The sequence below is a fragment of the Dendrobates tinctorius genome, unplaced genomic scaffold (genome assembly GCF_039654945.1).
Source record: "Dendrobates tinctorius isolate UK_male_01 unplaced genomic scaffold, ASM3965494v1 ptg000086l, whole genome shotgun sequence".
In the NCBI taxonomy this organism is placed as follows: Eukaryota; Metazoa; Chordata; class Amphibia; order Anura; family Dendrobatidae; genus Dendrobates; species Dendrobates tinctorius.
Window position 1 is genome coordinate 19264853 of NW_027361754.1, and position 144179 is coordinate 19409031.

Here is a 144179-nt window from a genome sequence, read left to right on the forward strand (position 1 = left end):
CAAGCACTTAATACCACTCAAGAAGCTCATTAAGATAACTAAACTTTTTTTGGTGGGGATTTGGCAATTTCTAGCAATTTGATCCTTTTTGGGTTCCAGACGCAATCTTCCTCTGATCCGGTTTTATCCATGCCGCAGTATGTAGACGTCCATACAGAAGCATATGCTTCACTCTGCCATGTTTTTCGAGATGGATATCTTTTTTTTTACTTTACCCACATAGGATAACCTGATTGCACTGAAAAAATGTTTAGCCTAGAAGCACAACCTCACAAATTTACCAAAAGAAAGCCAAAATTGCGTCTTTTTATTTCTGCTTTTTTTCTTCTATTTAAGGGCAACACAATGGGGTCCATTTTGCCCCCACATATGCAAACATCTAAGCAGTTCCCTTTGAGGGCAGTTTCATGTACACATCAATGTTTGTTACATTGATCATAAAGTTGCTAAATAAAACAAAAACTTTTTATTCTGCCCTGCAGCCACCATTACATTGCGTGTCAATTTGAACATGAAAAATTTGGTAAAAGGTCCTCTTTAAAGATAATGATAATAATAACATTGATGATGACAACAATGATGATGAAAGCAGGTTGTAAATGAGTTTTTTTTATTGATTTACACAGTGGTATTGTACACAGACACTGGCAGACATAATGGATGTGTGCTGGTAATATTTTGGCAGTGAGGGATAATTTTTTATACCTCTGACGAAGCGGATTCAATTGCATGGCTTTTCCCCAAGGGTGAATCCACAATTCCTACAAATTTGACTCTTTTTGGGTCCCAAACACAATCTTCCTCTAATCCACTTTTAACCATGCCACAGTACTCAGGCACCCAGGCGGTGTCATACCCTTCACTGTAACATTTTTTTCTGCAGTGGATGACCTTGGCGAACAATCATCTTTACTCTTCCCATATTCACTCTCAGCTTTAGGATAACCTGATCTCGTTGATCATCTAAAGGATACCGTGCGGCTTTCTCTATATCTCTGCTGACAGACTCCCGGCCCTAACATGCCGCCACTTGACCTCTTAAAACCATTCTGAATAATCTGCAAGGCCGCCTTTAATGTGGTTCCGTGGTACATCACATAAATCTTCCCATCTTTTGGCTTATCATCGCTCCGAAGTAATTTCACAAAAATCAGGCAGGGTCTCTTCGTCCCAAAAATCTTCATCAAATAAATAAGCCATGTTCTCTGTAATGGAAAATATGTATTGGATTTGTAGTGTCAGTGACTCGACAGTATTTCATGTGTATACGTTGAATAGGTGGTAAGTGATGTCAGAGCTATAAAGTATATGGGAGATATCCCCAAGTAAAGTATGACAGAGTTGATAGGGTGGGTAAGTGAGATAAAATCTGAGGTGCTTCAAGAGCAAGGGTTGTTCTGTTTCCTTGAAGAGTTAATGCACTTTAGCTGGTGACACGATTTGATCATCAGACAAAATGGAGTCAAAGTCATAAGAATATTTACACCCTTATTAACATTACAGATGCCATAAAATACAAGAAGAGGTAAAACCAATACAGATGGCGCAGGAAGGCAGAGGGAGAATTTCAGCAGGAGGGAAGAAATGCCTTGGCCATAGCTAGCTATTGAGTAGGAGTGAGTAGCACACATCAATTAGGTTTGTTACCCTAGGACAGGGTTCCTCAACTCCAGTCCTCAAGGCCCCCCCAACAGGTCATGTTTTCAGGATTTCCATAGTATTGCTCAGGTGATAATTGCTTCACCTGTACAATACAAAGGAAATCCTGAAAACATGATCTGTTGGTGGGCCCTGAGGACTGGAGTTGGGGAACCCTGCCCTAGGACTACAGAGAAGGCCATAGAGGAGCTATTAGTAAGCGTATACTGTTTTTTTTTTTAAATCGGCAACTAGAACAGCAAGTCCAATTTGGTGTATCAAAGTGGTCTAACACTGTGTAAAATCCCATATAAATTAAAAGAAGGAAAATGTTACCCCAAAATGTCACACAGATGTGCTTGCATCTTGTTCCTCCCTGCAGTGTCTAAGTGTGTAAGAGTTTCTTCTGAAGATCAGTAGCAATGACCTTTTAAGGTAGCAGTATTATCCGAAAGTGAACTACTTTTTTGTAGACGTCATTGCTGGACTGTATTTTTGTACTTTATTAGATAAAAATATTTATATTTGAAGAATACATTTGTCAGATGTTAGTATGATTTTTCCCAGGTGAAGGAGACCAGTCCAACCAGAAGAGAGTACAACCATTAGAAAGAGGTTAGGGTTACCATCCCAGTGGCTGAACCATGTATTTGCCAGATAGATGATGATTAGCTGCTTAAAAGGCGTGCATACTTTCCACACCAGCAGCAGTCTTTATTATTGTGTATTAAGAGGAGTGGCACATCAGAGAAGAAGAGAAGGGTGCTTGAGGTTGAGGGACAGATATGCTGTATCTGCATAAGCAGACCAGAGGAATATGCAGACAAGCTACTACAGGGCATTGATGCCAACAGAGATAGCAAAGACAAGGGGCTAGACCAAAAACTGTGAGAGTGTGCTGTGCTGCTACTGTAGATGCTATGGAGAAGGAGCTGCTGAAGAGACTGCCAGCAGATTCTGGGTATACAAGCTCCTTACCTCTGTACCTGTGTGCAAGCCACATTGTTAGCTCTTGTGAGATTCTTGAAACCACTAAACTCATTCCCTCCTGTAAGGTATTGTAACAAGTCAACTTGCTGCCTCTTTGATAGTAAAGTTATGGAACTATCTAGTCCTTTCTTTTGACTTACTGGGCTCGTAATGGGTGTGTCTGATGGTCACCTCTACATTACTAACACGAGGGCTTGATGCCAACTATGTTTTTTGACAAGTCACAGCTAACATTATATCCAAGCCCCATTACCCTGATTTCCACCACTGAAGGACAATTGGGAAGAGCGAAGGGGAAGTGCCAGAATTGGTACCTCCAATTTAATGAAGTGGCTGTGGGCTGGTATTTTTAGGCTGGGAAGGGCCCAGAAACAAGGGATCTTCCCAGCCTGCTATAATATAGCCCACAGCTGTCTGCTTTACCTTTGCTGGTTCTAAAAAAATGAGAGCACCCCGCATCAGTTATTTTATTTATTTCATCTTAAAAGGCTATCCAATAAGCTCCCTAGAGTGCAATTTTATAATGTGTCTGAGGGTTGTGCAAATTTATGTCTATATCTACCTATCTATAACTATTATCCATCTCTATAGCATTAAAAACACTAGAAAAACACAGGTGAAAAAGCGCATTCAAAAAATTCAGCAAAACTTCACATTTTTGTCTCTGCATTTTTTTTCTGCCAAGATATGCAGAAATGATGCAGAATTTTCTGCATCCAAATACTCAGTGTGTGCATATAACCTAATTAAGAAGAGGATTTGAAACGTGCTTCAAGGTAGAGTGATGTCTGACAGCCCTGGCCATTGCCCTGCACCAGCTCATATCACAGGTAACATCTTCCTATTTGAGCATTTAGCTCAACCAGCTATTTCTCCTTATGCACTGACACTTTATTAGAGGACTACCTTAGCCTACATGCACTTGCACTTTCTAATGTTACTGCCCCCATGTGGATATATAATAGTAGGAGTTCATTATCACCAATTTCACTTAGGAGGCAGATCATTTTTTGTTAAGATATGCCTGTGAATTAATGTGAATTATCCTTTTATGTATTATGTTTCAGCTATTTTTGTGCTTACATTTTTGGGCTGGTCTTATGTAGTTTCTATGGTCAGATGGTCCCTCACATTTGAGGCACCTTTGTTATTTGTGTATTTTCTGAATGTTTAATTATTTATAAGTAGAAAAATTGATATTTTAATTATTGCAAGTATTCACTATTGCTTATCTACCATTGTGGATGGGCCTTTTGGTGGTAGCAAAATTGATTTCACCCTAATGAAGAGTGCCTAAAAAATAAATGTCTTAATAGCAAGTATACCATTTTTACGCTACCTTCCGATAGCCAGAAATGAGGAAAGTCATCACGGACCCTGCAATAATTAATGTACTTACCAGTGCTCCTCTGCTGCAGATGTGTTGGATGACAGAGAACTTTTCCTTTTATAGGCCTTCTAAGTTTCGTTTTTCAATTACCAGTGGATTCCTGGAAATTGGATGTAAAACTAGGCACTCATCCACAGTGATGGAGGTCGCACTCCACATATGCGCTGCTGCCCACAGATCCCAGGACAACATACAGGCATCTTGTCTCATTGAGGTGTCATTATACAAGGCGTAAATATAGAACCGTTCTCTGAACCAGTTCTGATGAAGTTCCAATCTGGGACCAAAAACATTTAACATAATTGTCATCTGGATGTTAATAAATGGAATGTTTTACTGCAAAAAAATGTTTTTGGAGTTCCAAGTATTCCCTCTCTGGATAAGACGGGCTGGATACCCTACTTGAGCACCAATACTTCATACTGTATGAGTGCCGTGTTTATCTATATTCATCTAGGATGTAAAACTAGTCATAGACATAGTACATCGTTTACTTATACTCAAAGATAAGGATAAAATTCCCGAGAGGTCATATGAGGTCTGCATAGCGATCGTCCTTATGATCTCTTCTCGCTGAAATATTGTAAATGAGCGTTCTTAGGAACGTTCGCTCATGATAGTCATGCAGTGTAAACAAGCTGCCGATCACCCAACAAGTGAGCAAAATGCTCGTTCATTGGGTAAAATTATCTATTGGTCTGCCCAAAGCATTTTCATTCTCGGCAGCGCATCGTCCTGTGTAAAAGAGGCTCATGCTACCGAGAATATACGTGAACTGAACGATCTATTACAGGTCGCTCAGTGCACATCATTAAACAAGCTCTGCCTTTGTGTACAGGCTAATAAAGGATCGCTGATCGCCGCGATTTGCATCATGCAAGCAAACATATAGTTAATGATATGTAAGGGAGGGAAAGGACTGTAGTCGTGACCTGAATAACCACAATATCTATGTCCAGTCCTTCCCCTACAGAAAGCTGTAGTCTTCTCTCCAGCATATCTGTATCTCCAGATTCAGCTTCCTCTGGGCACTTTCCAGGTGACGACGGTCCCTCTTTCAGGCGACCCCCAGCAATGGAGACACAGTCCAAATAAACGTTAACACTTTCTTTACTGAGTACTTCACATGTTACATCCACAGTTGGTACAACATGACATTTACTGGTTTCCTCATCTTTCCCTCTCTAGCTGTCGCTTCTGTGCAGTTCACGCCCGGACCGGACCGTTCTAGACTGCTCCCCAGTTCCTTCCTGGCCTGACCTCGCCATGATGACAATTCCTTCTGCCTGTTTCGCCACAGACTTGAAATCATCAGTCACCAGGTTTGGTTGCCTCTAGTAAAGCATCCGGCCCATCTGTACCAATCTCATTGAAGTTCCAACTTCCTTCATCTCAGCTGTTCAACCGACTCCTGCCCTAAAAGCATCTGCTCAGGCGACAAGGCACCACATCTTTCCTTTCTTGGTCTGGCCCAATGCTATGATACACAGTGGCCGTGGGTAACGTGGGCTACAGCGCTTGAACGTTGCGTGGCTGCCAAGCTGTCCAGGCCTATAGCCCATGTAGACACTAGGGCACCCTGGCCCCATCTAACCTAACTTCCTACAAGCTTCCCTCTTGCTACATGGCAGCCCCTCCTACAAGTAACCCTCTATAAACATCTAATCCGCTATACCTACAGTATAAGGCCCACTAGTATGCCTCACAATAGAACTACACTTATCCGCATCTAAAGAAACTATACACTAAAGTGCCCTCCTAATGTCCCCCAAAAATGATGCACTGACTTACCCTAACTGTACATGAACATTGGTCACACATTATACAATAATATATTAACCCCTCCCTGACCTATGACGCCTACGTAGGCGTCATGATAAAAATCGCGTTCCTGCGGGTCAGGTGACCGGGGTTACTGAACGGTCACCCGACCCGCAGGTACAGGAGGCCTTATACTTCAACCTGGGGGGGTGGCTTTGCACCCCCGTGGCTACGATCGCTCTGATTGGCTGTTTCACTTTCAACAGCCAATCAGAGCAATTGTAATATTTCACCAATGAAACTTAGTGAAATATTACAATCCAGCCATGGCCAATGCTGCAATATCATCGACCATGAATGAAGACCGTGATCTGCCCCCGCCACCGACTGACGGTGGCGATTTGCCGTGTCTGTATTCGCTCCCCCTCCCCTGCTCCCCCCCACCTTCCGAACCTCTCCCCTCCCCCCTGTATCTACTGAGTCCCGATGTCCCTCCGCCTTCCTCCATGGGCGCCGCCATATTCCAAAATGGCGGGCGCTTGCGCAGTGTGCCCGCCGAATCTGCCTGCTGGCAGATTCATTCATTCATTCATTCATTCATTCATTCCAGGTACATTTTGATCACTGTGATAGACCCTATCACAGTGGTCAAAATAAAAAAAAATAGTAAATAAACCACTTTATCACCCGCATTAGGTAGGGAAATATAATGAAATAAAGAAAATATATTTATTTCTATTTTTCCATTAGGGTTAGGGTTGGAATTAGGGTTAGGGTTGGAATTAGGGTTAAGCTTAGGGGTGTGTTAGGGTTAGAATTGGGATTAGGGTTAGGCTTATAGTTAGGGTTGGGATTAGGGGTGTGTTGAGGTTAGGGTTGAGTTAGAATTGAGGGGTTTCCACTATTTAGGCACATCAGGGGCTTTCCAAATGCGACATGGGGCCACCATTGATTGCAGACAATTTTGCGTTCAAAAAGTCAAACAGTGCTCCCTTCCTTCCAAGCCACGACGTTTGCCCAAACAGTGGTTTACTCCAACATTTGGGGTATCAGCGTACTCAGGAAAAACTGCATAACAACTTTTGGGTCTAATTTCTCCTGTTACCCTTGGGAAAATAAAAAATTGTGGGCTAAAAAATTATTTTTGCGGAAAAAAATGATTTTTTATTTTCACGGCTCTGCGTTATAAACTTCTGTGAAGCACTTGGGGGTGCTCACCACACATCTAGATAAGTTTCTTGAGGGGTCTAGTTTCCAAAATGGGGTCACTTGTGGGGAGTTTCTACTGTTTAGGCACATCAGGGGCTCAGCAAACGTAACATGACGCCCGCAGACCATTCCATCAAAGTCTGCATTTCAAAACGTCACTACTTCCCTTCCGAGCCCCGACGTGTGCCCAAACAGTGGTTCCCCCCACATATGGGGTACCAGCGTTCTCAGGACAAACTGGACAACAACTTTTGGTGTCCAATTTCTCCTGTTACCCTTGTGAAAATAAAAAATAGCAGGCTAAAAAATCTTTTTTGAGGAAAGAAAATGGTTTTTAATTTTCACGGCTCTGCAGTATAAACTTCTGTGAAGCACTTGGGGTTCAAAGAGCTCACCACACATCTAGATATGTTCCCTGAGGGGTCTAGTTTCCAAAATGGGGTCACTTGTGGGGGAGCTCCAATGTTTAGGTGCACAGGGGCTCTCCATACGCGACATGGTGTCTGCTAACGATTGGAGCTAATTTTCCATTCAAAAAGTCAAATGGTGCTACTTCCTTTCCAAGCTTTGCCGTGCTCCCAAAGAGTGGTTTATGACCACATATGAGGTATCGGTGTACTCAGGAGAAATTGCCCAACAAATTTTAGGATGCATTTTATACTGTTGCCCATGTGAAAATGAAATGAAAAAATTGAGGCTAAAAAATTTTTTTTGTGAAAAACAGTGCTTTTTCATTTTTACTGATCAATTTGTGAAGCACCTCGGGGTTCAAAGTGCTCATTATGCATCTAGATAAGTTCCTGGGGGGGTGTAATTTCCAAAATGGGGTCACTTGTGGGGGAGCTCCAAAGTTTAGGAACACAGGGGCTCTCCAAACACAACATGGTGTCTGCTAATGATTGGAGCTAATTTTCCTTTCAAAAAGTCAAATGGCGCTCATTCCCTTCCGAACCCTGCTGTGCGCCCAAACAGTGGTTCCCCACACATATGGGGTTTCAGCGTACTCAGGACAAACTGGACAACTTTTGGGGTCCACTTTCTCCTTTTACCCTTGGGAAAATAAAAAAATTGTTGCTAAAAGATCATTTTTGTGACTAAAAAGCAATGTTCATTTTTTCCTTCCATGTTGCTTCTGCTGCTGTGAAACACCTGAAGGGTTAATAAGCTTCTTGAATGTGGTTTTGATCAGCTTAAGGGGTGTAATTTTTAGAATGGTGTCACTTTTGGGTATTTTCAGCCATATAGACCCCTCAAACTGACTTCAAATGTGATGTGGTCACTAAAACAATTGTTTTGTAAATTTTGTTGCAAAAATGAGAAATCGCTGGTCAACTTTTAACCCTTATAACTTCCTAACAAAAAAAAAAATTTGTTTCCAAAATTGTGCTGATGTAAAGTAGACATGTGGGAAATGTTATTTATTAGCTATTTTGGGTCACAGAATAAAAATTCAAAATTTGAAAATTGCTAAATTTTCGAAATTTTCGCCAAATTTCCGATTATTTCACAAATAAACGCAAAAATTATTGACCTAAATTTACCACTAACATGAAGCCCAATATGTCATGAAAAAATCCCAGAATCACTAGGATCCATTGAAGTGTTCCTGAGTTATTACCTCATAAAAGGACACTGGTCAGAATTGCTAAAAATGGCCAGGTCATTAAGGTCAAAATAGGCTGGGTCATGAAGGGGTTAAAGGAACACAAGGCAATATAAAACAGTCCGCTACAGAATGGTAACACAGATATACTTGTAGCAATACCATAGAAGATGAGCGATAATACATATTTCTATGTAGCAGTACCGCAGGTGTTATGAATGAGTCACCGAAGGAGGAAAAAACAAAAATACAAGCTAAGTCCAGAAAACCGGAGAGGTTGGTAGCTATCGGATTGCAGACCCCTGATCCTATCCACAACAACTAACAGTAGCCGTGGGGGGTTCCTACGATGCCCTAGACCCCTCGATCACAGCCGGAGAACTAAATAGGCCTAAAGAAAGAAAGGGGAAATCTAAACTGCTCCAGAGCAGACCCCAAAGCAATAGGCAGCCCCCAACATATAATGACGGTGAAGCAAGATGAAAACACTAACACAGATAGAAAGATAGGTTGAGCAAACGATGGGGCCCAAGCTAACTAAAAAGGACAGGATAGAAAAGCTGCTGTCTGCAATCCGTAAAAAACCCTGCCAAAAAATGTCCCAACCGTCTGATAGGAAAAACAGACCCTGAAGTCGCTAGGACTTCAAAAAGACTATATCATCACTCAGGTAAATTCTGAAGACAGAGCAAAGAGACAAACAGATCAGAGACAAAAAATGAAACTCAGCACACCCCAGACCGGGGATGGCTGAACTCCAAAAAACAAGAAAACAAAGCAAAACTAATAAGATCAATAGCAGAGCAAAAACTTATCTTTGGGAAGCAGGAATCAGACTGGTCTCCAAGAATCCAGCAGAGAAATCACCAGCGACTCAGAAGGGCGTCGGTTGCCTTATATCCAGTCAGAATTTCCTGTTACCCAGTCATCATCTACCAGATCAGGTGTTTGGTAATCAGCCTCACTACCTTCCTTCACCAGAAGAGGGAGTTCATCAGACATCGACAGTGAAGGGGAAAATGAACTCACAACACGCAGGCATTTATCAGACATTATCAATTAGCAATATGTACTGTACATATTAACAATCGAAGGGCAATCCAAGGAAGGGAGGCAAGAAAGACATTACATCTCACCCTCTTACAGATACATTTGCCAATAATTGCTATGCTCAATGGAAAACATACAAATCATAACAATAACACCTTTTAAACAGGTTCGAACTGGGCCTCCAGAGAACCGGAGGATTCTCCGGTGGGCCCAGCCACTGACACCTGCTGGCATATAGGGCCAGCTGCCTAGGGCTCCCACTGCTCCAGGGGCTCCCAGCCAGTGATGTGTCGCTAATAGCGGCACACCACACAGAAGCTATGGGGTCCCCGGTTCCAGCAGAGCAGCAGTGGGTGACAGGAAGCCAAAGCCTGTTCCCGCTGCTAAAGTGAAATGAATATTCACGCTTCCCCACGCTCCCATGGGCGTGGAGAGGCATGAATATTAAGCGGGCAGTGTTTGCCGCAGGCTGCGGATAACACTACCTGCTATAAGGGCCCGCACACACCAGAGCCCCCGCTCCCCCGAAAGACAGGGGGACCCGGCATTAGCACGGCCCCCCAGTGCGTGCCGCAATAATGGGAGAGAGCGCATCACAAGATGCTCCCTCTCCCATCATTCCCCTCTTCCTCTGACACACAGCGGGTGTGCGATGACATCACTTCATCGCATATCTGCTGTGTCCCGGGCTGACTGCAGCGCAACTCCTGACATCGGAACAGAGTCTTCGCCGGAATAAGCGTGGGAGTGAGGAGGGGCAAGTATAGTGGGTTTTTTTATATATAATGAGCCCTGGTTGCATGATACCCCATATGAACAGGGGGCAGCATGATACCCCGTATGAGGGGGACAGCATGATACCCCGTATGAGGGGGGCAGCATGATACCCCATGTGAGGGGATAGCATTATACCCCATATGAGGGGGGCAGCATGATTCCCTATGAGTGGGGCTGCATTATATTCTGAGGGTCTGTATTATACCATATGAAGGAGGCTGCATTTTACCCTACACTCATTGACAGAAGTTATGTCGCTTATCCATGTGATGTAAATAAAAGCTTATAACCTGACGTTAAATTCATCCATTGATTGTATAAATTACTCTTTTGAAAGCTGAAACCATCCGAAATGTGGTTTAGGTTAAGAAAATAAATTGCCATCAATGCAGAAATATTGATCATTTAACGGACACAGAATGGTCAGATTTTGGCAAGACAAAAGTTTTGTCGCCCACGTAAAGTAATGGGATATTCAAACAAATAATTAACTTAAAATACAAATAAATGTTGCATAACATTGGTGAATGAAGTTGTGGTGCTAATAGAGTCATATTTAATATTTTGTGTGACTTCCATGAGCTTGAAGGACTGCATCCATGTGGTTCAACAATGATTCATACAATTTATTAATGAAGTCATCAGGAATAGCAAAGAATGCAGTCTTACACGCCTCCCAGAGTTCATCTAGATTCTTTGGTTTTGTCTTCCAAGCTTCCTCTTTCATCCTACCCCAAACATGCTCAATGATGTTCATGTCTGGTGACTGGGCTGGCTAGTCCTTGAGCACCTTGATCTTTCTAGCCTGGAAGAACTTTGTTGTAGAGATGGATGTATGGAATGGAGCACCATCCGGATGCAGAATTTGACCCCTTTTATGATTTGGAATATAAGAGGTAGCTAATACTTCTTGATATTTTAGGCTATCGATATTGCCTTCCACCTTGCACATGTTTCACACACCCCTATACTGAATGTAACCCCAGACCATGATCTCTATACCACCAAATTTAATTGTTTTTGAGTGTATTTTGGATCCATATGGGCTCCAGTAGGTCTTCTGCAGTATTTGTGGCGGCTGTGGTGTAATTCTACTGAAGATTCATCAGACAAATTCAACTTCTGCCACTTTTCCAGTGTCCATCTGTTTAGCAGTCTGTGGGACTTTGCAAATGCCACACGGTTTTTTATTTGCCTTTTGTTTAGTGCTGGCTTCTGGGCACTGATTCGACCATGGAAGCCATTTCGAGACAGAATCCTACAAACTTTTCTAGTTGTCAGAGGGACTTGAGGTGACCAGGCCTGTTGGGGCTCTGCTGCAGTTGAAAAGGGGCTTGCTTTGGATTTTCTAACGAACAAACGTTCCTCCTGAGCAGTTGTCTTGCGGGGTCTGCCGGACCTGGGCTTGTCAAACACATCTCCAGTCTCTTCAAATCTCTTTTTTAATTCTTTGTACTTGACGCTGAGACACATTAAAGGTGCCAGCCACCTCTGCAGTGGATCTGGTCTTCAGTCTCTTGAAGGACTTTGACTTGGCCATTCTAACACCTGGATACGTTTGTGAAACATTCCATTGTACGGTAGATTTTGCTTTATGTTTGGGATCATTGTCTTGTTGGAAGACAAATCTCCGCCCCAGTCTCAGGTATTTTGCAGACTCCAACAGGTTTTCTTCAAGAATAGTCCTGTATTTTGGCTCCATCCATCTTCTCATCAATTTTAACCATCTTCCCTGTCCCTGCTGAAGAAAAGCAGGCCCAAGCCATGATGCTGCTGCCACCACCATGTTTGACAGTGGGGAAGGTGTGTTCAGGGTGATGAGCTGTGTTGCCTTTACTCCAAACATATCGTTTGGCATTGTTGCCAAAAAGTTCGATTTTGGTTTCATCTGACCAGAGCACCTTCTTCCACACGTTTGGTGTGTCTCCCAGATGGCTTGTTGCAAACTCTAAACAACACTTGTATGGATATCTTTGAGAAAAGGCTTTCTTCTTGCCACTCTTCCATAAAGGCCAGATTTGTGCAGTGTATGACTGATTGTTGCCCTATGGACAGACTGTCCCACCTCAGCTGTAGATCTCTGCAGCTCATCCAGAGTGATCATGGACCTCCTGGCTGCATCTCTGATCAGTCTTCTCCTTATTTGTGATGAAAGTTTAGAGGGATGGCCGGGTCTTGGTAGATTTGCAGTGGTATGATACGCCTTCCATTTCAATATTATTGCTTGCACAGAGCTCCTTGGGATGTTTAAAGTTTTGGAAATCATTTTGTATCCAAATCCAGCTTTAAACCTCCACAACAGTATCATGGACCTGCCTGTTGTGCTCCTTGGTCTTCATGATGCTCTCTGTGCTTCAAACAAAGCCCTGAGACTTATCACAGAGCAGGTGCATTTATACGGAGACTTCATTACACACAGGTGGATTATATTTATCATCATTAGTCATTTGGGACAACATTGGATCATTCAGAGATCCACAATGAACTCCAGGAGTGAGTTTGCTGCACTGAAAGTAAAAGGGCCGAATAATATTGCACCCCCATTTTTCACTTTTTGAATTTCCACAAAAATTTAAAATAACCAATAAATTTCGTTCAACTTCACAATTGTGTCCCACTTGTTGATTCTTCACCAAAAATTTACATTTGGTATCTTTATATTTGAAGCATGGTATGTGGAAAAGGTTAAAAAGTTCCAAGGGGCCGAATACTTTCGCAAGGCAATATATTATATATAGCTTCAGAACAACTCTGTGACCATTCTTGACTGGCCAAGCCAGAGCCCTGACCTAAACCCAAATTAGCATCTCTGTAGAGACCTGAAAAAGGCTGTCCACCAACATTCACCATCCAACTTGACGGAACTGGAGAGGATCTGCAAGGAAGAATGGCAGAGGATCCCCAAATTCAGGTGTGAAAAACTTGTTGCATCATTACCAAGAAGACTCATGGCTGTACTAGCTCAAAAGGGTGCTTCTACTCAAAATTGAGCAAAAGGGTCTGAATACTTATGACCATGTGATATTTCATTTTTTCTTTTTTTAATTAATTTTCAAAAATTTCTACATTTCTGGTTTCCTTCAGTCGAGATGAGGTGCAGAGTGTACATTGAGAAAAAAAATGAATTTTTGAATTTACCAAGTGGCTGCAATGAAACAAAGAGTGAAAAATTTAAAGGGGTCTGAATATTTTCCGTACCCACTGTGTGTGTATATATATATATATATATATATATATATATATATATATACACACACACACACTTTCTTCTCACCCCCCCCAATGGGGATGGTCTTTGTTGTTCTTTCTCATTCTCGGTTCCGCTACCAGAGGCCTGGGAGTTTGAGGGTTCTGCGCAGGATCTTAGCTGTTCCCAGTATTGCACATTTCTGGACAAAGAGCTCAGATGTTGCTCCTGGCATCTGTTGTAGCAATTTTTCCAACTTTGGGGTCACTACTCCAAGTGCTCCTATCACCACTGGAGTCACCTTTACCTTTCACATCCAGTTCTCCTTTGAGGCCCTGGTAATTCTCCAGCATCTCATATTCCTTCTTTCTGATGTTGCTGTCACTTGGCACTGCCACATCTATTATCATTGCTGTCTTCTGATCCTTGTCTACTATGACAATGTCTGGTTGGTTAGCCAACACCTGCTTATCCATCTGAATCTTGAAGTCCCACAGGATTTCAGCCCTTTCATTCTCTGCCACTTTTTCTGGGGTTTCCCACCCGGACTTAGGAGGACTTAGCCCATATGCTGTGCAGATGTTCCTGTATACAATTCACACTACTTGGTTGTGGTGTTCAGTATATGCTGTTCCTGTTTGCATTTTGCATCATTTTTGCATTTCTGAGATTTGCATAGTCTGCACCTTGGCTCTTGTCTTAAGTGGTATATTTCTGCTTCTATGGATCTGGTATTTAGTGCTTGCTCTTGTGCTGCTATGATTAGTGCCTGTGCTGTCTCGGAGTCCAGCTTTCTCCAGCCATTGGTAGGATTTCTCCATGTCTGCCACCTCCATTATCTGCCAATGGCACATCCCATGCAGAGGCTTGCCTTGCCATGGCGCTTCATGTTCCTGTTCTTCCTTCCAGATATGTTGTTGTTGCTGCCTTAGGCTTTCTCTCAGCATCTCATCTTTTGGCGCAATTCTTCTGATGTATTCTTGGATACTCCTTGTTTCATCCGTTATGGCAGCTTGGATGCTTATCAAGCCTCAACCACCCTGTTTTCTGTTGGTATACAATCTTTGGGTGCTAGACTTAGGGTGGAGACCTCCATGCATTGTAAGGAGCTTTCGTGCATTTTCCATCTCTTCTTTTGTCCAGCACACTATGCCAGCAGGGTATCTGATAAATGGCAGGGCATATGTATTGATGGCGTATATTTTATACTTCCCACTGAGTTGGATCTTCAGAATCTGTTTTACCCTTTGATGGTATATGGATGTTGCTGCTTTCCTTGCCTCCTCATCATGGTTACCATATCCCTGTGGGACGCCGAGAAACTTGTAGCATGTCTGCACATCTGCTACGTGCCCTGCTGGTAATTCCACTCCATCGGTCTTGACTACCTTGCCTTTTTATTACCAACTGGCCGCACTTCTCCAGTCCGAAGGACATCCCGATGCCTTCACTGTAGATCCTTGTCAGGTGGATCAGTGAATCGATGTCTCGTTCGTTTTTCGCATACAGCTTGATGTCATCCATGTAGAGGAGGTGGCTGATGGTGCTTCCACTCTTGAACTTGAGCCAGACTCTGCAATTATCTGACTGAGGGGGTTCAAGCCTATGCAGAACAGCAATGAGGACAATGCATCACCTTGGTATATGTCGCATTTGATGGTCACTTGTGCTAGTTGTCTTGAGTTGACTTCCAATGTTGTTCTCCATAGCCCCATTGAGTTTCTGAGGAAAGTTCTTAATTTCCTGTTGACGTTGTAGAGCCAAGCATTCACAGATCCTTGTGTGTGGCATTGAGTCATAGGCTTTCCTGTAGTCAATCCAAGCTGTGCTGAGATTGGTCTGTCTGGATCTTGAGTCTTGAGCGACTGCTCTATCTACTAGGAGCTGGTGCTTAGAGCTTCTGGTGTTGCTCATGATGCCTTTTGGAGCTGTATTCAAGTACTGGTTCATATGGTTCTATAGCTTGGTGGCTATGATGCCTGACAGGAGTTTCCATGTTGTAAAGCAGGTTATTGGGCGGTAGTTGGATGGAACTGTTCCTTTATGAGGATCCTTCATGATCAGCACTGTTCTACTTTGTGTTAGCCATACTGGGTAGTGGCCTTCTTCTAGCAGTTGGTTCATCTGCTTTGCCATGCGTTCATGTACCGCTATTAATTTCTTTAACTAGTTGATGTGGATCATGTCTGTGGTAGGTGCTGTCCAGCTCGTCATGTTCTTGACCCTCTGTTGGATTTCTGCTTCTGTAATAGTGACTGGTACTTGCTCTAGGTGGTTGCTGTGTTTCATTCTCAGTATTGTTCAGTCTCTGCTATTGGTGGAGTTGCTGCCTTTGTGCTGTTGCTCTGTAGTTGGGAGTACACTTTGGATGGTTCTTTGGAGAACAGGGCATTTATTTTCTAGGCCTCAGCTTCTCCAGTGTATCTCCCTTGTCTTGCAGTGAGTGCTGTGAACCTTTGCTTAACTTCAGCTGGGGTCAGGTCTTTATACTTGTCCAGCTTGGTCTTATTCTTGATCTTTACACCTTGTTAGTGGACATGCAGGTCTTATATCCATCCAAATTTTACTCATACGCTTCATATGTCCTCTCTCATTTGGTCTTCTGTTATAGTAGCATTTCATCAGATCGAGGTTCCAGTAGCCCATTTATCATCAGATTGTCCTGGTTCCTCGACATCTGACGCAGACCTTGTTAATCTGGGCGACGTCTGAGCCGGCATGATTGTATTCGTGACACTCTCATGTTTATTGAGGTAGGCACTATAGTGATAGTAGTCTTGCCCAACGACCAAGGCTCTGTCCTACATAATATACCAGTAGTGGAATGAGGATATGAACCCCACAGACTCCCATGTTGGTGCACGTTTAACAGCTATAACAGCCACCTAAGGTAGTATTATAGTGTCAGGAGCCTTAGTATATAATTTATTTTTTATTTATTTTCACAGGTCAGAGTCAGGATTTGAACCCCAGTCTCCCATGTTATAGGCTGTACTGGGTTTTTTAAGTTGTTAAAATTGTCCTCAAACCAAAATGAAACACCAAGAGGTAAACAATGTTTTAATATTTGGTCCACAGATATTTTATACTATGCAGAGATGATCAGTCCTTTTAAACTTTGAATTCACCCATTTTGGTGAAATTTTCCCCAAAATTAAATTTGCTGTAGATTTATTGGTGGCAAATCTCATGTAGACTAATTGCCTTGGCACAATATGTAAAGCATTTTACCATCCCCAAATACTGTATCCAATCTGTTTGTGTGAGCAAAACTTTGTACTTCAAGAAGGATGAGAAATGTGTGTATCTGAAATACATCAATTATACTGGCCCTGCTGCTGCCACCTGTCATATTACTCTCTCCTTATTGATACAACTAAATGGTCATCAACAATATTCAAAAAACCATCATGAACAATGTTCATCAACAATACTGCCCTTTTTCTGCCCCTTATGTGGAATAAGTAGTGAGCTCTGACCTCTATCCCTATGCAGTAAAATCATATAATGGTGCTGCTTTGCCAGCCTCAAATTTTTATGCTGGTTGAGATAGTCCAGTGTGATCGACTGCACTAGACCATGGGACAGTTTCTGGGCATTATAGGAAAGGCCCGCGTGGCCATGCCTCTCGTCAATTCTTTCAGAGTAGCTCAATCTGAAGAATTATTTCCATTTTGGGGAGAATGTTCCTGCTATGTAGAGGGACTAAAATGGGGTCCAACCTGGCCCCCACATATGCCAATACCTTCATAGCCTCCTTAGAGGATAGATTTATTTATCAATGTTTATGGAGTGCATCATTGGCTAAAGGCATTATATTGCTCTATATGAAATGTATGGTGTATCCATGTTGCAAAATGTTAGCAAAATCCTAGGCAACTTACATAATAAATCATACAAAAAAAGGGATGGAAACTATATGCCATAAAATCAGTAAAGTTTTATTAAAAACTAATTAACCCCTTTACTCCCAAGGGTGGTTTGCATGTTAATGCCCGGGCCAATTTTTACAATTCTGACCACTGTCCCTTTATGAGGTAATAACTGGAACGCTTCCATGGATCCCGGTGATTCTAACATTGCTTTCTTGTGACATATTGTACTTCATGTTAGTGGTAAAATTTCATTCATATAACTTGCGTTTATTTGTGAAAAAAACGGAAATTTGGTGAAAATTTTGCAATTTTCCAACTTTTAGTTTGTATGCTCTTAAATCACAGAGATATGGCACTCAAAAAACTTAATAAGTAACATTTCCCACATGTTTACTTTACATCAGCACAATTTGGGAACCAAAATTTTTCTTTGTTAGAAAGTTATAAGGGTTAAAAGTTGACCAGCGATTTCTCATTTTTACAACACCATTTTATTTTTAGGGACCACATCACATTTGAAGCCACTTTGAGGGGTCTATATGATAGAAAATACCCAAAAGTGACACCATTCTAAAAACTGCACCCCTCAAGGTGCTCAAAACCACATTCAAGAAGTTTATTAACCCTTCAGGTGCTTCACAGGAAATTTTTGAATGTTTAAAAAAAATGAACATTTAACTTTTTTTCACAAAAGAAATTACTTCAGGTTCATTTTTTTTATTTTACCAAGTGTAACAGCAGAAATTGGTCTCCAAACATTATTGAGCAATTTGTCCTGAGTACGCTGATACCTGATATGTGGGGGGGAACCACTGTTTCGGCGCATGGCAGAGCTCGGAAGGGAAGGAGTGCCGTTTGACTTTTTCACTGCAAAATTGGCTGGAATTCAGATCGGATGCCATGTCAAGTTTGGAGAGCTCCTGATGTGCCAAAATAGTGGAAACCCCCCACAAGTGACCCCATTTTGGAAACTAAACCCCCCAAGGAACTTATCTAGATATGTGGTGAGCACCAATGGCTTCACAGAAGTTTATAACGTACAGCCGTACAATTAAAAAATCATATTTTTTCCACAAAATGATCTTTTCACCCCCAATTTTTATTTTCCCAAGAGTAACAGGACCCCAAAAGTTATTGTGTAATTTGTCCTGAGTACGCTGATACCCCATATGTGGGGGTAAACCACTATTTGGGCGCATGGTAGAGCTCGGAAGGGAAGCAGCGCCATTTGACTTTTTTGGCTGGAATTGAGATCGGACGCCATGTCGCATTTGGAAAGCCCCTGATGTGCCTAAACAGTGGAAACCCCCCAATTCTAACTCCAACTCTAACCCCAACACACCCCTAACCCTAATGGGAAAATGGAAATAAACATTTTTTTTATTTTATTATTTTTCCCTAACTAAGGGGGTGATAACGGGGGGTTTGATTTACTATTTATAGCGGGTTTTTATTTTTGGCAGCTGTCACACGCTAAAAGATGCTTTTTATTGTAAAAATAGTTTATGCATCACCACATTTTGAGAGCTATAATTTTTCCATATTTTGACCCACCGAGTCATATGAGGTCTTATTTTTTGCGGGACGAGTTGACGTTTTTATTGGTACTATTTTCGGGCACGTGACATTTTTTGATCGCTTTCTATTCCGATTTTTGGGACGCAGAATTAACAAAAACCAGCGTTTCATGAATTTCTTTTGGGGGGTGCGCTTACACTGTTCAGCATGCAGTAAAATTGATAAAGCGGTTTTATTCTTCGGGTCAGTACGGTTACAGCAATACCTCACTTATGTCTTTTTTTATGTTTTGACGCTCTTATGCAATGAAAACAATTTTATATAAACAATAATTATTTTTGCATCGCTTTATTCTGCGAGCTATAACTTTTATTTTTTGCTGATGACGCTGTGTGGCAGCTCGGTTTTTGTGGGACAAGATGACGTTTTCAGTGGTACCATGGTTATTTATATCCGTCTTTTTGATCGCGCGTTATTGCACTTTTTGCTCAGCAGTATGATAAAGCTTTATTTTTTGCTTTGTTTATTTTTATTTTTTAAGGGGTTCAATAAAGGGGTTAACTAAGTGGGACAGTTTTATAGGGAGGGTCGTTACGGACGCGGCGATACCAAATATGTGTACTTTTATTGTTTTTGTTTTTTTATTTTCAGAAAATGAATTAGGGAATTTTTTTTTTTTTTAATTTAGCGATTTTTTTTATAAATTATTTTTACACTTTTTTTTTTTTTTTTAACTTTATTACATTGTCCCAGGGGGGACATCACTGTCATGTGACAGATCGCTGGTGCTTTGCAGGCATGAGGAAGGAGGTCCCCGCAGCAGCGCTGCACATTGCGCTGCTGCGGGGGTCTCAGGGAAGCACGGAGGGAGCCCCCTCCTTTCCGATGTTTCCCTAAACCCCCGGTACACTGCGAACGTGTTTGATCGCAGTGTGCCAGGGGTTAACGTGTCGGGGGTGGTCCGTGACCGCCCCTGACACATAGTTCCGGGTGTAAGTTGTGATAATCAGCTGACACCCGGCCGCGATCAGCTGCGCTCCCCCCGTGTCAGGGGTGCCACGGCTGTCCAGGTACAGTATCTGCCTAGCAGCAGTAACTCTTTCCTCTCCCTCTCTGGCTTATTTTATACTATACCTTCTGTGGGCAGTTTGCATGCTCCTATGACTGCACTATGCATTATCTTTTAGCATGCTTGCTTACTGCACTATGCATATAATTTGGTATATATATACTTCTGCCATTTAGGGATTAGGGTTTTTGTTGCTGCATGCCATAACCTTTGCATGCAATTTGCTTGCTTTTATTTTTTTCTAGCATGCTTGTTCACACTTTGCATCATGCATTTGATTAGTGTGTATTGCTGATACTCTATGATTAGGGCTTTTGATGGCTTTTCACGTAATAAGGTTTTTTGAATAGAATTTCCGTCATTTATCATAGATATATACTGTACTTATTTAGGAAATTTGTCTCCTGGAAGCTTTTATGTTTTAAGCTCCATTGATTTTTTTTGGGTTACTACTATTATATTATATACCTCGATAAATTGACTGTAGGATTCGCACTTATATATACTTCTCTTTGAACCTTATTGTACCTGGCTTATAGGCTTTTATCTTTTGCATTAATTGCTCCCATATGTATCACATTGTACTAAAATGCATTTTAATTGGTTTATAATAAAACTTTACTGATTTTATGGCATATAGTTTCCACCCCTTTTTTGTATGATTTATGAATAATTGGAAATGCCGTTTCATTAGGCAATATATAATATTGTGAAACTTACAAAATAATTACTGGGTGGCCACATATAGAAACATATAGTGATGGGCGAACATGCATCAGCGTCCTCAACTGAGTGGCAAGCAGTGCCGAGTATTGAATGGTGCTCGCGTGCTCACATCCCTGTAAGTGAATTATCTGAGCCAGGTGGAGAGAGAGATTTTCCATCCTCTGGAAAAATGCTCGAGTTTGCCATTCACTTCAATTATGCTCGCTACTCGAATAGAGCATGCCCATCCGACGTGCCCGATTCTAGTACCAAGCTCTCGAGCATTTCACTGCTCGATCAACACTATATAAAATAAACATCTCCCTCAATGAATTATCTTTAACAATTTTTATTTTTTTCCATGTAAAATGTCTGGTCAAAGAAGGACTTGTGTACATGGAAATAAAAGTAGACAACTGCAAGGCAAATGAGAGTCACAACATTTAAATAAGAATACAGATACAACTGTCACTTCTGCAATATTCATCACTTTCGCCACTTTTGTAACTTTCAGCACTTTTGTACGTTTCATAAAGTTTGTAACTTTTGTAAATTTAATCACCTTCATAACTTTCGTCACCTTCATAACTTTCGTCACTTCTGTCACTTTCACTTTCGTCACTTCTGTCACTTTCACCACTTCTGTCACTTTCGTCACTTCTGTCACTTTCACTTTCGTCACTTTCACAACTTCTGTCACCTTCACAACTTCTGTCACTTTCACCACTTCTGTCACTTTCGTCACTTCTGTCACTTCTGTCACTTCTGTCACTTCTGTCACTTTCACAACTTCTGTCACTTTCACCACTTCTGTCACTTTCACCACTTCTGTCACTTTCACCACTTCTGTCACTTCCGTCACTTCTGTCACTTTCACCACTTCTGTCACTTTCACCACTTCTGTCACTTTCACCACTTCTGTCACTTTCACCACTTCTGTCACTTCTGCCTCTTTCATCTTTTTGGTATCTTTTGTAAATGCCATTTTTGCCACTTTGGTAAATTCCATCAGTTTCATTGCTTTTGTAACTTTCGTCACTGCTAAGGCTTTGCTGCATAATAAGCAAATTTTTCAGCTTTCCCATATGTTGTGGTGAGGCTTTAGCAATGCCCACCACCTTGATTCTCCTGGGATCCCAGACACAATCTTCTTCCAGCCAACTGTCAACCATTCCACAATATGGTGGCATCCAGGCAGTATCATAACCATGTTCATGCCACGTCTTTCGCAGTGGGTGACCTTGATAATTAATCTTCTTGACCCTGCCTACATTTACTCTGAGCTTCAGGATAACCTGCCGTGATTTGCCATAAAGTGGGTATCTCAGAGCTTTGCTTATGTCTCTGCTGACGTAGACCCCTGGTCCTAGCATTCCATCTTCAGATTGCTCAAACCCACTTTTAATTATTTCTATAGCTGCAGAGAATGTGGTTCCATGGTACATCACATAGATCCTTCCACCTTGTGGCAGAGCATTAGTGCGGAGAATGACTTCCTGAAATCCAGGCAAAAGCTCCTTTTTCCAAATATCTTTACTGTAGTTTGTAAAATATTTAGAGCGATAAGCCATGATTGCTGTAATAAAGAAGGATGATGTGATGAGTGGCATACAGAGGGATACGTAGACATTTTGTGAGATGCCTTCTCCATTGAGGCCAAAAGTGTAATTATCTACCATTTGCAATGCAATTTAAAAATGTTATACCAAAGTATTAAACCCGAATATGGGCTTTAAGGGCATTCTTTAGGCAGATGTCTTGTCAACTGAATCCAATAAAAATAAAAGATGGCTGGTGTAACCAATTTTTCGGACAGCTATCTCTTTCAACTCCGCCATACATAGGAATATTTCGTTCTGCCAAGCGCTCCTTGGACCCAAGAGATCCTTGGTCAGACTACACTAGCAGTAGCTTATCTCAGGGAGAACAAAAGGAATCAGCCGTCTAAAACTGTCTATGACATATCCTCCTTCTGTCCTCATTTGTCAGAGGAGAGTCAGGAGGCCCCATACACGTTAGACTATTGGCCGAATTTATTGATATTTGCTGATTCAGCCAACATTAGCCAGCCACAATAAATAAACTGTTTACTGTATTGTACAGGTCATTATGATTACAGAAATTCCAAATATGTTCATTTTATTTACTGGTTTGTAATGTTTATTTTTTTAAAGTGTGTCAAAAGATGTGAATATTGTAATTGTTTTTCATTATTTTCTTATAATTTAATATAAATACTTTTATTTCATGTCTCATATACAGGTATTTGTACTAGTACAATATGCATGTAAAGAGTAGTACTATCTAGATCTAAAAGCAGAGAAAATCCCTCTAAAATGCTCACTGTTAAAGTCTCTGCCTACCATGCTACGGATTGCAAATTTGGATCCTGGGGAAGACCATGTCATGATTCCACCTATAGGTTTGTCTGTAAACAGTGAGTCAAAGAGAAGGCTGGTAATGCAATAAGAGACTGTGCTGCTGTGGTAGAATTCAAGATATCTTTATTGCCAACGCGTTTCCTGAGCCAGTCCCAGCTCACTTCATCAGGGCATGTTACAGAAGATCATTGCAGGGGTATATATACATAAAAAAAAAAGGGAGGCGCCAAGAATGGTGGGGTGACACGTCAGCATGGATACATATACATGAATCATACAAAACAATAAAACTTTATTACAACCATATTAAAAACGATGTTTAAAATGCCATAAAAAGAGTGTTGGTATAAAAAACGTGATTAAAAAATAAAAAGACACGGGGGGGGGGGGGTAATCACAAGGTAAAAGATTAAAAAATGGCTCTCGAGTCCTGGGGTGGATTAGAACTTGCCTCAGAGGATATAACTCAAGGTATTAGTCCACTATGCTACATGTGAAACTGGAAAGTAAGGAGAAAATGGTTAAAATCATGTGTAAATAGCTGAAACTACTCTCAAATATCTTTTTTCTAGGTGGAGAAAAGAGAAGAACAACAAGAAGAAACTTTCTGGAATAGGTGATATAAAAATGGATAAAAACTGAGTGTGAAGACTAAAAAAAAAAATGCATAAAAATTTTTTTCTTTAAAAAACGAAGATGATGATATAAAGGAATTGAAAGGAAAAGATATTAAAACACAGGGTCAAAATAAAATCAATAAAAAACATCATTGATGATATTAAGACCATTGGGCTCAATAGATTTGAGTTTGTAGATCCAAAAAACTTCCTTTCTGCACAGTGATTGAAACCTATTGGGGATGTGGTCTGGTATGTGATCAATGGGATAAATGGTGGCTTTACTGAAATCTCTGGAGTGTGTGGTGTCAAAGTGTTGTGAAAGTCCATGTTTTTGGAAGCCTATTTTGATATTGTGACGGTGTGAATTCATGCGACAATGTAGTGCAACCTACATACAATCTGGGACAAGGACAGGAAATGACATATATAACATAAGAGGAATGACAAGTGAGGTGGAATTTGAGGGGAAATTTTTCCAGGGTAATGGGGTCGACAAACACAGACGTGCAGTGTGAAATGGTAAGACAGCAAACTCAATTAGGATGGTGACACTTATAAATCCCTGGTGATGAAATGGTTTGGGTAGTAGGCTTCTGAGGTAGAAGTCTATTTGGAGCCAGAATATTCTTTAATGACCTGGCCTTTCGGAAGGTGATAGCAGGTTTGTGTGGGATTTATGTGTCACCGTCCTAATTGTGTTTGCTGTCACACCATTTCACACTGCACGTCTGTGTTAGTCCACTCCATTACCCTTGAAAAATTTCCCCTCAAATTCCACCTCACTTATCATTCCGCTCATGTTATATATGTCATTTCCTGTCCTTGTCCCAGATTGTATGTAGGTCGCACTACATTGTCGCATGAATTCACACCGTCACAATATCAAAATAGGCTTCCAAAAACATGGACTTTCAAGACACTGACACCACACACTCCAGAGATTTCAGTAAAGCCACCATTTATCCCATTGATCACATACCAGACCACATCCCCAATAGGTTTCAATCACTGTGCAGAAAGGAAGTTTTTTGGATCTACAAACTCAAATCTATTGAGCCCAATGGTCTTAATATCATCAATGATGTTTTTTATTGATTTTATTTTGACCCTGTGTTTTAATATTTTATCCTTTCAATTCCTTTATATCATCTTCGTTTTTTAAAGAAAAAAATTTTTTTTTTTTTTCACCCATTTTTTTTTTTTTTTTTTTAAGTCTTAACACTCAGTTTTTAACCATTTTTATATCACCTATTCCAGAGAGTTTCTTCTTGTTGTTCTTCTCTTTTCTCCACCTAGAAAAAAGATATTTGAGACTAGTTTTAGCTATTTACACGATTTTAACCATTTTCTCCTTACTTTCCAGTTTCACATGTAGCATAGTGGACTAATACCATGAGTTATATACTCTGAGGCAAGTTCTAATCCACCCCAGGACTCGAGAGCCATTTTTTAACCTTTTACTTCATGATCTCCCCCGTGTCTTTATTTTTTTAATCACGTTTTTTATACCAACACTCTTTTTATGGCATTTTAAACATCGTTTTTAATATGGTTGTAATAAAGTTTTATTGTTTTGTATGATTCATGTATATGTATCCATGCTGACGTGTCACCCCACTATTCTTGGCGCCTCCCCCTTTTTTTATGTATATATACCCCTGCAATGATCTTCTGTAACATGCCCTGATGAAGTGAGCTGGGACTGGCTCAGGAAACGCGTTGGCAATAAAGATATCTTGAATTCTACCACAGCAGCGCAGTCTCTTATTGCACTACCAGCCTTCTCTTTGTACCAAGTCCTTGGACCTCGTGCAGACTGCTGCAGCTGTTTTATGCGATTATAGGTGTTGTGACTCTCACAACCCTATCAGGTGAGCCTAACACTTGCTGTGCACTCATCTACTTTCCATACAGACCTACGCATTGGAAGCGCCCTGTCTCCCCCTTTTCTTGTAAACAGTGAGTGACAGTTCAGCTGTCATATCAATGACAGGGGCGTGCGGAGCTTCCAGTATGGTGATAGACAGCTCAGTCATCCAATTGTAGGCTGGGGGGTGCTGAGCTGTCAGTATGTTGAGTGACAGTTCAAACATCCAATCAGGGCCATGACTCGCCTGGGCTTCCTTCATGTGTCTGCTATTCAAGCAATTATCTGGCTATTTAGCTGGTTCTCTGCCTCCAATTAGCGCCAGTTATAGCTGATCAAATGGTGTGTGCTTGCTCTGTTCTCTGTGTTCCTGTCTATGTCTTTGATCTTTGCTGCCTGACCTTGCCTTATCTATCCGTTTGCCTTGCCCCTTTGTCTTGATCCGCTACCTTCACTGGATCCAGTACTATATATCCCTATATGCCTCCTGTAATATGTACTCACCAGGTGTAAGACACAGCAGGAGTGCACTTGTATTCGTCACTGCACCACCATCTATTATCTTCTAAACTAGTTCTGGTTTCATTTAAGCAATTTTTCGCTTGAGCCCAAGGCAGATATCACTACACAAATGCTGACTTTCGGTTTCCTACAAAAGAAAATGACAGCAGGTTATCTCAACTTTACAATCTAAAAGTCCAAAGGTAACAAAAAAAATGACACGTACATGGGTGGTAACAATCTCAATATGCAGAAATGTGACGATAAATACAGTATGTCAATATACAGGAAATTGTAGCACTGGTTTCGTCAGTGAAGAGGAAAGTCCCCTAAGAAGCAGCGTTCATTGTGGACTTCCCTTTTTCTGTACACTTTAAATTGGATTTTGACTGACATGGTGAGTGATGGGATCTATCCACGGCTGCAGCCTCCGCAAAAATTAGGAGCCCTCTACTGTGTTGTGCACACAGGGGAATAAAACCAGGTGATCACGGGCTATGGCACACTGGATCTTACACAACTCTCTGTATACCCCGGATGCCTTTTGTTGAGACCACAGTAGTACACAGTCAGGTAAGCATCATGACTGCACATAAATCAGAAGATGAATGTAAGGGGATTAGTGTCTACACTCGCCTTACACTTCACAAAGGTGACACCTGTACGTGGAGCTCTAATGGCTGATGATGAATATCGTCAATTTTCAAATTCCAGTAAATAGTAATTTTGTAGGGGGGAAGCTCTCGGTCAGCAATTTCTAAGCCATATTTAAAAGAGATTTTCTACTTTATTTAATTCTTGGTTCTTTTCACAGCACCTAAAGATTTTAGACCACAGCACACAGATTGCCACCAGTCCTGACCACGATATGGCGCCCTACCCATCTTGCCACATGCTATGGAGACACACACTACATAAATTGTTAATTGGGTTCTGCTTTGTACAGAAATGCTGCTAACTGCTGAGGGAAAGGACATCTGTTAGGACACCTTCACACTGTGTTTAGGGGCATGCTCGGTGGTCCCGTTGGAGCACAAGTCTGAACTCCCCGCAAAACGGGATTTGAACATATGTGCCGACGGAGCCATAGACAGTAATGGTGCTGGCAGAGCAAACATGCTCTCTGACACGCATCATTTTCGGGAGTGTACGCCTACTGGAGTTGGACACTCAGACGTAGTAGACCCCATCCAAGTGTCTTCCTCCAGTAGGCATACACTCCCGAAAATGATGCACGTCAGAGCGCACCATTACGGTCCTTCACTCCATTGGCACATGACCTGATGGGCACACCGAGCATGCCCCTAAAACTGCTGTTATTGTGTACTGTGATCAAGATAAGGATTTCCTTGTTCAACATACTCTCATGGCATAGTGCCTCTCTAGTTACTCCGCCAAGCAGCAATCTGGGTATAATTTTTATATTGGTAGTATAATTCTTCATTGGTAACATTTGGAAGTAAATATTAGTTTTTGGTGGCTATCTTACTTTTACATACAGCTTATTAGACTCTGCGTCTGTCTGAATCTAGGCTTTCGTAGTTGTCAGAGCCAGATTCCATTGTTTGGCTTCCGGTTGCCTTTGCAACCATCAGCACCCCATGATCCTTTTGAATTCACATTAGATGTTACTTTATCATTCAGCCTGCAGTACCGTACCCTTAAGGTACTGTCACACTTAGCGATGTACCAGCGATCCCGACCAGCGATATGACGCGGTCAGGATTGCTGGTGCATCGCTAAGTGGTCGCTCGTGAGCTGCCACACAGGCAGATCTCACCGGCGACATTGCAGGGTTCGCTACTTACCAGTCAGACGAGGCGATCCTGACGTCCTCCCGCCCGCGTCCACGCGTTGCTCGTCGTCACAGCAGGAAGCCCAGCAGGAAGTGGCCGACGAGAAATGGTCCAGGACGTTCGCGTGCGATCAGCGATAACCAGCGGGGGAGCGGTCGGAGGTAAGTATCAGACATAGTGATATCGCTATAACGTCACAAAACCAATGACGTTATAGCGATCTTGCTAGCGATATCGCTTAGTGTGACAGGCCCTTTAGACTCTTTGTCTATTTGTATCTGGGCCTATAGATTTGATGGTCTCAAGGTTCCAATAAGAGACCATACACATTATATTTATGTCTGCTAAATGCGCTGATTTTTGCATGACTGACCAATTGTCATGGGCAGGAAACCACTGGGTGGCTCATTGGTTAGCACTGTTGCTTTGCAGCACTGGGGTCCTGGGCTTCTAAGTCCCACCAAGGAAAACATCTGCAAGGATTCTCCCCGGGTTTCCGTGGGTTTCCTCCAGGTTCTCTAGTTTCCTCCCAGACTCCAAACACATAATGATAGGGAATGTAGATTGTGAGCCCCAATGAGGACAGTGATGATATCTGTAAAGTGTTGAGGAATAGGATAGCTCTTTATAAGCAATGCATAACTATCGTAAATATATGGGGATCTGTGACATTCTTGATGTCAGATGTCCAGGGGAAAAAAAGATTGGGGCTGGTGAATTTCAACATGTCCAGTTCTTTCATTTCCAGTAGAGAAAAGTTTCCGCTAGAGGCATCTAATAAAGTCATATTGTATTGAGAACACATCAATGCATAGTGGAGCCAAACATGTATGTATGGGGCGTGAAAGAAGGGATTTTTAAAAATCAGATCTTGGATGATGAAAATAATCTACCGTAATAAAGTTCATTTTTAGCCTTCTTTTCAATTGAAAAAAGATGATGTCATACCTTTAACAGAGAAAAAAAATAAGGTCAGATGCACCCTGAAGATATCAGGGCGGGTAAGTAAAGTGATTACACAGAACTGCTAATACTTTAACATATCCAGAGAAGGTATTTAATCTGACACTAGAAAATCCATAAGAAAAATATTCAACAAAGGAGAAACCAAACTTTCATATATGTTTTTTTACAATTTTTTTCCAGCATAAAAATTTGCAAATCACTTTATTAGGGAATTTGTTTTCATTCCTGTATGAAAAAAAATTACATGTATGTGCCTTCCAAACTCTCCTGCCTTTTTCCAGTCTATATGTATTCAGCTGCATGGATAACAGAACATCCTCATTTGGAGTACAGCCAATTGCAGTGATGGGTCAGCAGACTGAGGAGATTGTTCTGAGGAGCACAAAATTCAGAGGAGGAGACCGGTGCTGAATCATTACTGCCATCATCCGTACTTCAAATGAGTACGTTATCATTTCAATTTAGATGAAGGCAGGGGAATAAACATGGAAAAGGAAGGGTGTTATGATTGGGTCACCGAGGTGGAAAGAAAGACCAAGCTAAGCCACAGAAAACCAGAGAGGTTGGTAACTAAGCGGATTGCAGACCCCTGATCCTATCCACACAACTAGCAGTAGCCAAGGAGCGTACCTACGATGATTCTAGACGCCTCGACACAGCCGGAGAACTAAATAAGCCTAAAGCAAGAAAGGTGAAATCTAAACTGCCCCAGAGCAGACCCCAAAGGAATAGATAGCCCCCAAACATATATTGTCAGTGAGACAAGATGAAAACACAAACGCAGGTAGGAAAATAGACTGAGCAAACGATGGGGCCCAAACTAACTAGACAGGACAGCAAAGGAAAGACACTGTCTGCAATCATGCAAAAACCCTCTGATAGAAAAATACTGAAGTCGCACGACTTCGCCCACTATATCAGCACTCTGGTATATTCTGAAACCAGAGCAAAAAGAGGCCAATCTAATAAGGGACAAAAACAAACTGGCACAAGCAGTAACATAAGGATGGAAATTCGGCACAGCCCCAGCCGGGGCTGGCTGAACACACAAAACTGAAATAGACAAAGCCAGATCAAATATGAACAACAGCAAAAGAACACTTAGCTGAGCATGCAGTGACAGCTGGAATCTAAGACCTCAGGAGGCAGGAAAAAATCACCAGCAGGGATAGAGGGAGTCGGCTGTCTTAAATCCAGTCAGAAACTCCAGATCTCCAATCGTCCTCCTCATTATCAGGTGGCAAGCCTCTGTTAAATTACCTCCAGTAACCACCAGAGGGAGCCCAGAAAGAGAACTCGCGACCCCTCTGTCAATATCACCAGCTCCACTACCTTCACTAGTAACCAGAGGTAGGCCAGAAAGCGAATTCACAACAGAAGGGGTTTTGAAGACACTTACATGCAATTTTTTTACATTAGGGATGAATGAGTAGTGAAATACTCGGACTCGCTATACTCGTTACGAGTAGCTCCTAATACTCGGGTATTCGTAACGAGTACAGCGAGTCCAATGTAAGTTTATGGTAAAGGCGAGTAATGGGCAGAGAATGTGTGTGGGCGGAGAATGTGTGTGCGGGGCTCTGCTGGCCTGTGCCGGACATCGTCTAATGGGACTACTTGTCCCATCCGGCTTTGCCCGCTACAGTGACATCATTAGCGGATGATGGGAAAGTAGTGTTCCCATCATCCGACTAATGTGGTGAATGTAAAAAAAATAAATAAAAAAAAAAAACACATATAGAACATACAACATATAACATACAGCACATACACATAACATACAACACAAAACAGAGTACATACTCACCGCACACACCTAATTCCCTGAAGCCATCGATCACCGGTAAAAAAATTAAAATAATAAAGCAACCTATACTCACCTTTCCGCCGTAATACCATTAATAACGAGGTTCCCACGTCGATCTCCCGTGGAGAGCAGCCATCGATCACCTGCAAAATTAAAAAAAAAAAAAACAACCTATACTTCCTGTCTGACGCAGTCCCTCTTTAAAAATGAGTGTCCCACGACGACCTCCCCTATAGAGCAGTCACATCAGCAAATGTGACCGCTCTGTAGGCCTCCAATGACACACTGACCGGAGATAACCTCCCGCAGTGTGTCATTGCAGTTCCTTTACGGCAGCACTGCTGCGTGAGAAAATTCTCACGCTGTAGTGCTAAAGTAAGTCACAGGTGAACTCCTGTAACCTCCGGCGGAGTGATACAGCGCTGGAACCCCTGGAGAGCCCCTGGGACCCTCGTTATTAATGGGATTATGGCAGAAAGGGGAGTGTTATGATTGAGTCACCGTAGGAGGCAAAAATAGAAATGCTAGCTAAGTCCAGAAAACCAGAGAAGTTGGCAGCTATCGGATTGCAGACCCCTGAACCTATCAACACAACTAGCAGTAGCCGTGGGGGGCTCCTACGATGCCCTAGGCCCCTCGATCACAGCCGGAGGACTACATAGCCTAAAGACAGAAAGGGAAATCTAAACTGCCCCAGAGCAGACCCCAAAGCAAAAGGCAGCCCCCCACATATAATGACGGTGAAGCAAGAAGAAAGAACAAAACACAGACAGAAAGATAGACTGAGCAAAGATGGGGCCCAAGCTAGCTTAGATAGGAAAGGACAGGAAGGCTGCTGTCTGCAATCCGTGAAAAAACCCTATGAAAATAAGAGCCAACAAACGGACAGTAAAAAAGGCCCTGAAGACGCTAGGCTTCAAAAAAGGCTATGTCAGTACTCAGGAATATTCTGAAGACAGAGCAACAGGCAAAAGGAGATTCAGCTCACCCCAGCAGGGAATGGCAGAATCCAGAAAAGCAAGGAAAACAAAACACTAATGCAAAAAGGCAAAGCAGAAATCTTAGCTTTTGATGAGCAGGAATCAGACTGGTTTCCTAGAAGTCCACAGAGAAATCACCCGCAGGCCAGAAGGGCGTCGGCAGCCTTATATCCAGTCATTAACTCCACTCAGCCAGTCATCATCATCAGCCACAGGTGTTTGACAATCAGGCTCACTACCTTTCTTCACCAGAAGAGGGAGTTCCTCGGGCCTCAGTAATGAAGGGGAAAATGAACTCACAACAGGGGAGTATAAGTTGCTTTATTATTTTAATTTTTTTACAGGTGATCGATAGCTTCGGGGAATTAGGTGTATGGTGCGCATGTACTCTATGTTTTGTGTTGTATGTTATGTGTATGTACTGTATTTTATATGTTGTATGTTTTCTTTCTTTATATTCACCACATTAGCCGAATGAAGGGAATACTACTTTCCCATCGTCCGCCAATGCTGTCACTGTAGCGGGCATAGCCGGATGGGACAAGTAGTCCCATCGGATGATGCCCGCACAGGCAGCAGAGTCCGCACACGCTCCGCACGGAGCACACACAGGCCCCGCACAGAGCCCAGCACAGAGCCCCGGCAGAGGCAGGCACAGCACGCACAGAGCCAACACAGGCCCCGCACAGCCCGTATGGGCCGCGCACAGCACCGGCAGAGCCCCGCACACTTCCTCTGCACACACATAGTCATAGCCTATGACTCATAGGCTATGACGATGATGCTGCACGGCCAGCCAATCACAGTAATGCCACAACAAAGAAGGCGGCGGCTTTACTGTGATTGGCTGACACATGCCAGGCGGGAAATACGAATATTGCGAGGCGAGTAGTGAAGAAAAACCTGCCTGATACCATTTCCAACTTTGCTGAAGCATCAGAGAGCAGGATAATGTTACTTTACGTTGCCAAACAGGCTTCACCATAATTTTCTGCAGTCATGACATTTTGCGAATTATCATACCTTGTACAGTGGTGGATTGTATGTAGGATATCACATTTCAACGGATGCAAGTGGAGCACAGTTTATATGACAGTCATTTTCCATCTCCAGAATAACTGGATGAATCTCTTTAATCTGTAAAATGTAAGCTCTTATGGTCAGCGAGGTCCTCTCTCTCTCCTGTATGGTGTAAGCTCTTATGGTCAGCGAGGTCCTCTCTCTCCTGTAGAGTGTAAGCTCTTACGGTCAGTGGAATCCTCTCTCTCTCATCTGTAGACTGTAAACTCTTAAGGTCAGCGGGGTTCGTTCTCTCTCTCTCCCATAGGATGTAAGCTCTTATGGTCAGCAGGGTCCCCTCTCTCTCCTGTAGAGTGTAAGCTCTTATGGTCAGTGAGGTCCTCTCTCTCTCCCCTGTAGAGTGTAAGCTCTTATGGTCAGCCACAGTTCCTCTCTATCTTGTTGTGAACACTTTTGACCTGGCTTATGAGTTTTGGCTCCCTCTGGTGGTTGCTGCTGGTAATGGAGCTGGTCTGGCTGACAGAAGTCAATCACAGGAGGACGATTGCAGGTCAGGTGTTACAGACTCGGGAGATTTAAGTGAGCAACCTTCCCTCAGTTCTTGCAGATGATTTGGTTTTCTTCCTGAGCTTTTAGGAATTCTGCTTGCCTCCTGCATCTTTCAGATAAGTTATTTGTCTGCTTGAATCTTTTTGCATTTGATCCATTTTTTGCTTTTCTCTGGTTTCTGCCTTGCTGGTGTGAGTCCAGCCTGGTTCCCTGCTGGGACCTGTGCTGGACTCTGTTTCATTTGCCACAGCTTATGTCAGTCTTTGCAGTATTTCTAATCCCCTGTTATATCAGTATCTTTTGTTTGCGTCCAGTCACACAAGAGTTCTGATTTAGTGGGGGAGAGGTTGTGTGGCCTCAGCATTTTTGCATATCAGATGTGTTGGAATTTTTCTTAGGGTTTTTTGCGTGATTGCAGACAGTATCCTTTCCTGTCTTGTTCCATCTAGACAGTTTGGGCCCCCATCATTTGCTTACTCTATTTTGTGCCTGTGTTTTGTGCCTCATCTTGTCTCACCGGCAATATATGTTCGGGGGCTATCTATTCCTTTTGGGTTCTACTCTGGGGCAGTTTAGCTTTCCCCTTTCTCTCTTTAGGCTTTCTTAATTCATTGACTGTGCCGAGGCGTCTAGGGCATCGTAGGTACGTCCCACGGCTAATTCTAGTTGTGTTGTCAGTTTAGGGGTCTGCAATACGCTAAGTTACCAACCTCTCTGGTTATCTGGTTGCCTCGACTATTCCCCTGTTATCCTCCTCGGTTACCTAATCATAACACTATCCCCTCTCTCTCTTCTGTACAGTATAAGCTCTTATGGTGTCATGTCGGACGCTGTTCACACCACAGCGTCCGGCAGGCAGAGGTAGTTCCACCTCCAGCCACTATAGCCTCAGTGGCGCCGGCTTGATCTTCAGGCTCTCGGGGGTTAATCCTGCTGGAGACCAGGTTGGAAGGTTAGTCACGCCCACGGTCTTTAAATAGTCATACTGGCATATGGGCGTCGCCGATTATAGCTTGTGTTTTCATACCAAGTGGTTCCGGTCTGGAGTGGAGGTGTTGCAGAGAGAGAGATTCGTATCTGGTGTCGTATGATCCGTCGTTATCCTTTTTCCTTCCCATATTTGTGTTTAGTTGTGCCCTGTTCACATTACTGTATATTCCTGTGTGTGTGCGCGGCGCAGTGCAGTTTAAGTTCTCCCTGTCTGTCTTATTTGTGTGGGAGCTTTGGTGGTGTGTCTCCTCACTGGGTGGAGGGTTAAGTGCAGGGCTGAGCAGGAGATAAGGAAAGGGTGGAGGCTCAGGCATTTGCACCTTCAGCAAAAACCCTGGGTTGAGGGTCAGACAGGGTTTCCCCTAGTGAAAGGGACACCACAGGGGCCCCGGGTATTTCTGCCTTAGTTGTCCTAAGCCCCGCGTGACATATGGTCAGCGTAGTCCTCTCTCTCATCTGTAGAGTGTAAACTCTTATGAACTGCTGGTTCCTCTATGTCTCCTCTCCCCCACATGTGTTTTCCAAGTAATTAAAAGCTTTCCAGTCTTGAGTTTCCCACAAATTTAGAAGCCGCAATTCAAAATTTTGTGGAAAATTTGGTAAAATTGGCTAATTCAAATTTCAAATGATCCACTCATCTCTAAAGCTCAAAGAATGTGAGCAAAATACATGTTCTTTCACTTGAGCTTGAACCCTAAAATCACAGGTTCTTAATAATAAATGACTGTTCAGACTAAGGACACTGGGCAAGGGCTGTGTCAATGAATGTTATTGAATCTCTAATAAACTGTGGAATTTATTTTTAATGGAAAATGATGTATATTGGTGTATGAGAGCATGAAATAGTGTAAAAACACAACATTCAAGATTGTTAAAATATTACCTCTGTATGACACTTTAGAGAATGCAGAAGACGCAGGATAGGAAAAAAGTGGTCAGACAATCCGCGCTGTGAATCACTATAAACAATTATTACAGTGGTCTTCATTCGACGCGTTTCGAAGTTTCACAGAACTCCTTCCTTTATCAAAGTTAATTATTAAACATTATCTACTTATGTAGTAGAAGAGAAATTACCGGAGGGGATAGGTGTGGGTTATTGTGTGTATAAGGTAAACAATGCAATAGATGTACATTAAATTAGTTTTTGGGTTTAACCCTCTTTGTTTTGCTTGTATCTAATATGATGATCCACAGTGCCTCTCTATTATGGAGTAGACGTTAGACCTGTCCCCTTCCCTGGCCGTCCTGTTCACATTTTTTGCAGTTGGACTTCGTTAAAATGTTTTTGCTGACACTTTAGAAGTGTCACACAAATGTTCATTAATGCGTCGACTGTGCTGGCTTACAAACCATGTATTTTTTATTGCACATTTATTTATTTAACAACCTTTGGCTCAACCTCGAGCCATGATGACTTGATGGATGAACACTCTGTAGGATGATCGATCTTGTACAAGCCTATATAGGTCCACCATGTTCGTCTCCACTGTTATCTGGATAGTATCAAGCCATCGTGTTGCTGGTAGTCCTATTTGCCTTGTTCCTTCTATTCTTGCGACTATGATGTCCTTCTTCAGTGATTGCTCTCTTCGTTTGATGAGTCCAAAGTAGACAAGTCATAGGTTGGTGATCCTTGCTTCAAGTGACATGTCTGGATTGGATTGTTCCAAAATTGATTTGTTTGTTGTTCTTACCATCCATACTATTAATAACATCCTTCTCCAGCACCACTTTTTCAAAGGCATTGATTCTTCCTGTCTTGTTTCTTTATCATCCAGGTTTCGCATCCATAAGTTACAACAGAAAACACCAGACTACAATCCATGTCTTCATCACCAGTGAAATGTTCCTCGATTTGATGACCTTGTCCAGTGACTTCATTGATGATTTGCCCATAACCATTCTCCTGTGCCTTCCGGTGTGGTCGCTGCATCTTGATTGATCTTTGATCCGAGTAGGTTGAAGTCCTTTACAACTTCCATTTCATTGCCATCCAAGTCACATGTGTCCCGGTCGTACCTGGCAATAGATAATATCTTTGTCTTCTTTGTATTGCACAACCTATGGCCAATTGAGTAATCTACATAAGGAGTAGTGCAATTTGTCAATCAATTCAGATGAAAAATCTGCCCCTTCTTCATTGAGATCATCCATCTTGTGAGTGTATGGGGACACAAACTGCTTTTTATTTTGTAGAAGGCAGAAAATAGCTCCATTCAGCGCTCCTATTTGCTGCGCGGCAAAGACTGATTTCTCAAAAAAAATGTATCAAAGAAAATAAGCCAGCAGTCACTGCTCTAAAATCTTCCACATTCTTCAATATAAATATGATTAAATAATAGGACATGGATGACAAGTATAAAATATCAGGCAACAAGTTTCTGATTGACTTAGCTCTTAAGGGGGTTTTACACATAGCGATATCGCTAACAATATCGCTAAAGCATCACCGATTTGGTGACGCAGCAGCGATATCGCTATGTGTGATACTTGCCTCCGACCAGCTCCCCCGCTGGCTATCGCTGATTGCGCAGCTCCATTTCTCGTCGTCGGCTTCCTGCTGGCGCCGACGAGCGACGCGTGGACGCAGGCGGGAGGACGTCAGGATCGCTGCGTGTGAAAGGTAAGTAACGACCGCTAGATCGCTGCTGCATCGCTGTGAGATCTTCAGGTGAGAAAGCTCACTAGCGATCATTTAGCGATGCACCAGCGATCCTCACCGGGTCATATCGCTGGTCGGGATCGCTGGTGCATCGCTAAATGTAAAGGGGCCTTTAGTCAAAGCCTGCATATTAATGCAAATAACAAAAGACTGACTGTCACTTCCAAACAGAAAACTTGTGTGTACAGTACAGGTGCAAACTAAGAGTAGCCATCTCTATACATAACAAATAAAGTTGCATTCTGTAGCACTATAATATATAAACATGAAATATATGAAATATGAATAGCATTACTGCTCTAGGTAATGAGAATAGTGAAGATACTTAGCACATAATTTGGACAATAAATGCATGCCCAGCAGCCAACAACAAGGCCATCTCTCGTTGCCGGAACCTATCTAATGTGAATCCTGACCTAGGCTAAAGCCTGCATTTATGGGTAGGTAGGATCCTACTGCAAATAAAACCGCAATGAGTTGGTGGGTGGAGTGCTCGGTCAGAGAACCAATATACAAATAACAAAAGACTGACTGTCACAAAAGACTGACTGTCACTTCAAAACAGAAAATTTGTGTGTACAGGTGCAAACTAACTTTGTTTGTTATGTAGCGAGATAGTTACTCTTAGTTTGCACCTGTATGCACCAGTTTCCTTTTTGGAATTGAAAGTCAGTCTTTTGCTATCTCCATGATGAAGAATTGACATATAAAGCTGTAGTATCACAAGTTATCCCAATGTACCTTGATAATAATCATATTTAATTTAGCTGTACTGTCCTGCTTTTCTTGTCACCAAAAATTGTTATTTTGTATCATCCCACGAACAGATTTTCAGCTAGATATTCATTGCTCAAAACTAGAGATGAGCAGATCAGTCAAAAATAGAATTTGCTTATTCAAGCAGATGTTCTATCCAGACCCCGGAGAATAAGAAGATATAAAAAATATAGTAATCCTTATACTCACCTCACCGCTCCCCTCTATGACCCTTCCGCTCCTCCCTGTCACCTGTCATGTCTTCGCTGCATCTTCAGATCAACGCCGCTCGCACTGTGATCCCGGGAGGGTTTTCTGCATGGCTTTTTGCTCACTTGCGCAGAATCCTCTGGAGGCTATCTAAAGATACAGTAAGTACTGGACAGGTGACATGGAGGGGTTGGAGATGTGAGACGTAAGATGGCCTTTTACGGTTCATAAAATTGGCGGGCAGTGCTCGCTATTTTGCTGAATCTATGCGGATGCGAATTATAAACTAAAATCTGTATTCAATTCCACCCATATTTATTAGCTCATCTCTACTTACAACAAGCAGCCGTAATGGTCGAAGGAATTTTCCTTTATATGACTTTCTAAAGGACATAGAAAGTTGGGATGACTGGATACTCCGGACACATGAATTTAATTTGAAATTTAAGGGATCGTTTTAATAAGCGATGATGCTACGGCGTGGTTCCCAGCATTGTGCCCTTTATTTCATGTGATGTAAAAGTACCAGGTCCAATAATTAGTATTCTTTTCTCCCACCCTTAAGGAGTCAATAAATTTATGTTATGGACTTGAGATGCTTTGTAAAGATCACATGATTTTAATTTATTTGTAAACCACTGTAAGTAGTGTACCAGAGCATCCAATGGGTGCCAACCAAAAGTATCAAGTAGGGTGCAAGACGGACATTGATAGAAAAAGTAGAAAGGAGGTTTGTGTGGATCCAAATGTCCTTGACTTCTTATGATTGGACAGAATGCTAATAAGGCGCTTTACCTGATCAATGAGATAGCTCTACATAGCTGATCTTAACAGTTTTCCACTTGGGCTGCAGGAGAAGCCAAGTGTGATGTTGGCATAGTGTTCAGCTTTATGTCATGGAGAAAATTGTGCACTTCATAGATGGACAGTTATTCCTGCTGGCAATGATCTGTATGATCAGATAGGGACAAGATGGTTGGAAGGAAGTTATTTGAGAAGAGGAATGATAAAGTGAATTTTCTTAACGAGTAGCAAAAGGTTATAAAGCTGCTCCGATGCTACATACCCAACACTTTCTACTTAGTACCATCTCTGACAGTGACCCCTAAAGTCAATCCCTAGATTTAATGATAGTATTTTTAAAGTTGAGCACCGTGATTTCCAAGGCTGCAATGTATGTCCAATGTGTGAAGACACGTGTGACTGGATACCTCGCCTCCAGCAGGGTGAATTTCTAAGACACTCGTGACCCTGGATACACCGCCTCCAGCAGGGCGAATTTCAATAATTACACGTGTAGCTGGATACACTGCCTCCAGCAGGGTGAATTTACAGAGTAAAAGGGAACACCGGGGAAAACAGTTACAACGGTGGGCCCTGCTCTAGGGAACGGGGACGTGGAGACCTCCTGCACTCCCTTGAGCCAGTGTCCCTGCACTCCTCACGTTCTCACGCTCCCTATACAAGCTCCTCACCTGTCGCCGAGCAGGATACCTTTAAACCCTAGCTCACCCTGCACCTATCCCTTACTAGTGAGCTGGATGGTGCAGAGACGAATCCCACCGCTGCACTAATACACACACCAGGAAAAATACACAAACAGGGAAAACACCACTTAGCTTTGCTCTGTTGCGATCGCTCCCAGCAACAGAGTCCAGCACCTGAGTACAGCTTTCCTCCTGAATAGCTGCTACTTCTCCAAGGCTTTGTCAGAGCTGCAAGGAACTCCACTCTGTAGCTCCTTCCACACCAGGGCTCTGAGTAAGCTGCAAGGAACTCCTCTCAAGCTCCTTCCTTCACCAATGATGGTTGGAAAAGACCACTATCTCCAACAGTGAGTGACACCAGTTGACACTCCTTTATAGACAAGAGCCAGAGTAATCACACCTGCTAGTGATTCCCGTGCAATAACGCTAGCCACCACCGGGGGCAAACTAGAACTAAAGATACCACTGTGTAATGACCCTAATAGCCACCGAGGCAAAACTAACTTTAATAAAGCAGCTTAAAGGAAAAAAAAAAAAAAAGGTTATGTATGCTTTTATCTGTCACAATCCAGCATGGATCGTGACACAATGTCTCAAAGTCGAAGGAAAGAACGGCACTCCTAAGATCAGTGGTCCCCAACCTTTCTGATCTTGAGAGCCACATTCGCTTAGAGAGAAGGTCGTGAGCCACATTCAGCTCTCACCCCCTTCAAAGTAGTGTCAACCAAAGCCCCCATTACAGGTATAGTGATAACCAAAGCTTTTTCACAGATATCACTCTAAAGCATTACACTGAGATCCAGGGGTTCCCACAATCCCCCCCCATTCAGTATTCTCCCATCAATGACTCCCAACACACTGTCACATCCAGCTTTGAGCACCTCCTCCAACAGGTAGTACCATCCTCCAGCGGAACATACCTAAAACATCTTTAAACCCCTAAGACCAGTAAATGTTCATCCGGATCTGCATTTCTGTGCAGGGCTACTCACAAAATTCACCATTTTGAGATGTACTCTTTATACCTGTTTGCTAGACCTGGAGCTAATGCACCAAGCTGGCAGACAGTCGCGAGCCACAATTCATGGGACCGCGAGCCACATGTGGCTCCCGAGCTACAGGTTGGGGACCCCTGCCTTAGATAGTGATGAATTCCGTGTTTTTTTCTGTCCTGTGTCTCATTAGGAGGTATCCCAGTAATGCCAGATTTCAACCTTTTCTACATTCAGGTGATTCTTCTATCTTTTTGCACATTTACACATTAATTCTCCTTTTCTAAATTGCAGGTTCTCACACATTTTAAAGAAATGCAAGCAAGACATCCTGGAAGAAGATTCTATACCATGTACCATGGGACAACACTAAGTGCAGCTTATAGTATCATCAACAATGGATTCAAAGTTTCTGATGGTGGGATGTTGGGGAGAGGAGTCTACGTTAGTACAGATATACGGAAGGCATCAAGTTATCCAATAAATACAACAGATCCTAAAGTCGTATTGGAGCTTTCTGTAAGAGTGGGAAAGGTTAAGAAGATTGACCGTCAAGATCACCCTATGCGGCTCACCTGGCACGATCATGGATACGACTGTGCTTGGGTACCTCCCAATTGTGGCATGGTGAATAGTGAACGCCAGGAAAACTGTATTTATGACCCTTGGAGGATTAACGTGACTGACGTCACGAGTGGACCTCCTGGACACATCAATGCTTTAAGAATGTTAATTGAGAGAAAAAAGCGAGAAGGCAGAAGTGTCAGAAGCTGGAATACGTGAGGATGAAATCAGAGAGTTTGCTCAAACTTATAGAAAACATTAGCCTTAGAAAAGAGCTGAAACTGTGTGTTGTTGCCCATCTTTAATAACCAAAAAGTTGAAATTTTTTGGCTTAACAATGAAGTCTCCATAACATTCTTTCCCTAAATTGTTCTACTCATATACAGTATAAGTTGCAAATATATTAAAATAATACTTCCTCAGTTTCTTGTGCTGATCCTGTCCTCTTTTGAGTCTTGTGACCTAAAACAGACTAATGTGGTCAGGTCACACAGGGGTTTAGGGTTACGGATCCTCGTTCTTAGGCTCCATAGGCTTATATTGGTGTAAGTAGCCAGCTCCTCACCCAATAGTCCCTTTGTGAGCTAGCAAAAAAGTCAAACATTCACGTAACCCAGAAGAGGACTGGAGAGGTGCTGGAAACTGAGGAAGATTTTGATTGGAAGCATTTTAATACAGTTACACTACTTCTCTTACAAAATTAGGAAAATTTAGGGTTTTTTTTTTTAATGAGACTTCTTTAAAGGCAAAGACAGCAGCAACAATGTGCAGTTGTAGCATGATTCACATTACATCTATTAAGATAACATATCACAAGCCATTGACCTATGTCAAGTGAAATTTTATCAGTGCGTGCCATTGATTGTCACTTGTTTACTTGTATTGAAATAATTCTTTGTTGCACACTGTATGCTTCTAAAATTGTAATACTGCGATGTACATTCTACCTATATAGTGGTCATGTATTTATTTTTATTTCCGAAAGACTTTGGGATCGTGCAGTAGGTTTACAGGTGTCCATAACATAGGCAAGTTTGTCAACTGCTATGTTCCAAGGTCTCACACTTTTTGTAACACTGAACTATGAACGCTTTGGTTTTTACATATAAAAGTTACTGTCATAATAATGATGAACCGTGATGATAATAGTGATTATGATGACAATATAATGTCAATTAGGTCAGCAATTAGCTGTGATATACAAGTTTCAGAACACAGAATGTCAGTGCTATGATTATCATACATCTTATTATACAGGTCTACTTATCTGCAGACCGGTCAGAGTGCCCTTGCTGAACCATATCCACCGGCGAAACCACCTACAATAGGAATGTAAAGTCCAGTTCTGGACTATAGAGCAATGGTGGGGTTTGATGAATCACATTTCCTTTTCCATCATGTGGATAGGTGGGTGGGTGGAGATTGCTTAACTTGGAGAAGAAATGGCACCAGAATGCACTATTGGAAAAACACAACCTGGTGGAGGTAGTGTGATGGGGCTTTGTTCCGCTGGAAATGTGCTTAAATATGATGCATACCACCTGCTAAACATTGTACAGATAACGTACTACTTTTCAAGGCAGCGGGACTACCTACTGGTGGTGCACCTTTCAACAGTATAATGGTTGGTCAGGAATTGCCTGAGAAACAGGACAAAGATCAAGGTGATGACTGGTGTAACAACCCTGCTGACATCACTACATAGCCTCCCATCCCCCACATACCAACTTACTCACTGCTCCAGGCCATGCTGTGACTTCTGTCTTCTGTCAGCTCCATGCTGTGCATGTTTCCTGGCTGTGTGCTTAGGGGGCGGCGCCAGAACTCTCTGGCTCTTATGGAATCAGGGTGCACCTGTCTAATGTATCACTGACCAATTACCAAGAGCCCTCTAGTATTTAGGGCAGCTCCACCCAGTGGATCTTTCCTGTGCAATGTGTTAACTCAGTTTCTTGCTGCTGAGTAAGCCAGGTCCTGTCCTATATTTTGCCTTCTCTGGAGGCTTTATTCCTAGTCTCTGTACCTTGCCTAGTATCTCTGTCCGCCCTCCAGGAGACAGAATATCCTGGTCCCTGTGCTATTTCTCCTTGCCTTGTCTCATCCTGGTCTCTGTGTCTTTGTTCTAGCCTTGTCTCGCACCTATCTTCTCTGCCCACCAGGAGGCAGTAAATCCTGGTCCCTGTGTCCTTGGTCCTGTACCTTATCTCGTACCGTTACCTTGTCTGAACTCTGTCCTACCTCTGTCTGTCAGTCTCCTTGTCTGTGGCTCCTTTTCCTGCTGTGTCTTTCCTTGTGTCCTCTCTGTCTGCTTGTGCTCTGTACTCTTGCGGTTCTGCCGTGTTTTGCTTCTGCTGCTGCAGAACCTCTTGCTGCTCTCCAGCTCTTCTCCGCAGCCTTGCGGTTATCCTCCAAGTGTTAACACGTCCAAACCTGTTCCATCATACTCCACTCCTTCCTGTCATTATCCATACCTGCTCCTCCTGTGTGAACAGGTCTCTACCTGTCCCTTTATACACCCTTCCTTCCTACCTGTACCAGTACCTGCACCCGCTGTGTGAACAGGTCTCTACCTGTTCCTTCATATACCACTCCTGCCTGCCCTGTGTCCCAGCCGTGCCTGCTGTGTCTGTGCCTGAATGCCTGGGTACCAGCCGTGCCCACCTGCCTGCCTGTCAGTCGCACCAGTCCTAGTGTCCTGTTCCCCAGTGGGATCAGCAGCCACAGCCAGGCACCACCCTGGAGTGGAACCTGGAAGCTGCCTGCCACACAAGCCTGACCTCACCATCAGAAGCTCCAATGAAAACCAAGGGAGCCGTCTTAGTCACGCCCCCTCCAGGGTAATATGGTTTGTGGCACAGTGGGGCCACAACCCCCTGACTCACGCCCACCAGTCAGGGCGGAGCGTGACAACTGGTTTCCAATTAAACTGATCTCAATCTGATTGATAATGGGGTGTGCTAGAAAACCAAGTCTGATCAATTTAGTCCACTCCAAGCAACTGCTGCTAACGTCTTTATACCAGGTCCATAGGACACCTTCAGAGGTTTTGTGCACTCCATGTCTGGTTCAGAGCTGTTGTCACAGCACAAGGTGCAAAATATTCTTCAGATGGCTTAAATGTTATAAAGTTTTGATGTATATACTTTCTTTTCCTTAAAGGGAAACTGTCAGAAGAACTAAGCCTCTAAGCGATCTATATGGGCCTATAGGTCATAGGAAGCTGAATAAAATGATACCTTGATATCCGTGATCCAATGTCTTATTCCAGAGAAAAACGTGTTTTTCTTAATTTGTAAATTATCTCCTCCATATTATGGGGAGGATGTTACCTGTAAAAAAAAACCTCTGCCTCCAGAGCTTATTTTAAATGGAAGGGGGACTTACCAGTGTGAGACAAATAACTAACACAGAACAAGGAGAAACACATTTCTGGCAGTTCTCTGAGCTCTGCTGTATTGCAACAATGTTGCAGCCCTGTCTGACTATGAGCTGGAAGGTGAAGCTGAGCGGAACCTGCAGATGTATCAATTATAATCACACACAGCTCTGCAGTGAGATCAGGAGAGCAGAGAGTGGCAATCACACTGGTAACTTTCCCTTTAAGTAAACTAAGCTCTGGAGGCAGAGTTACCTTCTGGGCATTGTCCTCCCCAGAGCTTGGATGAGGAGTGAAAAGATGATTTAGCCACAAAGGACCTTATATGAGGCACTCAAGTATCACTCTTCTCAGCTGTCTATAACCTGTATGGTCATTTAAATAGTCTACATAGGTCAAATGATCTTGAACTACATGAAAACTAACATCTTTACCAGAGGGAACTGTTATAGTTTTATGTATAAAATGGCAATAAAAGGTCCAATACACTTTTTAAAAACCTTAGTATGTGCATCTATATTTTTGGTTGATGGTCCTAATAAATGGCTGTTTCTGGGATGTTTTGTGGGTGTTTTTGTGTGGATCAGAGTCAATGCTTAAAATGGATTTCTGAAAAATACTCAGAAGCAACAATTTCCAATCTACCATTACAACTTTCCCATCTGTTGTACTAACCCAAGGGCATCAATATCATAGTAAAAGGGAGTCTGAGACTAAATGACAGTTCAAACCAAGCCCAGTCCAGCAGTGCACTCTTGGCATGGCAGAGCAGTTTAGTGCACCTTTCCACCTACTTGCTATGAACAGAAGGGCCGAAGTAGATGGAAAAAAAGTAGTTGGGAAGGTGCATTGAACTGTTCGGCCACACTTAGGATGCACCAAGTCTATGTGCTTCGCTTTAACAGTCATTAAGTGCTGACAGACTCCTTTGAACTAACGATGTTCTTGAGGCTGAACCGACAGCGCTCAGCTTTAAGTCAGAGGGATGGCGTCACCACTGGTTTAGTCACCGCTCTGTGTATAGAGAGAAACAGCAGTAACCGTGTCAATGCCGGGGGCGCGGTTACTGCCACTATTGTTCAGGACACCAAAAGAGGCTGAGCTGAGAGTATGAGAGACAGAGATATGTAGGGTGAATTAAAGCTGTCATCAACCCCAACTACCATTACCCCAACTGCAACCAGGGCAATTGGGCAGAGTCGGGCAAAGTGCCAGAATTGGGGTATATAATGTGATGTGCCAATTCTGGGGTGGCTGCAGGCTGCAATTTTTAGGCTGTGAAAGGTCCAATAAACATGGACCTTCCCAGCAAGATAATATAAGCCCTCAGCTGTCTGCTTTACCTTGGCTGGTTATCAAGAATAGGACGTACCCCATGTCATTTTTTTCAAATTGTTAATTTTCTAAAACCAGACTAGAAACACCTGTGTAAATACAGTTACAATGCATGTGCTTTTCTTTAACTGCAAATTTAACACATCTTATAACTAAGACCGGATGACATGATGTAGCCGGTCCAATCACATTAATGCCGGTAGCCATCATTGCTATGGCACTACCGTGTATGACAGGCAATCCCCGCATGTTTATTGGCTGTCTTAAGCTGCATAGCATTCCAGGATGGGACACGAGCATGACGCTCAAGCACCCTGATACTTAAACGAGAAACGAGCGTACCCGAGTACACCAATGCTCGGTCAAGTAGTGGCGAGCATGCTCACTCATCACTAATTAAGAGAATGCAAATTTTGATGGGAGAACTTCTTTAAACAATAGGGCACTTTCTGATTACAAACTAAGTTGCAGAATAAAGAATTATTTTCCTCAATATCTTCAAAAACATATGAAATTGTTTGCTCAGGGTAAGTTTACGATCAGAAGCACAATCCACAGAAAGTGGTGGACCTGTAGCAATAAGGGATGCAGACAATTTGCCAGACACTCTGAGACTGCAGCCACTGAATCGACCCCCAGACTGCAGCCACTGAATCGACCCCCAAACTACCATATTGATAGCAGCCAGCTCTGTTGAACTATCTCCTTCTGATAACTCACCAAAAAGGTAGCAATTTATTATTATGCTTTACTTAGATAACGCCATCATATTACGCAGTGCGTTACAGTTATCATCACTGTCCCCAGTGGGGCTCACAATTTAAATTCAGTATCAGTATATCTTCACAGTATGGGAGGAAACCCACTCAAACATGGGGAGAATACGCAAACTCCTTGCAGATGTTGTCCTTGGTGGGATTTGAACCCCAGGGCTACAAAGCAACAGTGCTAACCACTGAGTCACCATGCTGCCCAACTTCAGCTTACTGCTTGGCACAGGCTGGAGCACTGCTGCGACCTTGATCTTCTTTATTCCAGCACACGATGTAGGTTTGTCCTATTTCATGGTGACAGTGATGAATCCTGATTTCTAAGAACTATGCATCAGAGTACAGAAGTACAGAAATTATAGGCATAGTATGGTGCCATAAAGGGCAAAATATTAGCAGGATGGGGCAGCTGGAGGTCACTCTTTCATGTTTGGAACAGGGCACAACTAAAAACTAGTGGACCCTAGTGCAAAAGTTCAGAATTTTAGGGCGCAACCTTTCTTGATCACAGGTTGAAAAGTCCATGCAGTCTACTCGCAGATGACACAGAAAGAACAGAATTATTTTGTATTATTTTGAGTCAGATAAAACCACAGCACTTAGGGTGCAGAAATTAGCATAATTGCCAACATTTGTGTTAATAAAATAGGGATGCTTAGCCCATTCTCACTTTACCCAACCCCACCTAGCACCCCCCATTTGTGGATGGGAGTAGTGGAAAACCCAACTCTTCCTGGCACGGGAAACTGGGACTCTGCAAATATGCAGGGATTATTTCCAAGAAATTTAGTCAGTCCCAAAATTTGGGACAGTGGGCAAATGTGTGCAAAGTTGGTGTCACAATAAAGCCTAAAGGATGAGCACGGGCAAATATGAAGGCACAACGACTGACTTTCATTTCTCTAAGGAAAATGTTTTTACACTAATTCATGAAGTCTGATACACATTTTTTACGACTTTACAAGTACAAAAATATTAGCAATAAAACCTGCTGGAAAAGACAAGGTTTTGGTGCTGCCTCTTGTGGAAAGCCCCTGAAGAAGCTGTGACTAATAACCTTTTACTGCACATTTTTAATTGACCAACTTGAGACACTCGGATCTTCAGATGGCAGCTGCTTCATAGCCAACTCCAACCTTACAGGGTATCTATACAGTGGGCAAGAAGGACAACAAAGATCACCATATTGTATGTCAGGTATAGAAATGCTAAAATACCGATAGTTCTGTACTCCCTACATGCTGGACGATATTGGCGCATAACTGATCCAACTGACTTTATTAAAGAGGTCCTTCAGATTTCCATCATGGGGGGCGGTCATTTTACCAAAGAGCCTGGTCTGAGACTACATATGTGAGCAGAGTCTTAAGAATTGATTTTCTCAGAACTATGTTGAGTCAGACATTTCTAAGGGGGACATCCACTTTGATATGAATGTTGAACCATAAATAGTCTTTGCTATTAGTGGGGCAATTAGTTTATGAATTGCGATATCAAATATAGACACTTTTGAGCCAATTTAATTGCGATCAAAGTAATCTGTTTTTGGAGTATGAAAGGAAAGTACAGTATACAAAAGTCACAAGGATCTTGCTGCCGGTTGGTTTCAAAAATCAGAGCTGTAGAGCCACCGTTCTAACCATAGAGCAACGGTGCCCTGAGTCAGTTCTGGTGGGAACAGGCCCACTAGTGACATCTCTAGAAATCAGCTATAATTTGTGGCAAAACCTTGTATGAATGTTAGCACCACGCCGGCTTCCTGTCAGTTCACTCACCCGTGCTTCAGTTGGTCCCTCTCCCCCTCATGCTCCGAATGCTTCCAGCAGCACTTTCAGCCGGGCCTCTGGCCATGTTCTAAGGGCTCCCGCCCTCTTAAAGGGCCAGCGTGTGCACTTGCTATTTCCTCCCCAGCCAATGGTTTTGAGGCATTATGTATATATTGCTTCCTCTCCACTTGCTTGAGCAACCTTCTTGTTTCAGTCTAGGCTGTGTAAGGTCGCATACAAGTGCAAATCCCGCCTGCTGCACTCAAGCAAATTCCACTTGCTGCACTCTGAAGCAAATCGTCTCTGACACCAACTCTGTCTGTTGCACTCTTATGCAAGCTCTGCCAGCTGCTTCATCCAGTCTGCTCTTCAGGTCCAGTTGCTGCGCGACTGTTGGTCTGCCCTGGAGTGGTACCTGGCGATCATCGGGAGCCAAGTCTATCCTCACCATCAGAGGCTCTAGCGAATAGTCAGGTGATCGCTTAGTCACACCCCTCCAAGCTCTCTACGGTCCTTGGACAGTGGTTCCACAAACCACGTATGTGACAGTTCGCTCAAGCCATGGATCCCGGACGCTGCCCCTGCCCATACAGACCATGTACCCGGAGACTTCCCAAACAATTTGCTTAGTTCAGGATCCTGGTCCCTAAACTCGCAGCCCCACCACGTTTTGACAGCAATCTGAAGCTCTGCCGCGGGTTCATCAACCAGTGCCGGCTAAATTTTGAACTTCTTCCACACCACTTCCCGCTGGATCGAGCAAAGGTGGCGTTTCTAATATCGCACCTTGGAGGCGAGGCCCTGGTGTGGCTGAATCCGTTGTAGGAGAGAGAGGATCCGATCATTTCCAATTTGCCAGTATTCTTGGAAGCTTTCTGCAAAGTGTTCGATGAGCCCGGGTGAACCACCTCAGCGGCTTTAGCGGCTCCGTTTACGTCAGTCCAATTCTACTGGGAGGCAATATGCAGTATGCTTTCGCATCCTGGTGTCTGAACTCAGATGGAATAACGAAGCTTTGGTGGCAACATTCTGGGAGGGGCTTCCTGGAAATATTAAGGCTGAGTTAGCCGGTCGAAAACTACCAACTACCCTCGACGACCTGATCTCCCTCGTCATCCGTATAGACCTCCGCTTCCGTGAGCATGCTAGTGAAGTGGCATGTGGAAGTAAACCGCAGCGCCTGGCTCAGTTTTCTCAAGGATCGTGGAAGCTCTGGCATCTTGGGGAGGTAGGAGAGGTCTCTCTAAAAGGAAACGACATCTCTCAACCCCTGATTCTTACTGTGGCCATGACAACCAGCAAATCTCAGTTTGTTGAGTCAGCATATTTGGTGTCATGATCCAGTCCAGAGTTTGTTTTCAGCTGTCTTCTCTCTGGACTGGTCATGTGGGGGTTAATCCCCTCTGCCTCGTTTTGGAACTGGCTGGGCTATTTCAGTCCTCTGCAGCCTGCGGGCCAGTGTCAGCTATAGTCCAAGCTTACAGGCTAGATCCGCTGACCTGTATACCCTAGTGATCCTTCTGCCTCTGACATTCTGTACTTGTGTATGACTCAGCTTGATCTCTGGACTCCGCCTCTTGTTTCCTGTCTCTGATACCACACTCCCCGACCGGATTTGACTCAGGCTTGTACCCCGACTCCGTCTTACGTCTCACGTTTTGGATACCGGCAGGATCTGACTTCTGGCTTCTCTCTGACTACGTCCATTGCTGTGACCTCTGGTACTTCGCCTTCCTGATTGTTGCGGACTCCGGCTTGCCTGACCACTCTTTCATTACCTGTGACACCTGTGCTGCTGCTCTGCGTTACTATGCAACCTATCTTCTCTCACCAGCACCCCCTGGTGGAGATTGCGCTGTACTGCACTGCAGCAGTACATGACATTTGGATTCCAGGGAAGCAGGAAATTTTATCCTTCTGGCTGTAGTGGAACAGTTCCAAATCCCAGTTCATCCATTCCAGATCCCCCTGGCAATAACATCTGTCAATGGGAGAACTCTTCGGGAGATGGTTCGTTTGGCTAATGAGCCACTTGAGGGTCTGTATTGGGAGGGTCTGTATTGGGATGCTCCATACGGAGAAAATGGTCTTCTATGTCCTCTCCAACATATTGCATGCCTTTCTCTTGGGCCTACCATGGCTGCATCAGCACGAACCTGTGTTGAACTGGAGAGGTGCTCAGCTGAGGACATTTCTGTCATGGGAGGTGTCTGGCTCCCGTACACCTGGCTAAAGTCCCGTCAAGTCCGGCATCGATGTCCGGTGTGCTGCCTGTCTATGGGTCCTTCGCCAGCGTATTTGACAAGAAGGAGGTAGAAACTTTGCCACCCCACAGGCCGTATGACTGCCTTATCGACTTGATTCTCGGGTCTACACCCCCTAGAGGCTGAATTTACCCTCTGTCCCCAGCTGAGACTCAAGCTATGGCAGACTACATTCAGGAGAATTTGATCAGGGGGTTCATTCAGAAATCCTCCTCACCTGCTGGGGCCAGGTTTTTCTTTGTCAAGAAGAAGGATGGATCTCTACGACCCTGTATAGACTATCGAGATCTCAACCAGATCACGGTGAAAAATATATATCCTATCCCACTGATTCTAGAGTTGTTTGACCGATTAAGAGGTGCCACGATCTTTACCAAATTAAATTTAAGAGGCGCCTACAATCTAATCAGCATTTGCCGGGGAGACAAATGGAACACGGCTTTCAACACTAGGGACGGATACTATGAATACCGTGTGATCCCCTTCGGTCTCAGTAATGCACTGACCGTTTTCCAAGAGTTCATCAATGACATCTTCCAGGAACTGCTTTATTCCTGCGTTGTGGTGTACCTGGATGATATTCTGATATTTTACCAAGATCTGGCCTACCACAGACGAGCAGTTCGGCAAATTCTTCAGCGTCTTAGGGAAAATCGACTCTACGCCAAGTATGAGAAGTGTGTTTTTGAACAATCTGCTCTCTCTTTCTTGGGATACATTGTCTCAGATACCAGACTAAAGATGGATCCCGAGAATGTCACTTCCATCCTTAAATGGCTGCAGCCTGTGGGAGTCAAGGCAATCCAAAGATTCCTTGGCTTTCCCGATCATTATAGGCAATTTATCCTGCACTTCTCTACGCTGACTGCTCCCATCTCTGCCATGACCTGAAAGGGAGCGGATCCAAAAGAACTGGTCCCCGAGGCTGAAGTGACCTTCCACTCTCTCAAATGGTGCTCCTCCACTGCACCCGTTCTGCATCATCCGGATCTGAATAAACAGTTCTTCATTGAGGTGGACGCATCCTCATTAGGGGCCAGAGCGGAGTTAAGGCAGAAGTCCTCCTCAGGTCGCCACGTGTCCGGTGGCTTCTTCTCCAAGGCCTTCTCTGCTCCAGAGCGTAACTCCTCCATCGGGGACCGGGAGTTGCTCGCCGTTACGATGGCTCTGGAGGAGTGGCAATGCCTGCTGGATTGCACAGTTTATCCAGTAGTGATCGATACAGACCATAAGAATCTGGCATATCTCCAGTCCGCTCAGAGACTTAATCCTCGCCAAGCCAGGTGGTCTTTGTTTTTTGCCCGCTTTCACTTTCTTTTGTATTTCAGATCTGGTGACAGGGCATCAGCTCTGAAATTCTTATCTCAATCATTTCTATCTGGGGACCAAGAGGAGGATCCTCAATTTATCATTGAACCCTCTAAGATGGTTATGGTCACCTCTGTCTCTGTCGCAAATTCCTCCAGGAAAGACCCTTGTGGGTGAATCTGAGAAGAAGCGGGTTTTGTCCTGGTGTCAGTTGTCCAAGGTGGCTGGTCACACGGGACAAAGGAAGACATTACAATTGATCTCTCATCATTACTGGTGGCCATCCATGAGGAAGGAGATCTATGATTCTGTGGCTGCCTGTCTGACTTGTGCCCACAATAAAGTTCCTAGATGGCTTCCCACTGGTTCCCTTCTGCCATTACCCAGAACATCCATTCCTTGGTAGCATATAGCAATGGACTTTATTATGGGTTAGCCAGTTTCCGAGGGTTGCACCGTCATCTGGGTAGTCATAGATTGCTTCGCAAAAATGGCGCATTTTACCCCATTGTCTGCTCTTCCGTCTGCTCCTGAATTGCTTGACAACTTCATTAAGCATATTTTCCATCTGCATAGATTTCCTCGCCACATCTTATCCGATCGCTGTTCGCAGTTTACTTCCAGATTCTGGCGAGCACTCTGTAAACATCTGGATATCGTCTTGGATTTCTCCTCGGCTTATCTCCCTCAGTCCAATGGACAAGTGAAGCGGGTCAACCAGGTCCTGGGCAACTACCTGCGACATTTCGTCAATGCCCACCATAATGATTGGTTGAAATTGCTTCCCTAAGCTGAATTCTCGTAGAACAATCATGTTGGTGAAGCCTCTGGAGAGTTGCCATTCTACATCGTATTTGGTCGGCAACTCGAGGTTCCCCTTCCAGTATCGGTTCCTTCTGATGTTCCTATGGTGGATGTCCTTTCCAAGGATTTTGTGATGTTGTGGGAGGACACCCGAGTCCCATTAGAAGCATCCTCGCTTCATATGAAGAGGCATGGAGACAAGAGGCGCCTGGATCCTCCATGCTTCCATCCTGGAGACAAAGTATGGATTTCTCTCCAGGTACATCTGGGTGAAGATCCCTTTTTACAAGTTGGGTCCTCATTTTATCGGGCCTTTCGAGGTGTTGAAGCGGATCATCGAGGTCTCCCATAAATTGAAGCTGCCTCCTTCTCTGCGGATTCCAAATTTCTTTCATGTATCTCTACTGAAGCCTGTCATCCTGAGTTCTTTCTTCAAGGATCCCAGTACCACACCCATGCCAACAGCCTCAGATGATGTTTTTCAAGTGGAGAACATCTTGGCCATGAAGAAGGTGAGAGGCAAGACCTTCTTCCTCGTTGACTGGAAGGGATCTGGTCCTGAAGAGAGGTCCTGGGAGCCCAAGGAGAATATCCTCCATGCTCCAATTCTTCTCCGGAATTTCCTCGATCGCTTGAAGAGGAGGGGGCATAAAGGGGGGGGTACTGTTAGCACCACGCCGGCTTCCCGACGTGTCAGTTCACTCACCTGTGCTGCAGTTGGTTCCTCCCCCTTGTGCCCCGCATCCACTTCCAGCTGGGCCTTTGGCCATGTTTTAATGGCACGTGCGCTCCCGCCCTCTTAAAGGGCCAGCGTGTCCACTTTCTATTTCCTCCCCACCCAATGGTTTTGAGGCATTATATAGATATTGCTTCCTCTCCACTGGGGAGGTGCTTGAGCAACATTCCTGTTTCAGTCTAGGTTGTGTAAGGTCGCATACAAGTGCAAATCCCGCTTGTTGCACTCTGAAGCAAACGGTCTCTGACACCAACTCTGTCTGCTGTACTCTGATGCAAGCTCTGCTAGCCACTTCATCCAAGTCTGTCCTTCCGGTCCAGCTGCTGCGTGACCATTGGTCTGCCTTGGCGTAATACCTGGCGATAATCGGGAGCCAAGTCTAACCTCACCATCAGAGGCTGTGGTGAACAGTAAGGTGATTGCTTAGTCATGCCCCTCCATGCTCTCCGTAGTCCATGGCACAGTGGTTCCACAAACCACGCACGTGACAATGAGCATACAGTGTAGCCTCTGGTATGGTTAGATAGAGAGGACTGACAATGTTCTCTTTAAAACACATTTTGCTTCAGAACTGTTTCACATTAAACATATTTTCAAATTTTTATCCCTTGGATGCCCTTCTGTACTTAGTATTTTGAAAACATTCTCTGCTCTTTATCTCTGTTTGACCCTTTTGGAATTGAGCTTTACTACCTTCTGATTACATTATTTCTTCTGATTCAGACCTGGAATTTAGCCATCCTATCATCAACCGGTTTCACAGGCCATAAGCTACTCCATGGACACAATCCAGGATCCCCTGCAGCAAAGACCAACTGCAAAAGGGTGAATACCAGGGAACTTATGGGACCTGCTAAGAATGGCTTGAGCTAAGTCTGTCCATAAAGTCTATTTGAGCTGGTTGATTCCCAACACGGCTTCTGTGATCAGATGTTACCTCTATAAGCATTGAATAATAAAACTAAATATTTGTATTTTATTCAATATTATTTGTTCTGTCTTCAAATACGTTGATACGGTGTGCCATCTAACATACAGCATAAACCACTTCTGTCTTCCAAAATAAGCAGACTGTTCTCCGTAGTCTAACTTGTTTAATTGTCAACAGGTATAGAAGATGCCATAAAACTATAAAAATACAAACATAGGTAAATATTGGGCAAATAATCACACAGCTGACAGTTTACAATTAACGTAATTATGAATAAGACCCACTCATGGGTCAAAACGCGTAAAGTTTTATTCTCATGTGGGACTAGCTATCCCTTTCTGTAAATCAAACACTCATAGTTAAACCGCACCTAACAAATAGCCATAGTCATTATGGACAAACACTAAGACGCACGTCAGATCCAGGGAGTCCATCCCGGAGAGAGATCCATGTCAAAAAAAAAAAAAAGCTACAGTGCCTCAAACGTTGGTGAAAAACAATTTCACATTTATTCTCCTGTGGCGACGTGCTTGATAAAGATCTTTGGATCGAAACGTCGCCACAGGAGACAGAATAAATGTGATTTTTTTTTTCTTTTCACTAACGTTTTAGGTGCTGTCTCTTGTTTTTTTGGCATAGCTATCCCTTTCTGTCTTGATCTCCAACAATGTTTTTAACAGGATTTGAATAAAGTAAAAGTTTTTTATTATCAAGAAGACGTGCTGGATTATCATGAATTAGCAGGAAAGTGTACAGTACTAGAAATAGGCCCGATGCTATCGCATCAGGAGTGCGGTGAAATTAACGCCACGTCGTTCCAGCAGGAAAAGCGGAGATGTGCATGTCACATGCGCAGGCACAAGTGACACTGCCGCGGTGCCTTATGAGATTTGGGGACAGCGGCCGGAAGTCCCAACTGGCAAATATATATATATATAATATATAAAGCTCAATGTGGGTGTGGGTGTGTGTGTGTGTGTGTGTGTGTGTGTCCAGGATTGGCGTCCGCACCGTCGCAGCTACAGCCACAAAATTTGGCACAGTCACACGTCTGGACCCCGAGAGCATCATAGGCTATGTTGTGAGGCGAAATTTTAAGCCCGCGCCTTCCAATTCACCAAACAATTTTGCCCAGGGGCAGACACAGACTGTAGTGGGCCCCTGTGCAAGAAATTTTTCGGGCCCCCCCAACCCTTCATAGGGCAACAAAGTTATTTGTTATTTGTTGTTATCTAATAATGAGGCTATGCAGGGCTGGATATATCTGTATAGAACATAATGTAACCCCCCCATAGAATATAATGCAGTCCCCCCCATAAAGTATAATGCAGCCCCTCCATAGAATATATGGCAACCCCCTCATAGGATATAATGGAGCCCCTTAAATAGTATAATGTAGCCCCTCCATAGAATACAATGTAGCCCTCCTCATATAGTATAATGCAGCCCCCCTATAAAATATAATGTAGCCCCAAATAGAATATAATACAGCCCACCTCCCCATAGAATATAATGTAGCCCCCCATATAATATAACACTGCCTCCCCTTACAGAATATAATGTAAAATGTACCCCCCATGGTATATAACAGCCGCATAGTATATAACCCAGCACCACATGGTATACAGCCCAGCCCAGCATGGTATATAGCCCCCCCCAGAATGGTATAATACAGCCCAGCATGGTATATAGCCCCCCCACCACAATGGTATAATACAGCCCAGCATGGTATAATACAGCCCAGCATGGTATATAGCGCCCCCAGCATGGTATAATACAGCCCAGCATGGTATAATACAGCCCAGCATGGTATAATACAGCCCAGCATGGTATATAGCCCCCCCCCCCAGAATGGTATAATACAGCCCAGCGTAGTATACAGCCCCCCAGCATGGTATGATACAGCCAAGCATGGTATATAGACCCCCCCAGCATGGTATAATACAGCCCAGCATGGCATATAGCCCCCCCAGCATGGCATGATACAGCCCAGCATGGTATATAGCCCCCCCAGCATGGTATACAGCCCCCCCAGCATGGCCCCACAGTCCAGCATGGTATATAGTCCCCCCAGCATGGTATACAGCCCCCCCCAGCATGGCCCCACAGTCCAACATGGTATATAGCCCCCCTAGCATGCTATATACCCCCCCAGCATGGCCCCACAGTCCAGCATGGTATATAGCCCCCCCAGCATGGTGTGATACAGCCCAGCATGGTATATAGCACCCCCAGTATGGTATAATACAGCCCAGCATGGTATATAGCCCCCCCAGCATGGCCCCACTGTCCAGCATGGTATATAGTCCCCCAGCATGGTATACAGCCCCCCCCAGCATGGCCCCACAGTCCAACATGGTATATAGCCCCCCTAGCATGCTATATACCCCCCCAGCATGGCCCCACAGTCCAGCATGGTATATAGCCCCCCCCAGCATGGTGTGATACAGCCCAGCATGGTATATAGCACCCCCAGTATGGTATAATACAGCCCAGCATGGTATATAGCCCCCCCAGCATGGTATGATACAGCCCATAATGGTATATAGCCCCCCCAGCATGGTATAATATAGCCCACCCAGCATGGTATATAGCCCCCCCCAGCACGGTATGATACAGCCCAGCATGGTATGATACAGCCCAGCATGGTATATAGCACCCCCCAGTATGGTATAATACAGCCCAGCATGGTATATAGCACCCCCAGCATGGTATATAGCCCCCCCAGCATGGTATGATACAGCCCATAATGGTATATAGCCCCCCCAGCATGGTATACAGCCCCCCCCAGCATGGCCCCACAGTCCAGCATGGTATATAGCCCCCATAGCATGGTATAATACAGCCCAGCATGGTATATAGCCCCCCCAGCATGGCATGATATAGCCCAGCATGGTATATAGCCCCCCCAGCATGGCCCCACAGTCCAGCATGGTATATAGCCCCCCCAGCACGGTATGATACAGCCCAGCATGGTATGATACAGCCCAGCATGGTATATAGCACCCCCCAGTATGGTATAATACAGCCCAGCATGGTATATAGCCCCCCCAGCATGGTATATAGCCCCCCCAGCATGGCATGATACAGCCCAGCATGGTATATAGCCCCCCCAGCATGGCCCCACAGTCCAGCATGGTATATAGCCCCCCCAGCACGGTATGATACAGCCCAGCATGGTATGATACAGCCCAGCATGGTATATAGCACCCCCCAGTATGGTATAATACAGCCCAGCATGGTATATAGCCCCCCCAGCATGGTATATAGCCCCCCCAGCATGGTATGATACAGCCCATAATGGTATATAGCCCCCCAGCATGGTATACAGCCCCCCCCCAGCATGGCCCCACAGTCCAGCATGGTATATAGCCCCCATAGCATGGTATAATACAGCCCAGCATGGTATATAGCCCCCCCCCAGCATGGCATGATACAGCCCAGCATGGTATATAGCCCCCCCAGCATGGCCCCACAGTCCAGCATGGTATATAGCCCCCCCAGCACGGTATGATACAGCCCAGCATGGTATGATACAGCCCAGCATGGTATATAGCACCCCCCAGTATGGTATAATACAGCCCAGCATGGTATATAGCCCCCCCAGCATGGTATGATACAGCCCATAATGGTATATAGCCCCCAGCATGGTATAATATAGCCCACCCAGTATGGTATATAGCCCCCCCAGCACGGTATGATACAGCCCAGCACGGTATGATACAGCCCAGCACGGTATATAGCACCCCCCAGTATGGTATAATACAGCCCAGCATGGTATATAGCCCACCCAGAATGGTATAATACAGCCCAGCATGGTATATAGCCCCCCAGCATGGTATAATACAGTCCAGCACGGTAAATAGCCCCGCCAGCATGGTATGATACAGCCCAGCATGGTATATAGCCCCCCAGCATGGTATGATACAGCCCAGCATGGTATAAAGCTCCCCCACCATGGTATAATACAGCACAGCATGGTATATAGCCCACCCAGCATGGTATAATGCAACCCAGCATGGTATTTAGCCCACCCAGCATGGTATAATGCAACCCAGCATGGTATTTAGCCCCCCCAGCAAGGTATAATACAGCCCAGCAAGGTATATGGCCCCCCCAGCATGGTATAATACAGCCCAGCATGGTATATAGCCCCCCAGCATGGCATGATACAGCCCAGCATGGTATATAGCCCCCCCAGCATGGTATACAGCCCTCCAGCATGGCCCCACAGTCCAGCATGGTATATAGCCCCCCCAGCATGGTATACAACCCCCGCATGGCCACACAGTCCAGCATGGTATATAGCCCCCCCAGCATGGTATACAGCCCCCCCCAGCATGGCCCCACAGTCCAGCATGGTATATAGCCCCCATAGCATGGTATAATACAGCCCAGCATGGTATATAGCCCCCCCAGCATGGTATGATACAGCCCAGCATGGTATATAGCCCCCCCCAAGCATGGTGTGATACAGCCCAGCATGGTATATAGCCCCCCAGCATGGTATAATACAGCCCAGCATGGTATATAGCCCCCCCCAGCATGGCATGATACAGCCCAGCATGGTATATAGCCCCCCCAGCATGGCCGCACAGTCCAGCATGGTATATAGTGTCATGCTCGCCATGTCTGTTATTTCCGCCATGTCTGCTATGCTGCTTGTACCCTAGAGCAGTGTGCACACTCACCTCATGTCTGCTGAGCTGCAAGATGCCTGCGTTTCTGCTTTGCCTTCTGTGATCTTCTCGTCATGTCTAGAATCCCTGATCATGTGTCTTTCCTAGGATCCTGCACTATCAGGTTCTGTGATCATCTTGTCATGTCTGGAACTCTGATCATGTGACTATGCACTGTTATCCTGTGGATCTGAACCCGGAAGTGCTCCCCTGGTCCTGACCTGGAAGAGGAGGTGCTATGCACTATATCAGGCCGCCCCTTCCTATGCTCAGGGCCTGAGTATTGTGCGGTGTCCCTGCATGGCTGCTTGGTCTGTGGGGCGCTCCCTCTATTCTGTGCCCTTGCACTCTGCCCTGTCGTGCATCTCTGCACACGCTCCGTGCTCGTACTCCATCTCTTGTCCCGTGCTGTGTCTTATGTTTGTCTGTTGTGCCATGTTCGTCATTGTCCTGCTTGGACTTGTAGTCCTTCTGTTATTCTCTGCCTTGCCTGTTTTCGCTATGCCTTGTTCTGTACCTTGCCTTGCTCTGCCTTGTTCCTCCCTATGGTCTCAGTCTTTGCTTGCTCTGCCTCGCTCTCTCCTATGGTGCTCTGTAGTGCTCCCTGGCACATGCACCATCCCTCCTTTCTTTCCTTTCGTGCTCCTTTCCATGTCCAAGGCTCTGCCTTGGCCCGGCACTGGGCTTCGGCCTACGCTCCGCTGCTAGACTCTTTCCTATTATGCTCTCTTGCACGTTTCCAGGCTAGTCCCAAGGTTCTCCCTTGGCCCGGCTCTGGGCTTCGGCCTACGCTCCGCTGCTATCTCGGTTCTTGCTCTGACCTGATTCCGTGTTTCTGCCTATGCTTCCGTCCCTGGTTCCGTGCTCTGCCTTGTTTCGTGTCTTGTCTTCCCTTGCTCTGCTGCTTCGTATGCTCTTTGCATGCGCCTGGCCTTCCTAGCCTCCTGTTTGTGCCTCAGCCGTGCCCGCCTGCTTGTGCCTCAGCCGTGCTCGTTGGTCAGTGACAGCTGTGTTGCCTGCCATGCCTCAGTCGGGTTCGCTGGAGTCTTGCCTGTCTGTCAGTGCCGCAGCCCGATCAGCTAGCCAGTGCCCCAGCCGTGCCCTCTGTGCTCCTTTGCGCTTCATGCTGTTTCCACACTGTGCTCTCTTAAGCACGCGCAGGCAGTCGCCTGTCCATTGCATACCTCCCCGTGCTTCTGTAAAAGTACGCGCAGGCTTTGCCATGTGCCCTCTTGCACGCACAGGCCCTAACCCTGCACGCGCCGGACTCTGTCTATTATCTTGTGCCTCGGCGTGTCTCTACACACGCACCCTGTCTCGCTTTGGGAACGCTGGCGTGTCTCCAAGCACGCACCCTGCCTTGTACCCTGGCTTGTCTCCAAGCACGCACCCTGCCTTGTACCCTGGCTTGTCTCCAAGCACGCACCCTGTCTTGAACCCTGGCGTGTCCCCTACACACGCACCTTGCCTTGGACCTCGGCGTGTTCCCTAACACGCACCATGCCTGGATATCTGTCGTGCCTCCTTGCCTGAAACCTGGTTTGCCTGCCGGATGCCCGGAACCTGCCGATCGCTGCCAGAGATCATGAGCTGGATGACCGCGGCCTGACGTCCGGAGCTGATGTCCGCAGCCTGATGCCTTGATGATGTCGATCGTTGCCAGCAGTCCGGAGTCCGATGCCATTGTGCCGTTACCTGTACCTAGGCGTGCCACATGGCACGTACCATCCTATGGACCTTGGTGTGCCCATGCATGCACCTTTCCGTGTTTGCTTTCTCACGTTTTTACACTGTATGTGATCCTGAGTTATCCTAATGAAGATACCTTGCACCCACGTCTTGTCTTGCTTCCTGCTCGTCCTTGTAGTCTTGCACTTAGTGTCCCCCTGAGCCGGCCGTCTGGTTCCAGCAGTCGTGGTGGCTCACCCCCTTGGTCTTGCCCCTGACACTCCCTGTATAGGGGGTGGATTCTCACAAGGTAAGCTCGCCCTCGGTGGGTGGGTGCCACGGCCCAGAGGGTCCACTCCAAAAAAGGAAAATGGGCTCAGCAGGAGCTGAGTCCGTCACATATAGCCCCCCCAGCATGGTATGATACAGCCCAGCATGGTATATGCCCCCCCCCAGCATGGTATGATACAGCCCAGTATGGTATATAGCTCCCCCAAGCATGGTATGATATAGCCCAGCATGTTATGATACAGCCCAGCATGGTATATAGCCCCCCCAGCATAGCCCCACAGTCCAGCATGGCATACAGCCCCCCCCAGCATGGCCCCACAGCCCAACAAGGTATATAGCCCACCTCAGCATGGTATGATACAGCCCAGCATGGTATATAGCCCCTCTAGCATGGTATAATACAGCCCAACATGGTATATAGCCCCCCCAGGATGGTATTATTCAGCCCAGCATGGTATATAGCCCCCCCAGCATGGCCCCATAGTCCAGCATGGTATATAGCCCCCCCAGCATGGCCCCACAGTCCAGCATGGTATATAGCCCCCCCCCCAGCATGGCCCCACAGTCCAGCATGGTATATAGCCCCCCCAGCATGGTATGATGCAGCCCAGCATGGTATATAGCCCCCCCCAGCATGGTATGATGCAGCCCAGCATGGTATATAGCCCCCCCAGCATGGTATGATGCAGCCCAGCATGGTATATAGCCCCCCCAGCATGGTATGATGCAGCCCAGCATGGTATATAGCTCCCCCAGCATGGTATAATACAGCCCAGCATATAGCCCCCCCGCATGGCACATAGCCCCCCCAGCATGGCCCCACAGTCCAGCATGGTATATAGCCCCCCCAGCATGGTATACACCCCCCCAGCATGGCCCCACAGTCCAGCATGGTATATAGCCCCCCCAGCATGGTATGATACAGCCCAGCATGGTATATAGCCCCCCCAGCATGGTATGATACAGCCCAGCATGGTATAAAGCCCCCCCAGCATGGTATGATACAGCCCAACATGGTATAATGCAACCAAGCATGGTATATAGCCCCCCCCCCAGCATGATATGATACAGCCCAGCATGGTATATAGTGCCCACCAGCATGGTATAATACAGCTCAGCATGGTATGTAGCCCCCCAGCATGGTATATAGCCCCCCCAGCAAGGTATGATACAGCCCAGCATGGTATATAGCCCCCCCAGCATGGTATGATACAGCCCAGCATGGTATATAGCCCCCCCAGCATGGTATGATACAGCCCAGCATGGTATACACCCCCCAGCATGGCCCCACAGTCCAGCATGGTATATAGCCCCCCCAGCATGGTATATACCCCCCAGCATGGTATACAGCCCCCCCAGCATGGTATACAGCCCCCCCAGCATGGTATGATACAGCCCAGCATGGTATATAGCCCCCCCAGCATGGTATATAGCCCCCCCCAGCATGGTATATAGCCCCCCCAGCATGGTATATAGCCCCCCCCAGCATGGTATAATACAGCCCAGCATGGTATATAGCACCCCCAGCATGGTATAATACAGCCCAGCATGGTATATAGCCCCCCCCAGCATGGTATGATGCAGCCCAGCATGGTATATAGCCCCCCCAGCATGGTATAATACAGCCCAGCATAGTATATAGCCCCCCCGCATGGCATATAGCCCCCCCAGCATGGCCCCACAGTCCAGCATGGTATATAGCCCCCCCAGCATGGTATACACCCCCCCAGAATGGCCCCACAGTCCAGCATGGTATATAGCCCCCCCAGCATGGTATATAGCCCCCCAGCATGGTATGATACAGCCCAGCATGGTACATAGCCCCCCCAGCATGGTATAAAGCCCCCCAGCATCGTATGATACAGCCCAACATGGTATAATGCAACCAAGCATGGTATATAGCCCCCCCAGCATGGTATGATACAGCCCAGCATGGTATATAGTGCCCACCAGCATGGAATAATACAGCTCAGCATGGTATGTAGCCCCCCAGCATGGTATATAGCCCCCCAGCAAGGTATGATACAGCCCAGCATGGTATATAGCCCCCCCAGCACGGTGTGATACAGCCCAGCATGGTATATAGCACCCCCAGCATGGTATAATACAGCCCAGCATGGTATATAGCCCCCCCCCAGCATGGTATGATGCAGCCCAGCATGGTATATAGCCCCCCCAGCATGGTATAATACAGCCCAGCATAGTATATAGCCCCCCCGCATGGCATATAGCCCCCCCAGCATGGCCCCACAGTCCAGCATGGTATATAGCCCCCCCAGCATGGTATACACCCCCCCAGAATGGCCCCACAGTCCAGCATGGTATATAGCCCCCCCAGCATGGTATATAGCCCCCCAGCATGGTATGATACAGCCCAGCATGGTACATAGCCCCCCCAGCATGGTATATAGCCCCCCAGCATGGTATGATACAGCCCAGCATGGTACATAGCCCCCCCAGCATGGTATAAAGCCCCCCAGCATGGTATGATACAGCCCAACATGGTATAATGCAACCAAGCATGGTATATAGCCCCCCCAGCATGGTATGATACAGCCCAGCATGGTATATAGTGCCCACCAGCATGGTATAATACAGCTCAGCATGGTATGTAGCCCCCCAGCATGGTATATAGCCCCCCAGCAAGGTATGATACAGCCCAGCATGGTATATAGCCCCCCCAGCACGGTGTGATACAGCCCAGCATGGTATATAGCACCCCCAGCATGGTATAATACAGCCCAGCATGGTATATAGCACCTCCAGCATGGTATATAGCCCCCCCAGCATGGTATAATACAGCCCAGCATGGTATAATACAGCCCAGCATGGCATATACCCCCAGCATGGTATGATACAGCCCAGCATGGTATATAGCCCCTCCCAGCATGGTAATATACAGCCCAGCATGATATATAGCCCCCCAGCATGGCCCCACAGTCCAGCATGGTATATAGCCCCCCCCAGCATGGCCCCACAATCCAGCATGGTATATAGCCCCCCCAGCATGGTATATACCCCACAGCATGGTATAATACAGCCTAGCATGGTATATAGCCCCCCCAGCATGGCCCTACAGCCCAGCATGGTGTATAGCCCCCCCAGCATGGCCCCACAGTCCAGCATGGTATATAGTCCCCCCCAACATGGTATGATACAGCCCAGCATGGTATATAGCCCCCCCAGCATGGTATAATGCAACCCAGCATGGTATATAGCCCCCCGCATGGTATAATACAGACCAGCATGGTATATAGCCCCCAGCATGGTATAATACAGCCCAGCATGGTATATAGCCCCCCGCATGGTATATAGCCCCCCCAGCATGGCATATAGCCCCCCCCAGCATGGCCCCACAGTCCAGCATGGTATATAGCCCCCCAGCATGGTATATAGCCCCCCCAAGCATGGCATGATACAGCCCAGCATGGTATATAGCCCCCCCAGCATGGTATGATGCAGCCCAGCATGGTATATAGCCCCCCAGCATGGTATGATACAGCCCAGTATGGTATATAGCCCCCCCAGCATGGCCCCACAGTCCAGCATGGTATATAGCCCCCCCCAAGCATGGCATGATACAGCCCAGCATGGTATATTGCCCCCTCCAGCATGGTATGATGCAGCCCAGCATGGTATATAGCCCCCCCCAGCATGGTATGATACAGCCCAGCATGGTATATAGCCCCCCCAGCATGGTATAATACAGCTCAGCATGGTATATAGCACCCCCAGCATGGTATATAGCCCCCCCAGCATGGCCGCACAGTCCAGCATGGTATATACCCCCCCCAGCATGGCCCCACAGTCCAGCATGGTATATAGCCCCCCAACATGGTATATACCCCCCAGCATGGTATACAGCCCCCCCAGCATGGTATGATACAGCCCAGCATGGTATATAGCCCCCCCAGCATGGTATAATACAGCCCAGCATGGTATATAGCCCCCCAGCATGGTATATAGCCCCCCCAGCATGGCCCTACAGCCCAGCATGGTATATAGCCCCCCAGCATGGCCCTACAGCCCAGCATGGTATATAGCCCCCCAGCATGGCCCTACAGCCCAGCATGGTATATAGCCCCCACATCATGGTAAACAGCCCCCCCCCTCAGCATGGCCCCACAGTCCAGCATGGTATATAGTCCCCCCAGCATGGTATGATACAGCCCAGCATGGTATATAGCCCCCCCAGCATGGTATGATACAGCCTAGCATGGTATATAGCACCCCCCAGTATGGTATATTACAGCCCAGCATGATATATAGCACCCCCCAGTATGGTAAAATACAGCCCAGCATGGTATATAGCCCCCCCAGCATGGTATATAGCCCCCCCGCAGCATGGTATGATACAGCCCAGCATGGTATATAGCCCCCCCAGCATGGTATAATACAGCCCAGCATGGCATATAGCCCCCCCAGCACGGTATGATACAGCCCAGCATTGTATATAGCCCCCTCTAGCATGGTATATAGCTCCCCCAACATGGTATGATACAGCCCAGCATGGTACATAGCCCCCCCCAGCATGGTATAATACAGCCCAGCATGGTATATAGCCCCCCCCCAGCATGGTATGATACAGCCCAGCATGGTATATAACTCCCCCAGCAAGGTATAATACAGCCCAGCATGGTATATAGCCCCCCACATGGTATATAGCCCCCCCAGCATGGCATATAGCCCCCCCAGCATGGCCCCACAGTCCAGCATGGTATATAGCCCCCCCAAGCATGGTATGATGCAGCCCAGCATGGTATATAGCCCCCCCCAGCATGGTATGATGCAGCCCAGCATGGTATATAGCCCCCCCAGCATGGTATGATACAGCCCAGCATGGTATATAACCCCCCCGCATGGTATATAGCCCCCCCAGCATGGCATATAGCCCCCCCAGCATGGCCCCACAGTCCAGCATGGTATATAGCCCCCCCAGCATGGCCCCACAGTCCAGCATGGTATATAGCCCCCCCAGCATGGTATATAGCCCCCCCAGCATGGCCCCACAGTCCAGCATGTTATATAGCCCCCCCAGCATGGCCCCACAGTCCAGTACTCACACTGATTTAAAAAAAAAAAAAAAAAAAAAAAAAAAAAGACCAACAACACACTCCTCACCTTCTCCTCGTGCCTGCGTTGCTCCCGGCTCCTGTCTCCTCTCCTGCTCTGCCTGGTACACAGTGAGAGCGCGATGACGTCATCGCACACCCACTGTGTCAGAGGCAGAGCAGGGAATGATGGGAGAGGGAGCGTCAGCTGATGCTCTCTCCTCCAGGCTCCATCATTGCCTCCTCCTTCAATGCGGGGAGCGGGGTGTTGGAGTCGGCGCTGGCGGCAGGTGGGCCCCCCCACCTCACAGGGGCCCCTTTGCCTCCAGCAGCGCTGCTCTCCACATTGCACTACACATGGCTAATTTGAATTTTGACATAATTAGCCATGCGGTGCTGGAGGGGTCCCCTCTCCCCTGGGGCCCTGCAATGCACAGTCTGCACATGCGGTAGGTCCGCCCCTGATTTTGCCCCTATCTACATAATGGGGAAAAAGTGTGTGCGTATCAAGCCCCGCCCCTCATTATGATGTCATAATGGTTGCCATGGTGACGCTAATGTCTTAATAGGTTGCAATGGCGAAGATGCTGTCACAATGGTTGCCATGGTGATGATGATGTCGACTCTTAATAGGTTGCAATGGTGACGGTTTTGTCCTAATGGTTGCCATGGTGATGATGATGTTATAATGGGTATACGGGCACTGGACTATGGGATGGCGGATATGTATGACGGGTATATGGGCACGGGACTATGGGATGGAAGATATGTATGATGGGTATATGGCACGGGACTATGGGTTGGAGGATATGTATGATGGGTATATGGGCACGGGACTATGGGATGGAGGATATGTGTGATGGTTCCCAAGGGTGAACCCACTGGACCGTGGCAAGCGAACCTCCCCTGGGCGAGTGGGCCAGGTGGACCACCCCCTATACAGGGAGCGTTAGGGACAGGCCCAGGGGAAACTACTCACCACGGCAGCTGGTACCCGAGGAGGCCGGAGGCACGACAAGAGAACTAGCAGGCATGCAGGTAGGTGAAGGAGCTGGACCGGCACGGAGGCTGGCGGATACTGGCAGATAAGGCAGGAACGGTGAAACACGGGTCAGACGAAGACACAGGCTGGAAGCGGACACGAGATGGCGGGAACTCGGGAAACACAAGGACCAGGTTAAGCAAGGAGCACGGGAAACGACAGGCAGGCTGGGAGCCAGAGTCACAGAGAGACACAAGTGACGATCAGGCAGTGATTCCGAGGAAGAGGCTGCCTCTTATGGAGACCAGAGTTCCGGGTCCGGTCAGCAGGGTCAGGAAAGCGGGGAGAAGGATTGGGTTGGCCTGTACTGAGAACTGAGGCGCAAGGCGCGCATGCGCCGCGGGTAGACCACCGGGACAGAGCGCGGACCCGAAGGCAGGCGTGCAGGCGAGCGCGCGCCTGCTGCAGGGGCGCGCCGAAGGCGGCGGGCGCTCCCGGAGGCCACGGGCGACGCTGAGCCCGACAGGGAGGCGACAGCAGGAGCCGCGCATGAGGCGGGAGCGGCGAGCGTGGAGCCGGCGGGGCCGGAGAAGGCGGTAAGCGTGACAGTACCCCCCCTTTTACGCCCCCTCCTCCCAAGGCCGGAAAGAAACTTAGCTAACATCTGGGGGGCTCGCATGTTCTCCCGGGGTTCCCAGGATCTCTCCTCTGGGCCAAAACCTTTCCAGTCAATTAAAAAAAAGGTTTTACCTCTAGATCTTTTCATAGCAAGAATTTCTTTGACCTCAAAGACATCCTGTGCAGACACGGGTGCGGGAGTACTGCCAGTGGAAGCATGGAACTGGTTGAGTATGACCGGTTTCAAGAGGGAAACATGAAATGAATTTGGGATCCGTAGAGAAGCGGGGAGTCTTAGCTTGTAGGCAACGTCATTGATACGAGCTAAGACCTCAAAGGGTCCGATGTAGCGAGGGCCTAGTTTATAGGAGGGAATCTTGAGACGAACAAATTTTGAGGATAGCCAAACTTTATCCCCAGGGCGGTACAACGGAGCATCCAGGCGTTTCTTATCGGCGTGCCTCTTGAACCCCTCACGTGCTCGCTTAAGTGCGGTTTTGGTCTCCTGCCAGACCCTGGAGAACTCCTCGGTCAAAAGATCGGCCGCCGGCACACCCGAGGTCGGGAGTACCGGCAGAGGTATACCAGGATGTTGACCGTAGACAGTAAAGAAAGGCGACTTAGCGGAGGATTCACTGATATGGTTATTGTAAGCGAATTCGGTCCAAGGGAGCAAGCTGGACCAGTTGTTCTGGTGGGCGTTGGAAAAATGTCAGAGATATGTTACGAGGATCTGGTTCGTGCGTTCCACTTGACCGTTGGATTGAGGGTGATAAGCGGAGGAAAGTCCAACGTTACTTCCATTAGCTTGCATAGGGCCCTCCAGAAACGCGAGGTAAACTGAACCCCTCTGTCCGAGACAATGTGCTTGGGGAAGCCATGAATCCGGAAGACATGAGATATAAAAATTCTCGCCAGGTCAGGAGCGGAAGGTAAACCGGGCAGAGGGATGAAGTGGGCCATCTTGGAGAAGCGGTTCACGACCACCAGAATGACCGTGTGACCTGAGGACCGAGGTAGATCCGTAATAAAATCCATCGCGATATGCTGCCAGGGAGCCGAGGGAACGGAAGTGGGTGCAGAAAACCGGAGGGTGGCTGTCGTGGGACCTTGTTCTTGGCACACGAAGGGCAGGAGAGGATGAAACTTCGGACATCCTGAGACAAAGAAGGCCACCAATAAAAGCGAGAGATGAGGAAGAGTGTTTTCTTGAGACCGGCATGACCTGCTAACTTGGTAGCATGACCCCAATGGAGAACTCGCCTCCTGTCATCATCTGGGACAAAAGTCTTGCCGGGGGGCAGGGAAGTCAGGTTAACCGATGCGACTACGATGAGCTTGTTTGGCTCCACAATGTGCAAAGGCTCCTCCTCGTTGTCGGTGACTAGGAAGGATCGGGATAGGGCATCCACTTTGAGATTCTTATCACCCAGACGGAAATGAAGCTCAAACTCGAACCGGTTAAAGAATAATGACCATCGAGCCTGCCGAGGATTAAGCCTTTGTGCTGATTGAATGTAGGCTAGATTCTTGTGGTCGGTGTAGATCTGGAGTGGGTGTACAGCTCCCTCCAGAAGATACCGCCATTCCTCCAAGGCTAGCTTAATGACAAGCAGCTCTCTGTCCCCGATGGTATAGTTTCTCTCCGAAGGGGAGAAAGTCTTGGAGAAAAAGCCGCAGGTAACCAAGCGACCAGAAGGGGATCTCTGAGAGAGAACCGCACCGGCTCCGGTGGCAGAAGCGTCTACTTCTAGGGTGAATGGTTTGTTAGCCTCTGGACGGTGTAGCACCGGGGCTGTGGCAAAGGCTTGTCTCAAGGTTCGGAAGGCGTTCTCGGCCTCAGGAGGCCAGTGGTGAGGATCGGCTCCCTTTCGGATCAGAGCAGAGATGGGAGCGGTCAGAGGAAAAGTGCGGAATAAACTGCCGGTAATAGCTGGCGAATCCCAGGAACTGCTGGATTGCCTTAATTCCTTGAGGACGTGGCCAGTTGAGTACAGCAGACACTTTTCCCGGATCCATGCGCAAGCCGAAATCGGAAATGATGTAACCCAAGAACGGCAGAGACGACTGTTCGAAGGCGCATTTCTCCAGCTTGGCATAGAGGCGATGTGTTCTCAAACGGAGTAAAACTTGACGCACGTCTTTTCGGTGTGAGGACAAATCCGGGGAGAACACCAGAATGTCGTCCAAGTAAACCACCACGCAGGAATAGAGAAGATCTCGGAATATGTCGTTGACGAATTCTTGGAACACTGCGGGAGCGTTGCATAAGCCGAAGGGCATAACCAGGTACTCATAATGGCCGTCACGGGTGTTGAAGGCGGTCTTCCATTCATCACCAGAGCGGATCCGGACCAGATTGTAGGCCCCTCGGAGGTCTAATTTTGTGAAGATCCGCGCACCCCGTAGACGGTCAAATAGCTCCGGGATGAGGGGAAGAGGGTATTTGTTCTTGATGGTGATATCGTTGAGCCCTCTATAATCAATACAGGGACGCAGGGACCCATCCTTCTTCTTGACAAAAAAGAACCCAGCTCCTGCAGGTGAGGAAGACTTGCGAATAAAGCCTTTGGGCAAGTTCTCCTGTACGTATTCGGACATAGCCTGGGTCTCGGAGGGAGACAGCGGGTAGATCCGACCACGGGGCGGCGTAGAACCGGGAAGCAGATCGATGGGGCAGTCATATGGACGATGCGGGGGCAAGGACTCTGCTTCCTTCTTGTCAAAGACGTCCAAAAAGGCCCTGTAGACGGAGGGCAACTCGGTTGATACCAACGTTGAACGTGGGCATTTCGGCGGCTGTACAGGAAGTAAACACTTGTCTTGACAACGTTGACCCCACCGTAGAACGTCACCAGAGCGCCAATCCAGGATAGGCTCGTGGATCCTTAGCCAGGGGAGTCCCAGGAGGATGGCATGGGACAAAGAAGGCAGCATGTAGAATACTATCTTCTCCCGGTGTAAAGCTCCGACCTGAAGCTCCACCTCTTCGGTAACCTGAGTAACGGACTCCCGCAGGGGTTGACCATCTACCGAAGCAATCTGCCGAGGGGTCTCCAGGGATCTGACAGGAATTCCAAGTCTCTTAACCGCCTCAAGTTGAACGAAGTTACCAGCAGCCCCAGAATCTATATAGGCCCATTCAGAAAAACGTTTAGGGCCCAGATGCAAAAGGACAGATAGAGTCAAGGGTAGAGAGGAGTCAAAATTACCTAGGAAGACCTCTCTTACCTGTCCTAGGCGGAGGCGTTTCCCGGGCGAGTGGGGCAGGCGCGAAGAAAGTGAGACGCACTCCCACAGTAGAAACAGAGCCCCTGTTCGACCCTCTCTCTCCGACGCTCCTCCACCGGTTTGAGGCGGTCCACCTGCATGGGTTCCGGTAGCGGGAGCGTGGACGCTGGTGTTGAGCAGACTCGAAGTGGACTCTGAGCGGCCGGAAGAGCGCAAGGGGGTCTCCTGTCCCTAGCGAGCTCTCGGGAACGTTCTTGAAAGCGGAGGTCGATGCGGGTAGCCAAAGAGATTAAATCCTCCAAGGAGGTGGGGGTATCACGACCCGCCAATTCGTCCTTGATTCGCCCCGAAAGACACCGCCAAAAGGCTCCCACCAAGGCCTCATTGTTCCAACCCAACTCTGAGGACAGGGTGCGAAACCGAATGGCGTACTGACCTACTGAGAGCGAGCCCTGATGGAGATTGAACAACGCTTCGGTGGTGGAGGCAAGGCGACCGGGTTCATCAAACACCTTACGAAAGGTGTCTAGGAAAAAGGAGAGTTGGGTAACCAGGGGGTCGTCTCGTTCCCAGAGGGGGTTAACCCAGGCTAGGGCCTCTCCTTCTAGGTGGGACACGATAAAGGCCACCTTGACACGGTCGGTGGGGTATTATTGCGGTAGCAACTCAAAATGTAGCTGGCATTGATTTAAAAACCCTCTACACGCCCTGGGGTCGCCACTATATCGCGGGGGTTTAGCCAAACACGGGGATGGAGGCGGCACCGCAGGCTGTACCGGAGCTGCAGCCGCGGTCTGGAGGGCCAGCAAGCGGTTGTCCACCGAGGCCATGTAGTTCAGGATATGAGCCTGAGTGTCGCGCTGCTGGGCAAGCTCCTGCTGGAGACCGGCGATCTGGGTGGCATTCCCTGGATCCGAGGATTGTAATGACGAGAGGCGAGACTCCATGGACTTGAGGAATGACATGATCCTCGCCTGGTTTTCCCGCAGAAACAGAAGTTCCTTTTGGGTCGGGGTCGGAGTACCAGCGGGGTCCATGGCCTGATCGTTCTGTGATGGTTCCCAAGGGTGAACCCACTGGACCGTGGCAAGCGAACCTCCCCTGGGCGAGTGGGCCAGGTGGACCACCCCCTATACAGGGAGCGTTAGGGACAGGCCCAGGGGAAACTACTCACCACGGCAGCTGGTACCCGAGGAGGCCGGAGGCACGACAAGAGAAGTAGCAGGCAGGCAGGTAGGTGAAGGAGCTGGACCGGCACCGGTAGGACTGGAGCTCAGGAACGGAGGCTGGCGGATACTGGCAGATAAGGCAGGAACGGTGAAACACGGGTCAGACGAAGACACAGGCTGGAAGCGGACACGAGATGGCGGGAACTGGGGAAACACAAGGACCAGGTTAAGCAAGGAGCACGGGAAACGACAGGCAGGCTGGGAGCCAGAGTCACAGAGAGACACAAGTGACGATCAGGCAGTGATTCCGAGGAAGAGGCTGCCTCTTATGGAGACCAGAGTTCCGGGTCCGGTCAGCAGGGTCAGGAAGGCGGGGAGGATTGGGTTGGCCTGTACTGAGAACTGAGGCGCAAGGCGCGCATGCGCCGCGGGTAGACCACCGGGACAGAGCGCGGACCCGAAGGCAGGCGTGCAGGCGAGCGCGCGCCTGCTGCAGGGGCGCGCCGAAGGCGGCGGGCGCTCCCGGAGGCCACGGGCGACGCTGAGCCTGACAGGGAGGCGACAGCAGGAGCCGCGCATGAGGCGGGAGCGGCGAGCGTGGAGCCGGCGGGGCTGGAGAAGGCGGTAAGCGTGACAATATGTATCATGGGTATATGGGCACGGGACTATGAGATGGAGGATAATCATAATTTGTTAGAACGAACCACAGTTAGTTACTATGCCCGGGCAGCGCCGGGCTCTTCAGCCATTATATATATATATATATATATATATATATATATATATATATATATATATATTAGGGATGTAACTCGCTTAGGTGCAGCGGGAGACAATCATATCATGAGACAGGCTCTTCCCAAAGTTCATGTGGTTTATTCACTTCATAAACCCACAAGGCAGCGTAACACTGAAATGTAACCTTCAGCTCAGGCAAAGGAACACAAAACGTCCATGGCTTCAGACTCGGACCGAGAGTCTCAGCACATGCTGGGAGCAGTTGTCCTCCCCATATACACTTTCTGTAGTGTCCCACCTGGACACATGGAAGTCTGTCCACACTCAGACAGACCCACTCTCAGTCTCCCACATGTGCCAAACCCCTCAATTACATAGCCCTGTAACCACACCCACAGGTGATCACATGGCTATGACATCACTAAAGGTTGTATAGCACATAGACACACACAGGCTTCCCTGACACAGTGTAACAGAAATATCAGCAGTACCTCTGCTGATCAATACACCCTGGAGCCTGCATCCCAAGGCCACCCACCTTGAGACCCATAATGGTCATTTAGGACCCTGCTCCTGTTACCACACTGAATGTGCCTGTACACCCGTCCTGGGACATCCACACAGCGCCTCCTAGCTGACATAGTGGTCACTACACCACATACCTCCCCCCTCTGTTCAAACTTGTGGGGTTGAACACATGACATCACCCAGGAATCTTGAGACCTGGCACCCCTGTCACCATGCCCTACAAGTCGAGAGGACCATCTCCATCTGTTTCGGTAGTCATACTGCATTATATTGTTAGGCCTCCCCCGCCCCCAGCGGTCAGTATCTCGACCTTGGGCTTTGGCCTTCCCGTCAACGTCCGTCAGTGTGACCAGACACTCTTTAGTCTCCACCTGTCTGCAGTGCGCTCCGTCACTCGACCTTTCTCTCACTGGCCGGCTCTCCCAGTTCGTACGGTCATGAGTCCCACGTCCAGTTGGGCTAATTGGCTGGTCTGAGTCTGACCCTCTGTCGCTATGTCCACCACTGAGTCTCGTGCCTATGTTACTAAGATTAGAACGGCCACTTGCGGACTCTCGACGTTCTTGCCTTTGACTACCTGTCCTTTCATTCCTTGGAGGATCCCTTCGGGTCCTTACACCTTGGGTTGGAGGTGGACGCCACCTGACGTTCTCTATCTGCTCGTTCATCTGCAATCAATCCTGTCTTAGCTGCTCAATCTCCTTCAGGTACGCTACCCAATATTCCAGGAGCATGCGAAGCTTCCCAATGCTTTCCACCGAACCAACCACAATGACAGGAACCATGTCATCTTCAACAACGACTTGGATTTCACCAGCAGGTGGGATCCTCACTCTCTTCATACTGGATCGATTCACCATCTCCTGCATCACCTTTCCACGTCTGCCAACGACTTTCCCCACCAGATTTCTGGGTACCGGAATTATGTCTTCCACAAAGCCCAGCCGACTTTGAGCTTCCATTGCAAGCTCCAGACGTCGAGCGGCTTTCCTATTACGCTCCACGAGCATCTGTTTCATGCGGCGACATTGTAGGTGCATCTCCTTCAGGACAGCCACCCTTCTCTCTGTGTCTTCCGTTTCTGCCAGTATCACCAACTGGTTTGTTTCTGGTGCCCAGCTCACACTATAGGCCTTTACTGCCTTTTTAAAGGTTTCATGCACACTTTCGCTGGCACACGCTTCTCGCACATCTTCGGGTACCTCCATCACGCACTTGAAGGTCATGGACTTGCTCTCATCCTGGACAGATGGCTCTGGGTTCCCCACGGACACTTCCGTCAAGGTATCTGCCAAGACCGGGTGACTGTCTTGTGCAGCTCTTGGCTCATCATCTTCCTGAGATTTACAGTCCTCAGGACCCTTTTCCAAGATGGGCTTTGGCAGTTCTGCCTTGCTATCAGTCGGGCATGGCCGCTGTACGTCTTCACCCATCCACTTCTTCTCCCGAAGAAGACCTTTTACGACTCCACTGAGTTCTTGCAGAACTTTATCTCGCTCCTCTGCCAGGTAGCGACACTCATCCTCTCTCCGGAGAATCTCCTGTTGATGCTTCTCTTGGGTCTCTCTGAGCACCTCCATATCCTTCACTATAGCTTTGTTCATAGTTTGACACACTGACAGGTGACCTCTGAGCTCAGAGACTTCCTTCTCCAGCTCATCCACTCTGTGCTCAGCTGCTTGCCTTAGGACTCTTTCCCGTTCGACATGTTCTGTTACAGTCTCCTTTATCAGCTGTATTTCACGATCTTCTCTTTTGGCCAACACGTGTCTCACCACTACCTCTTTAATTATATCATCAAAGGGTACCACTGGGTCAGTCACACCAGATGAGTGAACCCTCCAGTTACCATCCAGCACCAATGTGTCTAGTCCAGTCGTCTCATCTCCCAGCCCACCATCTGTCTTATCACGAGACGTCAGGTCCGTCTGTTGGGCAGATGTACTTCTTCCTCTGGTCAGTTCTACCTCTGACCTGTCCATGTCAGGAGCCATCACTGTCTCAGTGTCTGCTTGCCCCACAGTCGAAGCATCTCCATCGTCCGACCAAAAGTCATCAAACAAAAGAAAGTCCCGGCCCCTCTCCCAGGCATAGACTAAGTCCCGTGGTATTCCTCCCCCTTGGCAGTCACCAACTTTGGTCCCCTCAAACACTACTCTGTCTACTGGGTAGTTCACCGTGACCCCGTGTTTACAGCGAACCCTGACGCTTTTCTCGGTCAGAGAGAAAACGAGAGGAGTTCCTGTCAGAGTCACTTGACTCTCTGAGTCCAGCCAAACAAAGGCTCCTTCCCGGTGCAGCATTACTGTACACATCTGTGGCCCATCATTACTACCCGGAAAGGATATTCCGCATACTGAAAATGACCTGCACATACACTGCGGTACTCCAAACATACCCACTGAGTCACCCAGAGCTGTCATTTCTTCCAGTTTGGCCCCTTTCTGGACCACCACCCCGCTTTGGGTTGCCGCCCCCTCCCGGGACTCCACCCCTTTTTGGGTTACCACCCCACTTTGGGTCACCGCCCCCTTTTGGGACTCCACCCCTTTTCGGGCTACCACCCTGATTTGGGCCACAGCCCCCTTTTGGGACTCCACCCCTTTTCGGGATTTCCCCATGACCGTTCTGCAGAACTTCTTATGCCACAGTTCACACAGTACAGTTTTTTCCTTCAGGCTGGTACTGGCCCTTTAAGCACAACACCACACCAGTTCCTTCTGGCACTGCCACAGCTCCTGCTTCCACAAACCACCGGCACCTCCGGCTGCTGTTCACACACACACAGCGGCTGATGTCACTGCAGTTCCTGCTGCGCCGTCTTCGTGGACGCGCCGATCCACCGGAAGTCGCTTGTCCCCTTCGTAACCCCGCCGGGTTACCGGAAGCCGCTTGTCACCCTCAAAGATAAAAAAAACCCCACAAAAGTGTGTCCGTAGGGCCTTACCAGTGCAGGTATAATGGGTTATGAAGCAATAATACAGGGTACTGACCCTTAATAGTTGTGTAAAGCCACAACTACTGTATCCGCTTAGTTACACTCCATAAAGCTGCAGCAGGATGGTGTAGACAGACAGCGTCTGCTACCAATGATCAAAGAGGAAAAACACCAGGTCCCTGTGCTGCGAGACCTTCGTGACCACTCTGAGCCACAGTAATCTGCCTTGCAAAAAAAACCTTCGTGACTGCTCTGAGCCACAGCAATCTGCCTTCAGGTTTTGCAGAGGAAAAGATAAAAAAAAAAACAAAAACAACACATGCACAGTCTCACATGTCCCGTCCGTGTGCTGTTCAGGACGTACCGTCTCCGCCTGAGACCGTCCAACACACAGGCGCACACCGGGTGCTATTCAGGGAGCCAACCCTCCTCCCAGGGTCTCCCAACACACCGGCCTCACCAGGTCCAAGGTCGTCATATCACGTGTTCCAGGGATCCGATTCCTCTCCCAGAACCTCCCAACACTGACCCTCCAGGACCTTGCTCACTGACCCCTCCAGGAACACAATCTCTCACTGACCCCTCCAGGAACACAGTCTCTCACTGACCCTGGTCACTGCAACACAGACTCCTGTCTGTTACCTGTGTCGGCCACACAGGTTCTCGGATGCCTCTTCTCCTCAGAGGTATCCCACAAATATTAACACAGTCACTTTCTCTGACCTCGGTCAGTATTACTCACGGTTGTCAGACCGTCTGCTCTCCTGGCTCAGAATCGCCAGCACTGCCACACGTGCTTCTGGGAATCGCTGCCCGCAGTCTGTCACCAATTGTAGGGATTCGACTCGCTTAGGTGCAGCGGGAGACAATCATGAGACAGGTTCTTCCCAAAGTTCACGTGGGTTATTCACTTCATAAACCCACAAGGCAGCGTAACACTGAAAAGTAACCTTCAGCTCAGGCAAAGGAACACAAAACGTCCATGGCTTCAGACTCGGACCGAGAGTCTCAGCACATGCTGGGAGCTGTAGTCCTCCCCATATACACTTTCTGTAGTGTCCCACCTGGACACATGGAAGTCTGTCCACACTCAGACAGACTCCCTCACAGCCTCTCTCACATGTGCCAAACACCTCAATTACATAGCCCTGTAACCACACCCACAGGTGATCACATGGCTATGACATCACTAAAGGTTGTATTGCACATAGACACACACAGGCTTCCCTGACACAGTGTAACAGAAATATCAGCAGTACCTCTGCTGATCAATACACCCTGGAGCCTGCATCCCAAGGCCACCCACCTTGAGACCCATAATGGTTATTTAGGACCCAGCTCCTGTTACCACACTGAATGTGCGGGTACACCCGTTCTGGGACACCCACACAGCACCCCCTAGCTGACATAGTGGTCACTACACCACAATATATATATAATTAAATTGGAGTACCCCTTTAATATCTGATGCACCATCTACTGGGATGGAAAGCAGGAATCCTCTGCAGAGAACCTTGACTGCTCTCCTCATGGTGGTGTAGCAGGTTTCCATACTGCGCTCTGCAGGTTGGCATCCATGCCAGTGTAAGACTCCAGGGCTGTGGGTGAGCTCATCAGCATCCCAGCCTCCAGCTCACGTCAGTTCTCCTGCTGTAATCACCCCAGCAGTAGGAGCAGCAGCACTCTCCCCCCCAGCGTCTCCCATACACTGTAGACTGCCCGGCGCTGCAGTGTGATGCAGCAGCAAAAAAGGCAAATGCAATTCTAGGATGTATTAACAGAAGCATACAGTCTAGATCACGTGAAGTCATTATTTCCCTCTACTCCTCTTTGGTCAGACCTCATCTGGAATATTGTGTCCAGTTTTGGGCACCACATTTTAAAAAAGACATCAACAAACTGGAGCAAGTTCAGAAAAGAGCGACCAGAATGGTGACCGGTCTGCAAACCCTGTCTTATGAGGAAAGGTTGCAGGATTTGGGAATGTTTAGTTTGCAAAAGAGAAGACTGAGAGGAGACTTAATAGCTGTCTACAAATATCTAAAGGGCTGTCACATTGTAGAAGGATCAACTTTATTCTCATTTGCACAAGGAAAGACTAGAAGCAATGGGATGAAACTGAATGGGAGGAGACACAGATTAGATATTAGAAAAAACTTTTTGACAGTTAGAGTGATCAATGAGTGGAACAGGCTGCCACAAGAAGTGGTGAGTTCTCCTTCAATAGAAGTCTTCAAACAGAGGCTGGACAGACATCTGACTGGGATGATTTAGCGAATCCTGCTTTGAGCAGGGGGTTGGACCAGATGGCCCAGGAGGTCCCTTCCAACTCTACGATTCTATGATTCTATGCAGATCACTACTGGATGAAGACAGGAAGGCCATTGCTGCCCACACTGCAGCAGGCACCGCTGCCACCCTGCCCGGCTCCTACCCACACTGCACGCCCAGGAGGAAGGGGTCTGACGGGATTGTCAGTCAGAAGAGTGCCACAGAAGGAGGGAGGCTGCACGGACATGACCTCTCCCACCTCTGCACCTGGGGGTAGCGTGTCTCCCCCCAAGCCAACCAGGATCCGCCAGGTGGGAGACTCATGCCATATCCTGTATTCATAATGTGCTGTGCCCTACATACACGTCACCGCTATTCCCGCTGCGGCTGTTGCTGCGCCTGCATGGGAATAGCGAAGACGTTTATGTCACTTGCGCAGGCGCAGTTCGTGGCCTCGGTGGCTTATGGGATTCGGGGACAGCGGCCACTGGCGATTATATATGTAGATGATGCAAACTTGAACATGGAAATACACAGATCTCTAATAATCACATTTCCTTTGTACTGGCTGCTAGTCACCTTTTTGTACAATACTGTGTTTCAAGAACAGAAGCATTAATCTTACCACATATGCTTTACCAGGATAGCAAAATCAAGTTGGAGCAGTCTCAGGAAGTACACAGAAGAAAATGGAGCTTCTTCTTCCCAGCATACCTTGCTTTAATCCCAGAATGCAACACTCTATTTGCTGGTAAAGATGCAAGTTATAAATTCAGCCACCACTAGATGGTGCTATAACGCAACAAACCAGCACATAAATACGAACATATTGCCTCAGATGGGTAAGAACATTATTAGTAACAAGGACAAGGTTTGGGTTTGATGATCCTTCCATCTTGGTGCTGTCAGGACTCTGAACATTTTTGATTACCTTTTGGGCATTCCTGCCTTCTTTCAAGATGGCGTCTTTTGTCTCATGTGCCCCGTGTCTTCCTGCTTTATAACTCCACCCCAGCCTTTAGTGTGAGTGCACACAGTGTGGATTCACCTGCGGATTTCCAGGTAAAGTGACCTGTGGTTTTCCTGCAGATTTGCCAGCGGTTTTCCCCTGCGGATTGACACCTGGACAATGGAACAGGTGTCAAACCGCTGCGGAATCCACTGAAAGAATTGACATGCTGCGGATTTAAAACTGCAGCAAATTCGTGCGGAAAAATCCTCAGCGTGTGCACAGCAGTTTTTAAATCCCATTGGCTAACATGGTACTGTACAATGCCTGCGGAACTGCTGCGGATCCACAGCAGAATCCGTAGCATGTGCACTCACCCTTAGGGTATGTGCACATGGGTCGCCCTCCCAGGGCTGTGGAGTACTCGGTACCGGGCCCGATGAGCTTCGATGGGAGATGTCACGGCAGCTGGGACCCGGCCCGTGGCCCTGGGCGCCCATTGTAAAAGGAGTTGTTGCAGTGTGCTTATGGTGATGAAAGTTTATAAGTGATTCGTGACGCCACCTGTGGTGTTCGGCAATGAAGATGTAAGCCGACGCTGCAGACAGATCCTCTGGGACAGATGGTGTGGTGCAGCAGTGATGTTATAGCCCTCCACAGGCAGGGCTGTAGTCCCAGGGCAGAGTAAGTGAAGTGACACTTAGATGCAGTGGCGGATTATAATGAGGTCAATTTGGGCAGTTGCCCCGGGCCCAGTGGGGTTAAGGGGCCCACAGCCCAGGCCAGTAAATTGCCCCATTATAATCCGCCACCGCGCAGGGCCGGATTATAGGCAGGGCAGGCGGGGCTTCAGCCCCGGGGCCCCCACCACAAGAGCTTCTAAGGGGGCCCCCACCACATTCCTGCTGGCTGCTGCAATGGCACTCCATCTTCTCCCCACCTAAAAGTGAGTGACCGTGGGGGCGGCATTATGTGCTCTGCTACCAGCAGCATCTACAAGTAGCGTGAACGCTGATGCTGCTGGTAGCGTGCAAAGGCTTGTGATGAGATCACAGGAAGTAAGGTGTCAGGGCCCCCGATCATGTGACCCCTGTCTCCTCCCCTCCTGTGACCTCATCACAGGTCCTGTGCGCACAGCACTGAGAGCAGCCATGTATGTGGAGTGCGGCTCTGCGGGTGGAGGTAGGTGCTGGAGGCCCCATTATTCTCTATGTGGAGTGCGGCTCTGCGGGTGGAGGTAGGTGCTGGAGGCCCCATTATTCTCTATGTGGAGTGCGGCTCTGCGGGTGGAGGTCGGTGCTGGAGGCCCCATTATTCTCTATGTGGAGTGTGGCTCTGCGGGTGGAGGTCGGTGCTGGAGGCTCCATTATTCTCTATGTGGAGTGCGGCTCTGCGGGTGGAGGTCGGTGCTGGAGGCTCCATTATTCTCTATGTGGAGTGTGGCTCTGCGGGTGGAGGTAGGTGCTGGAGGCTCCATTATTCTCTATGTGGAGTGCGGCTCTGCGGGTGGAGGTCGGTGCTGGAGGCTCCATTATTCTCTATGTGGAGTGGGGCTCTGCGGGTGGAGGTCGGTGCTGGAGGCTCCATTATTCTCTATGTGGAGTGCGGCTCTGCGGGTGGAGGTCGGTGCTGGAGGCTCCATTATTCTCTATGTGGAGTGCGGCTCTGCGGGTGGAGGTCGGTGCTGGAGGCCCCATTATTCTCTATGTGGAGGGCGGCTCTGCGGGTGGAGGTCAGTGCTGGAGGCTCCATTATTCTCTATGTGGAGTGCGGCTCTGCGGGTGGAGGTCGGTGCTGGAGGCTCCATTATTCTCTATGTGGAGTGCGGCTCTGCGGGTGGAGGTCGGTGCTGGAGGCCCCATTATTCTCTATGTGGAGTGCGGCTCTGCGGGTGGAGGTCGGTGCTGGAGGCCCCATTATTCTCTATGTGGAGGGCGGCTCTGCGGGTGGAGGTCAGTGCTGGAGGCTCCATTATTCTCTATGTGGAGTGCGGCTCTGCGGGTGGAGGTCGGTGCTGGAGGCTCCATTATTCTCTATGTGGAGTGCGGCTCTGCGGGTGGAGGTCAGTGCTGGAGGCTCCATTATTCTCTATGTGGAGTGCGGCTCTGCGGGTGGAGGTCGGTGCTGGAGGCTCCATTATTCTCTATGTGGAGTGCGGCTCTGCGGGTGGAGGTCGGTGCTGGAGGCTCCATTATTCTCTATGTGGAGTGCGGCTCTGCGGGTGGAGGTCGGTGCTGGAGGCTCCATTATTCTCTATGTGGAGTGCGGCTCTGCGGGTGGAGGTCGGTGCTGGAGGCTCCATTCTCTATGTGGAGTGCGGCTCTGCGGGTGGAGGTAGGTGCTGGAGGCCCCATTATTCTCTATGTGGAGTGCGGCTCTGCGGGTGGAGGTAGGTGCTGGAGGCCCCATTATTCTCTATGTGGAGTGCGGCTCTGCGGGTGGAGGTAGGTGCTGGAGGCCCCATTATTCTCTATGTGGAGTGCGGCTCTGCGGGTGGAGGTAGGTGCTGGAGGCCCCATTATTCTCTATGTGGAGTGCGGCTCTGCGGGTGGAGGTAGGTGCTGGAGGCCCCATTATTCTCTATGTGGAGTGCGGCTCTGCGGGTGGAGGTAGGTGCTAGAGGCCCCATTATTCTCTATGTAGAGTGCGGCTCTGCGGGTGGAGGTAGGTGCTGGAGGCCCCATTATTCTCTATGTGGAGTGCGGCTCTGCGGGTGGAGGTCGGTGCCGGAGGCCCCATTATCCTCTATGTGGAGTGCGGCTCTGCGGGTGGAGGTCGGTGCCGGAGGCCCCATTATTCTCTATGTGGAGTGTGGCTCTGCGGGTGGAGGTCGGTGCTGGAGGCTCCATTATTCTCTATGTGGAGTGTGGCTCTGCGGGTGGAGGTAGGTGCCGGAGGCCCCATTATTCTCTATGTGGAGTGCGGCTCTGCGGGTGGAGGTCGGTGCCGGAGGCCCCATTATTCTCTATGTGGAGTGTGGCTCTGCGGGTGGAGGTAGGTGCCGGAGGCCCCATTATTCTCTATGTGGAGTGCGGCTCTGCGGGTGGAGGTCGGTGCCTGAGGCCCCATTATTCTCTATGTGGAGTGCGGCTCTGCGGGTGGAGGTCGGTGCTGGAGGCTCCATTATTCTCTATGTGGAGTGCGGCTCTGCGGGTGGAGGTCGGTGCCGGAGGCTCCATTATTCTCTATGTGGAGTGGGGCTCTGCAGGTGGAGGTCGGTGCTGGAGGCTCCATTATTCTCTATGTGGAGTGCGGCTCTGCGGGTGGAGGTCGGTGCTGGAGGCCCCATTATTCTCTATGTAGAGTGTGGCTCTGCGGGTGGAGGTCGGTGCTGGAGGCCCCATTATTCTCTATGTAGAGTGTGGCTCTACGATTCGTGACCCCCATCACGTGACGAGGGGGGCCCACAGAGTCTGAACTGCCCCGGGCCCTGGCTACCCTTAATCCACCCCTGCTTAGATGGTGTAGTGTCAGGCGCAAGGGATGTAGCAGTACTTGGCAGGTTGGCGCAGGAATGAGTGGAGGACACCAGGTCATGTAGTTCCAAAGCTTTACTCACAGTCTGTTGCAGGTACAGGTGCCCGCATCCGTGCCATGTCCTCCGGGTCAGGAGCTCAGCCAACTTCCAGGCAAGATGAAGTACTCCTTTCCAACACTCCGCCAACATATGTGCCTTTTCTGAACGTCTCCTCTTATAGCGCCTTTGAATGAAGTACTCCTAGTACTGAGTTACACTGGAGTTCCTCCTGTCAGATGTTCCTATGAACTCTACTTGTACGGCAGACAGCTGTAGCCTGCTTCGGGGACTCCTTGCTACCAAGTCCCGGCTCACTAATATGTTGCTGTTGTGCCCCCAAGTCTTGTGTGGGAATAAAGTGGTCACTACTTCTATTCCTCTGGTGTCTGCTGCAGGACCATTAGTATCCGTACAACCTCGGGGACCGGACCGCGGCCTTGCGCTTAGAACTTGAAAAGGGTTCTCCTCTAACCCTGGTCCTTGTTTTCTTATTCTCCTTACGTTCCGTGCTAATCCTTCTTCCCAATGGAGAATCAAGCTTCCTTTCTCTGTCTCTTTCCTGTGCCAGCAGACCCAGATCACTGTGGCCTGCTGCAGCACTTCCTTCTTCCATCCCTCTCTCGGGGATCTTCTCTTTCTCACTCACTGACTGAATGACTGACTGAACGACTCACTCAACTCTACCCGCTCTTTTATGTGATCTAAATTCCACCCGCCTCCCAGCACGTTTCGTGTTCCAAGCAGAGAGCCACCAAAGGGTGCTATGCTACACTCCAAGCAGGGAGCCGCCGAAGGTGCTTTGCTACACTACTTTGTGGTGTGGGGTGCAGGTGTTGGAGCATGGTCAGGTGTCTCCACCTTACCTGGATAGTGGGGTACCACACCTCAGGAGGAGGTGCAGTACCTCTGTGGCGACTGAACCCTCAGGGGCGCCACACACACGTTGCGGATTTTTATGCGTTTCCGCAGCATTTTTGGACGCACGGAATTACCTCAAATCCGCAGTGCAGAGTGCACACAATATTAATGAATGGGAAAAGCAAAAACGCTGTGCACATGTTGCGGAAAAGTCAGCGCAGAATCTCAGCGTGTTCTTTTCCGCAGCATGTCAACTCTTTTTGCGGATCCGCAGCTGCGATTTTCTTTTTTTTTTTTTTCTTCCTCTCTCTCTCTCTATCTCCTCCAGAAGCACAAGGGAGAAAGTTCACAGCAAATCCACACAGCAAAAACGCACTTGAATCCACAAGGAATCCGCATCAATTCTGGTGGAAAGCCGCAAGCGTTTTACCCTGCGTTTTCAGCCAAGAGATGCGGATTCTCTGCAGAAAAATCCGCAGGCTAATCCGCAACATGTGCACGTACCCTTAATCTGTGCTTGAGCAGCGTTCCCCAACTCCAGTCCTCAAGGCCCACCAACAGATCATGTTTTCAGGATTTCCTTAGTATTCCTCAGGTGATAATTGCATCACCTGTGCAATACAAAGGAAATCCTGAAAACATGACCTGTTGGTGGGCCTTGAGGACTGGAGTTGGGGAACCCTGTGCTAGAGTATTCTCAAGCATCCCAACCGTCCCGGATCCAGCGGGATAGTCCCGATTTTGACAGGCTGTCCCCCTGTCCCGGCCCGGAGTTTACTTTCCCCGCACTGCACTGATAAGCCACCATGCCCCCCCATGCACTGCCCCATCCATTCCTCGCCCTCCTAGAAAGACCCACTGCAGCCCCTCACTGCTAATAAATCCCAGCAATGACGTCGCTAGGCTGTTCTGTGCACACAGGACCTGTGATGAGGTCACAGGAGGGGAGGGATCACATGATCAGGGGCCTTAGTGTATGCAGGACTCTGATGTGCTGGTTGTCATGGTGCTGGATGAAGGGAAGTTTGTGTGTGATCAACAGGAGTTTACAGGGTGGATGTAGCAAAGCTGTGTGTGTACGAGGTGTATGGAGCAGAGACATGTGTACGAGGTGTACAGAGCGGAGCCGCATGTGTACGAGGTGTAGGGAGCGGAGCCGTGTGTGTACGAGGTGTATGGAGCAGGGCTGCATGTGTATGGGGTGTGCAGAGTGGAGCTGCGTGTGTAGAAGGTGTATGGAGAGGAGCCGCATGTGTAGAAGGTGTATGGAGAGGAGCCGTGTGTGTAGTTGGTGAGCGGAGCCGTGTGTGTACGAGGTGTACGGAGCGGAGCTGTGTGTGTACGGAGCGGAGCCATGTGTGTACGAGGTGTTCGGAGCAGAGCCACGTGTGTATGGGGTGTGCAGAGTGGAGCCGCGTGTGTACAAGGTGTACGGAGCAGAGCCATGTGTGTACTTGGTGTACAGAGCGGAGACGTGTGTGTGCGAGGTGTACGGAATGGAGCCCTGTGTGTATGAGGTGTACGGAGCCGTGTGTTTGTACAGGGTGTACGGAGCGGAGCCGCATGTTTATGGGGTGTTCGAAATGGAGCCCTATGTGTATGAAGTGTACGGAGCTGAGCCGTGTGTGTACGGAGTGGAGCAGAGCCGTGTGTGTACGGGGTTTACAGAGTGGAGCCATGTGTGTACTGAGTGGAGCCGTTTGAGTACGAGGCATGCAAAGCAGAACTGTGTGTGTATAAGGTGTGCAGAGCCTGGTGTGTACAAAGTGTATGGTGGGGAGCATTCATACCTCCCAACCATCCCGGATCCAGCTTTCTCTCTCTGTTCATTCTTTCTTTCTCTCTGTTCTTTCTTTCTCTTTCTTTCTCTCTCTGTTCTTTCTTTCTCTGTTCTTTCTCTCTCTCTGTTCCTTCTTTCCCCTCTTTCTTTCTTTCTTTATTTCTTTCTCTCTCTATTCTTTCTCTCTCTCTGTTCTTTCTTTCTGTTCCCACTTTCTCGCTCTCTCTGTTCTTTCTTTTTTCCCCCTCTTTCTTTCTCTCTGTTCTTTCTTACTCTCTCTGTTCTTTCTTTCTTTCCCCTCTTTCCTTCTCTATCTCTGTTCTTCCTTTCTCTCTGTTCTTTCTTTCTCTCTCTGTTCAATCTTTCTCTCTCTGTTCTTTCTTTCTTTGTTTCTTTCTTTCTCTCTCTCTGTTCTTTCTTTCCCCTATTTCTTTTTCTCTCTCTTCTTTTGCTCTCTGTTCTCTTTCTTTCTTTCCCCTCTTTCTTTCTCGCTCTCTGGTCTTCCTTTCTCTCTATTCTTTCTTTCTCTGTTCTTTCCTTCTCTCTCTGTTTGTTTTTTCTTTCTTTCTCTGTTCTTTCTTTCTCTCTCTGTTCTTTCCTTCTTTCTCTCTCTGTTCTTTCCTTCTTTCTCTCTCTGTTCTTTCCTTCTTTCTCTCTCTGTTCTTTCTTTCTTTCTATCTCTCTCCTTTTTTTCTTTCTCTCTGTTTTCTTTTTTCTCTCTCTGTCCTTTCTTTTCCTCAGTACCAGTCAGTGTGTTCACAGTACCAGCCACTGTGCCCATAATGCCAGCCACTGTGCCTTTAGTACCAGTCAGTGTGATCAGCAGTGCTAAATGAGTGCGGTTGGGGCTTTGACATGGGTGTGAGTAGTTGTGAAATGGGTGTGGTTGAGGGCGTGGTCTAAAATTTGCTGTGACCCGCTGCACGTGCCACAGCCTTTGTCCCTGTTTCCCTTCTTCAAAAGTTGGAAGGTATGTATTCTGCCTGTGTCCAGCTCCTGACCCTGGTGGCTTCCTGGCTTTCTACCTGCTCCTGTGAATCTGTGTGGATATTCTGTTTCTCAGCTCTCAGAATTTCTGCTGCATACTCCGGTTTCCAGTATTCTTCCAAGTTGCTCTCACCTGTATTTGTTGGACATGTAAGCTGACTGCTGCTTTGCTCTGCAATACCTGAGACTTCCTACCCAGGCCTCTCTAGATAAGTTACTATATCATTTAGACTGGCTTATATATATCCAAGGACTTACCATATTTTTCGGATTATAAGACGCACTTTTGCTCCCCCAAATTTTTGGGGAAAGTGGGAGGTGCATCTTATAATCCAAATCTGTGTGCTGTGCTGTAGAGGAGGTGTGTCAGGGGGCTGGGGTTTGTTGGCTGCTGGCTGCAGAGACAGCAGGAGGTCACGTGCTCCCGCTCATTAGCTTCATGTAATGTAATATTCACTGCACCCGCTGTCCATCACCTCGGTGCTGAAGCCGCGTCGAGTTGGTTGACAGGGGAGCGGCGCAATTGCATGTGCCTGCACTCTCCCCCATCCCATCATGGATATGCCCCCCCCGGTCACTATATTCCCCCCTGCTGGCACGCACATGATAAAATAAGAAGCACTTAACTCACCTTCCGACGATGGCTCCATGCTCCCAGCTCCCCCATGGCTCTTCTTGTGTCTGTGCCGACATCCTCACTAGACCGCGTTCATCCTTTCACTATTGGCATTTTTCCTCTGTGAGGGCGCGTGGCAGGAGCTGCTTATACAGGCACTTCATTGTAACTTCAGGACCTTCCATCATGTGACCCACTAGGGCCCGCGGTCACGTGACTCCCAGTGTGCAATGCGGTCACGTGATGGAAGGTCCTGAAGTTATGATGAAGTGCCTGCATGAGCAGCTCCTGCCGCGCCATAGTGAAAGGATGAACGCGGTCTGGTGAGGATGTCGGCACAGACACAGGAAGAGCCACGGGTGAGCTGGGAGCACAGAGCCATCATCGGTAGGTGAGTTAAGTGTTTCTTATTTTATCATATGCGTGCCACCAGAGGGGAATATAGTGATGGGGGGCCGTGTGCGTGCCAGAAGGGGGGAATATAATGATGGGGGGCCATGTGCGTGTCAGCTGGAGGGAATATAGTGACGGGGCCCAAGTGCGTGCCAGCAGGGGGGAATATAGTGACAGGGGGGCCATGTGCTTGACAGCAGTGGGGAATATAGACAGAGTGGGGGCCATGTGTTTGCCAGCAGGGGGGCATATAGTGAGTGGGGGGCTATGTGCGTGTCAGCAGGGGGGCCATATCCAGGATGGGATGGAGGGGGCCATGTGCCAGCACAAAGGAGCCATGTGCCAGGATGGGGGTTATATAGCTACCAGGATGAGGGACATGTATATGATTTGTAAGACGGACACTGGCATTATAAGACAGACCTCCATTTAACATAAAAAATTATTTTTTTCTCTTTCTCTTCACCAAATTTGGGGTGCATCTTGTATTCAGTTGCGTCTTATAAAGGGAAAAATACGGTATATATATATATATATATATATATATATATATATATATATATATATATATATTACCCCAATTAAGTGTGAAAAAAGTGGTGGACTCTTTATTAGCCCATGTGGCAACGTTTCGGATTCACAACAGAACATTTCTCTGATATGGAACTAAAATGTTGCCACATGGACTAATGAAGAGTATGAAAAAATCAGTTCCATTTTCATCCAGAAAAATAGTACACTTTTCTGCTAAGTACACACGTAGCAGAAAATTTCTGCTGAAAAACCTGACTCCCTTCCCAGAAACCGCGCGTTTTTTTCTGTGCATTTTTTTATGCATTTTTCCCGTGCGTTTTCAAAACGCATAGAACTAGCCCGAAACGTGGAAAAATCCGTGAAATTAATGAGCATGCTGCGTTTTTTACCGCGATGCTTTTTTTCGCAGTAAAAAACGCATCAATATGCACAAAAAGTGCAAAATGCATAGAAATGAATGGGAAGCTTATTTTTAGTGGTTTTATAGCGGTTTCATTGGAAAAAAACGCTAAAAATACCGCTAAAAAAAAGCTGTGTGAACACAGCCTTCTTCTCACTTGATATCCGTGTGCAGTCGTTTTTTTTTTCAGCGGTTGTTGCAGTCCGATACACGTCGAGTCAGACCATTGAGGAGACAGAGAAATTAATTTCTCCGTCTCCTCCAACCTGTGCTGCAATTCTCTGTTGCGAGAGCATCGGAGCATAGAGCACAAAGGCTGTGTGCCCACGTAAGCGTTTTTTCGCATTTTTGAAGCGTTTGTCCCAGTCAAAACGCTTCAAAAACGCATACAAGAAACATCCCATTCATTTTAAATGAATTCCGCACTTTTTGTGCACATTGACATTTTCGTGGAAAAAAACGCTTTGCGGTAAATAACGCAGCATGCTCATTAATTTTGCGGAAAAGTCCGCGTTTTTAGCTATTTCCTATGAGTCAAAAGATGCACAGAAAAAAAAACGCATCAAAAACACGCGTTTTTTGCGCAAAAAAAAACACGCAGAAAACGTGCAAAAAAGTTTGGAAATAAAACTCGCGTTTTCTGGGAAGAAGTCCGGTTTTGAAGCAGAAATTTTCTGCATACGTTGTCACATAGCCTAACACTCGGATCACGCTCGCAGCGGAGCAAGAGCCAAGGATCATTAGCATATCACATCTGATACCATATGCTAGGGTGATTCCACCCAAATTCTGCGTACCTGTATTAACCCCTCAGTGACTAGGCCAATTTTTTAAATTCTGACCAATCTCACTTTATGTGGTGATAACTCTGGAACGCTTCAACTGATCCCACTGATTTTGAGAATGTTTTTTTCTTGGCACATTATAATTTATGATAGTGGTAAACTTAGGTTGATATGTTTTGTGTTTCTAAAAATATCAGAAACTTTACAAAAATGTAAAAAAATTAGCAATTTTCAAACTTTGAATGATTATATATGATACGGCCGAGTCTCGCATGTTACTACCTGGCACTGCCACCAACACTCAGGAGCGGAGCGTGCGGCCGTATAGCAATACCCGGAGCCGCACGCTCCGATCCTGAGTGCCGGCGGCAGTACCAGGTAGTAACATGCGAAACTCGGCCGTATTCCTCGCATGTGTGATCCCGGCCTTTATCCGGATAGTCATATCACACAAAAACATTAATACATAACATTTCCCACATGTCTGCCTTGCATCAGCACCATTTTTAAAACAGTAATTTATTTTGTTAGCATTATGGGAGCTTTAAAAATGTAGCAGTAATTTTTCTTTTTTTCGCGGAAATTTGCAAAATTTATATTTTTGAGGTACCTATCCAGGTTTGAAGTGACTTTAGGGGTGCTATATAGCGGGAAAACCCCAAACGTGATACCATTTTAAAAACAGCACCCCCTGACATATTGAAAACTTCTGTCAGATAGTTTATTAACCCTTCAGGTAATTTTCAGGAATTAATGCAAAGTGGTATAGCAGGAATAAAAAAGTGTTTGTTTACCACCTACTGTAAATGTCGCTGACTTCTGAACTGGTCGCTATAGCCGGTGGACTCTAAGGGTACCGTTACACCTAGCGATGCACCAGCGATCCCGACAACGATATGGATCACTGGTGCATCGCTAATTGGTCGCTAGTGAGCTGCAACACAGGCAGATCTCACCAGCGACATAGCAGGGGTCGGGGGTCGTTACTTACCTGTCAGCCGAGGCGATCCTAACGTCCTCCCGCCCGCGTCCACGTGTCGCTCGTCTCCACAGCAGGAAGCGCCCGATGAGAAATGGTACAGGACGTTCTCGCGCGACCAGCGATGAACAGCGAGGGAGTGGTCGGAGGTAAGTATCAGACATAGCGATATCGCTAGCAATATCGCTGCTACGTCACAAAATCAGTGATGTTACAGCGATATTGCTAGTGATATCACTATGTGTAACGGGGGCTTAAGGCCGCTATTTGGCCATGAACTGCTATGGCAAACATCAGGACCACACAATCATGATCTCGGTGTGTCAATTAGATTAAAGCGAAAGCCCCCACAATCTATTAACCATTTATTTGAAGAAGGGGTTAAACAGATATGGACAATCGTTTGTGATGCAGCCATTGTCAGCTGTTCTGTACAGTTGACAGCTGCTGGATTGTCACCTGTATAGGGATGTATTTTCTTATATCTCAGGTCAGTAAAAAGTCGTATTGGCTCTAATTAAGGGGTTAAGCCAAGGTTCACAAGGTCAGTATTTAGTTAGTAATTTAATCAGTATTTGTAAGCCAAAACCAGGAGGAAATGTATAATAGCAACACGTCACCACTTCTGCATTATCACCCACTCCTGGTTTTGGCTTTTAAAGACTGATGTGAAATACTGACCAAATACTGAAAATGTCAGTGTGGCCTTATTCTGTATATATACACTTGCACAGTACCACTCCTCCTGTCCTGTATATATACACTTGCACAGTACCACATCTCCTGTCCTGTATATATACACTTGCACAGTACCACATCTTCTGTCCTGTATATATACACTTGCACAGTACCACATCTCCTGTCCTGTGTATATGCACTATGCACTGCACAGTACCACGTCTCCTGTCATGTATATGTACTGTAAGGGAATGGAAAATGTTATTGTTTCATCTGTGTTTTCTTTCTCGTTGATTACTGGTACTGCTACATGTCCATGAGTATTACCATTTTTGTGTGTCATACAGGTACTGCTACACTATTTTGTGTATTACTTTAAGAGATAAAAGTGTAATATATGTTCATGTGCTGTAATGTAGAAAGTCAGGGAAAGCGTAGTTTTAGGATTGGCCACTAGATGGGGAGCATTTTAGTGTTCACAGTTCTTAGATAAGGTATAATATAATTGTAGGAGAGGCTGCTGTGTGGTAAGAGAGAGCATAGTGATAAGTTTAGGGCAGTGGGCTAGGGACACCCAAACCATCCACACGGGCTATAGGCCCAGGACGTCACAGCAGTCATGCAACTAGAAGAAGAGGGAACCTCAGCCATCCACAGTGACGTTACAAGAAAGCAGCAGGCTAGTGCAGTTTGGAAAAGCCAGAATGTGGCAACTCATTGTCTGGGCAGAAACCCTTAGAACCAGGGTGAAACAGTCAAAAGTCCCCACAGAAGCAGTGAGAACATACAGTAAGAACATGGTAGAAGGCAGAACAGGAGGCCAGTACTCACTTTTAGTGGCTTTATACCACAGAGTTTAATGATCTTGAGTCTGGGGCTAAACAGACCGGTGAAAGCATACCCGTGGTAAAGGTGCGCAGAGAAAACACTGAGGATCCATCAGGGACAGTCCGATCGGGGCCCGCGCTTTGTGATCACGAGAGTAACGCAGGGAAAGAAAAGGACATTTGTTATGAATGAGTTACCGAAGGAGGAAAAAACAAAAATACAAGCTAAGTCCAGAAAACCGGAGAGGTTGGTAGCTATCGGATTGCAGACCCCTGATCCTATCCACAACAACTAACAGTAGCCGTGGGGGGTTCCTACGATTCCCTAGACCCTTCGATCACAGCCCGAGAACTAAATAGGCCTAAAGAAAGAAAGGGGAAATCTAAATTGCCCCAGAGCAGACCCCAAAGTAATAGGCTGCCCCCAACATATAATGACAGTGAAGCAAGATGAAAACACTAACACAGATAGAAAGATAGGTTGAGCAAACAATGGGGCCCAAGCTAACTAAATAGGACAGGATAGAAAAGCTGCTGTCTGCCATCCATAAAAAACCCTACCAAAAAATGTCCCAACCGTCTGATAGGAAAAACAGGCCCTGAAGTCGCTAGGACTTCAAAATGACTATATCAGCACTCAGGTAAATTCTGAAGACAGAGCAAAGAGACAAACTGATCAGAGACAAAAATGGAACTCAGCACACCCCCGACCGGGGATGGCTGAACTCCAAAAAACAAGGTAAACAAAGCAAAACTAATAAGTTCAATAGCAGAGCAAAAACTTATCTTTGGGAAGCAGGAATCAGACTTGTCTCCAAGAATCCAGCAGAGAAATCACCAGCGACTCAGAAGGGCATCGGCTGCCTTATATCCATAAGTTCCCGTTACCCAGTCATCATCTACAAGATCAGGTGTTTGGTAATCAGCCTCACTACCTTCGTTCACCAGAAGAGGGAGTTCATCAGACATCGACGGTGAAGGGGAAAATGAACTCACAACAGTACCTCCCCCTTGAGGAGGGGTCACCGAACCCTCATCCACGCCACCAGGGCAATCAGGATGGGCCCGATGAAAGGCACGAACCAATCTTTCGGCATGAATATCGGATGCAGGGACCCAAGAATTATCCTCCTGGCCATAACCCTTCCATTTAACCAAATACTGGAGTCTCCGTCTAGCCAGGCGAGAATCCAGTATCTTCTCAACCTCATATTCCACATTACCTTCAACCAATACCGGGTCAGGAGGTGCCACCACAGGAACTACTGGCTCAACAAACCTCTTTAACAGAGACTTATGAAACACGTTATGGATCTTAAATGTAACAGGAAGAGCCAATCGAAAAGACACTGGATTACGAATCTCTAAAATCTTGTAAGGTCCAATAAATCTAGGTTTAAACTTTGGAGAAGCCACCTTCATAGTGATATTCTTTGATGACAACCAAACCATATCACCCACCTTAAACTGGGGACCAATGGTCCTATGCCGGTTAGAAAACCGCTGGGCCTTTTCCTGGGAGAGAGACAACTTATCCACCACTTGGTCCCAGATCTGGTGCATTTTCTCCACCTCAGTGTCAACACCTGGGCAGGCAGAAGGCTCCACCTGCCCTGAAGAGAATCGAGGATGAAACCCAAAGTTACCAAAAAAAGATGACATCAAAGTGGCAGAACTAGCTCTATTATTTAAAGCAAATTCGGCCAAGGGCAAAAATGAAACCCAATCATCCTGATCAGCAGAAATAAAACATCTCAAATACGACTCCAAAGTCTGGTTTGTTCTCTCCGTCTGCCCATTGGTCTGAGGGTGAAACGCAGAGGAGAAGGACAACTGAATTCCCAGCTTGGAACAGAAAGTCCTCCAAAATCTAGACACAAACTGAACTCCTCTGTCAGATACAATGTTCTCAGGAATCCCGTGCAAGCGAATCACCTGTTGCAAAAACAAGAGCACCAACTCTGAGGAAGATGGCAACTTAGGGAGTGGTACAAGATGGACCATCTTAGAGAATCTATCACAAATCACCCAAATAACAGTCATTCTCTGAGAGACAGGCATATCAGAGATAAAATCCATTGAAATATGGATCCATGGCCTCCTGGGCACAGGCAAAGGCATCAACAACCCACTAGAGCGAGAACAAGGTTTAGACCGAGAGCAAGTCCCACAGGACTGCACAAAATTCCTGACATCACGAGACAAGGCGGGCCACCAAAAAGACCGACTCACCAAATCTCTAGTACCAAAAATACCTGGATGACCAGCCAATGCAGAGCAATGAACTTCAGACATCACTCTCTTCCTCCACTGGTCAGGAACATACAATTTTCCAATGGGACAACGCTCAGGTTTGTCCTCCTGAAACTCTTCCAGAGCATGTCTCAAATCGGGCGAGATGGCAGAAAGAACTACCCCCTCACCTAAGATGGTAGCAGGCTTGGTCACAACAGGAGAATCAGCAAAGAAACTCCTAGAGAGGGCGTCTGCCTTGACATTCTTAGTGCCTGGAAGAAAAGAGACCACAAAATCAAAACGTGTGAAAAACAAGGCCCACCTAGCCTGTCTAGGATTCAAGCATTTGGCCGACTCCAGGTAAATGAAATTCTTGTGGTGTCAGTAAGGACCATGACTTGATGTTTAGCTCTCTCCAACCAATGTCTCCACTCCTCAAATGCCCATTTCATGGCTAACAGTTCCCGATTCCCCACATCATAGTTACGTTCGGATGGGGAGAACTTTTGGGAAAAGAAAGCACAGGGATTCATTTTAGATGTTGCAGGATCGTTTTGGGACAAAACAGCTCCTGCACCAATCTCAGAAGCGTCCACCTCTACCTGAAACGGGAGTCAGACATCAGGTTGCCGCAAAACCGGAGCAGAAGTGAACCTTCGCTTCAGCTCCTGAAAGGAAGAAACAGCCTCCGGAGACCAATTCAGCACATCAGCACCCTTCTTAGTCAAATCAGTCAATGGTTTGGCAATACCAGAAAAATTAGCTATAAATTTACGATAAAAATTAGCAAAACCCAAAAACTTCTGGAGGGCCTTCAAAGAAGTGGGCTGAACCCAATCATAAATGGCCTGTACCTTGGCCGGGTCCATTTCAATAGTTGACGGAGACAAAATAAGACCCAAAAATGAAATCCTCTGTACACCAAAAAGGCATTTCGATCCCTTGACATACAGGGAATTCTCCCTCAAAATCCGGAACACAGTCCGAACATGTTCCACATGAGAGTCCCAATCCTTGGAAAAGATCAAAATATCATCCAGATAGATGATCAAAAATTTATCCACCAAGTCTCGGAAAATATCATTCATGAAGCACTGGAAGACAGAAGGGGCATTAGTGAGCCCAAAAGGCATCACCAGGTACTCAAAATGTCCCTCCAGAGTATTAAACGCCGTCTTCCATTCATCCTCATGCTTAATGCGAATAAGATTATACGCCCCCCTGAGGTCAAACTTTGTAAACCAGCAAGCACCTTTAACTCTGGAGAATAGATCAGAAATCAGGGGTAACGGATACTGATATTTAACAGTAATTTTGTTGAGGGAACGATAGTCAATACAAGGCCTTAATGACCCATCTTTCTTAGCCACGAAAAAAAAACCAGCACCTAAGGGTGAAGAGGATGGCCTAATATGACCCTTCTCCAACGACTCCTTAATATAGGATCGCATAGCCTCGTGCTCGGGTACAGATAAATTGAAAAGTCGACCCTTGGGTAATTTACACCCAGGGCTCAGCTCAATTGCACAGTCATAACTCCTATGAGGAGGCAAAGACGCAGACTCATTCTCACTAAATACATCATAAAAATCAGCCAAATAGTCAGGAATATCATGCGACTGGGGAGAGGTGGAGAAAACAGGAGCATCACTAAGGGCACACCGACAACCCCAACTCACCACAGACACAGATTTCCAATCCAAAACTAGATTATGGATTTGTAAACCAGGGAAATCCAAGAACAATGGTATCATGCAAATTATGCAACACCAAAAATCTGCAATTCTCTTGATGGTCTGGGGCGACCCGCATTACCACCTGGGTCCAAAACTGAGGTTTATTCTTCGCCAAAGGAGTAGCATCAATACCCCTCAAAGGGATAGGCGTCCGCAGAGGTGTCATAGGAAATCCACGTTTAGCAAAATCCAAGTCCATCAGGTTCAGAGCTGCTCCCGAATCCACAAAAGCCTTAGCGGAAAATGTGGACAGGGAGCAGATCAGAGTAATTGCCAGAAGAAACTTAGGTTGAACACCACCCACAGCAAATGTGTGTGCAAAACATTTCTCTCGTTTAGGGCAGACAGAAATAATATGCAAGGCATCACCACAGAAGAAACACAGCTTATTATGCCTTCTGAACTCCTGACATTGCGCCCTAGACAAAACTATCACATTGCATAGGTTCAGACATTTGTTCAACAGGTGGCAACACCTCTCGTGCGGTTTTGCGTTCATGCAAACGCCCATCAACCTGAATGGCTAATGACATAGAATCGTCAAGACCAGAGGGAACAGGAAATCCCACCATAGTATCTTTTACGGTTTCTGACAAACCCTTCCGAAAGAGAGCTGCCAAGGCACCATCATTCCAGGTAGTAAGGACCGCCCACTTTCGTAATTTTTGACAGTACAACTCTGCAGAATCCCGACCCTGGCTCAATGCCAACAGGGTCTTTTCAGCCTGATCAATAGCATTAGGTTCATCATACAACAACCCCAAGGCTTGAAAAAATGCGTTCACATTATTCAGAATAGGATCATCAGGTTTCAAAGAAAACGCCCAATCCTGGGGATCGCTGCGCAGCAAAGAGATGACAATTTTAACCTGCTGCACGGAGCTCCCCGACGAGTTAGGCTTCAAGGCAAAAAATAATTTACAATTATTCTTAAAATTCAAAAATGTAGACCGATCCCCAAAAAACACATCAGGAGTAGGGATCTTTGGTTCAGCAGCATGTGAATGAGCAAGATAGGCGGAAATTCCCCGCACTTCAGCAGTGAGCTGCTCCACACGATCCAACAATTGCTTCATCTCCATTGAGAAAAGAAAAAAAAAACCCCTACAGCCTCAGAGACATAGAGGAAAAAATATACACACAAAAAAAATTCTGACAAACTCTTATGTTTTTATTTATTTTTTTTTTTTACAATTCTTTTCTGCTATTGAGTACCCTAGGATCTGCGGTATGGCTGGTAATTCTGTTATGAATGAGTCACCAAAGGAGGAAAAAACAAAAATACAAGCTAAGTCCAGAAAACCGGAGAGGTTGGTAGCTATCGGATTGCAGACCCCTGATCCTATCCACAACAACTAACAGTAGCCGTGGCGGGTTCCTACGATGCCCTAGACCCCCCGATCACAGCCGGAGAACTAAATAGGCCTAAAGAAAGAAAGGGGAAATCTAAACTGCCCCAGAGCAGACCACAAAGCAATAGGCAGCCCCCAACATATAATGACGGTGAAGCAAGATGAAAACACTAACACAGATAGAAAGATAGGTTGAGCAAATGATGGGGCCCAAGCTAACTAAAAAGGACAGGATAGAAAAGCTGGTGTCTGCCATCCGTAAAAACCTTACCAAAAAATGTCCCAACTGTCTGATAGGAGAAACAGGCCCTGAAGTCGCTAGGACTTCAAAATGACTATATCAGCACTCAGGTAAATTTTGAAGACAGAGCAAAGAGACAAACTGATCAGAGACAAAAATGGAACTCAGCACACCCCCAACCGGGGATGGCTGAACTCCAAAAAACAAGGTAAACAAAACAAAACTAATAAGTTCAATAGCAGAGCAAAAACTTATCTTTGGGAAGCAGGAATCAGACTTGTCTCCAAGAATCCAGCAGAGAAATCACCAGCGACTCAGAAGGGCGTCGGCTGCCTTATATCCAGTCAGAAGTTCCTGTTACCCAGTCATCATCTACAAGATCAGGTGTTTGGTAATCAGCCTCACTACCTTCCTTCACCAGAAGAGGGAGTTCATCAGACATCGACGGTGAAGGGGAAAATGAACTCACAACAGACATTGTTTTGTAAAGCCCATTGTAAACAATGTGAAGTCTCTGGATGTGCTGTGTAATGAAACCAGTAAAGATGTTATTGTTGAAGTTGATTTGGACTGTGTCTCAATTAAAATAAATCTGTCTGGAGAGGAACTTAGGGAAGATCCTGAAGGAGCTGGACCTGGAGACACAGGTATGCTGACCAATGGACACTACTTTTCTGTGAGGGGAGGCCAGGACACTAAAGCTCAGGTGTCCTTGGCTACGACTATGTTCCTTGCCGAACCTTACATATATACAGTATACACTGCACAGTACGTCGCCTCCTGTCCTCTATATATACACTGTACAGTACCACTCCTCCTGTCCTCTGTATATACACTGCACAGTAACACTTCTCCTGTCCTGTATATGGGTCGCCCTCCCAGGGCTGTGGGGTACTCGGTACTGGGCAGGTGTCGGCGGGATGTGTCACAGCAGCGGTGACCTGATCCGTGGCCCTGGGCGCCCAATTAATGGGGGAAATTGAATGGTAGAATGTAGTGAATGGAATAGTTCGTAACGCCACCTGTGGTGCTCAGCAAGAGAGGTGTTAAGCCGACGCTGCCTGCAGATCCGCTGGGACTGGTGGTATGGTGCAGCAAAGATGTAAAAGCTCCCCACAGGTGAAGCTGTAGTCCCAGGGCGGTGTAGATGGGGTTGGCACGGGGATGTAGCAGTGCCGGAAAGGTAGGAAGCAGACAAGACACAGCAGGGTGCAATTTCTGTACCTTTACTTGGTAAATGCAGTCCAGGGTCCTGATTACAGATGGTACCGAAGCAGGCTAACCTGGAAACAACTCAGGGATTCTCTCTCAGCAGATGGGCTGTGCAGTCTCCTTCTTAACGCTTACTTGAGGAATCTCCAGTACTGAGTTACACTGAAGTTCCTCCTGTCAGATGTTCCCAAGAACTCTACTTGTACGGCAGACAACTGTAGCCTGTTCCAGGGACTCCTCACTCCTAAGTCCCGGCTCACTATCCATGTTGCTGTTGTGCCCTCAAGTCTTAGATGGGAGTATTGCATTTACAGCCTCCTACTCCTCTGGTGTCTGCTGTAGGACCATCAGTGTCCATCCAGCCGTGGAGACCAGGCTCCAATTCATGCGCTCTTACGGGAGATGAGCTCTTCCTCTCAGTGCTCCTTCCACACATCTGCACACTTCACCCTCTGCAGACTAACTACCCACTCCTTCCTCTTGGCCCTCAGAGAGCACTCCTCCCCTGAATTCCGGTTCAGAGCTCCCCCTGCTGGCCTGGAGTGGAACTGTGTTGCATGCATAGATTGACTGCGAGAGAGACCCATCATTGCCTCAAAGCCTGGCATCACCTTCCCTGGAGGAAGGCAAAGCCACTGTGGTGGCCATACTCCTGGGGGCGCCACATATATATACAGTGCACGGAACCACTTCTCCAGTCCTGTATATATACACTGCACATTACCACTCCTCCTGTCCTGTATATATACACTGCACAGTACCACTCCTCCTGTCCTGTATACTATACTAAACGTAACTGGAAGAGCCAAACGGAAAGAAACGGGGTTAAGGATTTCCATAATTCCAGATTCATAACGTTTTTCAAAAATCTTTGTTGAAGAGGTTTGAGGAGCCAGTAGTTCCCATGGCGGCGCCTCCTGACCCTGTATTGGTTAAAGGTAATTTGGAGTATGAGGTAGAGAAGATATTGGATTCTCATTTGGATAGACGGAGACTCCAGTACTTGGTTCAAGTGGAAGGGTTTTGGCCAGGAGGATAATTCTTGGGTCTCTGCTTCTGACATTCATGCCGAAAGATTGGTTCGTGCTTTTCATCGGGCCCATCCTGACCGGCCTGGTGGCGTGGATGAGGGTTCGGTGACCCCTCCTCAAGGGGGGAGTACTGTTGTGAATTCTCTTTCTGGGCTCCCTCTGGTGGTTACTGAAGGTAGTGGAGCTGGACAGATTGACAGAGGTGTTGCGAGTTCTCTTTCTGGGCTCCCTCTGGTGGTTACTGGAGGTAGTGGAGTGGGTCTGATTGACAGAGGCTTGCCACCTGGTAATGATGATGCCGACTGGAGATCTGGGGTTTCTGACTGGTGTATTTAAGACAGCTGACTTCCTTCAATCCCTGCTGGTGATTTTCTTCCTGTGCGTTCTGAGGTCTGATGTCTCCTGCTCTGTTCCTGCATGGTTTAGCTAAGTAGTTCATTTGCTAATCTTTTTGCATTTGATCTGGTTTAGTCTATCTTTGCTTTGTGCGGGTCAGCTTGCTCCTGTTGGGGCTGTGCTGGATCGCCGCCCATTTGTTACTGCATGTGTCAGTGTGTTCTGTCCCCTGTTATATTGGTCTCTTTTTGCCTTGCTTTCAGTATACGAGGGGCGATCCAAAAGTAATGATGATCGGTTATTTCTATTGCACACAGAAATTAAAATAAAATGTTTTCTTCTCTCTTAGGTACCCACTAGTCCAGGAAAAAAAAATCACTTAAATAGGCCACGATTCCCGGGAGCTACATTCATTTGAATATGAACTGCCAAGGAGTCAACATCAAAATGGAAAAAAACGAGCTCAGAGCTGTCATCAAATACCTCTGCTTGAAAAAAATGTCTACCAAAGACATACACAGCGACTTGGTGGAAACATTGGGGGACTCTTCTCCTCCATATTCCACAGTTGCACGCTGGGCCAAGGAATTTAAGCTGGGAAGAACATCGACGGAAGATGAACATCGCGAAGGACGCCCATCCATGTCCCTCAATGAAGAAAACGTGAAAAAAGTTGAAGAAGTTGTGTTGTCAGATCAAAGAGTGACTATCAGGCATGTAGCTGAGGTCACAGGGATCTCATATGGCAGTATTCAAAGAATCCTTGCAAAAGAATTGCATATGAGAAAGGTCTCCGCGCGTTGGGTGCCAAAAATGTTAACCGACGAGCAAAAGAAGAAACGAGTTGACATTTCAATAGCAAATCTCGAAAAGTTCCAAGCAGACAAGGAGAATTTTTTGTCACGTTTTTTGACCATGGATGAGACCTGGATCCACCACTTTGATCCCGAAACAAAACAACAATCAATGACATGGAAACGAGCCGACGAACCGACGCCGAAGAAATTCAAAGTGTCAAGCTCAGCAGGGAAGGTTATGATGTCCATTTTTTGGGACGCTGAAGGAATTAGTATGGTGGACTATTTGGAGAAGGGAGCCACTATTACGGGCTCCTACTACGCAGAACAAATAAGAAGATTGCGGGAGGCTATCAAGGAGAAAAGGCGTGGCAAACTGCGGGCTGGAGTGCTGTTTCACCAAGATAACGCACCGGCTCACAAAGCTGCAGTTGCCATGGCTACCATTCAAGAAGCGGGCTTTGAACTGGTGGAACACCCCCTGTTATGAGTTCATTTTCTCCTTCACCTCTGATGTCTGATGAACTCCCTCTGCTGGTGAAAGGAGGCAGTGAAATTGATCTGGATGGGAAGAACCTGTCATCTGAACAGGTGGAGTGTGATTGGACATCCGGAATTTCTGAGTGGATATAAGGCAGCCGACGCCCTGCAGGGTCGCTGGTGATCCTTTCTGCTCTGAGCTCTGGCATCCAGTTTAGTTCCTGTCTACTAAAAGCTAAGTTTTTGCTCTGCTATCTTTCCATGAGATTTTGTCTGTTTACTTAGTGTTTGTGTTCAGCCTGCCCTGGTTGGGACGGGCTGAACTCCATTTTTGTCTCTGATCAGTTGATCTCTTTGCTCTGTCTTCAGAATATACCTGAGTGCTGATAGTGATTTTGAAGTCTAGTGACTTCAGGGCCTTTTCTATCAGACGTGTTGGACATTATTTTTGGCAGGGTTTTTTGCGTGATTGCAGCCAGCATCTTGTCTGTCCTTTTCTATCTAGTTAGTTGGGCCCCATCATTTGCTCAGCCTGTCTTTCTGTCTGTGTTTGTGCTTTCATCTGTTTTTCACCGACAATACATGTTTGGTGCTGTCTATTGCTTTGGGGTCTGCTCTGGGGCAGTTTAGATTTCCCTTTTCTTTCTTTAGGCTTATTTAGCTCTCCGGCTGTGACGAGGGGTCTAGGGCACCGTAGGAACCCCCCACGGCTACTGTTAGTTGTGGTGAATAGGATCAGGGGTCATCAATCCGCTAGCTACCAACCTCTCCAGTTTTCTGAACTTAGCTTGTGTTTTTGTTTTTTCCTTCTCCGGTGACTCATTCATAACAACCCCCCCTATTCACCAGATCTAGCCCCCAGTGACTTCTTTCTCTTTCCTCGGCTCAAGGAACACCTCCGGGGCAAGAAATTTGACGACAATAGTGACATGATAACCGCTGTTGGGGAGTTTTTTGAGGGTCAAGATCAAGAATTTTTTTCGAAGGGAATTCTAAGTTTAGAAAAGAGATGGACTAAATGTATAGACTTGTTAGGAGACTATGTAGAAAAATAATTTTTTTTTTACTATATTCATTGTGTTTATTATTGATTATCATTACTTTTGGATCGCCCCTCGTATACCAGAGTGCTGATATAGTGGGGGCGAAGTCGTGTGACTTCATTGTTTTTTGTGCATCAGACATGTTGGATTTTTCAGGGTTTTTGCATGACTGCAGACAGTGTCTTTCCTTTCCTGTCTAGTTAGTTTGGGCCCCATCATTTGCTCAGTCTATTTTTCAATACTATCTCTGCCTCCAGGGCTGGTGTCATGGGATGCATCCGCATCATTCCCTGGATATGCTCCATCCAACCCCACAACATCACATTGTTCCCGTTAAACCTCGGCATCTTATTCAACATGGCTCCCAGTGGAATGCTAGTCATGGGGCCTTCCCTGACTGTTTGGTCCACCCCATCCTCGCCTTTGTGTGACATCCTGCCGACAGCGCCAAGTGTAATAATGTGCTGGAATGAGTATATGTCACCACGGAGCAGATAGACCAACCGTTAAAGGGGAGGTTTATTTACAGGGAAATATACAGAATAATGGTGTAGATAAGAATATTATGTGAAATGTGTTTAGCAAACAGCCAAAAACCATAAACAGCATTCAAACAGCAATAAGAGTTATTTTCCTATGGTGCAACAGTCCGCAGGGATCTTGATTGAAGAGATCACTCTTGTCCAACGTAGGCACCAAGGCACCAGCGTTGCTTGCTGTCCTCTGTCTCCGGGGGCCCTTAATATAGTCCAGCTGGGTATGAGGGGTTAACGCAGGAGCCAAATGGGTCTGAGGCTGATGATATGCCCCTTTGCTCCAAGTCCTTCTCTCTGCTTTGGCAGCGGTGTTCTCTCACCAGCATCAGGGGCTCTACATTAACACATGTATCACAGCCACCATGTACATGGCTCAGTCTCTCTATGCTGGTCTCAGCTCCATTACTAAATACAGCCTGTTTGCAAGGAAGCGTCTTGCCACTTATCACAGTCTCTCTGAGGAGGTCACAGGGAAGTCTCTAATCACAGCATACAGCTTCTCCCTGGGGAACAACTTACCCTATAAGATCTCTCTGCAAGGTTCCCTGCCACTGCACGTGCTGCTGTCTCCTCCACAGCTGCAGCCTTTGCTCTGGAAACAGACTTCACACGGGGATCAGGACACACCTCATCTGTCACTGCAGACTCCAACTCTTCGTAGTGACGGGCTATGGTCTCTGCTTCTCTGCGGGTCTCAGTCCATCCACGGGGGTCAAGGCATAGCTCTGCTGTCTCCACAGTACACAGTCTCATGTACTCATGTTCTGCTGTCCCTAAGCGCGGTACCCCGGACTTTACTCTGTGACCGGGAGCTCTGTCTCTTCTGCAGTCTCTGTCAGCATCCTTCTCTGTCTCCTGCCCAGGCTGCTCTGAGGAAAGCCCACACTTTTTTCCCGCCCTGTGCTCTGCTGGCTTCCTGTGCTCAGCCCCTCCTCTGTCCCTCGGGGAACCTGCTGCCCTGTTTAATGGTTCCAGGCATGGAGCAGAGGAGGCAGCCCTCTCCTGGCTCTTCTTGCACTTCACCCCCTTATAATATATGTAATATGCAGGTGTTGGGATGCAGAGCAGGGGTTAACTATATTTAATTAGTCAATAATAGGGAACTCCATACAGGGAGATGGCAGGGTAAGGATACAAAACTAAACTGAATAAACAGTTGTTCAACTAAACAGTCTCTGGTTAAGGCTGGGAACACACATGCGAGAAACACGGCCGAGTCTCGCATGTTAATACTCGGCAGTGCCGGGTATTAGTATGCAAGACTCGGTCGTGTTTCTCACATGTGTTATCCCGGCCTAACAGTTTCACTTATCGTGGCTCCGCAGCCTGTCACTCGCTGAAGGTCCTGTGGGTAGTAGGATGCTGGTGGTGGTCAGTGTGGTGTCTGCTGGCGTCCTCGCCCAGCACACGGTCCTACTTCTGGTGGCAGCGGGCGGTCTCCGGTTTTGCCCGCTGAGCCCCTAGTCCATATATCCACGGAGCAAAAGAATAGAGCTCTTTGCAGGAGTCCTCTCGGCGCATGCCTCTTCGAGCGGCCGCTGTCACCTGAAGGCCTGCGCTGTAATGCTCTATCCGGCGTGCGCCTCTCTGAATGTCAGCCGACACCAGGACGTTCATACTGCAAAGCTCTGTTGATCGTACGCTCCTTCGCGCATCTGCTGGTTTTGGTGAGCCCCTCACTATGCCACCCTTTCTCTTCACGCTGGGGCCTGTCACTCCCTTCACAGCAGTCGCTGTCTGCACCTCGTCGGCGTTCTGGCTGGAAGACCGCTTCAGTTGCCGCGCAACCCATTTTACCTCACAGTGACTGGCCACGCCACCTTCACCCTGGTTACTGGCTCGCTCCAGCTGCAATCTTGTTTCACCCAGGAACAGGAGGTTCTGCCCCAGAAGTTCCGGACCCGACGCTTCAGCAGCCGTAGCAGCCCGGTCCTCCCTTCTATATATATACACTGCACAGTACCACTCCTCCTTTCCTGTATATATACACTTCACAGTACCACTCCTCCTGTCCTGTATTCAGTTGTGCTCAAAAGTTTACATACCCCGGCAGAATTTTTGCTTTCTTGGCCTTTTGTCAAAGAATATAAATGATAACACCAAAACTTTCTGCATTCATGGCTAGTGGTTGGGTGAAGCCATTTATTGTCAAACTACTGTTTTCTCTTTTTAAATTTTGAGGAGACTGCAGGCACGTAGGATGCAGTAACGGACTGTACACAGATCAAGGGTGAAAGGAGTTTATTATACAGTAGAAACTCCATGCAGGGAAAAAACAGATGGATAATATTCCCTAATACAGCAAAAGGCTAATGGATATAACTTAAGGAACAGGGACAAGTAAGGCCTCTTTCACACATCAGGTTTTCGCCGTCAGGCGTGATCCGGCGCTTTTGACAGAAACCGGATCCGGCGAAATGCAATGCCGGATCCGGTTTCCCCCCCATTGACTTGCATTTGCGCCGGATCGCGCCGGATGGCCATGCTTTTCATCCGGTTTTCGCCGGATCCGGCAATGTGTCGCGATCCGGCGTCTGGAAAAAACGGCTACTGTAACGTTTTTTGTCTCCGGCGAAAAAGCCGGATCCGGCGGGTCCGGCTTTTTCACACAATGAAAGCCTATGAGCGCCGCAATGCGCCTGATCCGGCGAAAGGCGGATCCGGTGGCCGGATCCGGTTTTTTTGGTCTGAGCATGCTCAGTAGCTCTGCCCACAAGACATATATAAAAGCAAGACAGTGGGACCCACAGCCACACCCAACATGCCACCCAAGAAAGCAACCAAGCGCAGCAGGAGAAGGCAGGAGACCACTGCAGCACCATCAGCACCACCACCACCCCAAATGGAGCAGCAAATGGAACATGCTGAGGAGGGGAGTCCAGCAGCAGATGAGAGACGGTAATTATCAAATCCCCCATTCCTCCAAACTAGGGCCATGGAATATCAAGATATTCATTGGCCCTTTGTTTCTCTTTATTCAACAGCCGCCCAAGAGATGCAGCAGCAGCAGAAATGGCATCACTGGCAGCAGCAACAGCAGCAGCAGCAATACCCACAGCCATGGAGTCTGGCCATCAACAGGACAGCACATCTTCTTCTGGGAGCCCTCCCTCGCATCGTCAGCGTTTGACGGTAAGTTTTTATTTCCAAAATCCATCATCTCTGTAATATATGTCTATTCATTGCCTTTTATTTCAAAACAGGAATCACAAGATGAAGAGGAGCTCCCAGAAGAAGAAGGAAGGGGTGGACAGACACCTGGAGTGGGCTCACAATTGGTAAGTTTTTTGCATCAAACGCAGAAACACAACATCACACTACACACAACACATAGAAAACAATGTTCTGCAGACCACACACAGCAAACAAATGCCTACATCCAAAGACATAACATTTTTTGTTTTCTTCTCTAGTCTTCCCAATCTGGTGCTTGGCCAAGAGGTCCTCGCAGTGCCTCCCAGGGTCGTCGGCGACAGCAACGCGGCGGTCACCAGCGTGTAAGTATAAATATTTTTGCTTTGTTTTTTTGCACTTTTTATTTCATTTCTTTTGTGGAGGCTAATTATGTTATTTTTGTCTTTTTCTTTAACAGCCTTCACTGCATGCTCCCGACTCTGACGGTGAGGATGGAGGATTCGATGTGGACCACCTCATCGATCTCGTCAGAGAAAGGGAGCCGCTCTGGAATATGGCTGACCGCCGCCACGCTGACCTTATCGTTACCCGACGACTCTGGGAGGAAATCTGTTCGCTCCTTGTGGGCCGCTGGGAGGACCTCGATGTTCGGGCCCAGATTAAAGAGCGTAAGTATATACAGTACCGGTTGCTTGATGTAAACCAGTGTTTCCCGAACTCCAGTCCTCGTGGTCCCCACGGATCATGTGTTCAGGATTTCTATTTACTATGGAAATCCTGAAAACATGACCCCTGGGGACCATGAGGACTGGAGTTTGTGAAACACTGATGTTGTATACTAACCACTCCTTTCTCGTTTCAGGGAACAGAATTGTGAATCGGTGGCGGTCTGTGAGGGATCGTTTCAAGAAGGAGTTCAATAAAGAGATGCGGGCCCCGAGTGGATCTGGAGGACGCAGGAGCAAGTACAAGTACGCACAAGCCCTGTCGTTCCTCCGGGAAACAATGGTCACTAGAAGGTAAATATTACACACCACATGTGAAAAAAAATGTTAGATGTAACTTTTTTTTTTCAGCCAGGGCCATACCATGTCAGTATTTTAATTGTTTTTTTTTCTCTTTATTCCACAGCACGGTGAGCAGCACTCGGGAGCCTGCACGATTGGACCCTTCTGAGGCGATCCCTGAGGAGACCGGCACCGAGGGACACTTCGACCGCCCCGGTACATCTGCACCTTCCCAGCCTTCCCACACATTCGACCCATCTGTCCCATCCACCAGCACAGGAGCATCGTGGCCGCCTACATTACATGAAGCTGCTGGTGAGGAGATCGCTTTCCCTTTACCCCACCCTTCTGCCCCTGCCACCTCTAGTACACCTGCGGGTACTGGGCGACAGCGGCAGAGGGGTCAGGAAAAGAGTTATGCGCAAGAGTTCTTGCATCTGAATGCATCTTTCCAGAACTGTCTAAAAGTCTTGTCAGAGCAAATCTCCGCAGGCTTTCAGCAGATCAACTCCAGCATTCTGGAGGTGAAGACACTTCTGCAAACCATGCATTCAGAAGCAAGATCTTCGCCAAACCACACCTTTTTCAGGTCTGTTGTGGAGCGCATGGCAACACTATCTCCTACCCAGCAGATGCATGTAATGCATTCGTGCCACGGTGCTCTACAGCAGGTTACCTCCCAACCTCCACCTCCCACCACTGTAGTTCCTCCACCTGCACCCCCTCCAGCCACTTTCCATCCTCCCCCTCCTATTACATCTGCACCCCCTCCAGCCACTTTCCATCCTCCCCCTCCTATTACATCTGCACCCCCTCCAGCCACTTTCCATCCTCCCCCTCCTATTACATACCAGCAACCTCACCAGTACCAGCAACCTCCCCAGTACCAGACATCTCCCCACTTCCAGCAACCTGCCCCGTACCAAACTCCTTCCCCGTACCAAACTCCTTCCCCGTACCAAACTCCTTCCCCGTACCAAACTCCTTCCCCGTACCAAACTCCTTCCCCATACAACTTTCCATCAACATCATCTGCTCCTACAGTCCCTGCCCAACCCTCCACTCCACCGCCCACCACCTCTTCTGCCTCCACATGTCCACCCATTCTGTAGCTTTTTCCACACCTTCACCTCTAACTGTTCCTTCCCCACCACGATCCCAGTCCTCTCTCCACACACCCAGTGTCGAAGTGTCCCGCAGCCCCTCCAGTAGTATTTCCACCCCACAATACACAGATTTGTAATGTGTGTTTTTTAATAAAAATGCCCATTGGGTTTAAAACCTTTATTAAAAAAGTTTTTTGCACTTTAAAAACATTTTACAAAAAAAAAAAAAATTTTAAATAAAAGTTAAATTATCGTTTCACAATGGTTGTCTGTCATTTCTTTCTGCGGCGAACTATGTTTAAAAAAAAAGTTAAATACAGGGTATTTCAAAGGTAAAAAGGTATTCAAAACCAGGTATATAACTGTGGGTAAATTTTAGCTTTTTGCCACAGTTGTGTTCCTGGTTGTGTTTGAAGCAAAGTATTTCACCTAAAAAGTTGTGTTTATTGTTGGTGATTTCCTAACAATGTACACAACTTTTGTTAAAAGGTGAAATACTTTGCATAAAACACAACCAGGTACACACCTGTGGCCTAAAGCTAAAAATAGTAAGACCATGACAAGATAGCCAACTTTGGTTGGCAAAGGTATATACTGTTGGTCCAGAAGGTACACAAGTTTGGTTAGGGCACAAATCTTTCACACTCTGTCATCCTGCCAGTGTACTCTGCCTTGAGGTGACAAAGTATAGTGCAAAATTGTCCCTCATTACTGAAACCGTCACAGAACTTCTAGTGGTAATATTTCCAATGACAACATCCATCTTCGCCAGTAACTTGCTCTTCTCTCCAACCTGCACTTTCTTCTCTACAACCTGTCAAAGAAGGGCTGTAGGAACATGCTATATATAGTTTTCCAGTAGCCAATCCCGTTCGGAAGGCCACAAGGGTCAATTTTAAAAACCGGATCCGGCGTAATCCGTCGAAAAACGGATAGAAAAATGGATGAACCGGATGAGACGGATCCGGTTTTGTCTGTCAAGAACAAGACGGATCCGGCAGAAAACCGGATCCGGCACATCAGGTTTTACAAAACATTTGCCGGATCCGGCATTCCGGCACGACGCCGGATCGCGCCTGACGCCGAAAACCTGATGTGTGAAAGTAGCCTAAAGCCGACAATACAATAAAATATAACTTATCAGTCAGTCGGCCGTCACAGTTGAACTTCTGTCTGTGCCTAGTGCTGCCTAGATTGTGTCGCAGTGGGGGTCTGTCACAATTCTGAGGTAAATGATGTAGTATCTTTTGATGCTGGCGGTGTCCTCTCGTGGTCCTGACGATAGCGAAGACTCCTCGGGATCCTGATGCGGGTCTTGGGTCCAGCAAATGAGGTGATGAAGAGGGATATGTCCTTATCCTCAGTGGCGAGTGTCCCAACACTACAGAGATTTGCAACACTGCCCAAACACAGTTTACAGTGGGAAGCCCAGTTCGCCGTGCCGAATCGACTCACGCCTACGTCCCATTCACAGACCTGGTCTCTCACGGTCAGTACTCTCAGCAGGTGCGCCTGTGGTAGGGTAGAAAACCATTACTGCTCAAATGCCACAAAGTATCTCACCTACAATACGCAAAAACTGCAACGGTGACAAGCCTCAAAACTTCTGGAACAAGGTAATTTGGAGTGATGACACCACAACCCTAGATGTTACATTTGAAAAGAGGTCAACAAGGCCTATGATGAAAGGAACATTATTCCTACTGTAAAGCACGGGGGTCGTTCGCTGATGTTTTGGGGATGTGTGAACTACAAAGTCACAGGAAACTTGGTCAAAGTTGAAGGAAAGATGAATGCAGCACGGTAGCAGCAAATACTGGAGGCAAATTTGCAATCATCAGCCCGGAAGCTGCTCATGGGACGTACTTGGACGTTCCAACATGACAACAATCCAAAACACAAGGCCAAGTCGACATGTTATTGGCTACAGCAGAACAAAGTGAAGGTTCTGGAGTGGCCATCTCAGTCTCCTGACCTCAATATCATTGAGCCACTCTGGGGAGATCTCAAGCGCGCAGTTCATGCTAGACAGCCCAAGAATTTACAGGAACTGGAGGCAAAAAGCCAAGAAGAGTGGGCAGCTTTACCATCTGAGAAATTAAAGAACCTAATCCCCAGCTACGACAAAACACTTCAAGCTGTCATTGATGTTAGAGGGGGCAATACACGGTATTAAGAAATGGGGTATATAAATTTTTGATCAGGTTCATTTGAATGTTTTGAGTTGTCATTATGATTTTAAAAGAGAAAACACAGAAGTTTGACAATAAATGGCTTCACCCAACCACTAACCATGAGTGGAGAAAAAGACTTGGTGTTATCATTCATATTCTCTGAAAAAAGGCCAAGAAAGCAAAAATTCTGCCGGGGTATGTAAATTTTGAGCATAACTGTATATACACTGCACAGTACCAATCCTCCTGTGATGTCTATATTCACTGCACAATTCCACTCCTCCTGTCCTGTATATATACACAGCACAGTGCCACTCCTCCTGTCCTGTATATATACAGTACACTGCACAGTGCTACTGTAAGGAGGAAGACCGGGCTGCGAGTACCTGTTTTGAGCCGGGTCTGTTTACTGGAGGTAGTGGAGCTGGTCAGATTGACAGAGGCTTGCCACCTGATAATGATGATGGCGATTGGAGATCTGGGGTTTCTGACTGGTGTATTTAAGAGAGCTGACTTCCTTCAATCCCTGCTGGTGATTTTCTTCCTGTGCCTTCAGAGGTCTGATGTCTCCTGCTCTGTTCCTGCATGGTTCAGCTAAGTGTTCATTTGCTAATCTTTTTGCATTTGATCTGGTTTAGTCTATCTTTGCTTTGTGCGGGTCAGCTTGCTCCTGCTGGGGCTGTGCTGGATCACCGCCCATATGTTACTACTTGTGTCAGTTTATTCTGTCCCCTGTTATATTGGTCTCTTTTTGCTTTGCTTTCAGTATATATCAGAGTGCTGATATAGTGGGGGCGAAGTCGTGTGACTTCAGTGTTTTTTGTGCATCAGACATGTTGGATTTTTCAGGGTTTTTTGCGTGATTGCCGACAGTGTCGTTCCTTTCCTGTCCTGTCTAGTCAGTTTGGGTCCCATCATGTGCTCAGTCTATTTTTCTTCCTGCATTTGTGTTTTCATCTTGTCTCACTGACAATATATGTTTTGGGGCTATCTATTCATTTGGGGTCTGCTCCGGGGCAGTTTAGATTTCACCTTTCTTGCTTTAGGCTGAGTTAGCTCTCCGGCTTTGCCGAGGCGTCTAGGGCATCGTAGGTATGCTCCACGGCTACATCTAGTTGTGTGGATAGGATCAGGGGTCTGCAATCCGCTTAGTTCCAACCTCTCTGGTTTTCTGGTGGCTTAGCCTGGTCCTTCTATCCTCCGCGGTGACCCATTCACAACAGTGAGGCTTATTTCCCTTTTGTTGTTTGTCTAGTCGATACCAGCTCCCATTTGACCACCATGCCAGAAATGTACTTCATTTTCCTGAGGCGATGCTGTCTGAGTGGGTCCCAGTGATCAAGCTAACGGCGGCCAACCAGTTCCCTATCCAAGCTGCAGGGGTGGTCTGGATGCAATTACAGTGTGCGGTAAAGATGTAGGCCGGAAGGGAATCGTGTTGACCGCCTGGGACCCTGGTAGCAGCCCCGCAGTGACTTTGGGGATGAATGTGCTGAAGGAACTCGGGATTCTTTTGATCAGCGAGTCACCAGATGCTTTTCTGGACCGATGGATCCCCCGAACCCACCAGAGGAAGATCTTCCAACAATTGTTTTCGAATTGCCCAGGCCCAAGAAACTTTTGAGTAAAGGGAAAGTTTTAGGGAAAGTGATAGTCCCTGCCGCTGCTAAACTCATTCTACCGCTTGGGCAGACCATGCTCACACTGCCTGTATAAGCCTGCTCACCTCTCGAAGGAGTGCAAGTTTAGATTGAGCCAGCTTTGATGGACCAGATACCCGCGGGACTCCCCATTGCTCGGACATTAGCCATTGTCCGCGATGGTAACATAGTAGTGTGGTGTGTCAATCTGGGGGAGGACAGTCTTACTCTCTTGCCCAAGAGTGAAGTGGCGCAGGTGCTGGGCATACCAGAAGAATTGAGGCCATCCAGTTGGCAGTAAAACAAGGAGACCAATGGACTGTAGCTGTTACAATGACCCCTGGACACCCGCCTGAAAGCATGAAGGAGCAGCACTTAATCTTGAAGTAGATGCAGGCTGAATTGACGGGACTCTCACAGCAACAGGTGCAACAGGTGGAAGCTGTACTGGAGCGCTATCAGGATGTCTTGGCCCATTATGAAATGACTTCGGGTGCACTACAGCCATAGCCCATGAAATACCCTCAGGAAGTGCTGCACTGATCCAGGAGAGATACCAGCAGATACCGCCACAGATGAACAAGGAGGTGAAAGAAATGTTGGCATACATGCTGCAGAGTGGAGTCATACGAGAGAACCAGAGCCCATGGGCAGCTTCCATTGTCATAGTTCAGAAGAAAGACAGGACCTTGCCTTTTTGTGTTGACTATAGGCGACTGAATGCCTGTACGGTGCGGGACTCTTACCCCTTAGCCAGAATTGAGGAGTCACTATCTGCCTTGGGGAAGGCAAAGTATTTCTCATCCCTAGATCTGGCCAGTGGTTATTGGCAGGTGGCTTGGCTGAGTACGATAGGCCAAAGACAGCGTTCATACTGCCCATTGGACTGTTTGAATTCAGTTGGATGCCCTTCGGCTTCACTAACACCCCTGGAACATTTCTTTGACTGATGGAAAGATGCTTGGGAGATCTGAACTTCGAAGCTACCCTCATCTATTTGGATGATATCATCCTCTACGCGGCCACTTTTGAAGAGCATCTTCGGCTGCTGGACTAAGTGTTAAGCCGACTACAGAAGCATGGCCTGAAAGTGAAGCCCCCAAATTGTCACCTCTTCTGTAAGCAAATCGAGTACCTGGGATATGTTGTATCCTCTGAAGGAGTGAGACCTGTGTGGTAGGGGGCCGGATTGGGGGGTGGTCCACTGCTTACCACGATCGGACGATGCAAAGACGAGATGGAGGCAGAATTCAGTTGTAACAGATCCGGGTTTATTGGGCGTCGTCTTGATGACCTTAGCCATGAACCGCAGTTCCTTTACAGCTCTCCATTTCCAGGCCCGGGTACCTTTCACCTTTCCTTTAGTCGTGATGACGTCTGTCGCAGATCTTTCACTGGGGCTGTCCCAGACCAATCTACCGCCAGCGCTTCACCTGCCCGAGGTCGTCGTCCAGTCAGTACTCCAGGGGCCTCGTCTGTCCTGAGTCTTCCTCTGCTGAGCTCTTCCCGGGACTAGCCTCTCTGGAAACCCAACCAGTCCTATTTATCCCCTCTCTCACTGGGAATTCCCCTCCTGGGTCCCTATATCCCCACCCCCCATGACTAACCAGTTTCTATAGCCGTAAGCTGATGTTAAGTCCTGAACTACACTCCCCCTGCCATCTTGTGGTCAAATTTCGGTACTGCACTCCCTTTTCTGTCTTTCCCTGCTGTTACCTTTCTGTCATTGTCAACCTCCGTCTGCAGTGCACAAATCGTCCCCTCCTACTTCCAGTCAAGTCTGTCCGTCAAGTCACCTTCCCCACACTCCCCCTTCCTTTGTCCAATGTCTTCCCGACAATCGTACTCCCTACCTTCGTTGTCCTAAAGCTTGTCCACAGTCTGTTGTCGGACCGGTCGTTGGGCCAAACCCACTGCCCACGGGGGCCAAACCAAACCAGGAGCACCATGCTCCGAGCAGCCTACTGCTACCCGCCGGCGCGCACACCACGTGACAACTTCTTTCAGGTTGGCAAGGTCCACCCGGACTACTCTACGGCATGTACCTCCCACTACTCTCCCCTTCTACTACCTTCAGCTGTCCGGAAAGCCATGGCCGAGGCCTTTTGCCTCCCAGGTCATCATTGGCACCCGCCCGTCCTTTTGGGGTGTCCGTGGTGTCGGGGACCTGACTGACAGACCACTGTCTGGTTCAATGTTCTTCGTCTCTTCGTCCTTCACTTAAGAGTCATGGTCGGCGTCTTCGTCACATCTGCTTCATACCCGGGACCTGTTACACACACATTTTTTTTTTTGTTACACACACTACTCATGAAATCAACTGTTAACATACCGTATATATGATTACCACTACTTTAATAACAATAGGAGTTACTCAACCGGAGTAACCACCCCCTTTTTTTTTGCTTGTTTTGTTTGTTTTTCTCTTTTTTTCCTTTTCTTTCAACATAACATTTTCTCACAGCATCTTTAAAACAGAATATAACTACTCCCCCTACCTTTAGTATTAGTACTTCCTCCCCCACATCTCCACTATGTCAGGAGCAAACAATCAACAATAAAACATGTCCCTTCTCTTGGACGTTGAACTGTCCTCTTGGGGCCTGCACAACGATGCAGTGAAATCCCGACAGTCCGGGCCATCTCCTGATGGCCGATGTTACGCCAATTCAGCAGGGAACTCCACAGCCGTGGAGCTCCCGGGGTGTCTCGACTGTTCCTGGGCCCTGACTGCTCTCTTTGCCCAGGACTCAGGGGACATCTCCCTCCTGAGAGATGCGTCAAAAGGGGTAGAAGGGGCCGAAGGTGGTTCAACGGCGCGTGTTCCGCGCCAGTTCTCCGCTTGGGAACCAGCAGTCCACCACCGGTGGTGGCGTGGTCGCGCTCATCTCTGGACTTGGTGGCTTCGCTCCATCCAGCCCCCAGCTCCTGCAGTTCCAACCGCAGTTGAGGGGCCGGGGTTGTTGACCGATGAGAAGCGGAGCGGCAAAGCTGGGGCCTGCTAGTGTAGATGGCAGACGGCTCCGCAGAGGCGGCAGAGCCCGATGACCCGGCCAAAGCCGCAATCCGGAGTGAGGCCGGAGCAGCCGCGGACCTTGATGGGCAGGCCGCAGCCACGGTATGGAGTGCGGCAGAGGCGGCCCTGGGTACTGGTGAGCAGGCCACAGCTGGAACCATGAGCGAGGCGGCCGTGGGTGCTGCCGGGTAGGCTGCGGCCGGCGCCGCAAGCGAACCAGAGGTGGCCGCGGAGCAGGCCGCAGCTAGGGCCGAAGATGGAGTAGTGGCGGCTGTCAGCAAGGAGGCCACTGAGACAGATGGCCCAGCCTCTGCGGCGGACTGGAGCAAGGTCGCAGCAGCGGCAGGCCGAGACAGGTAGGCCACCGCTGGGGTGTGAAGTGCGGCAGGGGTGGCCGCTGGTCTGCTACGCGCCGGCGATGCGGGACAGGGCGCTGCCGGATGCGGTGGCTCAGGGTCATCGACGAGGGCGTTGGTCTGCCCTGCGGGGGCCGCAGAGTCTTCGGGAGCATGGGGTGTGGGAATAGGACCTGCCTGCGGGGCCGCCGGCCAAGCCGGGGGAACGCTCACCTTCCCCGGCGCGCAGCTCCTTCCAGGCCATTCCACCATTCTCTCCAGGACCGATAGTTGCGCAGAGGTAACAGTTCCCCCAGCGGCTGCCCCGGGTAGTCCAATTCAGCACCAACCTCCTCCTGCCCGGCGGACACCAGCGCTGGAGAGGCACAGAGTCTTTTTCGGGTTTTCCTCTGATGATTCCAAGCACAGTTCCAATTTGTATTCCACTCGGGCACCATCTTGCAAAGTTTCACACTTCACACTTGCACGTGAGAAGATCACTGCAGTACAGGACTGGCCTACCCTGAAGACAGTGAAGGATGTCCGGGGCTTTCTGGGGCTTACCGTATACTATCGAAGGTTCGTGAAGAATTTCACTTGCATCACCAATCCACTGCTGGAGCTGTTGAAAGGAGTGCAGTCTGGTGCGAAGAATTGGACCATTCAGTGGGGGAATAGCCAGGAAGAAGCCTTCTGAGCTTTGAAGATGGCCCTGAAGCCCCAATACTTGCCTATGTGGACTTCTCCTAGCCCTTCATTATTCACAATGATGGAAGCCTACATGATCTGAGGGCTGTGCTGTCCCAAATGCAGGAAGGAAGAGAGCGAGTAATTGCCTACGCAAGCTGGTCCCTCCACGACTCGTAATGGAATCCGGACAATTAAAGTTCCTTCAAGCTGGAATTGCTGGTGTTGGTATGGGCGATGACCGAAAAGTTTGCTGAATACTTGTCGGGGTCCGAAGTCTTGGTGCGCACAAATAACAATCCCGTGGCTCAGGGCCGGCGTCAGCACCCGGCGCACCTGGGCAAGTGCCAGGGCCCTGACGAGACGGGAGGGCCCACTCAGCTGTCTGGGATACCCGCCGGCCGCCACCACGCCCCCCATGTACTGACCCCATCCTGCGCCCTCCACGAGGGACCCACGCAGCCTTACAGCCAGCAATGATCATCGCTTTCGGCTGTAATCTTGTGTGCGGCGCCGGCACAGGACCTGTGATGAGGTCACAGGAGGGGAGGAGTCAGGGGTCACATGATCAGGGTGGCTGCAGGATCTGCTGTGCTGGTCGCTCGTCATTATGGTGCTGGTCTAGATGACGAGGTAAAGATTATGTGTGTGGGACAGTGGGGTCAGGAGGGGTTTACTAGGTGGATGTAGCAGAGCCATGTGTACTTATGTGTGGGGTCAGGAAGTGTTTACAAGGTGGATGTAGAGAGCCGTGTGTGTACTTGTGTGGGGTCAGGAGGGGTTTACAAGGTGGACGTAGCAGAGCCGTGTGTGTACTTGTGTGGGGTCAGGAGGAGTTTACAAGGTGGATGTAGCAGAGCCGTGTGTGTACTTGTGTGGGGTCAGGATGGGTTTACAAGGTGGATGTAGCAGAGCCGTGAGTGTACTTATGTGTGGGGTCAGGATGGGTTTACAAGGTGGATGTAGCAGAGCCGTGTGTGTACAAGGTGTACGGAGCAGAGCCGTGTGTGTATGAGGTGTACGGAGCGGAGCCGTGTGTGTACGAGGTGTGCAGAGCGGAGCCGTGTGTGTACGAGGTGTGCGGAGTGGAGCCGTGTGTGTATGAGGTGTGTGGAGCCGCATGTGTACGTGGTGTACGGAGTGGAGCCGTATGTGCACGAAGTGTATGGAACGGAGCCCTGTGTGTACGGAGCTGAGCCGTGTTTATGGAGCGGAGCAGAGCCGGGGGTGTACAGAGTGAAGCCGCATGTGTACAAGGTGTACGGAGCGGAGCTGTGTGTGTACGAGGCATACAAAGCGGAGCCGTGCGTGTACGAGGTGTATGGTGGGGAGCATTTATACCTCCCGAGTCCCAACCGTCCCGGATCCAGCGAGGCAGTCCCAATTTTGAGAGAGAGACTGCCCCAGCCGGGAGTTTACTTTTCCCGTGGACACAGGAGTACATGGCGGAGCCCCAAGGAGCAATTTAAAACTCGCAAGTAACGTTCTACCGGAAGTGACGTGCTGGAAGCTGACCAGAAATGAGGTAATATCGGGAGGAGATTGTGACGGAACCATGGGGGCCCTTCATAGAATGCTTCAGATCCATCACCGTGTCCTCCTCTGACAGAGCGGACAGAGGGATCGCCTTGGAATCGGAGATGTCGGCCATGTAAGCGGATCATGATGTGTCCTGCACCAGGAGGCTCAGGTGGGCACTACAATGGGAGCTGGGCTGCTATGGTATCTTTATAGAATTTTTCTTCCTCTGTTTCTTTCTCTCACTCTGTTCTTTCTCTGTAATCTTTTTTTCTCTCTCTCTGTTCTCTTTCCCCTCTTTCTGTCTCTGTTCTTTCTCTCTCTCTCTCTGTCCTCTCTTTCCTCTCTTTCCTCTCTTTCTTCTCTCTCTCTGTTCTTTCTTTCCCTCTTTCTTTCTTCTTTATTTCTTTACCCTCTTTCTTTCTTTCTTTCTTTCTCTCTGTTCTTTCCCCTCTTTCTTTTTCTCTCTACATCTCTGTTCTTTCTTTCTTTCCCCTCCTTCTTTTTCTCACTCCCTGTTCTTTTTTTCTGTCCACTCTTTCTTTCTCTGTTCTTTTTCTTTTTTCTTTCTCTCTGTTCTTTCTTTCGCCTCTTTCTCTCTCTGTTTTTTCTTTCTTTCTTTCTCCTCTTTCTTTTTCTTTCTTTCTTTCTCTCTGTTCTTTCTTTCTTTACCCTCTTTCTTTCTATTTCACTCTGTTCTTTTCTATCTCTTTCTCTCTCTGTTCTTCCTTTCTTTCTCTCTGTTCTTCCTTTCTTTCGCTCTGTTGTTTATTTCCCCTCTTTCTCTTTCTTTCTTTCTCTCTGTTCTTTCTTTCTTTCTCTCTCTCTCTGTTTCTTTCTCTCTCTGTTCTTCCTTTCTTTCTCTGTTCTTTATTTCCCCTCTTTCTTTTTTTCTCTTTCTCTTCTCTCTCTATGCTCTTTCTCTCTCTCTCTCTTCTTTCTTTCATGCCTACACTACTAATCAGTAGCCTCCTACACATGAACGTGTTTTGCCACAGAGAGAGTGTCCGTGTGGATCACATGCATGTCCGTGTGATCCACACGGAGACAAGTGCGTTTTTGGCCGTCACCACGGATGTCACACGGCATGAATCATGACATGTGTTAAGGGGGGGCCCACTGAGACTCTTTCGCCCGGCGCCCTCAAAAACCTGGAGCTGGCCCTGCCCTGGCTCACCTAGAAAATGCCAAACTGGGAGCCTTGGAGCATAGATGGGTGGCCCGCATGGCGAAGTATCGTTGCAAGATTGCATATTGGAAAGGATCCTAGAATACAGTAGGTACGGAAAGTATTCAGACCCCTATAAATTTTTCACTCCTTGCTTCATTGCAGCCATTTGGTAAAAAGTTCATTTTTTTCTCATGAATGTACACTCTGCACCTCATCTTGACTGAAAAAAAAACAGAAATGTAGAAATTTTTGCAAATTTATGAAAGAAAAACTGAAATATCACATGGTCAAAAGTATTCAGACCCTTTGCTCAGACACTCATATTTAAGTCACATGCTGTCCATTCCCTTGTGATCCTCGTTGAGATGGTTTTACTCCTTCATTGGAGTCCAGATGTGTTTAATTAAAAAGATAGGACTTGATTTGTAAAGGCACACACCTGTCTATATACTGTAAGACATCATAATCCTTAAATGGAAGAAGTTTGGGACCACCAGAAGTCTTCCTAGACCTGGCCGTCCAGCCAAACTGAGCAATCGTGGGAGAAGCGCCTTGGTGAGAGAGGTAAAGAATAACCCCAAGATAACTGTGGTTTTGCTCCACAGATGCAGTAGGGAGATGGGAGAAAGTTCCACAAAGTCAACTATCACTGTGTAAGGAGAAGAGCAGGGTCAGGCGTACCATTTCTGCAAAGGATCTGGAACCACCGGGGCTGTCACCTATGTTGCACGGGGAAGACAAAAGGCCCCGGACCGCCCTTTGCACTTAGTGGTAAGGGGCGCAGCTAAGCTTAAAAAGCTGCAGCGTACGGGAAATCAGGCAGTCTTGGAGGGAGTGTGCAGTGCGCAGGGGGACTGTGTCAGCGTTCCAACCTCGGACATTGCAGTAGAGCAGGCCTGATCCAGAGGGGCCTCAGCGTCACTGCAGGAGACATACCACAGAGACCAATATTAACATTGCTGACAACGCTTATACCGCCGGCACCGCTGACAATGCTTATACCGCCGGCACCGCTGACACCGCCTACTGTGAGACGTAAGGCCCATGTTGGACACTCTGACACGTGCCTTTCCTAGCAGGAACGCCGGGTGACCCCCTGTGGACTGGGGCCTGATAAGCCTGCATACAACCGCCATGCGGCATTTTCCTCTGCACGGGAAAGAGACTCCTTCCTCTCCTTCCTTTCATTATCCGGACACAGGACCCACGCCAGGACCATGAGGAATCATCACCCACACCAGGAACCAGGACACCATCATCTCCAGGACAATGCCAGATTTCATACGCGCCACAACCTTAGCGCCAAAGCCTACACACAGGGACTCCATCTACTGAAGTCGCTGACTGGATAAGTTTATCATCTTTGAACTGTCTGCCTAATATACTTGTTACCATCCCCTTTTCTAGGTTAAAATACCCCTGTTTAAACCTGCCATTTCCACCGCTCCTCCCTGCATGGAGTATCCACTGTATTATTAAACCCGCTAATTGGAGGGAACGTCACCCCTGGAGAGAGTGGTACGGTGGGAGGAAAACTCCACACAGAGCAAGACAATGTCGCAGCATCGGGTGCCAAGAAGAGGTAGAGAGGGTGTTGACTGTCCATGGCTAAACTTCCGTGCTGTCCCAATGCGTTGAGGCGGGTTTAACAGAATTTCAACCTGGGTCTAGAGGTCCCGATGGTGATAATCGACCTGAAGAGAAGGAAGGGATGACTGCCCGAGTGGTCCATCTAAGTAAGTCACCACCAAGCTCGCCACGAGCTACTGACAAAGGAGAAGAGGTGACAAGAGCTCTCGAGACGCACTCTCTTACGGTTCTCGTCAACGAGAGGGAAGAGCAGCTAGTGTCGTCCCCTGAGGTGGAGAGTGTGTCGGCCGTCAGCTCACGAGATCCTGACCAGACGGAAAAGATGGAGCAGCTGTGTGAGACAGAGAGTGTGGCTGAGGAGCCATGGGAAGTGACGCTCGCAGAACCTGGCGCGGATGATGAAGGTTCCGTCTTGCATGGTCTTAATCCCACTGGTTCTAGTTTTGACGAGAGTGCTGCTGTCAAAGAGGGGGGAGCTATGGAGAAGAGTCACCTGTACTAAGCTCCCAGATCGAGAAGCCTGAGCAAGCAACCCCTGAAGTTGTTGATAACGACAAAGAGAAGGGCGAATTGTCTACTCGAACGTCTGCTAGCGACAAAGCAAAAAGAAAGAAGGAAAAGAAGAAGACAAAGCCCAGTTCATCTGAGGTATTCTCTTCTGCAGCTGATGAAGATGAGAATGAAGACTGGAGTATTTTCGACTAGCCTTACTATAAGAACTTGGAGCCAACAAGACAAGATGAGTTTTGAAGGTTGTGGGCAGCTGACGGTCCCCAGGTGGACATAGTGGAGTACAACGAACCCTCACCCGTGGAATGGCAAGCTTTAAGAGAGGGAGAATGTAAGGGGGTGAAGAGGAACAAGAGCCCAAAGGAGGTTACCTTCCCTGCTCCTTATCTGGAACCACTTAGCCAGACAGCAGGGTTGCCGGGGGGAAGACTTTCTGCCCTGGACGGACTGGACCATGTGACTGCAAGGGACAGGGAGGAAAAGGAAGGGCCGGTGGACTGGAAGGTGTGCAGGCAGAGGGCGCGAAAGCAGAGCGTGCCAGAGCCAGGGGAGAGCACGCCAGAGAGAAAGCAGGCTGCAGCAGAGAGATGACTCCCCATCAGAGCACTGAGACTGAGATACGAGCCATAGTGAGAGCTGTATGTGAGTATGTGGATTCGGGAGCCTTTGTGACCAGAGATTTCCCCCCTGACAGTGCAGAGACAGTGACCTGAGCGCTCAGCCCCGGTGATCGCAGTGGCAAGCCAAGACCCCTGAGTGTGGCAAGTAGACTGCCCAGTGTGGTGTGCATAGCATCATTCCTGAGGAGAGACTGCAGTACATTATGACAGGAGGGAAGTGTGGGGCTGCAGCACAGGGTGACAGGAGGGAGGCCGTAATGGCACAGCATTTATTAAAAATATATAGAGTAGGACCCCCCATATGAGATTGCCTTGGCGCGGCGGGGTGGCTCAATTGAATTGATCAATTTTTTTGCTAAATATCTCATTTTTGAATACAGCTAGACATTATGTGCATATGCACTCCAATTTATGCGTTCTAACCTTAAGCAGTGCTGGCTTCCCCCCCCCTATTTTCTTGTTGTTGGTTTGTGGCTCACCACCACTGTTGCCGTGCACGCTTGGTTATGTCCGCCATAATTTTTCTGTGTTCATTGTGATGGATTAGGCTGCTGTGCACACACACGGCAGCCCCACCCTGCCCCAAGCTTTATTTAATTGTGCACCTGTGTCTGGACCAACATCGCCCTTCATCTATGTTTGCTGGTCAGGCAATGTGTGGAGGCCATTCCTGATATGTCTGTGTTCAGACCTGGTTGGCCTTCATCTGCACTTGCTTCATCTGGCTTCATGGGAGCGATCCAGCAATGTTCAGGTACAGATTGCACTTGATGTGGTCATGCTCTAAGTGTATTTAGGAGGCCGTAATGGCACAGCATTTATTAAAAATATATAGAGTAGGACCCCCCATATGAGATTGCCTTGGCGCGGCGGGGTGGCTCAATTGAATTGATCAATTTTTTTGCTAAATATCTCATTTTTGAATACAGCTAGACATTATGTGCATATGCACTCCAATTTATGCGTTCTAACCTTAAGCAGTGCTGGCTTCCCCCCCTATTTTCTTGTTGTTGGTTTGTGGCTCACCACCACTGTTGCCGTGCATGCTTGGTTATGTCCGCCATAATTTTTCTGTGTTCATTGTGATGGATTAGGCTGCTGTGCACACACACGGCAGCCCCACCCTGCCCCAAGCTTTATTTAATTGTGCACCTGTGTCTGGACCAACATCGCCCTTCATCTATGTTTGCTGGTCAGGCAATGTGTGGAGGCCATTCCTGATATGTCTGTGTTCAGACCTGGTTGGCCTTCATCTGCACTTGCTTCATCTGGCTTCATGGGAGCGATCCAGCAATGTTCAGGTACAGATTGCACTTGATGTGGTCATGCTCTAAGTGTATTTAGGAGGCCGTAATGGCACAGCATTTATTAAAAATATATAGAGTAGGACCCCCCATATGAGATTGCCTTGGCGCGGCGGGGTGGCTCATTTGAATTGATCAATTTTTTTGCTAAATATCTCATTTTTGAATACAGCTAGACATTATGTGCATATGCACTCCAATTTATGCGTTCTAACCTTAAGCAGTGCTGGCTTCCCCCCCCTATTTTCTTGACAGGAGGGAGGTGTGGGGCTGCAGTACACTGTGACAGAAGGGAGGTGTGGGACTGCAGTACACAGTTACAGGAGGGAGGTGTGGGACTGCAGTGCACAGTGACAGGAGGGAGGTGTGGGACTGCAATACACAGTGACAGGAGGGAGGAGCGGGGCTGCAGGACAGGGTGACAGGAGGGAGATGTGGGGCTGCAGTACATGGTGACACTAGGGAGGTGTGGGGCTGCAGCACAGGGTGACAGGAGGGAGGTGTGGGGCTGCAGTACATGGTGACACTGGGGAGGTGTGTGGCTGCAGCACAAGGTGACAGGAGGGAGGTGTGGGGCTGCAGCACAGGGTGAGAGGAGGGAGGTGTGGGGCTGCAGCACAGGGTGAGAGGAGGGAGGTGTGGGGCTGCAGCACAGGGTGACAGGAGGGAGGTGTGGGGCTGCAGCACAGGGTGACAGGAGGGAGGTGAGGGGCTGCAGCACAGGGTGACAGGAGGGAGGTGAGGGGCTGCAGCACAGGGTGACAGGAGGGAGCTGTGGGGCTGCAGTACACAGTGACAGGAGGGAGGTGTGGGGCTGCAGCACAGGGTGACACTGGGGAGGTGTGTGGCTGCAGCACAAGGTGACTGGATGGAGGGGTGGGGCTGCAGCACAGGGAAGTGTGGGGCTGAAGCACAGGGTGACAGGAGGGAGGTGTGGGGCTGCAGTACATGGTGACACTAAGAAGGTGTGGAACTGCAGTACACAGTGACAGGAGGGAGGTGTGGGGCTGCAGCACAGGGTGACAGGACGGAGGTGGCTTGGCCCAGTTGGGTTGCCCTCCCAGGGCCGTGGGGTACTCGGTACTGGGCCAGTATCAGCGGGATGTGTCACAGCAGCGGTGACCCGGGCACCCAAGTAATAGCAAGATGTGAATGGTGAAATGTAGTTAGATGAATAGTTTGTGACGCCACCTGTGGTGTTCGGTAAGGGAGGTGTTAAGCCGACGCTGCAGACAGATCCTCCGGGACAGATGGTGTGGTGCAGCAATGATGGTATAGCCCTCCACAGGCAGGGCTGTTGTCCCAGGGCAGTGTAGATATGAAGACACTTAGATAGTGTAGTGTCTGGCGCAGGGGATGCAGCAGTGCTAGGCGGACGGACGCAGGAAGGAATGGAGGACACCAGGGCATGTAGTTCCAAAGCTTTACTCACAGTCTGTAGTGCCCGCTTCTGTGCTGTGTCCTCCGGGTCAGGGACTCAGTCAACCTCCAGGCAAGATGGAAAGCTCCCTTCCACACCAACTTATGTGCCTTTTCTGAACGTCTCCTCTATAGCGCCTTTAAGTGTGAAGATCTCCTAGTACTGTGTTACACTGGAGTTCCTCCTGACAGATGTTCCCAAGAACTCTACATGCACGGCAGACAGCTGTAGCCTGCTTCGGGGATTCTCTACTCCTAAGTCCTGGCTCACTATCCGTGTTACTGTTGTGCCCTCAAGTCTTAGATGAGAGTAGTGCATTTACAGCCCACTACTCCACCGGTGTCTGCTGCAGAACCATTAGTGTCCATACAACCTCGGGGACCGGGCCCCGGCCTTGCTCTTAGAACTTCTAGGCAGGGTTCTTCCTCTAACCCACGTCCTCTATGTTCCCTTTTACTCCTACGTTCAGTACTTGTCTTTCCCTTCTATGGAAGCTCAGGCTTCGATTCAATGTCCTTCTCCTTCTTTCCTTTCCTTTCCCATGCCAGCTGGCTCAGGTCACTGAGGCAGCTGCAGCACTCCTTCCTCCATCCCTCTTCCAGGGATCCCCCACTCCTCCCGAGTGGCTTCCTCTCCTGCTCAACTGAAACTAACTGAACCTGAATCCTGGAACCGTCCCACTCTTTTATGTGTATACTCAACTCCACCCACCTCCCAGCACATCTAGTGTTCCCAGCAGGGAACTACCAAAGGTGCTCTGCTTCTCTCTAAGCAAGGAGCCGCAATGTGGTTATGCTGAACTACTCTATTGTGTGGGGTGCGAGTGTTGGAGCGTGGTCAGGAGCCTCCAACTTACCTGGATGGTGGGGCACCACACCTTAGGAGAAGGTGTAGTACCTCTGTGGCGACTGAGCCTCAGGGGCGCCACACATACTTCCCTCATCCTATTAATATCCGATGACACCACGGGAAATGAGGGAGGATCAGTTTTGGGAAGAACTCATTAACCCTTTCCTGTCCTGAATGTGCACAAGCCCAGCATTCGTGCACCAGGCGACTTTACACCAGAATCGTATTTTTAACCACTCTGAGAAAGATGTGAAGATTAAGCAGTAATGCCTCCTGGCCGGTGACATTTAAAGGGGAAAGCTAAGGGAATCTGCCACTTAGAAGATGCTGTAATGGAGAAGACATAACAGAAAGTTCTGCAATGTGACTGCAGCACAGCTAGGAGTAGAGAGAACGCTCAACGATCAGCTGTAGTCTGTGCGGAAACCCTCCAGCAAGTGTTTGGTTTCCCTGTAGCTCCACCATAGGTTAAATTAAGCAGCACATGATGCCCATTGAAATTAATGGCCTGAACTGTACAGAACTATCAAAGCCTTTGTAGCAGCTACCTGACTCTGAGCGCTGCCCAGAGATTCCTCCAGACTTTCTGCTGTCCTCACTCCTCCTCAGCAGTGACTCGCCCTCCATAGCGGAGACAGCGCAGGATCCGAGACCCCCGAAGCAGCCGGAAGAGTGAGGTGGGTGGATGGGCCGTGGGCGGGGCGACCCCAGACTTTAAAAAAAAGCCTTGCTCAGGTGCAGCCCCCCGCATCGTGGTGCCCTAGTCACGTGCCCTCAAGTGCCTAGTGGCAAATACAGCCCTGCTTCTACTCAATCCTGAGCAAAGGGTCTGAATACTTATGACGATGTGATATTTCAGTCTTTTTTTTAAATAAATTTGCAAAAATTTCTACATTTCTGTTCTTTTTTCAATCAAGATGGGGTGCAGAGTGTACATTAATGAGAAAAAAATGAACTTTTTAAAATTTACCAAATGGTTGCAATGAAACAAAGAGTGAAAAATTTAAAGAGGTCTGAATACTTTCCGTAGCCACTGTACACACGCTGATGCTTTGTCCAGAGTGACTCATGAGTGTCCAGGACATGACCGAGACAAAGAGTTAGAGGCAGAAGAGATTCCTGGCTTCCGGGACCTCGCCAGGTCATTGGCGGCGACACAGGGACAGATCGGGGAGGCGGCGGGAAAACAGGTGCTGGGACGACCTCGAGATGACGGGGTGCAACTGCAACAGGAACATAGGGAGCTTGCCCAGTTGCGACAGTGAGGGGCTTTGAAGCGACATCCCAGTCAAAGTGAAAGAGGTGCTCTGTCCGCAGGGACTCTGCAGATTCTCACACAGTGGGAGAGGCTCCAGTTAGAAGACAGCTTGCTGTATCGAAAAGTGCAGTTGGTAGGAGAGTTGGGAATCACCTGAGAAGTGGTAATCCCCGAGAATTTGATCTGCGTAGTGGCTACGGAGGCCCATGAGAAAGGGGCTCCCTTTGGTCTGGAGAAGATGTTTTAGTGGTTATAGAAGCTGGTCTATCACCCTCGCTTGAGAACTGCAGTAGACGAGGCCTGTCAGCGATGTTGGAGCTGTGAATTGGCTAAACCTCCGGAACAGAGAGCCCCACACAGAACATCGTGACTTCTGCCCCCTTAAAATTGTTGATGAGCGACTATCTGACCCTGGGTCCAGCTCATCTCGGATATGAACATTTTCTGGTGATGACCGACCACTTCACCAAGATTGCTCTGGTGACTCCAATCTGGGATCAGACTGCCGAGTCAGCTGTGCAGGGTATCTGTTGAGACTTCATCCGGGTGTATGCTTGCCTGAAGAGAATTCATTCTGATCAAGGCGGTGATTTCCAAGGCCGAGTGATGGAGGAGATACATCACCTGTACCAGATTGAGAAGTCAAGGACGACGCCCTACCATCGACAGGGGAATGGAGCCTGTGAATTCTTCAACTGGACGCTGATCCAGACGTTGAGAACATTGGAGGAAGATCGGAAAGTCCTTTGGCCTGAGTACGTGGCTGAATTAATCTGGGTGTACAACAATCGGGTGCACAGTACACAGGGCCGGTGTTAGACAAAGTGGGGCCCTAGGCAAAGTTTAAAATGGAGCGCCAAAAGCTAACATATTGCACATCAAACAAGCATTTTGGTTGTAGTTACATGTGCTGAGTTCAGGCCACTAAATGAGTGTGATCAACAATATTGAAGTCGTTCAACACTTGTTTCCCGGCCTCTTTCCACCGTCTGAGAAAGAATGATGGGGACAGAACGATCACTAATGGATCACTAACAGATCACCATAAAGTATCATGTTATCAGCAGCACATCTACAGTTTACACCCCATAGTACTCCATATAATATAATCTGCCCCATAGGCCTCCATATAGTATAATACACTCCTCAGTCCTCCATATAGTATAATACACTCCTCATAGCCCTCCATATATTAAAGTCCAAAAAAATGAAGGCAGCACTCCAGTAGCAAAAATAAGTGTGATTTATTGGCCCATGTGCAACGTTTCGGTCCTAGATGTGGACCTTTCACAAGCAGTTGTAAAGTGCAAATGCATACATATATATAGTGAATGTGACAAGCAGAGTTGAGCGATACCGTCCGATACTTCAAAGTATCGGATCGGAATGGATCGGCCGATCTTAAAAAAAAGTATCGGTATCGCCGATTCCGATACCGGAAGTCCCATTCAAGTCTATGGGACTTCCGGTATCGGAATAAGAAAAACCCTATTTTTGCCTTGTACAGCCTCTCTGGGGTCTGTACGGGCCTTTCGGGGGGCTGTGCCGGCCTGCCAGGGGGTCTGTGCAGGCTCCGGTGGTCTGTGCCGGCCTGCCGGGGGGCTGTGACGGCCTGCCGGGGGGGCTGTGCAGGCTCCGGTGGTCTGTGCCGGCCTGCCGGGGGGCTGTGCCGGCCTGCCGGTGGTCTGTGCAGGCTCCGGGGGGCTGTGCCGGCCTGCCGGGGGGCTGTGCCGGCCTGCCGGTGGTCTGTGCAGGCTTCGGGGGTCTGTGCAGGCATCGTCCGATGGGACTACAAGTCCCATCGGGCGATGCCTGCTACCATGACAGTGATTGACACATTAGCCAATGATGGGACAGTAGTAGTCCCATCATCCGGCTAATGTGTTGAATGTAAAAAAAAAAAAAAATTACATGCTACATGCATACTACATATATACTACATGCAACATGCATACTACATGCATGCTACATACATGCTACATACTACATACATGCTACATTCATACTACATATATACTACATGCATGCAACATACATACTACATATATACTACATGCATGCAACATGCATACTACATATATACTACATGCATGCAACATGCATACTACATATATACTACATGTAACATACATACTACATATATACTACATGCATACTACATACATGCTACATACTACATGCATGCTGCATACATGCTACATGCATGCTACATACATACTACATGCATGCTACATACATGCATGCTACATACATACTACATGCTACATACATACTACATGCTACATACATACTACATGCTACATACATACTACATACATACTACATATATACTACATGCATGCTACATACATACTACATATATACTACATACATACTACATGCATGCTACATACATACTACATGCATGCTACATACATACTACATGCTACATACATACTACAAACATACTACATATATACTACATGCATGCTACATACATACTACATGCTACATACATACTACATATATTCTACATGCATGATACATACATGCTACATACATACTACATATATACTACATACATACTACATGCATGCTACATACATACTACATGCTTGCTACATACATACTACATACATACTACATATATACTACATGCATGCTACATACATACTACATGCTACATACATACTACATATATACTACATGCATGCTACATACTACATGCTACATACATACTACATATATACTACATGCTACATACATACTACATGCATGCTACATACATACTACATGCATGCTACATACATACTACATGCATGCTACATACATACTACATGCTACATACATACTACATACATACTACATATATACTACATGCATGCTACATACATACTACATGCTACATACATACTACATGCATGCTACATACATACTACATGCTACAGACATACTACATATATACTACATACATACTACATGCATGCTACATACATACTACATGCATGCTACATACATACTACATGCTACATACATACTACATACATACTACATATATACTACATGCATGCTACATACATACTACATACATACTACATATATACTACATGCATGCTACATACATACTACATGCTACATACATACTACATATATACTACATGCATGCTACATACATACTACATGCTACATACATACTACATATATACTACATGCATGCTACATACATACTACATGCTACATACATACTACATATATACTACATGCATGCTACATACATACTACATGCTACATACATACTACATATATACTACATGCATGCTACATACAATACATTCATACAATACATACATAGACATACAGTACATATAACATAGAGTAACATACTTACCAATACTTGTCACATTGTTCCCCGAAGCCATTGTCGTGTACGGAATAAATATTAACATAACAAACCACAAAAATACTCACCCATGATCCGAAGCAGTCCACGAGTGTGTCCCACGACGATCTTGGGTAGAAATCCCGTGATACTCAAGATGGCGTCGCCGCAAGAACATGGCGCTGGCGTGGACGACGTCGGGATCCAAAATGACGTCGGCGAAATCTCGCGAGATTTCGCCGACGCCATTTTGGATCCCGACATTGTCCACGCCGGCGACATGTTCTTGCAGTGACGCCATCTTGGATCGGCGAAATCCCGTGATACTCAAGATGGCGTCGCCGCAAGAACATGTCGCTGGCGTGGACGACGTCGGGATCCAAAATGGCGTCGGCAAAATCTCACGAGATTTCGCCGACACCATTTTGGATCCCGACGTCGTCCACGCCGGCGACATGTTCTTGCGGCAACACCATCTTGAGTATCGCGGGATTTCGCGATACTCAAGATGGCGTCACCACAAGAACATGTTGCCGGCGTGGACGACGTCGGGATCCAGGATGGCGCCAGCGGAAGAAGATGTCAGGGATCGTGGAGCAGCGGCGATGACGGCGTAAGTATGAGAGACGGAGTGAGAGAAAGGGTCGTATGTGGAGTCAAAGAGTGAGTGGAGATGGTGAAAGGTGAGAGGAGTGTGTGTTGAGGAGGAGTGGTGTGTTGAGGGTTAACATGGCAAGAGTTGTGTCACTATCCTCCTGATGCGATAGCATCGGGCCTTAGTCTAGTAACAGTATAATCTCCAAAATGAATAAAAACTCAAAATGCACTGTTCCAAATTATTATGCACAGTAGAATTTCTAAACATTTGATATGTTTTAAAGAACTGAAAATGCTCATTTGTGGAATTTGCAGCATTAGGAGGTCACATTCACTGAACAAAAAAGCAATTTAACTCTATAACATCCTAAGAGGCCAAGTTACATGTTAACATAGGTACCCTTCTTTGATATCACCTTCACAATTCTTGCATCCATTAAACTTGTGAGTTTTTGGAGAGTTTCTGCTTGTATTTCTTTGCATGAAGTCAGAATAGCTTCCCAGAGCTGCTGTTTTGATGTGAACTGCCTCCCACCCTCATATATCTTTTGCTTGATGATACTCCAAAGGTTCTCCATAGGGCTGAGGTCAGGGGAAGATGGTGGCCACACTATAAGTTTATCTCCTTTTATGCCCATAGCAGCCAATGACTATTCTTGGTAATGGTATTCTTTGCAGCATGAGATGGTGCATTGTCATGCATGAAGATGATTTTGCTCCTGAAGGCACGTTTCTGCTTTTTATACCACGGAAGAAAGTTGTCAGTTAGAAACTCTATATACTTTGCAGAGGTCATTTTGATACCTTCAGGAACCTAAAGGGCCCTACCAGCTGTTTCCCAATGATTCCGGCCCAAAATATGACTCCTGCACCTCCTGCTGATGTTGCAGCCTTGTTGGGACATGGTGGCCATCAACCAACCATCCACTACTCCATCCATCTGGACCATCCAGGGTTGCTTGACACTCATCAGTAAACAAGACTGTTTGAACATCAGTCTTCATGTATTTCTGGGTCCACTGCAACCGTTTCTGCTTGTGAGCACTGTTTAGGGGTGGCCGAATAGTAGGTTTATGCACCACAGCAAGCCTTTGAGGGAACCTACACCTTCAGGTTCGAGGGACTCCAGAGGCACCAACAGCCTCAAATATCTGTTTGCTGGTTTGTAATGGCTTTTTAGCCGCTGCTCTCTTAATCCGATGAACTTGCCTGGCAGAAACCTTCCTCATTCTGCCTTTATCAACACGAACACGTCTGTGCTCAGAATCAGCCACAAATCTCTTAACAGTACGATGATCATGTAATCTCCAGTCCATAACCTGTCCTCTCCATACATCTCTGCCCTAATCTCCTGATACCTCCCCACATGTAATCTCCAGTCCCTAACCTTTCCTCTTCATACATCTGTCCTAATCTCCTGATACTTCCCTACATTTGATCTCCAGTCCATAACTTGTCCTCTCCATACATCTATCCTAATCTCTTAATACCTTCCCACATGTAATCTCCGGTCCATAACCCATCCTCTGCTTACATCTGTGCCCTAATCTCCTCATACCTCCATCACATGTGATCTCCAGTCCATAACCTGTCCCCTCCATACATCTCTGTCCTAATCTCCTGATACCTCCTTACATGTAATGTCCAGTTCATAACCTTTCCTCTCCATACATCTGTTCTAATCTCCTGATACCTCCCCACATTTAATATCCAGTCCATAACTTGTCCTCTCCATACATCTATCCTAATCTCCTGATTCCTAACCACATGTAATCTCCAGTCCATAACCCATCCTCTCCTTACATCTCTGCCCTAATCTTCTCCTAGGAAGGTGAACTGGGCCAGTGGTACCTTTCTCGCGCCGATTTTGGAACTGTCTGGGCTGTCACCATTTTTTGCCCCTGGGGGAAAGCTTTCTGACCCAGACAGACCTTTGCACTCCACTGTAGGGGGTGTGTCAGGGATAAAAGGGATAGCACGTGGGAAAGCAGGAGACTTGGCAGGAAGACAGAGTGCGCAGCAGGAGAAGGTTGATTCACTCTCCTGTCAGCGACGCGACACCTCAGGTCCGCGCGGTATTTGTCCAGCATATGTGGGCACTGACTGTGAGCAGCCAGAAGCTGTGTGTTCACTCACCCCTGACACTGAGAAGCCTCCTCTCACTGTCCCGCTGATTGCCGTGAACTCGCCGCCTTCATCAGGAGCTAGTTCCTCAACTATCTTCAGGATCACGCCACAGACTTTACCCGTCACTTACGTGGACGCCGCCGTGGGATTGCAAATCTTCACAACCTGGACAATATCAGACTGAAAAGTTTACCTGTTTCTTGAACCATTGCTCTTATTCCGACATAATATACATGTGTACCCTCTATTAACCCATTACCTCCCTGCGTGGAGTATTTCCCTGTAATAAATCCGTTAACTCTTATTCTGCCTCCTGCTCGTCACTGCATCCCGCGTTCCTGCTATTTCTACACTTGGTGTAGTTGGCAGGATGCAGTCTACGGGTGTAGAGGCGGCAGACCAAGTAGTTGGGGTGAGCCGTAGGTCCAGTATCTCCCTGGGGGCAATGTTGAGCAGCTCCCTAAGTTTACGGGAAATAATACCATATTATGGAGCTGGACTGAGCGCATTAGAGGGATGATGAAGATGCACCCCATGATTCCTGCATTGGAAGCCGAAGTGGCCATGATGGCTCTGGATGGAGAAGCCAGAGATTCAGTTATGTTACGACCCCCCAGAGAGTGAGACACCTTTAACAAGGTGCTCCAAATCTTAGAGGAGACCCATGGGGACCCCACAGACATAGGGGAATTACAGATGCGTCTATTTGGCCGTATGCAAAGGGAGTACATGAACGCCCTTTGGAAGATCCATACTGGTATCACTAGAAAAGACGGGATACGCATAGGGCCTACTGACGTACTGTTGTGGGATCAATTAGTGACAGGCTTGCGAGATGTGCTGACAAAACAGGCATTGCGAGAGCGCTTGCGAGTGAATCCCCGCATGACCTTGTCATAGATAGGGAGCGAAGCACGCACATGTGAGCAAGAGCAGGGGGTGCGAGTCCCGGTATGTGAGGTCCAGAGCGGAGAGGTATCTGTGAACATGGTCACCAAACCACGATGGGTAGAGGAATTGCGAAAGGAAATCCAGAATATACGAGAAGAGTTGGCTGAGAAATAAAGAAGTCAGTAGGGACCTCGAATTCATCAGGGGGCAAAAGAGGCCCTGAACCTCGCCGCGAAACAAGGATGTTCGATCGGGAGAGGCCCCTCACCTGTTAAATTGTGAAGAAACCAGACTGTTGTGAGTTCATTTTTCCCTTCATCGTTGAGGTCTGATGAACTCCCTCCTCTGGTGAAGGAAGGTAGTGAGGCTGATTACCAAACACCTGGGCAGCTAGATGATGACTGGGTGGCTGGAATTGAAGACTGGATATAAGGCAGCCGACGCCCTTCTGCCTTGCTGGTGATCCTGCTGGATTCTCGGAGACCAGTCTGATTCCTGCGTCTCAAAGCTAAGTTTTTCTGCTCTGCTTTGTACACTTCAGTTTTGTTTTTGTTTTGCCTTGTTTTTTGGGAGTTCTGCCATCCCCGGCCGGGGGTGAGCTGAATTCCATTTTTGTCTCTGATCTGTTGATCTTTTGCTCTGTCTTCAGAATATACCTGAGTGCTGATATAGTCTTTTGAAGCCTAGCAACTTCAGGGCCTGTTTTTCCTATCAGTCGGTTGGCACATTTTGGATAGGGTTTTTGCGGATGGCAGACAGCGGCTTTCCTATCCTGTCCTATTTAGTTAGCTTGGGCCCCATCATTTGCTCAACCTATCTTTCTATCTGTGTTAGTGTTTTCATCTTGCTTCACCGTCATTATATGTTGGGGGCTGCCTATTGCTTTGGGGTCTGCTCTGGGGCAATTTAGTTTTTCCCCTTTCTGTCTTTAGGCTATGTAGTTCTCCGGCTGTGATCAAGGGGTCTAGGGCACCGTATGAACCCCCCATGGCTACTGCTAGTTGTTGTGGATAGGTTCAGGGGTCTGCAATCCAATAGCTGCCAACCTCTCTGGTTTTTCTGGACTTAGCTAGTATTTTGTTTTTTCCTCCTTCGGTGACTCATCATAACAGAATCACCAGCCATACCACAGATCCTAGGGTACTCAATAGCAGGAAAGAATTGGAAAAGAAAAAAAAAGAAAAAAAAAAAAAAAAGAGTGTCAGAATTTTTTTTGTGCATATTTTTTCCTCTATATCTCTGAGGCCGTGTAGGGGGAATTTTTCTCTCAATGGAGATGAAGCAATTGTCTGATCGTGTGGAGCAGCTCGCTGCTGAAGTGCAGGGAATTTCCACTTATCTTGCTCATTCACATGCTGCTGAACCAAAGATTCCAACTACTGATGTGTTTTTTGGGGATCGGTCTAAATTCTTGAATTTCAAGAATAATTGTAAATTATTTTTTGCCTTGAAGCCTAACTCGTCGGGGAACTCCGTGCAGCAGGTTAAAATTGTCATCTCTTTGCTGCGCGGCGATCCCCAGGATTGGGCGTTTTCTTTGAAACCTGATGATCCTATTCTGAATAATGTGAATGCATTTTTTCAAGCCTTGGGGTTGTTGTATGATGAACCTAATGCTATTGATCAGGCTGAAAAGACCCTGTTGGCATTAAGCCAGGGTCGGGATTCAGCAGAGTTGTACTGTCAAAAATTCTGAAAGTGGGCGGTCCTTACTACCTGGAATGATTGTGCCTTGGCAGCCCTCTTTCGGAAGGGTTTGTCAGAAACTGTAAAAGATACTATGGTGGGATTTCCTGTTCCCTCTGGTCTTGACGATTCTGTCATTAGCCATTCAGGTGGATCGGCGTTTACGTGAACGCAAAACTACACAAGAGATCTTGCCACCTGTTGAACAAATGTCTGAACCTATGCAATGTGATAGAGTTTTGTCTAGGGTGCAACGTCAGGAGTTCAGAAAGCGTAATAAGCTGTGTTTTTTTTGTGGAGATGCCTCGCATATTATTTCTGTCTGCCCTAAATGAGAGAAACGTTGTGCACACACGTTTTCTGTGGGTGGTGTTCAACCTAAGTTTCTTCTGGCAATTACTCTGATCTGCTCCCTGTCCACATTTTCCGCCAAGGCTTTTGTGGATTCGGGAGCAGCTCTGAACCTGATGGACTTGGATTTTGCTAAACGTTGTGGATTTCCTATGACACCTCTGCGGACACCTATCCCTTTGAGGGGTATTGATGCTACTCTTTTGGCAAAGACTAAACCTCAGTTTTGGACCCAGGTGGTAATGCGGGTCGCCCCAGACCATCAAGAAAATTGCAGACTTTTGGTGTTGCATAATTTGCATGATACCATTGTTCTGGGGTTTCCCTGGTTGCAAATCCATAATCCAGTTCTGGATTGGAAATCTTTGTCTGTGGTGAGTTGGGGTTGTCGGTGTGCCCTTAGTGATGCTCCTGTTTTCTCCACCTCTCCCCAGTCGCATGATGTTCCTGACTATTTGGCTGACTTTTATGATGTATTTAGTGAGAATGAGTCTGAGTCTTTGCCTCCTCATAGGAGTTATGACTGTGCAATTGAGCTGAACCGGGGTGTAAATTCCCCAAGGGTCGGCTTTTCAATTTATCTGTACCCGAGCATGAGGCTATGCGATCCTATATTAAGGAGTCGTTGGAGAAGGGTCATATTAGACCATCCTCTTCACCCTTAGGTGCTGGTTTTTTTTTCGTGGCTAAAAAGGATGGTTCATTAAGGCCTTGTATTGACTATCGTGCCCTCAATAAAATTACTGATAAATATCAGTATCCTTTACCCCTGATTTCTGATCTATTCTCCAGAGTTAAAGGTGCTTGCTGGTTTACCAAGCTTAACCTCAGGGGGGCGTATAATCTTATTCGCATTAAACATGGGGATGAATGGAAGACGGCGTTTAATACTCCGGAGGGACATTTTGAGTACCTGGTGATGCCTTTTGGGTTCACTAATGCCCCTTCTGTCTTCCAGTGCTTCATGAACGATATATTCCGAGACTTTGTGGATAAATTTTTGATTATCTATCTGGATGATATTTTGATCTTCTCCAAGAATTGGGATTCTCATGTGGAACATGTTCGGACTGTGTTCCGGATTTTGAGGGAGAATTCCCTGTATGTCAAGGGATCGAAATGCCTTTTTGGGGTACAGAGGATTTCATTTTTGGGATTTATTTTATCTCCGTCAACTATTGAAATGGACCCGGCCAAGGTACAGGCCATTTATGATTGGGTTCAGCCCACCTCTTTGAAGGCCCTCCAGAAGTTTTTGGGTTTTGCTAATTTTTATCAGAAATTTATAGCTAATTTTTCTGGTATTGCCAAGCCATTGACTGATTTGACTAGGAAGCGTGCTGATGTGCTGAATTGGTCTCCGGAGGCTGTTTCTTCCTTTCAGGAGCTGAAGCGAAGATTCACTTCTGCTCCGGTTTTGCGGCAACCTGATGTCTCACTCCCGTTTCAGGTGGAGATGGACGCTTCTGAGATTGGTGCAGAAAAAAAACACATGATTTGAGAGACCCCACCCCTCTCTTGTGTGACATGCACATAAGGAGCTGTCTTGCATCACGTGCCCATACCAGAAAGCGCCTGTCTTAATCCTGCTCATTTAGATACAGTTCATATGTTCAGGTATTAAATACATTAGATAGGGACTGCTTCAATACGGGTTACCTTGACGTTGGTGAGGCAGCTTGTTATACATTTTTTTGCAAAAAAACGTATAGACTAAATACCCTGTTTTTGTTATTACCTTTTATCAGCACTTGCTGACTACTGTTATATGTCTTATTGCAAGGTATTTTTGCACATTTGTCATTCTGTGCTTTTTGTTTGTGTTTCAGTCAGGGTGGAGTGAACATGGTCCAACAGACTTGTTCACATTGTGCATGTCACATGTGTGTTTTTAATCCAGTTTTTTTCGTGCTTATGCATGATTTGAGAGACCCCACCCCTCTCTTGTGTGACATGCACATAAGGAGCTGTCTTGCATCACGTGCCCATACCAGAAAGCGCCTGTCTTAATCCTGCTCATTTAGATACAGTTCATATGTTCAGGTATTAAATACATTAGATAGGGACTGCTTCAATACGGGTTACCTTGACGTTGGTGAGGCAGCTTGTTATACATTTTTTTGCAAAAAAACGTATAGACTAAATACCCTGTTTTTGTTATTACCTTTTATCAGCACTTGCTGACTACTGTTATATGTCTTATTGCAAGGTATTTTTGCACATTTGTCATTCTGTGCTTTTTGTTTGTGTTTCAGTCAGGGTGGAGTGAACATGGTCCAACAGACTTGTTCACATTGTGCATGTCACATGTGTGTTTTTAATCCAGTTTTTTTCGTGCTTATGCATGATTTGAGAGACCCCACCCCTCTCTTGTGTGACATGCACATAAGGAGCTGTCTTGCATCACGTGCCCATACCAGAAAGCGCCTGTCTTAATCCTGCTCATTTAGATACAGTTCATATGTTCAGGTATTAAATACATTAGATAGGGACTGCTTCAATACGGGTTACCTTGACGTTGGTGAGGCAGCTTGTTATACATTTTTTTGCAAAAAAACGTATAGACTAAATACCCTGTTTTTGTTATTACCTTTTATCAGCACTTGCTGACTACTGTTATATGTCTTATTGCAAGGTATTTTTGCACATTTGTCATTCTGTGCTTTTTGTTTGTGAGATTGGTGCAGGAGCGGTGTTGTCCCAAAAAGATCCTGTGACATCTAAAATTAATCCTTGTGCTTTCTTTTCCCGAAAGTTCTCCCAATCCGAACGCAACTATGATGTGGGGAATCGGGAACTGTTGGCCATGAAATGGGCATTTGAGGAGTGGAGACATTGGTTGGAGGGAGCCAAACACCAAGTCGTGGTCCTTACTGACCACAAGCATTTGATTTACCTGGAGTCGGCCAAGCACTTGAATCCTAGACAGGCTAGGTGGGCCTTGTTTTTCACACGTTTTGATTTTGTGGTCTCTTTTCTTCCGGGCACTAAGAATGTCAAGGCAGACGCCCTCTCTAGGCATTTCCTTGCTGATTCTCCTGTTGTGACTAAGCCTGCTACCATCTTAGGCGAGGGGTTAATTCTTTCTGCCATCTCGCCCGTTGTGAGACGTGCTCTGGAAGAGTTTCAGGAGGACAAACCTGAGCGTTGTCCCAGTGGAAAGTTGTATGTTCCTGACCAGTGGAGGAAGAGAGTGATGTCTGAAGTACATTGCTCTGCATTGGCTGGTCATCCAGGTATTTTTGGTACTAGAGATCTGGTGAGTCGGTCTTTTTGGTGGCCCGCCTTGTCTCATGATGTCAGGAATTTTGTGCAGTCCTGTGGGACTTGATGCCGGTCTAAACCTTGTTCTTGCTCTAGTGGCTTGTTGATGCCTTTGCCGGTGCCCAGGAGGCCATGGACCCATATTTCAATGGATTTTATCTCTGATATGCCTGTCTCTCAGAGAATGACTGTTATTTGGGTGATTTGTGATAGATTCTCTAAGATGGTCCATCTTGTATCACTCCCTAAGTTGCCATCTTCCTCTGAGTTGGTGCCCTTGTTTTGCAACAGGTGGTTCGCTTGCACGGGATTCCTGAGAACATTGTGTCTGACAGAGGAGTTCAGTTTGTGTCTAGATTTTGGAGGACTTTCTGTTTCAAGCTGGGAATTCAGTTGTCCTTCTCCTCTGCATTTCACCCTCAGACCAATGGGTAGACGGAGAGAACAAACCAGACTTTGGAGTCGTATTTGAGATATTTTATTTCTGCCGATCAGGATGAATGGGTTTCATTTTTGCCCTTGGCCGAATTTGCTTTAAATAATAGAGCTAGTTCTGCCACTTTGATGTCACCTTTTTTTTGTAACTTAGGGTTTCACCCTCGATTTTCTTCAGGACAGGTGGAGCCTTCTGCCTGCCCAGGTGTTGACACTGTGGTGGAGAGAATGCACCAGATCTGGGACCAAGTAGTGGATAAGTTGTCTCTCTCCCAGGAAAAGGCCCAGCGGTTTTCCAACCAGCGTAGGACCGTTGGTCCCCAGTTTAAGGTGGGTGATATGGTTTGGTTGTCATCAAAAAATATCGCTATGAAGGTGGCTTCTCCTAAGTTTAAGTCTAGATTTATTGGACCTTACAAGATTTTGGAGATTATTAATCCAGTCTCTTTTCGGTTGGCTCTTCCTGTCACATTTAAAATTCATAATGTGTTTCATAAGTCCTTGTTGAAGAGGTTTGTTGAACCAGTAGTTCCTGTGGTGGCACCTCCTGACCCTGTATTGGTTGAAGGTAACATGGAATATGAGGTAGAAAAGATACTGGATTCCCGTCTGGCTAGACAGAGACTCCAGTATTTGGTTAAGTGGAAGGGTTATGGTCAGGAGGATAATTCCTGGGTCTCTGCCTCTGATATTCATGCCGAAAGATTGGTGCTTGCCTTTCATCTGACTCACCCAGATCGCCCTGGTGGCATGGATGAGGGTTCGGTGACCCCTCCTCAAGGGGGAGGTACTGTTGTGAGTTCATTTTTCCCTTCACCGTTGAGGTCTGATGAACTCCCTCCTCTGGTGAAGGAAGGTAGTTGTCAGAGACACCGCACTACACTTGCTCATAGAGCCAGTGCACGTGTCCTGAGTACAGAAGCAGTGCTAAGAGTTACCTGGGGAGCAGGGCAGCAGAGGTGACAAAGCGTGCTTCAACTAATAGTGTCAGAGAAGCCAGAGAACTCAGATTATGGCAAAGCAGAAGTCATGCACGGTACAGACCAGCGAGGTACAGGAGGGATAAACGGATGGGAGGTCAGACAAAGCAAAAGGTCATACACAAGATATCAGTACAGTACCAGGGAGGAGACAGAGCGGATAATCAGGGCCAAGCAGAGATCAAAACCAAACAGACATAGGAGGTACCAGGCTGAATCCAAAGCGATATCCAGGGAACAGACCGAGTCATACACAGAGAATCAAGCAACCAGAACACAGCACTAACACACTCAGGGGTCACCACACAATGCCAAGGGCAAGAGTATAACTGACAGGGATGGGAGCATCCTGAGGCTATAAGAAGCCTCCCCCAGAACCAGGGAGAGGCCACAATCATAGCCCCAGGTGTGCAGGTAAGCCTGCATCGGGATCACAACCTTTAACCCCAGAAATGCCAGTCATCAGCACTGGTTCCAAACATTAAGCCCACGTGTGCGAGTCAAACCCGCACTGAGATCATGACAGTACCCCCCTCTCAACGGGGGGCCTCTGGACCCCAGGCTTGCCTGGGTACTTAGCATGGAAAGCCCGTACCAGGCGATCAGCATGCATCAACCGGGCCGGTACCCAGGACCTGTCCTCTGGTCCATACCCCTTCCAATGAACCAGGTACTGTACCGACCGCCTTACCAACCTGGAATCTACGATATGACCAACCTCGTACTCCACCTGCCCCTCGACCAAAACAGGAGAAGCAGCAGACTCGGAGTCTCCCCGGACTGCTTCAAAAGGTTTCAGTAGAGATTTGTGGAAGACGTTAGGGATCTTGAAAGAGGGTGGAAGGCACAGCCTATACGCCACTGGATTGATTTTTTCCACAATCTTGTACGGGCCAATGAATTTGGGTCCTAACTTGGCTGACGGAATCTTTAACTTAATGTTTCGCATGGAGAGCCAAACTTTCTCTCCCACCCGAAACATGGGACCAGGTGTTCGTTTCCTGTCCGCGAAAAACTTATACCTGCCTTGAGACCTGGATATACGCCGCTGGACTTCTGCCCATGTATCTTTTAACCGCTGAACAGAGTCCTCAGCCCCCGGGCACCCCGAATCCAGACGAGAAAACTCACCAAAATGAGGACTGAACCCATAGTTAATCAAGAAAGGGGACCTACCAGTGGATTGACTCACCCGACTATTGAAGGCAAATTCAGCCAACGGCAGTGCATCGCACCAGTCACTCTGTCTAGCAGAGGTTAGACATCTGAGGATCTGTTCCAGGGACTGGTTAGTGCGCTCCGTCTGCCCATTGCTCTCAGGATGGTATGCAGACGAAAAGGACAGAGACATACCTAATTTTTTGCAGAAAGCACGCCAAAACTTAGCCACAAACTGCACACCACGATCAGACATCACAGTCAGGGGTACCCCATGCAACCGGATCACATGCTGCACAAACAACCTGGACAACGTCTCAGCTGACAGTAGTGCGGACAGGGGTACGAAATGAGCCTGCTTAGAAAACCTGTCCACCACTACCCATACCACTGTATTACCCTTAGATGGAGGGAGATTGGTAACAAAATCCATGGATAAGTGAGTCCATGGCCTTTCGGGCACTGCCAAGGGTATCAGCTCCCCTGCCGGCCGGCTATGAGAGCTTTTAGAACGAGCGCAGACCCCACAACCAGCAATGAATTTTTTTATGTCCGAACCAAGGGTAGGCCACCAAAAGATCCTAGCCACCGCCAGACGTGTGGCTGAAATACCAGGGTGAGCACTCAGCTTGGATTCATGGAACTCCTGCAAGAGTTTCAGGCGAAGTTGCTCTGGGACAAACAACTTCCCCTCCGGCTTGGCCGCCGAGGCCTGCGACTGGGCCCCCTGAATCTCCCGTTCCAATTCAGATGAGACCTCTGCTATCACAACCCCAGGGTGAAGAATGGAGGACGGTGGCTCAGGGGGCGACACCGGCTGAAAACTGCGTGATAAGGCGTCAGCCTTGACATTCTTAGACCCTGGACGAAATGTAATTGTAAACTGAAAACGGGAAAAAAAAAGTGACCAACGGGCTTGTCTGGGCGTTAGTCTTTTAGCAGACTCAATGTACGACAAATTTTTGTGATCCGTGATCACCGTAACCGGGTGACTGGCCCCCTCCAAAAAGTGCCTCCATTCTTTAAACGCCAATTTGACCGCAAGAAGCTCTCTATTGCCTACGTCGTAATTTCTTTCCGCAGCAGAGAACTTCTTGGAAAAGAAAGCACATGGCCTGAGGTTGGTTAGAGTGGCAGGCCCTTGGGACAACACCGCCCCCACCCCCACCTCAGAGGCGTCCACTTCCACGACGAATGGTTTGGACGGATCTGGCTGCACTAACACAGGAGCAGACATAAAACATTTTTTCAGCGTCGCAAAGGCCTCTTTTGCGAGCGAGGACCAATTTCTCACATCCGCACCTTTGCATGTTAGATCCGTGAGAGGTTTGACCACTTGCGAAAACCCCCGGATAAATTTGCGGTAATAATTGGCGAACCCCAAGAAGCGCTGAAGACCCTTAAGATCTTGGGGTTGCACCCAATCCGCAATGGCCTGCACCTTCTTGGGGTCCATGCGAAAACCCTCACCGGATACAATTAACCCCAAAAAGGACAACTCTTGTACACAGAATACACATTTTTCCAATTTAGCATACAAATGATTTTCTCTCAGCCTTTGGAGCACAGTTCGTACATGTTCCAAATGAGAATACTTGTCGGGGGAATATATCAAAATATCATCTAAGTAGATAACGACAAAACGACCAATGAGATCCGAGAATACCACGTTGATGAAATTCTGAAATATGGCAGGGGCGTTGGTAAGACCAAACGGCATGACTACATTTTCAAATAGTCCCTCGGTCGTGAGGAACGCAGTTTTCCATTCATCCCCCTCTCGGACCCTTATCAAATTATATGCCCCCCGAAGGCCCAGTTTAGAAAACCACTTTGCCCCTGATAGTTGGTTACATAAATCAGGAATCAACGGAAGGGGGTATGTATTCCGTACAGTAATTTGATTAAGCTCCCGGAAGTCGAGACAGGGACGTAACCCGCCATCTTTTTTCTTTACAAAAAAGAAACCTGCCGCCACAGGTGAGACTGAAGGACGTATGTGTCCTTTGCTCAGACTTTCAGTAATGTACTCCTTCATAGCCAAGCGCTCAGGACCGGACAAATTAAACAGACGGGCTTTGGGTAATTTAGCCCCCGGGACCAGCTCAATAGCGCAGTCAAAGGGTCTATGTGGCGGTAACGTCTCGGCCTCGCTTTTGGAGAATACATCTTCGAAGTCCTTCAGGCATTCCGGAATACCTTCCAGCTCGACAGATGATACAGACACAGATTTAACAGGTTCAACCAGCAGTGCGGATTTATCATACAACTCAAAATCATTAAAACCCCATTGTACAATCTCCCCCGTTTTCCAGTTAATAACTGGGTTATGGTGTTGTAACCAGGGCATGCCCAACACCAACCCTGCAGGTAGATTGTCCAGCACAAAACAACTTATGTTTTCCACATGAGTAGCGCCCACTCTGAGCGAAAACACATCAGACATAAAGCGAATTCCCTCCTTAGTGAGGGGAGATGAGTCAATGGCCATCACCTTGATCGGAACCTTGAGCCTAACTGTCCCTATCTTGCAGTGTGTGACCAATTGGGAGTCAATAAGATTAATAGATGATCCGCAGTCCACGAAGGTTGTAGAGGAAAAAGAACTACCGTCCACAAACAGTTCCACAGGCAGTACTACTTTAGAAAACGAGGAAAATGGTACCTGATGGTCTGAGCAGCCTCCCCGTTGACTACCCAGACCTAGTCGTTTCCCGCCGACCGGGTTTGAAGACGGGCAATTCGGGCACTCCCTTTTCCAATGTCCCGTTTTACCGCAGTAAAAGCATAACTGCTTGTCCTTCCGGCGTTTCCTCTCCGTATCCTTCAGGGAGAGGGCGCCTACATCCATGGGCTCAGGGGCAGTCTCTTTTCCACTGGGGAATAATGGAGTATCCACCTGCATCACCCCTCTGGCCCGCAGCCTGCGGTCCATCCGGACGGCCTGGGTCATGGCATCCTCGAGAGAGTTAGGTGGGGGATGTAACGCCAAGGCATCCTGCAGCCGCTCGGACAAGCCTCTGCGAAAGAGTCCTCGGAGTACAGCATCGCTCCAAGAGACCTCTGCCGCCCAGCGGCGGAACTCAGAACAAAACCACTCAGCTGAGTGTTTCCCCTGACAGACACTCATCACCATCTCCTCTGCCAATCGCACTCGGTCAGGTTCATCATAAATGTGCCCGAGGGCCTCAAAGAATGCGTTCACTGACATACGTTCAGGAGCAGAGGAAGACAGTGAGAAAGCCCATGCTTGCGGAGCCCCCGAAGTAGGGAAATAATGACCCCCACCCTCTGGAACTCATCCCCGGAGGAG

General features: G+C 47.4%; 1 protein-coding gene and 1 long non-coding RNA gene across 4 annotated transcripts; one reads left to right on the top strand and one right to left on the bottom strand.

Annotated features, from left to right (window-relative positions):
• Positions 1-21105: 21105 nt before the first annotated feature.
• On the bottom strand, positions 21106-79327 carry LOC141097742 (uncharacterized). 3 transcript variants are annotated; one of them, XM_073585128.1, is made up of 3 exons: positions 79309-79327; positions 26145-26289; positions 21106-22348 (listed from the first exon to the last, which is right to left on the bottom strand). In XM_073585128.1, exon 3 carries the CDS (start codon positions 22341-22343, stop codon positions 21327-21329), a length of 1017 nt encoding a protein of 338 aa, XP_073441229.1. In that variant the 5' UTR covers positions 22344-22348; positions 26145-26289; positions 79309-79327; the 3' UTR covers positions 21106-21326. The 3 variants fall into 3 exon arrangements, with proteins under 3 accessions (XP_073441229.1, XP_073441227.1, XP_073441228.1); XM_073585126.1 differs by lacking the exon at positions 79309-79327 and adding an exon at positions 79003-79140; XM_073585127.1 differs by lacking the exon at positions 79309-79327 and adding an exon at positions 58905-59054.
• LOC141097746 (uncharacterized) lies at positions 26341-44857 on the top strand. The gene is made up of 3 exons (XR_012234040.1): positions 26341-26714; positions 36031-36206; positions 40654-44857. It is a non-coding gene; the product is annotated as an uncharacterized lncRNA (long non-coding RNA).
• Positions 79328-144179: the final 64852 nt, after the last annotated feature.

What these genes read in the sequence shown, in the direction of transcription:
- LOC141097742 (XM_073585128.1), bottom strand. Translation starts at nt 22,343, where the DNA reads ATGGCTTATCGCTCTAAATATTTTACAAACTACAGTAAAGATATTTGG.